At 41.0% G+C, this 144,179-nt stretch overlaps 1 protein-coding gene across 3 annotated transcripts; it reads left to right on the top strand.

Moving 5' to 3' along the window:
• The first annotated feature begins 41,234 nt into the window (after positions 1-41,234).
• LOC144953815 (uncharacterized) lies at positions 41,235-96,974 on the top strand. Of its 3 annotated transcripts, none has more exons than XM_078884471.1 (9): positions 41,235-41,421; positions 41,869-42,088; positions 53,915-56,304; positions 56,765-56,832; positions 58,717-58,865; positions 59,947-59,973; positions 65,399-65,505; positions 67,147-67,284; positions 87,400-96,974. In XM_078884471.1, the coding sequence occupies exons 2-9, from the start codon at positions 42,013-42,015 to the stop codon at positions 87,460-87,462; spliced, it is 3,018 nt and encodes a 1,005-aa protein (XP_078740597.1). In that variant the 5' UTR covers positions 41,235-41,421; positions 41,869-42,012; the 3' UTR covers positions 87,463-96,974. The 3 variants fall into 3 exon arrangements, with proteins under 3 accessions (XP_078740597.1, XP_078740587.1, XP_078740603.1); XM_078884461.1 differs by having other exon boundaries at positions 41,872-42,088; XM_078884477.1 differs by lacking the exon at positions 41,235-41,421 and having other exon boundaries at positions 41,428-42,088; positions 67,147-67,204.
• Positions 96,975-144,179: the final 47,205 nt, after the last annotated feature.

A 144,179-nucleotide genomic window follows, 5' to 3' on the forward strand; every position in this document is an offset into this window, starting at 1 on the left:
ACATCGAAGGGATCTGATGATTGAGGGGTGGCCAGCTGGGCTCCAGCCAATGCCCTCTGCCTCACCCCTGGGCTTGGATTTGACCTTGCTGAGAAGTGCATGAGGGAGCAGCTATACTTGTACGTAAACTCTGCCAAAGCCCCTTGCAGCTGGGCTCCATCTAGCCCTCTCTCTTTATCGGCTTTGCCATTTCCTCCGTCAGCTATTGGGGAAAAGTTTCCAAGGCTGGTGCATTTCTTGAATTGAAATAGCTGTTATCAATCACGTTGAATTGTGCATGTCATGATATTTGGAGTAGTCCAAGTGGATGTTTGTATCGATAAAAATGTCTATGAATGCTCCAATTTTTTATTATTATTTATCGAGGATGTTAATCATGTATAAAGCACGTCTCAAAGCCGGATTACACTTGTGAAAAAGAAAAACACGTATTAGCATGTTTTATATATTGCTCCCTAAATTATTTTTTTTATATTTACATATGATGTGAAGTATACTTGCTAAATCAAGTCGAGGATCGCGATTAACAGTGTCGGTGAGTGATGTGTTGCAAGTAAAGTATTATGAGTAACACGTATTGTCTTGTAATCATATTACCAAAGGCGGAAATTTTATCTCATGTTACGTTGTGTTAAATGTATGATTGTATTCTTTACCATGAACTTATTCATTACAATCAGTGTATTATTACTTTTTTTTACGAAATTCAAAAGGAATGTAACGTGTATTGTGCCGTCTGCATGGGGTTATGTGAGGACAAGCTATAACCATTGCATACAGATAATGAAAAACAAAGCCTACAAACACATTCCCGACGTTAACAAAGCCTAATGTATGTTATTTTAAGATAGACATAATAAAAGTAATCAAGTTATAATTTTGTGCTACTTTGAAACAACCAATTGTAGGGTTCCCATCTCAAACGCCATGTAATCAGCAATAGGAGGCTGATTACTTTTCAAAAATCGCCCTTCCGGCACTGGTGATGGACATCGATTATGATGACTTCTGCCAGGACATTCCCCGAATATCAACTAAATCAACACGGAGGACGATGGTTTCAGCTCTCAAAAACCCAACTATTTGAATAATCAATGTTATTTATTTAACCAAGGTAGTCTAACTGCGTCGAGAAGATGTTTTTTTTTCTCCAGAGGATAGTGTATTTTGATTCGTTATTTACGTTGCTGCCCTTGAATGACTTGCACGTGCCAATGCTGACCGAAAGGTCTTCCACCAGGTCTGGAGAGACACGAAAAGGAGCTCTAGATGGACCGTCTCTCCACAGTGGTTCTCAACCAGTTGTTTTGGCTATCGTGCCTCTCGTTGACTCTTGTTTCAACCCAGTATACCCCTTTGCACGATCCAACACGGTTCTGAGAAATACATGTATGAATAATGAACATTAATATTTTAACCAATTGTCCATTTTGTGAGGTATCCCAACTAGCTAGTAACTGCAAGGGAATAAAAAAAAATGCCAACAGACGCGCTGCATGCGCGCTCGCTGGTTACGCTTGGCTCGGAAACCACATTGTTTACGATCAATGAGTTTAGATAGTAAACTTAGAAATACCGAGGTAGGGTGTTGACTGTTATGTTAGCCGACTGTTGACTGTTATGTTAGCCGACTATCTGTGTTGTATTACATATATTTCTAAGTTTCCTAGGTTTTATTTTATCTTTCATTTATACCTGATTATGATTGCTTGTGTTGCAATCGAAACGTCGTATGCTATTATTTAATTTATTACTTTCTCTTTCTACGTGACTTTACCGAAAGAACCAAACAGTAATTCCTGCAGTCACGAAAGCGCCAAATCAAGTTTGAGTTTAGATAGGTCTTTTCTATCGTTCTAGGTTATCATATGGATTAAAAATGTAGGTTAGTTATTTTATATTGGCAGATTCATCCATGATTATTCATCAATGACTCTCACGTACGATATAATTTCACACATTTACAAATCACCCTCACGTACCCCCGTGGGACATTGCTTCGTACCCCCAGGGGTCCGAGTACCCCCAGTTGAGAACCACTGCTCGAGAGGGTACTTTGGCCTACTCTTCCATTTTGGCTCGATGATAAGGAAGCGGTGGGCGTACCCATACTTGACGCCCCTACACACAGCCTGCTAATGAACCATCTGTGGTGTGACCATTTATATTTCTCGGTGGACAGAAGGGGAGTACCGAACCTCGTGACCTCTAGATTGCAAGTTCAGCGTGCTATCCATTATAACACGGCAGCGGCGTCACAGTCATGATCTCAAAGACAATATATTGTGAATTAAATAAGCATGCTTTTAACAAAACTTATTTCGTAATAATTTCAAGCCAGTGAGGCATCTGATAATGAAATCGTCAGATGGCACGTAAGAAATTATATGTAAATGCAAACATTCTCTAATTATTAAATAGTCAAATGCAAAAGATAAATGTGACATCCTGTAACTTGTATTGAACAAATTAATATTAGCGGTTGATTAATATGTTGATGGAAAGCCATTTTCTGATAAATGAAGATGTGTTTGGAAAATATGATATTTCGGCATTTTTTTCACCCAAATGTTAGCAGAAAATGCCTATCCAGCAATATATGATTTAGGTTTCATTTACTGGTGTACCTATAGTCAATTAAATACATTTCTTAAAGATGGATCAGGATCAAAATGATTAAATAAAGAGGTAAGCAGGATCAGGATGGAGTGCTTTTGGAATACTGAAATTCATAATGAACAGAAACATACCAATGCATCAGTGTATATTTCCCACTATGACGTATCAATCAGAACCATGGACGCTGACATAGAACGATTGGACAAAAGATGAACAGCGTGACAGAAAGCATGGAGAGGTACACGCGTGGAATTACACTGAGAGACAGAACGATGAACCCATACATCAGGGAACAAACATAAATTAAATACATCACGTTGACTATTAAGAGTGGGCTCGGGCAGGAGACATCACGAGTGGAGGTAACGGCCAATGGACGAAGCTAGCCATAGAATGCCACAGAGGACGACCACTGCTAAGGTGGAGTGGATGAGCTGAGATCATGCAGAGTCATCTAGGTGGAGTGTTGCATTGCGAGTTCGCGAGGGATGGTGGCGGCGTGGGGAGGCTTTCATCCAGCAGTTGATAGACAATGGCTGCCGATGATGATGCTCTTCTTGATTTGAAGCTTTCGTGACTGCAGGAACCCATACTCTTTGGTTCTTTCGGTAAAGTCACGTAGGTAGAAAATAAAATCAAATAGATCACGACGTTTCGGGCGCAACACAAGCGTCCGTCACCAGGTGGGAAAGCATGATGAAGGATGCTTGTGTTGCGCCCCAAACGTCGTGATCTATTTTATTTTATACCTACGTGACTTTACCGAAGGAACCGAAGAGTATGATGATGCTCTTGCTCTCGATGTTAGGAAGCCACTGGAACTATAGCACTTTTAAATTTAGATTGAGAACTCATTTGTTGAGAACTGCTCTTTGTGTTTAGTCTGTTGCCCTTCCACCGCACCTCCGATTAGCGCGGTTGGCTGCGTACGGAGCGATAGAAGTTCAACATGCATACATCATGCTTGACTTATTGCAAAGTAATACGGGTCATTTGAGGTCTTTCTCTTTTTTTTCATTCTTTCTTAAACCTCATTACACATATATTACAAACCCGGACCACTGGTGTTAAATTATGTAAAGCGTCTAACACTAGTGCCTTCCTCATCGATATCTCGGCAGCTGCCATGAAAAGAAAAACCAACCGGCTTTAGGAAGAAGTGGTAGACTTTGATACATCGATTACACAAAGTGGAATGAGTTAAGTGTCCTTAAGGACTGAAAAAAATGTAATTCTATTCATTTAATACATTTACAATTAGTACCGTACATATTCATTGCATTTTTAAAGCAGTGTTATTTAACCAGATAGCGGCCTATTGAGATACCACATATTTATTTTGAAATGTATTCATTCTAAAATTGTAACGTACACAGTTTGTTCCGCAGATTCAGAGGCGCAGGAAACCACGGACGACTGGGAAGGCAGCCAGAATTGGTACAACAATTGCCCAAACGCTTGTGGCCTTACATTTGAATGTGTGGCCAACTCTATGTGGCAACAATCCGGAGTGCCCAGAGAAAACCCACGCGTGCAAGAAGGGGAGCAACACTCGATCCCCGTACAGATGGAAACAGATGGAGATTAGTCCACACTTTGATGTAATGTTATCTTATGGCAAGCTAGGCTATATAACAATCTCAAATGCCCAAAGGATGGGAGTTGCACGACATCTGTGCGATCCTCCAATCCTTGCCTCCACAGTGCTGAATTACAGGTGTGCGCTACCAACCACCCGGCAAGGCGTGTTATGAAAGTCCATACAAGGAACGAGCTCGTGTCTCTTGCAGGTCAATATTGAATGACTACAGCGTCAATTTATACAATGTACATAACGTCCTATATTATGATGTTTCACAGCCAGAATGCCTTTTTTCTGTAAATGTCCACGTCAAATGCAAGTTATGCGCTTGTTTTCCATCTTCGCCAAAGTTTTAAAATTGAAGACTTCAGTACACCGCTTTTTTATTTTAATTTTAAGTGATCTATTCATGTCATCGGTAATAAATAAGCGATGACATTGTTCGCCCGTGAATGATTCATGAGCGCCTGCCTGCCATTCACTTCGAAGTACAAGTCGGGACAGGGTGGAGGTGGATATGCTGCTGAACAGCACTGTCACTCACGAGCTGGGTGTTAAATGGTAGGGCTCCATCTACGAGCGTATTAATATGCATTACAAGATGCATGCGTGAGGCAATGAATATTGATGATTTCACCGGGTAGAGTTTATTTTAGTTATTGATTTTTCGGATGAATTGAGTTTGCAGAAAGCATCTTTAAGACCCAATGAGCCAAAATAAGGTAGATTTAGTGTGCGCAACATTCTATGCCAAATACACAGTTGTCTGATTTAAATTATTTCCCTTATATTTAGTGAAACTATTGTTAACAAAGCATTATCTACGATAAAAGGGTGTGCATATACAATCATATAATGCAGCAAGAGTTTATACTGCAAATACTAAATCGGATGATGTTTATTTTCTGTGCTTACTGCTGTTAGTAGCCAAATCTATTCCAAGATCAAACTTGGCAAGTAGATAAATATGAGAATTAGAATGGTGGTAATGTTGATTCATGGCATGCCTTTTAAAACAGAAACACACAATTATTGCAGCGTATGAATGATCTGCCCACTCAGCGGCATAAATGGGCACAGCACTGTGGATCGGCAGGTCACACGCGTGGTAGGCACACACGTGACCTGGCCAAAACAACCATCTACGTGACTTTACCAAAAGAGTATGGATTCCTGCAGTCACGAAAGCTTCAAATCAAGATTGACAATAATAACCTTCTGTTTCAGACGAAAATTAATATTTACTCATGATGTTTAATAAAAAAAAAATGAAGTTAGGTAAACGACCCTGATCACAACCACCCCAACCTTAAGATCTAAATTTTACCCCTAAAAAAACGTATAGCTACGTAAAAAAACAAGTTGTATGTTCTAGTAATATGAATCATTTTGTATTTGTGGTGTGTAGAGAGAAGTGAATGCGTTTTTTCACCAGGGGTCTGAGTGGTCCGCGGGCCAACAAAAGTTTGAGAAACACCGTTCGAGTGGCTCTCGAGAACTCTTCTCGTGAAAGGCCTTTCTGCCGGCAGTGGTGTGATCAAGAAATCGCACGGCTGCACCTTTATCTTAGTCTTCGTAAGCTCCGATGCAGAGAAATAACACAACGCCTCTAAACGCTCTTCGACAATCCGTTGGCAAGTGCTTTTTTTTTCTCAGCAAACTGTTTTACGATGTGCGATATAATACAATTGGGATTTATGAAGCGTATACGCAGTGCCACCACGTCTCGTGACGCTGTATACAATAACAAGACATTGCCACATTGTTAGATTCTGGGGGAAGCCCAGGGGAAGATTTGTCCTTCGAGAGGAAGCCAATTTGTTGGCATCACATTTCGCCAACCAGGTAAAATAAAGGATTAACTACACATTTACATTTCTCTCAAGTATCAACTGTGCTGTTGTCATTTTTAATTATCGAATCTTATCTACTTTTGAATATGCCACTAACTAAATGAATAGAGAATACGTCATTGTGTGTATTTCACCTCCAGAAGCAGCGCATTATATTTGTTTAAATACTGCAATTTTGATACAAGTCTCCTTCAGTTCTCTGCTGCGTGGCAGGTTCTTGGCTCAAGTTCCCTCAATCCCATCCGATGTTGCGCTTTCCTCTTCATTTCGTTACAAGATCCCCCTTTCAAATAATCGAGCAGCACCTTTCCACCTCTTCACTTTTTTCCCCCCAGCATCCTCCCTTTTAGAGCCCCTTTCAGCAAACCTTTCTCTCTGACAAGTATGCCCAGACGAGATATTTTGCCTTCTCTGAAATGTTTCACGTGACTTCTCTCCTCTGTGGACACACTCGAGCTATTACTCGTTGCCCATTTATTGCCAACTTCAACTGATTATAGCAATTCGTCGCCACACCCACATCTCAAAATTGTCCATTGTTCTAACACGTTCCTTTATAAGCATCTATACTGCTGTCACATATAACACTACATTCCATAATATGTGTACACCTATTTAGGCTTGGTAATACACATATACAATTTAAATATGTACCCATGTATATACTTTTCAAACATGTGCCTTATGGTTTGGCAACCTATTTGTACGCTTTTCCCGAGGGTAGGTAGAATGCTAATTGAAAACACTATGCTCTTATGATTAACACAACAATATTATAGCAATAAAAGGTGATTGAATGAGTGCTTGTAAATGGTTAGTTATTTGATCTGTGCAGAATTTTTTTACAAATATGCATATTGTTTGATCTTTTTAACGTATACACATACACTTGCTATTTCATTGTGATACATCCATTGAGAGACAGCTTTACTCAAGTGATAAAGTATTTATATTCTCATCATTTTTTCAAATACCACAAATTTTAAGGCCACCATTTCTCGTGGAATTATGTTCAACCCTGCACCGACCAATGTGGTGAAGTATAGTCCAGCAAACCCCATGGCCGGCATGGCATGGGGAGGATAGCTTTTTATCCCGTCAGTGAATTGAGAAAGAGCTGCAAATTGCAATTACTACATATATTAAGATCTAAATACGTAAAAATCATATCTCATACAGTAGTTTGAAATTGTTGTATTGACTAATGCAAATCGTTAATATAATAGTGACAAAATGTGAAAGGTAATTTTATCTACAAATTTTACTTAAATCATCATTAAAATTTCAGCTGAGCATGTGGTTATTCAATTGGCGTTATTAGTTTGGGCAATTAGGCAGTTCAAATAAATATAAAACATCAGCTTAATAATGGAGCTCGCAAGGTTAAAGTAATAAGTGACAATAAAATTCATTGTATAGGAAAAAACCATGGTAATTAAAACGTCGGCTTTTTAGATTTTTGTTACATCGTGATATTTTTGCTCGTTATATTTTTGTTTTGTATTTCCTGACAACATATTTAGAAAATATGATACATAATGATGAAAGTTTAAAACAAAGAGCTTTCATCCATTGAATGATCACGATCCAAATTTGTTTTCAAGTTATTCATGGTAAGGAAATTATAGGACGTCATCACTTTCGTAAATCAACTATATAATTGTGTTGGTTCAATTGACAGCATGTGCTTTATAAATGTTACAGGCTTTATAGCTGCAATTTTATAAAGACTTAAATAAGACATGACATGCTTGCTTGCCTTTGAGTGAACTGCAATTTAAGATATATTCCACTTTATTCATACACCAAAGCACAGAAACAATACAGTAACAATGTGAAACAACATTGCAAGGATATGGAAAACTGATATCGTGATAATCATCATATCCTGAAATTTGATATTGAATTGTGTCGTGAAATTTGACATTGCAGCGACTCAAGGAGCTCGCCAACGGGTGAACTCAGCCCCGTAAAGGTTACGAACTGCCCCCTGCTGATCAACCTCCCACTCTATTGCGAGGTTCTCGCATGAGGAATCAAACCCACTGCTCTGCATAGGGTTACAGTGTCTGCCGAAGCAGCCAATCACCACCTCTCTGGGATCAATAAAATATGTACCATGTATTCAGGTGTCAGTAGTCCTTGTATTGAAAGACGGCCGCACGCCACTGTATCAGTATGGAATTTCCACGACCAGCTCTGAGAAATTAGTGGATATAAGCACTGCTCCAGTGATCGTTGGAACATGTTGACATATTGCCCCAATTTGGCTTCTTCAATGCAAGCCAAGTTGCTCGTAGACTTGGCTTGTCAATTAGACAATCAATAGGCATAGGCCTGTTTGCTATGATCGTGGATGAGACTGTCTATCTCCCATTTCAAACGGTGTTCACTTTGAGAAAAAATATATATATCCTGTTCATTATTGTGATCTTTACAATCACTCCGTTTTCATCATATTTCTACTAAAATGAAAACCACATATATTGTGCTTTTATTTGCAAATGATTTATAAATAGTTTTTCCTGGACAAGAAAACTGGTTTTAATATGATAAATTATTTGTTGTAGGAAACTGATATTTATCTTTACATAAGCTTTGCATCCCTCTTCATCATGCCTTTCAATCATTTCTTACATTTAATTTCCATTGGCATAATGACTATGTTGTCAGCAAATCTGACATGGTAAATCCTTTCCCCGTCTATATTTATTATATCTTAATTATACTTATGAGTGATTCCTTTTTTGCATTTATTAACTTTCGTTGTGTAATCTCAGCCCAACTGTTCCAACTCTATAAATGGTTTTGATCATTTAAATTTTTTTTTTTTTTATAGTTTGGCCTTGATTTCACTGAATAAAATATTTGCTCATCATCTATAAACGCCGGGAACAATGGTATTTGCACTTAAGTTGTCGTTCCTATGATCAGGTTTAATATTGAACTAAATGTCGAAATGCATCTTGTAAATGCAGCTTGCCCATGTGATTTTTTTGATCTCTAAATTGTCAATAATTTTGTTTCCTCTGATCTGTTTGAGATTTTAAGTAAAAAGACACGTTATTTAATCATCTTATTAATAGTATATTTGTTGTTTGTCTCTTAACTGTGATTCTCATAGATGTTATTGTTAGTTTTAAATTTAGGTTAGAAACACTTAGTCTGTGCTCAACGGTTGCTTGGGTGAAATGTTTTTCCCAATCTTGTTCCAGCTGACTTAAAAACATAATAGACTAAACTAAAACCGAAAGACCCAAAGATTATAAACTAAACATGTGATAGGATGTAAAAGGATCTGTAATTTTTTAAATCACTTGTCTCCCTTTTCAGTAGAATGATGGTTGTTTGCATCATTCCATGGTTATATAATATCTGGGTACATATTTTTGAAATAGGTTAATTCATTTGATGTCCACGATTATTCCATATTTTCCAGGAATATTCCTTTTTTACATACGTTCCATATGCTAAGCCAAAGCCTGTATTACCTCCAAACAATTATGACTACTATACAAAGCACAAAATCTGCTACAAAATTGGAATACTATTATCATATCTACCTTACTGCACTCAAAATAATTCAAACTAAAGCAGTCAGGATAATTGACGATCTAACCAACACTCACTGATTAACTTTGGTCACTTACTCACCAGCGGTTAGTAACCTCCTTGTTACTTTTCTATCCCTGCCACCATCACCATTCCTGTGAACTTCACTCGTTGCTTCCACCAGCATGTTGAAGACTCAGTCATCCATATTGTATTCAACGACCACATTGCAGATCTAAACAACACTGCCAGAATATGAAATTGTCTCTTTTCCAATGTTCTTAAACCTTGCCCAATTCAAGAAGCATGCTAACTCTGGTCTATTACAACCGTAATATATGTTGCTGGTTGTTTATTGCTGCTTGAGGTGTTGGGCCTTTTATCCTGTGCTCAGTTACCGTGTGTGTGTGTATATAATGGAATTATTGCATTGCATTTATCATCTCTGCCATCTGCAACAAGTTTAATCTCACGGATTGAATAGCTGATCGGCAATAATACATGTTTATCGGTTGATACTGCAGGGAATCACAGCATATGTTATTTTTATCGCATTATACGACTTCTTGCATAGGTATTATATATATAATTACACAAATTCACGTATTTTTTCATCTTATATGTCCTCTTAGAAATATACATTATTCGTGCAATGAACAATGCATACTGATTTTGGAACGTGCCCTCTTATCTATGTAACAGCATTTTATTTAATAAGTGAGATGTTACGACTACAGATAAAATATTGTAGTCATCATCAGTCTGAAATTTCACCACCATCGTTATGAACTTAAGTCAGCGCCAAGTTGGCGAGATGTTAACTACCTCGCCTGGTATGCAAGAAGTTGTGAGTTCAATCCCCATTGACGCCTGTATATTTGGAGTTTGTATGTTCTCCCCATGGTTGCATGGATTTTTCTCCGAGTCCTCCGGATTTCCCCTCCACATTTAGAAACATGCGTTTAGAGAACAGTATTTGGCTGCTATACATTTCGACATGATAAGCCACTTCGTTCAGATATCATTTGTAGCCAGGTCACTTCTGCAAAAGAACTATGCAGTGGGCTTTACGTGCTAAAATAAAAAAAAAGTTAAGTTTAGACACCATTGGGAGGTGTGAGTGGGATAGCCAGTTACATGTACAGTTCAATGTACAATCTGAGACTCTATCTAAAGATGCTTGCGAATTTTACTTTTTTTCAAACTCCAGTGGATGAAGTGAGATGGAGGCATAATTATGGAAGGATCGAGGTGGGGATGTGGATTGAGGGACAAGGATGTTATATGTACAAACTCGTTGCATGTGTCGGTATATGTGGGTCTATGGACGCGCGCACGGTCATCTACGTTATAAACCAGGCAGACTTGGGTTTTCTAGGCCGGGACCCACAAAGCTGTGGCCAAGGCTGAGGCCGAAAGCCACAAGGCCAAGGCTGGGAACCACAAGGTCACAGCGAGGTCAAGGCCGTGTCATGGCCAATTCAAGGCCGCATCCTCTAGACCAGGGGTTGGCAACCTTAAATAGCCGCATGTGGCTCTTTAAGGACTGCTTCGTGACGTTATTTATTCAGGACTGTCTTGTATTTGCATGCATTGCGGATCTTGAAAGATTGCGGGTTTTCTTACCGAATTCGGAAAAAAAAGATCTTGTTCTTTTGGTTGCCAACCCCTGCTTTAGACTGAGGCCAGCATCATGGCCGGTGACTGTAAGCCAGGTCCTGGGACGGAGACCAGACCCTGAGATAAGGTCAAGGACAAGAACTGAGAGAGCGACCTTTATCTGGCCTCGGGGTCAAGGACCGATCTCAAGGAACCAAGACTGGAAGGACCCAAGATATCAGTGGCAAGTGATATCTGAACTAATTCCTTTGCCCGCTCCTCATATGGTGAAGTGCAGTCATACAACTCCCATTACTGACACAGCATGGATAAACCTTCCCCTAGGAGTATATTTATTGACGATGGACTTGCTGTTGAAACAGTGAACTTGTTATATGAAAGGTTCATGTAACCCAACGTGTTGCCATGGATATACATATTCCCAGCCTCCCTGTGTGAACAACAAAAAACTGACTGATATACTGTATCTTCAAGTAACTAAATAAATAAATGCTCTAAACAAAATAAAAGACGATTATATCAACCAACGTGCATTCTGTGAAAGTAAAATTTGCTTCAAAACGAAACCTTGGTTTCGGGATCTCCGAATAATCAGCAGTGTGCAGCCCATTAAACAAACACTAATGGGCTGCATGACTGATGGCAATCGTCATCTAATTATGTCACGTGGCGTTTGCTATATTCATTCAGGAGAACGCTATATTCAGCAGAATATAGCAAAATATTGATGCACTACCTTAGCATCCAGATAGCATGTGCTTCCACAGACACACACGACATACATTAGTGTTAGAGGGTGGGGTTTACACTCTGATAGTGTGATTCATGGTGCTTTTGCAGAACATCTCATGCCCCAATCCAATGCAGTGTTAGGATTGGCTGCTGCGTGCTTATAGGTGCATTCGATTACTTTTTTTACATTGTTTTTCTATCTCATGCATGAAACCAAGTGTCTAAGAGTTGATCTTTTACCATTCATGTATGTATGAGTTGTCTAATTTCAGTGTCACGATTCAATTAAATCATTTCTAATTATTCATTCTGGTGAATATAGCGGCCTCTAGTGGTTGCAGGGGTCACGCATAACCATTACATACAACCTTTACAGACAACATCGAGCACGTGAATGTAAAAACATGAATTCATATTCCTGTTTTACTTGTATAGCGGCCTCTAGTGGCTGCTCTAATTATTAATGAAATTTGAGGCAGTCTTTCATGTAAATGAAAAATAATTGAACAATTTTTTTTTGTAATGAGATGCTTACGTACTTCATTCTGTCAGAAACTCAAACTAAACATCTGCATCTGCCCTAGGCTAGGTGTTGACATGGTGGTGCCTCTAAAAATGAAATGGTCCTTCGTTAGATATTAAAGTATGAATTACTCTTCCATGTTCTTTTTCTTTGTATTCTGTCCAATTTAACGAAGCCATTTTATGAGGGATGCTGTCAAATAATGTTTAAAAATTATATCACAGAAGTATACAGAAATGTATGATATAGATGGAGCATGATTTTAAGAAATCCAGTATTCAACAACATAAACATGTTAATGGGATTAATAGTGATTAGTGTTTCAGGCATGACGTTGTGAATACATCCAGTACAATATTGTTATTGTGATTGTATCATTTTGGTCGCTTATGTGTAATATCGTGCACCTACAAATATGTATTAGCAGCCTACACTACACAGTTTATAAATAAACTGCACGTGACAAAATGTTATCTCAACCAAAAGTCATCCTAGTTTTCAAGCTTTGACCAAATGCTGCTTGTGTCCTGGAAATAAAATCGAGTGTTTGTTCACATGTGGAGCTCGTTATTAACATTATACACAATTTGCCCAAGTAATCTGTCTCTCTTGTGCAGACAGCCCAATTGTTTCTCTGTCATCGATACCTTTAATGGTGTTTTGCTGTGGCTTATTAAATTAGGCAACGTGCTGAGGCAAGATAGAGGGAACGGGCATTGCCTCTTGTTTGATGAATTCTTCTCGAGAGGATATGTGCATACTGCGCGATGCAGCGGCATGCAGGTGTATTCCACTAACCTTGCACGGTGTTACGTCACTATCATACATATTTACTTCACTATTCTAGATAATCAACGTAAACCACAATAACATCATTGCTATTGTGTAATTAAATCAATGTAAGTAAATTCCCTAAAGTCGGGAAATGGTTCAAATGAGATGGGTGTTTACACATTGGGAAAGATTTATATTCGAGTTATTTTTCACACATCAAAAATACAGTGCAGTGCAAGATATATTCATCACTCGACCTGGATTAACATCACTCTAATTGACTTTCAATTGTTTTCTACTATTAGACACCTTGAGGAGACTGAAATACTCATGAAACACAATCAAGTACAGGGATGTTACCGTATTTCTCCTTGTTTAGGGTCAAATCAATACTTGGTGAAGCATTATCTGCATATTAAACTCGTTTTAAATACACATACTCATTCTCAGGTAAATTTTGCACACAAAAAAGAGTTCTAATTTTCAAAACAAAAGTGCACATACCACAACGATATATATATGTAGTGTGTCCACGAAGAGATTAACACAATTCAAGAGCATTTTACTTTACTTCACATTACTGACTTAGGGTCTCCCTCACACAAACCATTTCAGAGGCAATGCAAAGTAACACATTAATATTGCATATCCCCCCCATGCAATATTCATCATGCTGGTTACAGCCTGGGTTGACTGGCAGTGCTCGGTCAGAACTGTGCAGAAGGTCGCAATGATGGATGGGATGTGGATGGCCCAGAGCTTGCTGATATGAATCGCAGGCTGGAGAATGTTGCTTGGGAAGTGTAACAAATAGTCTCGGTGGGGCTCTTGCCAATAACAAGGAGCTCTGGGAAGTGCACTCTGTGTGGCTGCAGCTAATGGGTGGGACGGACAACCGTCAATGTGCATAAGCAGCCACAGGTCACTTGCTGCGCAGTCCCCCGTGTGGGTTCCAGTAGTGCTTGGGAAAAAAAAATTAGGAAAGATTTTCGTCCAAAAAATGTTGAACAAAACATCTATGAATTTAGTCGTACATTATTGTCATTTGTCAATTCCATTCAAAATGTCTTCCGCAAGGCGAGACGTGTTTGTACTTCTCTACACACACGAGTATAACATCACAATGGAGAAGATTACACCACAAAGCTAAAGTATTCTCTATACAGGCCTCATTTGCTTTACACGCACTGCCTGCCGTGGGTTCCGTCGGCCTACCTCCAGCTCCGGGCCACGCTGGCCTTGTCGGCATGACCCATACCAAGGTCCTCATTGGCCCCAGGTCTCTGTCTTTACCTCCTGCTCACAATGCCTTTCGCCGAATTTCTGCACCTTCTTTGACCTCCTTCCCAAGAGCTCTCCTTCAGAATCTAGAGCTGTGGTTGCATTTGCATGCTCAATAAAGATTGTGTTTGACAGAGAACAAATAGTATGGCAATGGGATTGCATGAAAGTTATATTTTTCCCCTTTTAACTACTGTATCTCACGTGCAAAGATTTATCTAGCGATGGATATTTGAATAGGGTGCAACATACAGATAAAGAGATTAATAAAGAAAAGGGTTATGGCTAAAATAGATTATATCTTCAATACTTTAAATATCTGTCTTGCACAACGTATACTTATGAGAGTGGTTGACGATGAAACTACTAGATCAATTTTAATTTGTTTTATAACTGAGCTAGTATGATGGGCCTATCTGTAGTGCGTTTTCCAATTGTTGCAGGGGCTCACGGTTCCGATCTAACGGCCGCCCTGATTATTACTGCGAGTATAATAACTGTAAAGATACGCTCCGTCTGCTTCACAGCGGACGTTAAAGATCCCCTGATGTGATTAGCAAGAGCAGGCCACTGTGTGTCCCTCTATGATCAAATTACTCAAATGAGACTACACACAGCGATCATCGCTGCTGACTGCAGGCTAACGACCCAGGTCACTTCTCTAAAGCAGACTGCTGGTTTCTTGAATTCCCACCTGGTTAAACAAAATAAACTTGAACTTAATTCAGGTGAAAACATATATACAATCGTCTGGTTGTGTTTTAATTGACTGAACACTTCATTGTTTATCCGCACTTGAATACTGCCCAGTATCCAAACCTAGGTTCTAAGAGGCGCTCGTTCGTGGGCATAGCATGAGCCGCTCCAGCCAACCTTTAGCTTGACAAATACATATTTCAGTTAGTGCATACTGCCAACGTTGATATGTGGATCATCAACACCGCCATTGACAAAGAAAACAGACACATCTGAAAAGTGCAGAAAAGCGTGCAGAGATGTATGCCTGGAATATCGCCAAGGAACACGTGACATATATCAGAGACAATACTCTATGTTGACTTGTAACAAATGTTACTGGACTAGGACACATAACTGAAACGATAATGGCTGATGGACAAGGCTATAGTGACAGCCTGCCAGCCAATGGACCTGCAAGAGGGACCACTTTACATATGAGTACCTCCGATTAGCACGGTTGGCTACATACAATGCAAAATAAGTTAAACATACATTGACTCCTCTACTTACGAACATTCGACGACCTCTGAAATATACGAATAAACCTGTCCGTAAGTCCAGTTACCTGTTCGGACCGAGAGTCGTAAGTTCAACTGCTGCACAATAGATGGCAGTGGTGGCATCTACATCTGTAGAACAGGAAGAACCAGTGGCATCTCCATCTACTGGAAATTATACATCTTTTCAAGCCACTTTTCCGTGGTTAGTGTGCATGCCGTACAACATGCTTGGAATCGACAGGAGTAAATTTGGACTTACGAAAAAATCGACTTACGAACAGGCCTCTGGAACCTAACTCGGTCGTAAGTACAGTAGTCCCTGTACATACATACAATAGAGAAATGACATCAGTTCATGTGCAAGAGTGAAACGTGTTGTAACTTCACAGGGCTATGAAAGATTACATCTGTAAATGTGGTCTTTGTCCAGCAGTGGATAGACAAGTGGTCGTTGTTGAAAATGTTGGCAAAATTTAGAAGTGTGTAGATATTATTTTACCAAATGCATGATCCTGTGGTTTCACGACGAGATAATGTTCTTGTCTGTATCTCTTTCCAGTATCTCAATGTCGCTCTGTTGCCTCCCGTAGCCTCTTCTACTCGTGTTTCTACGATGAAAGCTCTTTTGAAATCTCGTAGATTATGCCACGTGTCTGTTGATCGACTCTTGCTGTGCCTCTCTGTCTCACCATCCATATTCCGTTTCTCAGGTGATCAGCTTTTCCTCAATCCTCCGTCATACCCGACACTGCTAAACTCGGGAACTTAATATCCTTCCGTCTTTCCCTCTGATTACAGCTGGCAGTCTTAATCCTCCTGTCAATCACCGACTACTTTAGGATCTGTGTTACTGATGGAGATTAGGTTCGCAATAGGTCCCCACCTGTTGCCACGATATTTCACTTTAAAAAGTAACCGCAGCTTTTTAAAGAATACTGTTTTGCTCTATGTATATGCAGTAGAATTCGTTTTTTTATGAAACAGAATGCTGCACACTAGTCATGCAATTAATTACTTGGTACATTATAGTAAAGAAGAATAAATCATATAGTATTCATATTGTGTAGATTAGGTTCCCCATATCATAATTAACTGCAAAGTTCTAAAGTGTGTAACAAAATAAATATTCCCTATTGCCACTATGGTGTAGTGGTGTTACAGTATTGCCAGTGTTTTATGTGCTGTTAGGGGCTATGTGAAGTGTTGACGTCATGCTGTCACGAAATCATGGGGACATTTGGGGTTAACTGAGTTGATTGACACACAGATCACCTGTGGTCCCGACTGTGACACATTGTTCTGGGTTATGGGTCATGCTTAGGGTCTCTTATTGCTGGAGGGTGGCTGTCACGAGCTGCCAAGTAGCATTATTCACAAGCCTCTGTTAAGGAATCCTGGTGCCATCTGCTGACGAGTCAACTCAACTGCGGGTCTGCTTGTGTGCATAATATGTGCATTCATTGTGTAAGAATGCATTACATAGATTGCTATGGGTATATTATCTCTGTCTCAATGAATTTTTTAACGAGCTCCAAAATGAATAAAACTATATATCCTTGATTTGAATTGTGATTCCAAGTAAGAATGTTTTGCTAAATTGATGGGAGTGAATTTATAGATTCTTAATATGCAAGGTGATTCAAAAATATATATGGATCAGGGTGATCCATTTCTAAATACCCGACAAATAAACGGGAAACATAGAGAATACACCTTTTTTATATTAAAGATTCTACACATCTTCCATCGAACTGAATGTTTCCTTAATTGTTTAACGCTCTCCGCTGTAAGATATAGTAATCGATTTCACCATAATTAATTACTGGTTGAGATAAAAGTAACATAGTCATTAGAAATCATTTTAAAAAATATATGGATCACTTTTATATTGTACTGTACTATGAGCAAGTAAAGTGGCACTGTGGAAGGCTGTTCATCTCAAAATAGAGAATGTCTGGAGTTAAAATCCTGATTAGTCATCGACTCATCATCATCATCTCTCTTGGATGAAATAACATGGCCGCTACTTTTTATTTAAACAGCCAAGTATGTCTGTCCTTTGGAGAGAGAATGGTGTCCACCATGGGAATGTGGATTTTCACATTCAACTCTTTTACTTTAAGCATTCGTAAATGGACACTTGGTAAAAAAAAAATGCTGCCATTTTAATAACAAATGGCAATGCACGACCATGTGTATTGCTCCAATGTATTTTTTCCAGTTCCAGGTTCAAAGGATCAAACTAATCTATAATATATCGTGCCATGTATGTATGACCAAAATCACCCCGTACGGTATTTCTCTAATCTAATAAGATCTCGGAAGCTGAGCCACAGTTGAACCTGATTAGTACTCGCATACGAGACTGCCTCGACTTGGGCTGTGAGGTTAATGGGTGTTGGTACATCAATTGATTCTTGAATCCATCTAAGTGTTACCCCTCGTATCTGTGAGGGGGGGGGGGTTCTGTGATCTGTGAACCTCCCCACTCATACTAATTGGGGTTGTATTGTTCGTTATGTCCTTTCCTTAGGTCCCACTGTCACTGTCGCGTCTTGTCCTGATAACATCCGTGTTATAAGTACAGCCTTCCCTCGCGTTATGCGGATTTGCTTTGTGCGATTTTGCGTAAAAGCAGCGAAACTATTTCAACCCAAAATTCCCCATCCATGTTGTCGTTTGAAGTCAGTCACATGTGGCTGTGCGGTCGTACATGTAACGACATTGTTCGGGTACTGCATGCGCTACTCGGCAGGCAGCTGTTTCGCGCGGGTTCGCCTTGTGCGCCCTTTTATTGGAACGCATCGACTTCCGTGTAAAGCGAGGGAAACCATTCATATGATGGAGCTACCCAATGCCTAATTCTTAGCCTGCCACACACCTGCAGTGCCTGCTCCACTGGGCCACAGCAGAGCAACGTCGCGCCACTGAGGCCCCCCAGCGAGCCAAATATCTCCAGCACAGAGAGGCCACTGCTGCTCCTGCTCAGCTGAAATGTGTGGGGGCCACATCCAGCTCGCACTGGCCCTCCCTTGCCACAGCGCGATGTAGGGGACCCTCATGGCAAGCTGGAAACAATCAGAACACACATGGGTGGATTAGTAGCGAAGTGGTGGTAATCATTGTCCCTACTTCCTGAATCAGTCATTGCAGCTGGACGTCACTTGAGTTGTATTTAACTTGTATTCGATCATCGGTGGTATGCTGTTGTGGTGTAATAGTTTGCACAGTGGAGTTGTAATACAGAGGCCGCTGGTTTGTTCTCCTGGCATGGCAGTTGAAACAACGGGCAACGTTTATTTAATTGTCCTGCTCCTGTCCACCCAGTGGTATAAATAGGTACACTGATGTTAGTCGATCGGCAGGTTGCGTGTGGCGGGGTAAAATGTGAGCACTCCCAACTCTTCCAAAACGTCTGACCAGCATGGAAGAGTTGGTCAAATACCCTTGAGAGGGGCTCTCTAGAGCTTCCTATAATGAGGCCCTTCTACCAGCAGTGGCATGAGCAAGCAATTACAGAGCTGAACCTTTAATTTTTTCTACCTTACGATTACCACTGTCTGAGTCGAATCCTTAAAACTGAAATGCACTTGAAAACCTGCTTGTACGTTGTGTTTGTGTTGGAGACTCAGTGGTGCAAGCCCAGTTAAAATATCTCCGCATGCGCCCCGCGTTAATCATCTGAGCCACCCAGCGACCTCTGACCTTGCAAATGTTAGTGGCAGGCAGCAGTCACTGAATACACTTGACGTTGTCAGACTCCCTGGGCAAGGCACGCACAGTTATTGTGGGTGCAATTGTGGCCCTGCATTTACAGGTTGCTTGCACGTTGTAAACAGTTGTGCAGAGATGTATGCCTAACTTCGTTTTTTATGCTTCAAGTTATTAATTAAACAGCCTTAACTCTAGCACCTCAGACAGCCGGGGTCAACAGAAACCTGAATCAATCATGCAGTGCAATAACATACAGTAATGGAGGTAATGTAACAACAACCTCATTCAGCATCTGCCAATGGTGATGGCAATTACTATATAAGTAAAAGGTAAAAGTCCAGCCCAGTAATTGCGCCACAGCAGCTAAGAGGTCTTCCACTAGAGGGGGCTCTAGAGTGTCCTTCTAGAGGGTATTTGGCCTACTTTTCAATGCCGGCCAGACATCTTCTAAGAAGTGGGAGTCACCACACACACCACGTGTGATCTGCCCATCGACCGTAGCGTACTAATGTATCTTGCTGGGTGGACAGAGGCGGGACTGATTTGATAAACTTGCACATTATTTCAACTGCTGCGCTAGGAGATGGAACTGGCAACCTCTGGATCGCAAGTCCAGTGCACTGCTACATCAAAGCAGCATCTATAATTATATTTATTAATTTCTATGTTTATTTACAAAGACATCGCAATATTAGGAAGCGACTGGAACTATGAACTTTGAAATTTAGATTGATTTAACGCATTCCTTTAAAACTGATTTTAGTTTTTCGTTTGTCCTTCCCCCACACCTCCAATTAGCACGGTTGGCTACATACGGTGCGAAATAAGTTCAACATACATACAAATATACAATCGTATACATCGTCAACATCCATCGCCTATCCACTGTTGAATAAAGGGTTCCTCACCAGTGACGTAGGGTGCTCAACAAATGGCCGTGGTGCAAATAAAAAAAAAATTAAACGGCGTCCCCTGTCCACCCTCCATGCCATTCTTAGCCTGGTGCCTAGGCCGCTCCTGCTAATGGCACTCAGTGCAGTTGCACCGCCTGCACACTGAACAGCTTTACCACTGTGCCTCATGCCTTTGCCATCCCTTATCCTCTTGCAATTCCAGAATGCGCCCCTGTGGTTATCCCGCCGTGCACGTTCCCTCCTTGGGCAGCCATTCTGTCACCAGTCTCATCTCGATCCTTTATTTGTCATAATCACGAAAGTATATTTCGTTCATATGTTCTCTAATATGTGTTCTTATTCGCCTTGGTGTAATTTCCTGCATGCATGCATCTATCCATATTATATAGTCATTTCCAGTTCTCCGTGTTCTTTGTCAGTGCCCCGTGTTGTGGTTCGGGGCCGTCCATAAATGACGTCACGCGATTTTGGACGATTTTTGACCCCCCCCCTCGTCACACGGCGTCAAGAAAAGTCAGAGCCCCCCCCCTCAAATATGACGTCACAAAGCTATGCCCCCCCCCCCAAATAACACATGCTTCAAATCGCTTTAAACTATTGTCATTGTAGTGCGTATTTAATGTGGCGCTGCACTCTGATGTTGTAGGAGAAAACATTTATTAAAAAGTATATTTAATTAAGTAGAACGTGTTGTCTATATTTATTTAAACTTGCGTATTTTGATGTGACGTCACATTTCTCAAACCCCCCCTCGTCACTCATCGTCACAAATGTCTGACCCCCCCTCCCCCCCAGGTGCGTGATGTCATTTATGGACGGCCCCTTATCGCAATAATTCTGCAAAATAGTGAAATCGAATTCTACATGAATAAGGGGAAATGTGTTTTCTATATATTGGAGGTCAAATGTGGGTTTGTGTAAATGTTAATACAACAATAATAGTACAGGGTGATGTGATTTGGTTTGAAGTGGACATTGTGAATGTTCTGGAAGTGGAAGGATCATACATGTATTCGACAAGTTAGCAACGAGCTCATTGTGAATCTGGATTTGAAGTTTTCGTGACTGCAGGGATCCATACTTTTTGGTTCTTTCGGTAAAGTCACGTAGGTGACTTGTATATGAGGCTGCAGTGAACCGAGACAGCTGTGCTGTGAGCTGTGCTGTCTGAGTTCAATTTGGAAAGCCGGTGGCACGACTACCGATTAATGTCAAAGCGTTTGCTGATGGCCATGCTGACCCCATATTTTGAGACCTGCCCAGCGCCCATCGCTATTGTTAAAGCACGGCGGTTCCGTGTGCACATTCACACATTAGCCACAGGAGGGTGATCTTGTCATCGTTATGATGTAGTTGGAGTTTCGATGACTCCTCCGCACGTAGTGCTGTTGATTTTTTTTCTCTCCGGGTCATCCGGTTTTCACCTCCACGTTTAGAAACATACGTTTAGATTATTGGGGCACTATAAATTCCCGCTTCGATGAGCGATCATGCTTGGGCAGGTCGTCTCTGAAAAGGAGCAGATATCTCAGTGGGTTTACCCGGTGATTACAGTAATACCTCGATATACAAAGGAGATGGGTTCCTGGAGCTTTGTTCGTATATGAAAGTTTCGTATATTGAATTACTGATAACATTAGTACTATGAGGATGCGTTCCCAGCCTTCGTAACTTACCATTTCATCTCATAATAACTTCATAACTTACCATTCATATTGTAAACAAAGACAATTTTGTAAAGAAAATAGATATGCTTAGGTGACTCGGTTGCATGTATGTTAGCTGGATGTGTTCACTATTCACTAGTGTAGTTTTACGTGCAGTCATGAGGTTGCATTGCCCACCAAACACCATAGAGTGCATACTTGACTTCGGTGGGATGAGGGATCTGGGTTTAGTTGTGGGGAGTGCGCTAATTGGCCGAGACGAATGTAAACAAACATTCTATGACCATCGCGATGTGCAACACTCAAGAATCCATATCCTATTTTAATCGCATTGTTTTATTTAGATAGAAACGTGCATTATTTACTTCAGTGTTTTTTTATTTCTGTGTAAAATTATGGGAATAAATCCAAAGTTCGTTTAACCGCAACTTCGTTTTGTCGGATATACACATCGAGGTATTACTGTGCAATAGTTTAGTTGTAGCTTATGTCCATTATCCACATTTTTTCAGTAATAAGTGCCACCCATAGGTGGTTGTAGTGGGTGCTAAATTATACAATTTGTGTATTTTATGTTTCATAAGAAGATAATGACGAAGATGTCAACGATTATGAATATCATCATCGTGCTGACTCGGGCAAATGCTGCTACTCTTGATGGCATTGCACCACTACACTACACCTCTTCCACATTTCCCTTTTTGTCCATGTTCTCGGCAGATCCAAGAGGAGTAACCCCTACGTAGTTTCCGCTGGTGCTAACTTCGTCCTATTCACGTTTTTCATGGATAAGGAAGTAATGTGGAAAATAATGTTGACTATCTAACATCGCCGCCTTGCTATTTATTACGTATTATTTCTATCTTCTTATGAAAGTTTCGTATATTGAATTACTGATAACATTTGTACTATGAGGATGCGTTCCCAGCCTTCGTAACTTACCATTTCATTTCATAATAACTTCATAACTTACCATTCATATTGTAAACAAAGACAATTTTGTAAAGAAAATAGATATGCTTAGGTGACTCGGTTGCATGTATGTTAGCTGGATGTGTTCACTATTCACTAGTGTAGTTTTACGTGCAGTCATGAGGTTGCATTGCCCACCAAACACCATAGAGTGCATACTTGACTTCGGTGGGATGAGGGATCTGGGTTTAGTTGTGGGGAGTGCGCTAATTGGCCGAGACGAATGTAAACAAACATTCTATGACCATCGCGATGTGCAACACTCAAGAATCCATATCCTATTTTAATCGCATTGTTTTATTTAGATAGAAACGTGCATTATTTACTTCAGTGTTTTTTTATTTCTGTGTAAAATTATGGGAATAAATCCAAAGTTCGTTTAACCGCAACTTCGTTTTGTCGGATATACACATCGAGGTATTACTGTGCAATAGTTTAGTTGTAGCTTATGTCCATTATCCACATTTTTTCAGTAATAAGTGCCACCCATAGGTGGTTTTAGTGGGTGCTAAATTATACAATTTGTGTATTTTATGTTTCATGAGAGGATAATGACGAAGATGTCAACGATTATGAATATCATCATCGTGCTGACTCGGGCAAATGCTGCTACTCTTGATGGCATTGCACACTACACCTCTTCCACATTTCCCTTTTTGTCCATGTTCTCGGCAGATCCAAGAGGAGTAACCCCTATGTAGTTTCCGCTGGTGCTAACTTCGTCCTATTCACGTTTTTCATGGATAAGGAAGTAATGTGGAAAATAATGTTGACTATCTAACATCGCCGCCTTGCTATTTATTACGTATTATTTCTAGATTTGAAGCTTTCGTGACTGCAAGGATTCATATTCTTAGGTTTTTTCGGTAATGTCACAACAAAGACTCATTTTCTGGCATTTCCTGGCCGCATCACCTCTACATAACAAAAAGGCTCAGTGCCTTTAACACGCACCTTTACATCAGCCGCACCTAGTTTACACAACAAAGGCTCATTCCTAACAGCGTGCTTCAGCCGCACCGAACCTCACAATAATAATATTCAGGGCCTACCTTGGCTCCTCCCACCCTCAAACAGTATATCTACAAGGACTGTTTTTCTTGAAATCTCTCTCACTTGATACAGCAATCGTGCTGTGACGGTTCCACCTGAAGACGGAAGCTTGTGTTGCCTCCGAAATATCGTGATTTTTATTTTATTTTTATTTTACTTTTATTGATTTAAAATTTTTACTTACGTATTATTGTTAGCAGTCTTGTGGTAGAGAGGGTTGGTGGATCACACAAACTTCCTTCCTGTGGGTATCAAAGTCCCATACCCTGACTCGTCAAAATAAATCAGTACAGCAAAGTGTAGACTAATCTACATCAATTCAATCTGTATGGGATAGAGTGTTGCCCCGTCGCACACGCGGATTTTCTCCGAGCGCTCCGGTTTCCTTCGACGTGTACAAAAACGTAATAATTGGCTAAAACGAATTCATATGCACACATCTCCATGTGTTGTGGATTGTGCAGTGTTGTGAGATGCAATTTGCGTGAATGATGATCCTGTATAAAAACACTGATTATTACCCATGTTTATGCACAAGTAATTTCGCGTACCAAACAGGTCAACTATTATTTCATTTACCAGAAAATAAGCTGAGAGCTCTTTTCCGTGTTGAGGGAGGGATGTTAAAGATCATTTGCAACAGCAGGCCATTGTGTGCCGGCATTATTGTCCAAACATGGCCAATTTGAAACATTACCCACAGATTATTCCACTGGAATATATACTGTGGCCCCCACTAAAAACACTTGGCAGGACCCTCATGGAAAATATTCACGAGACTCGGTGAGGCTTTCCTGCACAAACAAACATGAACATAATAATACAAAGGGAGGGCGTTTGTGCAATTTGCAATCTTATGCTTTATGAGTACATTTTACAGAGTGATAATAGATTCCATTACAGAGCACATATCGAACAGGTGAATTATTATTTAATTTCCACAAACGGCTTTACTGGATACGTAATTTACGTTTAGTTGAAACAGCAGCATTATAAAATCGCATTCAATTTAGTTGAGAAGCAATGGCACCCCAATCGACAAATAATTATTGAAATAAGTTCCGTAATTCAAGTCGCCAAGCACGAGGAGACTAAACTATGAAATATCTCCAAAGTTTAAATTTCGGTTGCAGTGCCATTCCTCCTTGACTTAAAACTGAACTATATTTAATGTAATGTTGCACTGCTGCTAATGTTTCAACTAAACTTAGACTATGCAACATTAAAAAATAAAATTTGAAAATGAAATAATAGTTGACCTGTACGGTATGTGCTCTGGTATTAATTATAGTATCACTCTATAAAAATGTACTCGTAAAACACGAGATTACAATTTGCACAAACACCCTCCCTTTGTAAGTGTTTTTTTTTAATGTTTGTGCAGGAAAGATTCACTGAGTGCCGTTACTCTTTTGCATGAGGGTCCTGCCTTGGTTTTTTTTTCAGTCGAGGTCATGATGTATATTCCAATAGAATAATCTGTGGGTAATGTTTCAAATTTGCCATATTTGGAAAATAATGCCAGCACACAATGGCCTGCTCTTGCAAATTATATCACGGGATCTTTAACATGACTCTCTCCCTCATTTTATTATTATTATTATTATCAAAATAAACAAATATGCTCAGTCGTTCGGTTCTTTGCTTCGTTCGGCACTTTCTTCTAAAGACACATCGACCAGATTACAGGACATTGAGATATATGATGTTGGCACACGTTTAATATAACATTCACATGCAGGTTCACAGTATAATACATGACTGCCTTCATAGTTCCATGGGTTTAGCCAAGTTGTAAAGGCATAGTATCTGATTTGTGTGTTCAACTACATTAAAGTGCTTCCATGGTCACATACGCATTTGGCCATTATTATTTCTACTATATAATTGTCCACAGTTAGGAAGCTCACAGCGCATGTAGAAAATCACGAGTAATCATGCTCAGCAATGAGAAGTACAATCCAAAAATGCATCAGAGAGCTGTAATGACTTCTGTTTACAGCCCAGAGTGAGCAATGGAAATTATACATTCTTATTTTGGAGAGGCCAGTCTGTAGAAAAAAACACGTGAATCCTAATTAGGTCTTTAAAATGGGCCCCACTTGGTGACTAGCAGTGTGAGTGCAATGATTACTTGAACATAGCAACAATTAGTTTCAAGTTCTTATTTCTCTTCGACTAAATATTTCACAGCTTTACCACGAATCTTTGCCCGGCTCTCTTCAACAGTTATCTTCTAAATTGCAATGTTGAATATAATTATATCATTGGAACCTCATTTGCCAGTAAAAAATATGATAATTGTTTTTTTACCCTTCTATCTGGCAACAAAACTGACACCTTTTTTACAAGGAGTCATATTTGCATAGACCACAATACCTGCAGCCATAATGCAAAAAAAAACATAACTCTGATAATATATGCACTGTCCTTGAAGTTGATTGGTCCACACCCGAGACAGCTTTCCTTAGTCTCACATGGGTTGGACCAGATGACGCCAAAAGGCGCATAACTCAAATATAAAAATATTTAGGTTTCTTCATAGTTCGGAAGTTTTACTTATTTTTATGTGTTGATTTCATGACAAGATTACTGCATCATAGGGCAACAGACTCATATAAGTAGCTATTTTTTCTGTAACATTATTGGGTTTTTTACTGCTTTACTTGGTGGTTTCATGGAAAATGTTTCTCAGTATAGTACTGTAAATATTTGCCATACACGCACAGCGCCCGACCAGACGTTATGGCTCTGACACAAGTTGTGATAAATGAAGGAACTGGTTTTATGGTGGTGCACAGGTACTACTCAAATAGCACTCACCACATTGATGATTAAGAATGCCTTGTCAAGAAAAAGAAATGTTATGCTGACGTTGTGGATAATGACTCTTTTTCAAAGGAGAGAGATTGACTTTTACTTGGCGATCCCACATGGCCTAGCGGGGCCCTTAGACTACCAGAGCATATACCACTTTTTGTGGTACAATGAACCCCACCACTTTGAGAAAACATATTCCACATATTTTATGACATACAGATGTTTTATGACATACACATTGGTTTATCAGCCGCACTAAATATGTAAATGTTTCACATTTGTTCGTGAGTAATGAGACTGTGGAATTGAAGGGGCATTGTGTGTTTAGTTATCGATAGGTATGCTTAGGTGACTCGGTTGCATGTATGTTAGCTGGATGTGTTTTAATTCACAAGAGGAACTAACTTGTAATGCAATAGAGGTTTCATTCCCTGTAAGGGGCTATGTGTTAACGAGAGGAATAATGTTTGTTATAACACTGATAATGCGCTTTCAGATGCGCTTCTGTGGCCGACCGATATTAGGAAGCCAATTGAGTGATGCACTTTTAAATCTAGACTGAAAATTAATTTCTTTCAAACTGCTTTTTGTGTTTAGTTTATTGTCCTTCTCCGCACCTCCAATTAGCACAGTTGGCTACATACGGTGCGAAAGAAGTTCAACATTATGTACATACATACATGCAGCAAAACGAAAGCAAGCTGTTACAAGTATTGTCGATGACAAGGGCTGCAACTCAGAAGTTCACAACAAAACATAGCGAACAAGCATTGTTGATGTCACCATGAAGAGGAGGTGATATTTTTTGGGGTAAAGTGCAAAGGATGTAGATTGGCAGGTAACGAGAGATACTTTGTAGTGGGCACCGATTGGTAAGGCAACCAAGGAGAGAACATCAAGCTATGGGTGGGTTACTATAAAAATCCACCTTGGACGGAAAGTGTCAACTCTGCAATTTTCATGGGGTCTTTCAGTCGTGAGGAGCAATGGTGATGTGTGGTGTGGCATCGGTGGCATTGGCACACGTTTGACTATCACATATAAAATCAAGGTGCACAACCGTTGTGGCTCATCAAAGCTCGAATATTTACAGAAGGAGTTTGGCAAGATGCACTCATTCCGAAAGGAATAGACCTCGCACCCACTTTTCCAAATGGTGCCACACTGTTGCAGCATGAATCCACTCTTTGTGGAACCATTTTGCAACACATACGAATACCTACATGGATATAGCTGTAACAGAAGAATTAAAGTCCGATTAGTCATCTTTATCTTGTGTCATGATGCTGTTTTGTAAAGGGAGCCGTGGTGGCGAGATTTTAACTACCCTAACGTCTGTATATTTGGAGTTTGCATATTCTCCATGTGGTCGCGTGGATTTTCTCCAAATTCCCAGGTCTTTCCCTTCTCCACATTTAGAAACAATTGTTGTGGGTATTTGGCTGATGTAAGTTTCCGCACGATAAACCACTTTGTTGAGTTATAATTTGTGGCCAGGTCTCTTATGAAAAAGAGCTGCATAGTGCAGTGGGCCTCATCTGTTAAAACAACATATATCTTTCAACTCAGAGCAGCACGGTTGGCATTTTCGGAATGGATTTGTGCATGGTCAATGTCATGTGGAGGAAGTTAAACACCTTGTGATTTACGGAAAATTGGTTTCACAACACGTTTTACATGACCGAGCTTTCAGCAATGTCATATCCCCCCTAAATCATGAACTGGGCTTCGGTTTTCATTCCTATTTGAAATAGTTTAATCTCTGAATATTCCAAACCACACGTGTGATATAATCCCGATATTTAGCTTTGTGTGTGTGTGTTGATGTGTATGTGTGGAGTTGGAGCCATTCCCTGTTCACCTTGGGGTGCGACAGGGATGTTCTCGGCTCCCACATTATTTAACATATTTTTTGACCACGTAGTTCGAGAAGCCTTCAGTGACTGTACTGGAGGAATCTCCATCTGGTACAGATACAATGGGAGGCTGATGGATGCCCGGGTCCAGTCGAGCGAGGGATGGCTCCCTATTGGTCAACCATGTTAAGTAGTGATTGCTCCTCACTCAGAGGAGGAGTTGGAGACGCAACTGCTGAACCTGGAACGTGCCACTAAGAGGTGGTGGGGCCTTACCATCAGCCTCACCAAAACTTAGCACCTGCCTCGGTATTGTGCCATAAAACACTCCACCCCCTCAACAACTGCTCATTGGTGATGGAGCAGTTGTGGAGAAAGTAGAGAGTTTTCCATACATGTGCTTATAACTAGCTACAGAATCATTTTAGCGGCATTATCTTTTGATCAGCTACATAACGCTGTGTGAAATCTGCCTGGTCTGTCACTCCACACGAAGCTTCAGGTCTTCTCGGCCATGGTCATGCCCTCCCGTCTCTATGATTGCGAAACGTGGACCCCCCCAAATATAACATCTTCGCCGGTGAGAAACATTCAGGCTAGCCTGCCTACGATCCATCCTGGGTTTAACCAGGCTGGATTGTGTGAGGAACTCACAAATCCTTGAAAGATCTAGACAAAGGCTCATCGATGACTTCCTCCGGCAGTCAAGGCTGCATTGGCTAGGTCATGTAGACCGGATTCCCTGCCACTGCATGCCGAAATAGCTTTTGTTTGGCCGGATAGAGAGGGCTAAACTGGCGTGGCACGGGATAGTGATGAGATGAAGTTACGTGGTATAAGAGGACGTGGAGCTGAGTGGACTTGCCGATGACTGGTACCAGCGGTGTGAAGATCGGCCTCAGTGGAGGAGGCTCGTGAAGGACGCTGCTACTGGGCAGCTGGGAGGCAGACGCCCTCCAGCAACAACGGAGGGCAGAGGAGCGACGCTCACAACAACGAGTGGAGCGTCAGACGGATTAAACACAGCAAGTTGGCACAGTAGGTGGCACAGGTGGTGCATCGGGCCTGTCATCTCAGTCAGTCAACCTCTGGCACCTGGATCTGTCCCATGATCTCCTGCCAGCGGGCGTTCGACACTTCACGTGGCCTTCAAGTTCACATGGCGCCGTGGTGATGTCACTGCCACTTCGTGACGAAAGGCGGTTGTTGTTGTGGGGAGCAGTAGTGTGGTGGTCAGTGCACCCTTAGCAGTAGCAAATAGTTTAACCTGTCCTAGGGCTCCCCTCTGTAAACGCAGCTTTAAACGAGTACCTGATGTGTAAACATTAGCACTAGAGAGACAAAAGTGGTCGGGTATGGTGCTGGCCACCCACCCTTTAGTGTCCGGTGCCCGCCTTCATAGGTGCCCACGAATAGCACTTGGCCAAATAGTGTTTTAAGGCTATAAGGGGATCATTGTCTTCGTGTTTATGTGTATGCTTGTGCGTTTCCACAATAATCATGTTTTGACAACAGAAAGCACGCTGCTTAATGAATATTGTGTAATGCGATAGTGTTCCACACAGCTAACTTTTATGTCATTTCACATCATATACGGCCTTTGAGTTATTCGTTTCATGTTTTTTTTATATATAAAATGTGTTCATCATAGCCTCAACAATGTTGTTAAATGAGGTAATATTTCCACCTAAAATATCTGACACAAATCCAGGTTCCAAAATACATGGGCTGTTGGTGACCATAAAAAGCTACTGGGGGGAGTGAGGGGCTTTCTCGGTATTGTGCATGTAATCCGTGTTATCTGGGTTTTAATTAGACTGTCACTACTCCGCTGAACAAAGGAACTATTATAAATGCCGTGTTGTAAACATTGACAAATGCTCCGTAATAAACACGTGGTGCAACCTCCTTTGTGCGTGGGACTTTACATCCTCCGTCATTTGTGAGTCATGGCATTCTTACGACCAAATTACCGGGAATACACCCAACGTCGTAAAATCGCAGAAGCTAAGCAGGTTCGAGCCTGAATAATGCCTGCAAAGCGTTACCAACATGCGCAGTAAGTTGGTCATCGGCTGTGGGGGCTATGTGTTGGGCAGCAGAGGAGAGTGCAGCGAAATTCACATTTGTACGGTTATTGTGGTCCCACATTATCTGTTTCCCACCTTTACCAGCTGGCACTGACCAGCATGACCAACTATCATAATACAAAATCCCACAACCCGAATGGCATGAGGAGTATTTTTGTTTTTACAGGGTTTTTTTTGGTAGCGCCTTCCAATGAATGATAAACGTATTAAAACACTTTGCCAGTTATTGACATTGTTTTCCAAGTTGTCATCAGGGGCCGTCCATAAATGACGTCACGCCATTTTGCACGATTTTTGATCCCCCCCCCCCTCGTCATACAGCATTACAAAAAGTCAGACCCCCCTCAAATATGACGTTACAAAGCTCTGCCCCCCCCCCCAAATCATATTTCCATTTTGAAAATAAAACATGCTTCAAATCACTTTAAACTATTGTCATTGTAGTGAGTATTTAATGTGGCGCTGCACTCTGATGTTGTAGGAGAAGACACGTATTAAAAAGGAGGCGTTGAAAAGCTGATATTTCGCATAAAATTCACTTGAAAATATTCAACGTCTAACTAAAACTGCAGATGTTCAGAATATTATTTTGTAACTCTCTTATAATTATAAAATATTAAAAGTAATTATAACGAAAAAAAATACTTGAAACTTCGAAGTAGAACGAAGCAATATGGAGAGTACAATTATAGCAATCACATATTCATTCCACAGAATGAAAAGCCCTGGTAGAATAATTAAAATCAAAATGTTTAATAACAATCATTCAAAAAAAATAACAAAATTCATGATTCTCCATTCTCCCATGGAGAAGCAAAATGCTCCTTCATGGAAAAAATTAAAAGTGACCTTAGTCAATTTAAATAATCAAATAGTTAATAATGAAAATGTATCAGAATTAGTGTTGTTATAACAATTATATTGTTTATACAGAATTTATTTAAAGTTGCGCATTTTTATGTGACGTCACATTTCTCAAACACCCCCTCTCCCCCTCGTCACACATCGTCACACATCGTCACAAATGACTGACTCCCCTCCCCCGAGGTGTGTGACGTCTTTTATGGACGCCCACCTAAACCAAAAATAACCCATCTGTGGAAAGTTATATAACTGTCAATTACATGCGCATAAGTCCCCAACTTAGACTTTATTTCACAATCCGTCAACAACAAAAACAAAAAATCAGTCGCCCATTTGTTTATATATACATAGTGTTAATGACAACGGTAGACTCAGGACACCTGTGTGCAGATGTCATATTAAGCACATTCAACAATCGCTTGTCAACCATACTGCAATGATGCCTTCAGCCAATCACCTATGATAAATATGAGGCACGTAAAGATGCATCGATTGATCAATTTAAATTAATTCTCACTGAGATTGTTAAAGGTCGGCTTGTAAGTATTTTTCATGGGGTTATCCAATCATTAGATATGATGTTATTATTGTTGGCATATGCCAAGCTTATGGACCGAATAGTGTGGATATTGGGAATTGTGTGTATGTATGTTGAACTGCTTTCACATCGTACATAGCTAGTTCTTGGAGGCAGATTCTACAGCAGTGGGCATTCGTGACTATAACGTGCTAATGAATCCCAATGATGATGAAACTGGTCCACACTTGTCTATCATTGCATCACTGCTGCTGTTGGTCATTTACTCAAATGCATTTGCATGATAACCTCAGAAAAGAGGATAATTCAGGAAATGCTGAGAGTTTTTGCATAATGTACAAAGGCTGTGTGCTTTTTAACACGTCTCTGTGTGTTAAATTGTGACGTGAATTAAGGAAGTACATTTATAAATGCACAACTCTTATAACCTGGATAATCACGAGTGGCCGAAAAAACACACATAGTAATAGAGGAATAGACATTTAAAGAAAACGTTTTCTCACTGAGAAAGGAAGGCAACTGCCATGCTGTAATGGTTAACACGCTCGACTTGAAATCCCAGAGGTCGTTGGTTCGAATCCATCTCCCAGTGCAACAAATGAAACGATCGGGCAAGTTTATTAAATCTGCCGCCCGCATCTCTGCACTCAGCAGTATAAATGAATACACTGCAGTGAATCCATTGCGAGGTCACGTGTTGGTGGGGTAAATTGTGGGTATGCCCACCTCTCCCAAGACATTTGGGCAATGTCAAGTGGGAGAGAAGGACATAGACACTCGAGAGGTACCTCTAGTGGACGTCCTTCCACCAGCAGTGGCACGAGCAAAGGACTTGCAGGGCTGCACCCTTACCTTTACGATGGGAAGCGAGGAGTAAATGTACAACGCGGTGACTTGAGTCACCGCACCGTTTGTATGTCCGGCGCGCCAATCGGTGCATCCATTACTGAAATGACTTTTAGAACCGGTAATTAATTCTAAAAATAGTTACTCATTTACCAGTTGTTGTTTAACAACCTTAATTATTAATCATTATATACATGTACTGCATAAGATTGTGCACTGCGAATATGTTTACGATTTATGCAAATTATGTTGTACATGATATGAGTTCATAATACAAGTTTTTGGGTTAGATTGCGTAAGTATCAATGTGACATAAAAACTAAAAATCAGAGTAAGATTTGTCACGGTACACAAAATAAAAAAAACTAGTATCTTGTACAAAAGATGAATTTCCCAAGTTATCAACAGAAGGTGTGTATCGGATTCATTGCTTATGTGTCAGATGCTATCTTGGACAGACGGGATGTAACATTAGCGTAAGACTTCAAGAACACCAAAGAAATATGAAATACTCTCAAACACAGCTGTCGGCTGTTGCAGAACATGCTTGCCAACAAGGACACTCAATTATGATAACGTTGAAGTGTTGTGTAAAACTAATTATTATTGGCCGACACTAATTCGAGAATCCATAAAAAATTAGAGAAATACAAATAATTTTAACCGCTCTGACAGCTACATGCTTAGTGTGGCCTGGAAGCGTATTATTAAGTAATACACCTTAGAACTGTATTCCTTTTAGAGCAGGGGTGGGGGACCTTTTTTGTGCCAAGGGCCATTTTGATATTTATAACATCATTCGCGGGCCATACAAAATTATCAACTTAAAAATTAGCCTGTTAGATTTGGTCAAACATTTAATTAACTTACCCATAATGTGATGGCTGGAACTGCTTCTCTTTGGTGAGGCGTGTGATGTAAACTGGTATTGATGATGTTGCTACTCGCAACTGCTTTTCCAGGTTTGTTCCTAAATTGATCGAATTTCGAGTCCCACCTGCGGTTGCCTTGGCAGGTACAGACCAAATGATTTCGCGGGCCGGACGTTCCCCACCCCTGTTATAGAGGAAACGCATGCTAATTAACTGATTAGTAATCTATTATATAATTACAATAACCCCCCTCTGCCTCTGATCTCTGCACCTGATGGGTTCATATCGATGACGTCATCTTGTTCTATTTAAGACCTCAAGCAGGTAGATTGCTTCACTATTCTGGCATATTTCCCGATGGTTTATGTAATTACCAGCGAAACGTCGTACTCAAATGGTAAATGTTGTGGATTTACAATCCAACACATTAGTGGGCTGAAATAGTAACTAATTGCCGCGTTGTTTACCTGACAAACCTTACAGGCTGTGTCGGGTGGTGGAGGGTTACGACACATTTATACTTACGCGATCTAACCCAAAAACCTTTATTATGAATAACATTGGTCGCGAATGCCTACGTGTTAAACTGATGATACGTGTTATCTTCCATTAAAAAAATTGAGTGAACACAAACTATACAATTTAAACGTGTCAAATGTGAAACAAACAAAAAATATTGTTAAATCGAATCACGACCCCCACAACGTGACGCGTAATTGTATTGCTGGGAGGGGGGGGTGTTTGCATGCTTAGGAAACATAACAAATATTCACGTCATTTTCAAAAGTGAGTGTTTTATACTAAGACAAAGTTACAGTTCTTTGTCAATCCACTGCTGAACAAAAGTATCCTCATGCCGTGTCGGTGACGGTGGTTGTCAAGTTTAACACGTAGGCTTTTGCGACCAATATCCATAATAGGTGTTTTTTTTTTGTTAGATCGCGTAAATATAAATGTGTCGGTAAATGCGATGAAACAGGAGGATTTCTCCACAAATCTGGCTGTCGCCTGATGAGGCTGGTTGTAATTACCGGCCAACGTTATACTCAAATTGCAAATGTTGTGGGTTTATTCTCCAACATACCAGTGTGTTGAACTAGTAAATAATTGGCATCTTTTGTTTACTGACAAACCTTATAAATTGGCCCCGCCTGCGGCAATATGAGCAGAGGTGGAGGAGGACTCAGGGTCGGTGTCTGGAGTCTTGGGTCCGGACTGCGTCGCTGCTCGCCGTCATCCTCTCTCCGTCGTTCGGCCACGTGGCGAATCTCCTGCGGAGTTTCACCGCCCTCCCCGTCACGCCGTCAGCCAGCGGCAGAACCCACCGTGTGATCAACCATGTGTGTAGTCTGTAGAATGTTAATATATAAAGTGTTTACTTGGAAGAGGAAGAAGATAACGTTGGCCTGTGCTGTGCCCGTACGTGGAATAAAGAAGAGTACCCTCAATACGACTTGTCGCGGAAGTCGCTCATTACATATGTAATTACAGGGATGGGGAATATTACATCAAGTGACACAAAATGTCAGTGAATTAGCACTTTTTTGCAGGAATAATGATGGCATGTTTTGACATCCACTGAAATGTACAAGCCAGTCAACCTGTACATATTTTTAAAAGTATAAACTCTAGAGGGTGACCTTGAAAACAGTTTTAGCTAAACAGAAACACTGCCCAAAGGACACCTGCTATTACCAAAGCTGGTTGTAAAAAATGTAGACAGCTGAAGGTAAAAATATAAATATGAAGAATTGTGTTTATTGATGCAAATTACGTTTAAGCATATATATTTGTGAAGCTCAAGAGATCCTTAAATATTCTTAGGTTAAAAATGTCAATAGTTGTTTGTCCATTTTTCACAAATATTGTCTCATTTTTTCGCATCATATCCTGAGATAAAAATGTCCATTCAAACCCCTCGCAGAGCAGTAGATCACCCTGTATTATAGAACAACAGGTGATATCCTAGAACCACGGGGACTTTTTATATCCCTTTGAAGTTAGGGGCCGTCCATAAATAACGTCACGCGATTTCGGTCGATTTTTTACCCCCCCCCCCATCGTCACACGGCGTCACAAAAAGTCAGACCCCCCCTCAAATATGACGTCACAAAGTTCTGCCCCCCCCTCCCCCCCAAAAATAAAACATGCTTCAAATCGCTTTCAACTATTGTCATTGTAGTGCGTATTTAATGTAGCGCTGCACTCTGATGTTGTAGGAGAAAACATTTATTGAAAAGTCTAGTTAATTAAGTAAACGTGTTGTCTATATTTATTTAAAGTTGCGTATTTTGATGTGACGTCACATTTCTCAAACCCCCCCTCCCCTCGTCACACATCGTCACAAATGTCTGACCCCCCCGTCCCCCTAGGTGCGTGACGTCATTTATGGACGGCCCCTTGCCTCTATGTTAGAGTTGCTGAACTTCTCATGCAATCTGCTATATCGATGTTTATCTCAGGGCAGTGAAATCATATAGTTAGAATTTAATGTAATCACAGAGTTAGAAATAAAAAAAGTGAATTGTAAATAAAATAAAATAATTGAATTCGATTTTCTTGCACACCCATTAGTGACCAGGCTGACAGTGTCAACTCACGCTACAGGACTTCAATGCCCAGTCTAACTAAAGATGGCTGCTTAGATTTGAACCCCGGCCTCTCAGCTAGGCCAGCTCAGCGCTGTGACCCCTGAGTCACCCTAGCGTTGTTTATTTCATGCGCATGACTCAGAGGAAGTATCAAGAGTAACTGCCTAGTTACATTCTTTATATGACGCATTGGAATCAGGCTGACTATACTGATTTTAATTAACCGAAATTAACATTGGCATGGAAACATGTTTGGGGGGGGGGACACGTTGCCCCTCAAAACTCTTAGACAGGAGAGAAAGCCAAATGCTGTGCTTAAAGTCCTCCAAAATCCACAACCACCATGACAACAACCACCACAACGACAGAACAACCACCATTACTACCATCATCACCACCATCAACAAATAAACATAACATGAAATCAACTACCACCACAACCACCATCACCACAAATACAACAAAAACTACCAAAATTGCAACATAATCACAACCACCACCAAATTAGCAATACTGTCATCACCACCTCCAAGAGCACCATTAACACAAGTGAAACCACAACTGCTACTGCCATCAATGATCGGTATTAGGAAGGTAAATAATATGAGCGCCAGGTTTAATTCAATGAGGCCCTCTCAACAGCCTTCAGAAATGGACAGTCTTGCCACCCTCCCCCCCCCCACACAGATACTGCCCCCTAGTCTTAAAAACAATTCTCACAACCCTGCTTGCTCCCGCACAAAAGAAAACTCGTCTATTTGCTCCATCTTTGCAGTTGTCATGCTACCAGAATGTCTTTGTCGCTCGTCCTGACCATTGGCCATAATTTCAACAAAACTATAAACTATTCTTATTTTACCAGATCAGGCCCACTAAACGAGATAGCTCTCTTTGTCAGAAGCGACCTGGCCGCAAGTGATAGCTCAACAAGGTGGCTAATCACGTGGAAATGTAGAGCAGCCAAATACTCGAAACGCATGCTTTTAAATGTGGAGGGGAAAACCGGAGGACCCAGAGAATAATACACGCGACCACGGGGAGAACATGCAAACGCCAAATATACAGGAGTCAGGGACATTCTGTATACCAGGTGAGGTAGTTAACATCTCGCCAGCGTGACGCCCCCTGTTCGAGTGATTACTGCTGCCCACACCCACTCCACAGTATGATGGCTGTCTTCCAAGTGCTCTTCGTTCTGTTGTTCTGGCTCTAATCTCGCGTTAGAATTATTTAAACGTATCCATATTGATTGTCTATACATCAAACCTGGCAGTATGCCATGATTAGAAACTTTCTACAGACACATTATTGTGGGTTCTTGTTCAATGTAAAATTATCTCATACACATCACAAAATAGAAATAATCGTTCTAGAATTGTCGTGCAGAATATAAGTCAACACAATAGATAAGCAGACAACATGCTTCCTCCGCATATTAAAGAGAGGCTCCTTGCCTGTAACGTTTGGAAATTCACCAGCATTGATTCAAGCAAGCCTAACTCTGCTGATTAAACACTGCATGTCGAAACCAGTACAGAGTATGCGTGTACTTAATCAATGCCGAAGAAGGCTATGGTGCCAATGGGTTGATGTGTAAAAAATACTTTACATTCTATGTGGAGAGACAAAATATATGAAGCAGAAATACTGTCTGGCTCATGTACATTATTAGCCATGGATGTATATGGAACTGCTTGAAGTGAAATGTGTCCATTACATGTTAATTATTAATGTTCATAAAGCGTTTTATTTTATAGAGCCAAGTCACCTGGAAGTCACCTGAATGATCACAGACTGTACATTTTATTGCATTGTACGACATTACAGTAAACAATATTACAATAAGTTGAACACTAACCAGTGCCTTAAATAGATTTGCAATCGCTCTGTTTCACAGCCCATAGAGAGGCCAGATAGGTAGTTGCCTATCGAATACTTTTTATTATTATAATTATTAACGCAGTGCAGCCGCGGTGGCCCACTTTACTCCAGTGATCCGGGTGCTGCTGCGGGGTCCACTTTTTGTGATCAAATTTATACTTTTATGATTTATATTACTATATTTATTAATCTAATGTTTCTGTTAATTTTACATTGTTTTTTCTTTTCTTGAAATACCTTCTAAAAACATGATTTTCCTGTTTAAATATTTCGTAAAGGATTAAGGTGCGGTCCTGAAATTGCTTGCCCACGTCACTGCTGGCAGAAGGGCCTCCACTAAAAGGGAGCTCTCAAGAGCTTACGTCTTGGAAGTGGTGGGATTACCCACCCCATGCCTCACCAAATGTGACCTGCCAATCAACTGTTGTGTAACCATTTATACTTCTGGCTTCTGGGTGGACAGAAGGCCATCGTTTAAAATTCTACGCAAGGAGATCGGAACGGCAACCTCTGAGTTGCAAGTCCAGTGTGCGAAACATTACACCACCGTAGTGTATCACAAGTTAAATTACATGTTGCTGGACTGTCACAGTTCTGAAGAATCATATTGTAATGCTTGGAACTTTAGACCCAGATCTGTGCAGTATGAACATTATTAACCCAAAGCTATTTTTTTCTCAGCGTTAACTAAGTTGCATAGAAATATGCAGCTATTGTTGTGTTATAAACACCAGTGGTAAAAGTTACAAGCTAAAACTAGGGCAGTGTAAAATCAAAGCGAGGCCAGGTGGCACTAAAGTTAGTGCTCCATTCACATTTGGTAGAAGGTTGCAAGTTCAAAATCCTTGTTTGCGATAATGTGGATCATCATCCGACCACTGTCCATAAAATTATTACAAGTTTGTGAGAAGTCAACAGCAGATCATCTGCAGCCTTTGGATAATCGGAGTTGCGGATGAGAGGAGTTCACTTTCAGAGGGGTTTACCTTGCAGTTGTCATTCATCCCAAGCTCTTGTCTCTTCCAAAATATCTCAACGCTCCGGGGCTTCATGCGTTCTTCTGCTCAACATCTCCAACATCTGCCATTTCTCATCCCAGTAGAGAGCCATTGTCCATGCCTACATCAAATTCTGACTGAATGAACGCAACTCTCTGCCCACATCCCTCACTTCCAACTCCAGATGTCTCAAAATTAGTCAGACATCTGACCCACGCCTCTAATTCAAACCACATAACCCCTATCATTCAATCCCTCCACTGGCTCCCAATACAATCTTGGATCAATTTCAAAATCGCCCGGACTCACCATCTTCAACGTCCTTCATGGACTCTTGCCTGCAGACCTATCCCCCTCACCTGGCTCTGCTAACATCAGCACGCTCGCCCTACCAACAGACCGAGCTAACCTACCAGGCTCTGTCATCTCACACCATGCGTGGGATTGTTGCCGTATAAGCCAAGTGCAGAATTGTAGCGCTAATCCAAATATTGCTGAGCACAACTTAACAATGATGACAATGCATATGATGTTAACGGTGAGGCAGTGACATGGTCTGCTGTGTACTGTGCTTTAGGGATGGTTGGATCAATAATAATACTTTGCCCTAACAGTCTATAAAAGGCGATGTGGGGGATCATTATTCTCGCGTATTTTGTCTATGCATGTCGAGTACATTATGTGCAAGAGTTTTATATACTTGTAATATGCACGTACGTCTATTTATGCGTGAAATTGTATATATTTGTGTTTTAGTCACGTGTTATATACTCCATCTACATGTATTAATTGTTCATGTATATTATCAACAGTGGTTCTCTGGCCCTCATCGTAAGAACGTGGAATTTCCCCATTACCAACGGAGATGATGAGCAGCCTGGTGCAAAGGAGGTGGTGGGCTCGCTCCCGATCCCAACTCCGACGCCTGTATATTTGGAGTGTGTACCCCTCTCTCCCCGTGGATGCGGGGATTTTTTCCGGGTCCTCTGTTTTTTTTCCCTCCACATTTAAAATCAACATGCATTCAAGAGTATTTGGCTGCTATACATTTCCACATGATAAGCCACTCATTTGTGGCCAGATCGATTCTGAAAAAAATTGCTGTATAGTTCAGTGGGTCTTACCTGGTAAAACATTTTTTGTTATACTTGTCTTTATAAATCTACACGTTGAAGGCCTAATGCGGTAAATGTGCAGCCCTGAAGTTGCTCGTTCACGACGCTGCTGGTGGAAGGGTGTCCACTGGAGTTCCAGAGAGCCTCCTCTACAGAGTGATGCGACCTACCGACCGACTTCACCACTGCGGAGTGGCAGCCGAGGTGAAAGCCAACAAACTAGTCCCTCCGTGCAATCGTTTCAACTGGAGATAGAATGAACCCAAAAAAACAGGCGACCTCTGGATTCCAAGATCAATAATAATGATCACACCGCGGCACAATGCAATAGGTCTCTCGAATTTGTCTCGGTAAATCGGCGCGCGTTAACAATCCCCGGTGCCATTGTCACCGGGGCATTGTCATCTTCACAGCACGAATGGGCAGTGTGGGACTGTGGGTCTCGTGCGGGCAATGGGGACTGCGTAAACCGAGCCGCAGTGTGCGCGCGGTAGTGGGCGGGGCTATTCCTTTTGTTTGCGATGCGGGGTGGTGCGAGGGGCGGGGCTATTCCTTTTGTTTGCGATGCGGGGGGGCAGGGGGGCGATGGGCGGAGTCGCCCCCCCCCTCTCTCTCTGACCCGCTCCACCCACCCCCCGTTTCTCCCCCAGTGATGCTGGCCCCGTCGTATATTTGCTCGTCGTCTCCCTCCACACATTGCGCAGTCTGGGCTGCTGTATGTTGCGCACACACAGACACAGACGACGAAGACGACTCTTGTCATATTGGTGATATTTAGATCCTTGCACAAGATCTGCCCGGCGGGGGGCGGGGGGGGGGGGGGCTGGGATACTGAAGAATTGCATTGGGCGTAGAGGTGCGTTGGGTTTTTTTGTTTGCTGTATTTGATCGTTTCTCTCTGTGGAAGCGATGTAATTGATCGGCTCTTCTGCACGCTGCTGTTGGTTGCTCCATGCGAGCGAACGGCATTGGTCGGTGTCACCTGTTGCTGCTGACTGAAGTGCATTGTCAGCATTAAAGGGGGAAGCGGAGGCTCATATCAGCCGTTCTATTCTATTGGTTGATAGGTATGAATCCGTGGACGTTACAAGCCATTCAAATAGGATTTCCCCGACAGAGTCGTGCGTATCCGTGTCTGCGCACGAGTGTTGCGTGCTGGCTGTAACGTGACCCACAGGGCCGTGACAGGTGGCAGCCCTCCTCCTCCGTCAGATTCTCTTTGGACTCCCCCCCCCCGATACCTGCCCCATAGAAGCCGAGGCTGTGGCTTTTCTCATCTGAAAGGACGTGTGTCTCTCTCCAGCAGAACCCCACTCACCGGCACCTGCCAAGAGGGCGTTGGCATTCGCCAAATTTGACTTTTTTTTTTTTCGGGGGGTTTTGCTCGGCGGCGGCATCTTGAGCCGTGGCCACCGTTCATCCGGGCAGCTTCGGGGGTTCTTCTGCCATGGGGGGCCTTCATGTGCGCTCCCGCATCCCGAATGGAGCAGCCTGGCTTCTGATGTTCGTCGTCGTCATGCTCGGTGAGTGAGGGGCCGGAGCCAAATAATGGCGAGAATGTTTTGTATTTTGTGGGGGGGCTTTTTTACATCACATGCAAAATGGTAAATACATTTTCAGCAGTAGTCTGTGGTGGGGAAGTAACGACGACGTATTCTGAGAGATTCAAAGATTCAATGGTGTGGGTTACCCTGTTGTTTTTTTAATCATATTTGTGAAAAGGCAAAATACTCGTATTTAAAAATCCTTTTTAACCTTTTCTACGATAACGTAATCAATATGATATTATCTCTGAACTCGGCTAGTTCCGTTATTTAGTTTACACCACCTCGCCGGTTATTGTAGGTGATCGCAGATGCCCATTTCGTACCAAACAACAATGATCATGCGGGTGGAGAGGTGGCGTAGTGGTACCTGGGTCATGACTGACATCAGCGGCGAGTGATTCTACCGCCCCCCAACCCCTCTCTACTTCACCAACCCTCACTGTGACCAGCACGGTGAAGCAAAGGAAAACAACCCTCCGTGACCATCACGACAGTGGGATGGCTGGGGATTTATCCAGCAAAAAGATTGACAGAGCTGTAAAAAAAAAGAATGATAATAGGCTTACATATGGATAAATTGGATGCATTTTTAATCGGACAAGCCTCGCAGACAATAGGAGTTGTAGGATCAAGGGCCAGAGATAGGAGCTTTTCACGCCACCGTATTGCCGAGTAAAATGCACCTTCATGATCCTCTTCATGCTTTGAGGCAGCCCTCAGACGCTGAGAAACATTGATTATCGGTTTTTCACATTCATCGATATGTCTTCATTAAAAAACGAAGACTGCAACGTAGGGCTCAGGATAATTAAGAGCAAAACAAAGGACACGCATGACAAATTTGGAAAATATTTGGAGATGTCTACCAGTGGGATGCAACTGGAGGATATGTGCCTGGGGCATTTATTGAAGTGAACCGGGGTCAAAATAATGATACAAAGAGGTGGACAGAGAGCTGGTTGGAGTGCTATTGGAAACCTGAACCTGGTCATGAAAAGCAATGTACCTAAAGAATAACGTAATGAGTAAACGGATACTACCTGCTATGATGCGGATCAGAAACGTGGACATTAACGAAGAACATTGAATAACATGAAGCATGGAGAGATACACACTTGGGGTTAAAACTTAAGAGATAGCAAGAGGAGCATATGGTTTAGATAACATTACTAGTTGCCTGTGTTTCGGGTGGTGGCGGGTTTTAATGACACATTAATATATTTACGCGATCTAACCCAAAAAACCTCTATTATGGATAACATACGGAGGTTAGATGCATCATCCATAATATGGATATTGGTCGCGGAAGCCTATGTGTTAAACTAGACGCATCATATTAAGCGAAGTAAAGTGGTAACGCGCATTGCGAATGAAGAAACCCACTCGAGTATACGACCACGGCAGAGATCGAGCGATGAAATAATCTCATTTAGAGGTTCTTGGTGAATTACTGTGCCAGTCATAGGACCGTACGAGATGGCAACATCTACGGGAGGCTTTCATCCGTCAGTGATTATGATAATTGAAAAGGTCTAAGTAAAACTAAATGTCCAGTGTGAAGGAATATTTATTCGGATGTACCATGTGAATAATGAGCACTAATGCCTGATGGTGGTTTGGGCTGACCAATCGCATAAGAACGGGCCATACAGTATGAAGGGTTGACACGTACACAATCAGTGACTTTGTTACTAAAATGTAACAGGGTTATATTATTAAGTCCATAATTTTGGAATTGATTACCAAGTCCGAATGATTGATATTCGCTAAAGAACACCATTTGCATTTATTGGACGTGCACATTTTTGGGCGGGCCTCCGTCCTTCATTTGGCCGTCGGTTTGTACCGCCCGGCTTTTTAGTCCGTCCCTGATGCCAAGGTGAGATTTTTAAATGGAAAATGAAAACTGAATTTGTTTTATTACATTAACCTAATATTACAATAAGTCCGTAATTTAACGGAGAGCTTCTTTGTACTATTATTGACATAAATCCTGTAATTACAACGATGAGGATGCATTAAATTCCCTCGTGCAATTAGTTTTATAATACTGATGTTGACATTTAAATTGTATTGCTAGATAGTTTGCTAGGTATCAATACAATTTCGCACCTCTGACGAGCACGGTTGGCTACGTATGGTGAGAAAGAAGTTCAACATACATACATACATTGAAAGCCTGCAGTGCATCGTGATCTGTTCACACATACACAGCAAGCTGTAGATGTGGCGCATGCCTATCAGTCAGCACTGTACAGGCTAGGGTTGGCGGATCGCTTAAATGGTGTAAATCTCTCTTCTCGTGAGTGTCGAGGTTCCATACCCTACCTGGCCAAGAGAAGGCATCGCCATCTGTTTCCATCTGTATGGAGTGTTGCCTCATCGCATGCGTGGGTTTTCTCTGGGCGCTGCGGTTTCTTCCCACTTATACAAACACTCATTAAATAGGTGAAAACATTTTAAAATTAAAACCCCAACGCAAGACCCTACTGAAAAAAAGTCAGACTCAGTGTGGCTTCCTGGATAAGTAAGTAATTAAACAGTCAGGAGATTGTATTGTTGCTTAGAATGCCGTTGTTGCCTCATATGTTCTCTTGCACACGTGGTGTCTTTATAATATAGCCGTAATGTTGATGACAAATGAATCAATAACTTTGTCGCCTAACATTTAACTACAGAGTTATAATATTTGCTAAACATTTTTAAGTTTTACCTGCTTGCAACAGTTAAGACTACTGTAGTGTCAGCATATGTTACTTAATCGGTCGTAGCATGCAATCAGGCCAGCCAGCAGTGTTGTCTATGTCAACGGCTCAAAACAAAGTGGTATCAAATAGCACAAAACGGTGCTACACTGCTGAGATCTGGCGGATCTGGATCTGTAGACCCCGATCCACTGTAATCCAGTGGTAATATGTGGCCCTGAGAAGGTATGTGAACGTAAGAGGAAAATGATGGAGGGGGAGGTCAGAGGGCAAGGGCATGACGAGAGGAACATATGTGTCTGGTCTATAGGGGGAGTGACACGGGAGGGGCAGTCGCTGCTGGGCCAAGGTGGTATTCACGTGTAAATACACGCATGTGTATATTTTATATTGTGCTGGGACCTCAGGGACAATGGTGTGGAATTCTACAGTGTTGACCCTTCTTCCCTGATGTGCAGGGAATATATGGGGAGACGTATGTATTGTACTTAGCCTCCAAACCTGAAATATCTGTCCCACATCTGACACACACTCATTCCCTGCACACACAAACAGCAACACACAAATACACACACAAATACACACATTAACAAAGCACACAAAAGCAAGTGCAGTTGGCCTGATACTCGCTCATTCTAACTACACACCCTGCCAAGGGAGCTTACTAAAATTCAGGTAGGGCTTCTAGGCGAGAGCCTGAGTGCAGCGAGTATAGGCCAGGGCATAAGCTATACATACGAACAAATGGATGAGCAAATGTGTGTCCAAGCTTCAAGCCTTGTGAGGAAATGTTTTTTTCATATAATCTGCCTATTTCAGCCAGGCTGAAGTTTGCGTGAGAGCGAACAAACTAATCAGTAAATCAACTGAATGTTATTCCCCAGTTCCAATTGTCCAATTTTCTGTCATCGTGGGACACACTATCGCTGTAAACTGCCTGATTGTCGTCTCAACGCGTCAGATTTCAGATCCAAAACAGCAATTAAATACACCAAGGCTAAAATAATTCCATCAGCAGAATCAACACAACAAATGAATAGACAATTGTTCCGCCAGCGAAACCAATAATGGGAAAAAAACGACCACAAAATTACAGCAGAAAAACAACAATGAAATCAAATAGTTGCAAGAATATTAGATAACTAATTGAACAGCTAAAGAAGCAAAGCATTGTAATAGAGTATACACAAACGTAACTAATCAAAGACGTAGTAACAGCAGACAATATAACACGTTAAATCAAGACTCGTGAAATATAGTGGACAGCATTGAAAGACAATGTAATTAAACAAAAGGGCACGGCTTTTTGTATTCAATAGAGGTCAAGGTTATAACGATTGTGCTGCCAGATGATGAATGCTATACAGTGAAGGTGTATTTAGCAAACTTCCCGCCTATGACGCCAGCCCCAACACTGAACATGGCAAATATGTGGTTTGATTTAAAAGAACGTTTTGAATTACGATTAAAATAAAATAAAAAATTCAACAAAACGTGTTTGTGTGTTACCTGCAACATTAGCTGTTGTTGTTACTCACCATTACCTGCTGTTTTGTCAATTTTAACACAAGTGTGGCAGTGTTGTGATTGGCAAAACGCAGCGTTGCATTTGTAGATTACATTGTTTTAGGCTGTTTCTTTCATTAAGTAACGTAAAGGTAAGATTGTTGCGAATAAACAAAACCCCAGCAGAGTGTTGGGTGGAGGTTTATATTATGGATTTTATAATGTTTATGAGCTTAGGCCAAAATTATATTTGTACACTTTACGTGTAAATGGCTTAGCCTTTTACTGACTAAAATTTGATCTTTTGACCACAGCATCGATTTGAAATCCCCCAACTGTTGTGACTGGCACAAACCCCATCCATTGAAGGGAGAGCGGGGAACATGATGAGCAATCATCAACGCTTATCACTAAACAAGCATTAGCATCGTTGTGGAGACGATCAGTAGCAAAATAAAAAAGCAGCCAATATGCCTCCTGCGCATCTTTGTCCCTGCACATTACACGTTGTATCAGCCACATGGCCTTCTGGTAGGGCATCATTTCAGCAGCGTTGGTTCAACACAAATCAACTCTGGCCCGGTCTCGACGTGTCTCAACAGTCAGGCTTTCTTGGACCAATACTGCTGAGCTGCCAAATGTTTATTTGCAACGGACCCATTCTGATCAATAACTCACCGCACTCCAGACACATGTCCGGAGATAATCAATGTGAGGCAGCATTCGCAAAGCTAAGGTGGGGAAAGGGTGGCAAAGAGTTGATGTCTTCGCAAGCGCGCGCGTGTGTGTGTGTGGTCCCTTGATCAACCCTCATCAGCCAGCATCAGCGGCACCCACTTCGTAGCAGATATTTCCACAGATTCACGCACATATGCGTACACATCAAGACAAAATGTGTACTTTGAAATACATACAACAACTCTAAATCTCAAATCACGCGACCACATCCCGTGAGGCACAACGCTTTACACTATATCACACACATTACCCGGCAACGCTACCTCGTGGAGAAAGTTATCCTGGATAAGCCACTTTCCTGTATCACATGCTACATCCATTCCATTGTCTGTGATTAACAAGGTGACATTCACAGATAAAAGAAGTATATTTTTTTGTGAACAATACGATGAAAACTGACGTGCGAAAATGTGTGTGCATTATTTTTAGTCATTAATATTTTGTTGTTTATTTGCATTTATTAAATAATTATAGTAGTAATACTTTAGGACACATAGAGTTCATTGTCAGATGAAGGCCTACCCACTCTATGTTGGTCATGGAGGTTTTTTGACTATACTTCACCGTACTGGTGAGTTCAGGTTGGTGAAAGGGGCTCAGAATCAGTGTTTATATCTTTTGCCACTGATATTAGCCATGACCACGAATTGAACTCAGATTATTGAATTCAAAGCACAGTCCACGAACCACTGAACCACCAATCCACCCCATGCATGTATTACTTGGTTATTTGTTATATTTAATACTGTATCCTGCGAATGTGTGCGAGGGATAACCTGCTGTGAGAATTCACAACCTTTTGATGTTGTTATACAATCCAGATTTGGATAAGGCTGACCGCAGGTAAGATCTAGATTTGACCTGGATTTAGCTCTGATGGAAACGTCACATTATAGTTCGATGATATGTAATATGTAATTGAAATGTTTGTATGTGTGACATAGGAAAATGACCATTACTCTATATGGTAATTAAAACATTATTATTGTTACATTATTTGTAAAACAAAAAGTCATTGTCACCATAGGTCAAGCAGCATTTTGCAGTGATGTCTCCATGAGTGACACAGAACCAGTGGGGAAGTCCACATTCCTACTATGGGACCAGTCTCTCCATATGATAACGACTGTTAACAACAATTGTACTCATCTTCTTGGTTCTTTCGGCAAAGTCACGTAGAAGGGAAGTAATAAAATAATAAAAATAAAACATAACAAATTAATTCTCACGACGTTTCGGCCACAACGCAAGCAGCCGTCTTCAGGTAGAAAACAGGTCTGTCGAGAAGGCAGACTCTGCCTTCTCGACAGACCTGAAACAATTGTACTGTATCCCTTGTATTGATCCCAGAGGCATAACAGACTCAGTGGAATTTTTACTCAAACACTTGCATATTCTCATTCTTGAAATTCTGTATATTTAGAGAGGAAGTCTAAGATTTATTTTACGTATGTTTTATACTTCCTGATTAGAAAAAAAGTCATTTTGACAAGCAGACACGTTTCATTGAAACATTGGTAGAACACCGTTTCCAGCCTGTCACTCTTTGTGCATCATCATGGTCATCACGATCCATGGGCAGATAGCCCATTAGGTGTCCACTGCACATTTAGTCATTTGTTTACACTTTGCTTTGTCTTGTGCCAATATGTCCAAGTAGTGCATATCTTTCTGGCACCAATCTATTGTCGTCACGTCAATCTCTTTGTGCTTAAAAAAAATGTATATTCTATGCCCACTGCATAAACATTAGTAATGAGCCCATGATATATGATATTTCCAATCCTATGTTAAACTGAGCCCACACCCTGTATCTTGGTAATTAATTTCTATACTTCAAGCATGTCTTTTTCCTTAAACATATCAGCAGCAAAACCCCACACTCTTAAAGGATTGCCACATTTTTGCCATTTTACTTCTGTTTAAATGTATTCTATGTTCTCCAGCTCGTCAGTAATTTCTGCCATTTTTAAACACATTCCTGCAGAAGAAGCTGGTAGGAACGTTGGGTTGCTCGGTCAATGGCCAGGGTCAACGGCGGCGTGGTGTATTCCGCAAAAATGCCTGGCTGTGAGGGCGGGCACAAGCCGGCGTGAGCAGGTTAAACGTTGAGTTTTATAAGGGCACCACGGGGTGACCAGCCCTTCCCCACCCAGCCCCACCCCACCCCTCCCACCCCCCACCCAGCCCCACCCTCCCCACCCAGCCCCTCCCCACCCAGCCCCTTCCCACCCTCCCCTCCCCACCCAGCCCCTCCCTCCTCACCCAGCCCCTCCCTGCACGACGGACGGACGGACACAATAATCCCCTGTGGGCTGGTGTAACCCGGAGGTTCCAACCAGTATAACGTGTGTTCTCTCAACAATTATCAGCGATTATAATGGATATTGTAGCTCCTTGTTCAGTTTCTTGCTAAATCAGTTGCACCGCATCCACGAAACGTTGTTCTTCTCCGAAAATCCTGTAGCACTGCTATCCCGTATAGGTATTGAACTTGTACGTTGTGAACGATCACCACTAAGCAGAGGCGTAGCTAGGGGGGGGGGGCAGGGGGGTACATATGTCCCCGGGCGCCAAGGTAAAGGGGTGCCAAAATGAGGCTTACAACGTGACATAACTTATTGCGGCGGGCGCGGCAGCCTGAAACTAGTGCACAAATCTACACCTCAACCTAAAAGTTTATATATCCCGCCACACACAGCCTACATGTCATGTAATTACATTTTGGTACGCGGAAAATTTGAATGCGGATGAGGATAAAAATGTTGGAAACTTTCTCGCGCTGATCAAACTCGTTGCTCAGTATGACCCATTGTTAGCAAAAGACGTACAGCACGCAGGAGAAAATCCGGGATCAGTTTCTTATTTGTCACCGGAAATCCAGAATGAATTTATCCACATACTTGCGTCGACTGTAAAGAACCAATTGTTGAGTGATATCAGGAAAAACAAGTACTACGGTATCTTACTTGACTCAACTCCTAATCAAGGACATCGGGAACAGCTTTCTCAGGTCATAAAATTTGTGGATGTGGATTTTCAAACTAAAAAAGTAACTATCAAAGAATCATTTTTAGGTTATATCGAGATACATGCAAAAGATGCAGCAAGCCTAGAAAGAGTCATCGTCGAGAGACTGAAATCTGACAACATACCTCTAGCCGACTGTCGGGCACAATGTTATGACAATGCTGCTGTGATGACTGGGCATATATCCGGCCTTCAACAACGAATATGTGACAAAAATCACAGAGCATTGTTTGTCAACTGTGACAACCACAGCTTAAACTTAGCAGGAGTACACTCAGCTAAACAGGATCCACTTGTCGTCACATTTTTTGGAACAGTTGAAAGTATATATTTGTTTCTCTCTCGTTCAACAATTCGTTGGGAAGAGTTAAAAAAATGCTGTGCCCATCACAGTAAAGCAGGAGGCTGAAACACGCTGGAGTGCACGATCAGAAGCTGTTAAAGCTATCTATGAAGGACTGGATGAACTAGTAGGGCTGCTAGACAAATTATCGGAGGACGTAACTATGACGCCTGAAACCAGAAGTGATGCAGAACAGTTACAGGTGTAACTCACTACACAGCTATGCGTATTACATTTTAACTTCATAGTTTTATTACATTTCTGGAATGTCATTCTTGGAAAAATTGATCGTGTTCAAAAGCGCTTACAGGATCCTACTATGAATTTCAAGGAAGCAGCAACTGATCTTGAATCTTTGGAGCATGAATTTGTCAAGCTTCGTGATGATTTGAGCCAAGTTGCTGTAGAAAACGCCAAAACAAGATGCACAGCCTGGGGGATCGATGTGGACAGAAGAATTAGGCGACGTCAGAAGATGCCAGGAGAACTGGCAAGAGATGCAGGACTTTCAGCAGAAGATGAAATTGTGCGCGTTATGATGAGCGTATTTTATCGAGTTCAACAGGAGATGTCAACACGGTTTTTACGACTAAAAGACCTGAACACAAAATTTGGATTTCTGCTGGACGTCAAAACTCTTCTATCCGACACAGATGTCGATGCAATTCGTCGAAATTGCACAGATTTTGGAAATTTCTATGACACCGACATCAATGGCCACGAACTTTTCACAGAAATTGGAGATTCCAAAATGCTGCTCAGTAACCGGAATGAAGTTCTACAAGAAACTCCTTTGGATCTTCTTGGTTTTATTGTGTTTTATGGAGACGACGTATTTCCGAATTTGCGAATTTCACTGCAAATTGTATTAACAATAGCAGTTTCAATTGCAAGTTGTGAGCGGTCGTTCAGCAAATTGAAACTTATTTTGTCGTATTTGCGTGCTTCAATGGGACAAGATCGTCTCAGCGATCTTGCTCTTCTTAGCGTTGAAAGAGAAACATTAGAAAACACAGATTTTGATTACGTGATTGACTAGTTTGCGACAGTGAAATCAATAAAAATGTATCTTTTGTAGACTATGTCAACCAGTCTACGACAGTGACTGAGTGAGCCATGTAATATAATTTCTATAAATTTGCTTCTTTAAATACAATGTTTCATTACAATTTAAATTGTTATTCCTTATTCGATGTAATAGGAAAATGTGAATAAACGGTGGGGGGGGGGCGCCAATTTTATAGTTCGTCCCCGGGCGCAAAATATCCTAGCTATGCCTCTGCCACTAAGTCTGTTAACAATATAAAATTACATTTTGCCGTCCCCATTTTTGTTTTAAAGTTCATCCACTTGCTACTGTGAATAAAGTCATCAGTTCTGTCAAACCAAATCGTGTTTAATTTTCCTAATCTTATTTATGGCTCGTCCAGTTTGAACGCAATGATTTTTCTTCCCTAATTTTCTGCACTTCTGCCACCTGCCACTCCACCAACCACAGGTATTTTAATCATCCCCACAGTGTCCCTGGTTCTGATGATCACTTTATATATGGTCAGCAGAAGCTGTAAACCTTTCCCCAATGTATACCTGAAATGCAGTTGCACTTGTGGAATCTTAAACATGTAAAAAATGTCCTTATTTACATCCCAGTATCACTTTTAATAGGGGTTGAGCTATCGCTCATAGAAAGAGGCTACAAGAGTGAGATTCCTGGCCATGGCATAACAACTCCCACAACTAACACAGAGTTGGGAGACTTTCATCCAGCAGTGGATTGACAAAGGGTTATAATATTAATCCCAATTAATTCACACTCTCTGGATCGAAGTACATGGGATTGTCAATACCCTTGCACTGGTGCATACGCCGACAGATTTCGCGATCAGACTGTGACCAATAGTGCATAAGTGAGAATACTTGGGATCTATAGATGCGCGATATGAATAGACAAAACTTTTCCCCGAGTAAGTCTGCGATTACGTTTTGCTATTTTTAAGTTGCTTTATAATGATAATTAATTACATTTATGAAGCGCCTTCCTACAAACTACTCAAGGTGCTGTACATCACGCAAATAAATACATGAAAAATTAAGAAGTATAGGCGTTGCATTATACCCAACACTATGTAAATACACAGTACACAGGATGGTGACATGACCTAGTGGTAATGCGTTCGTTGTAGAGGTTCGTGGTTCGAATCCAGTGGTCGTCCTGATTAATACTGCAGGTGTGTTAACCATACAAACATTGGCCGTCTGCTTCACAGTGGACATTAAAGATCCTGTAATGTCATTCGCAAAGAGTATGCCATTGTGTGTGCTGGAGACAAGGTACAAATTTGCCAAATGTGAAAAAAATGCAGTTTACTAAATTGGAATATACATATAAATTATCGGCCCTACTGTGAAAACTTGGCAGGATCCTCCTGAAAAAGAGTCATGAGACTCAGTGAGGTTGGCTTTCCTGGGTTAACAAAAGTTAATTAATATAATTACAGTATGCACATTACCGTGTCCTCTACGATCTCCACATTTATATTTGTTGCTGACACCTGGGATAAAGATACAGAAACCTCTCACCTAACCACTCCCATTAATGACACTGCCAAAATGCTAGCTGAAAACCAGCATCACCTGCATACCAAAACTCATTTTAATCTTGTATCCTTAGACCTTCTGTTTCTACGAACTATTCATGCGACCTGCTATGCGACCCATTGGTCTGCTGCCACCTTCTCACTCCGTTCCTCATCAGCGAAAGGCCTCTTTCCTTATCCTGTCAGCCCAACCACTCTCTGTGCCCTGTCAGTGTACCGCCTACACAATAAGCCTCATTGTATTCATGAAAGGGGCCATATTCTTACGATTGGCAAAAGTACTCCCTTGCATTCGTGTGAATAGCTGAAGTGTGCCTATATTTTATCATGAGGCCTCCTTTGCCAGTACCAAAATATACTAATAGGGTTTTCTCCCTTTTTTATGGCAACAAAACTGACACCTTTTGCAAGGAATCATGTTTACATTAACCACAATACTTGCAATCAAATGCAAACAAAAAACAATACTCTGATAATGTATGCATTGTCCTTGAAACTGATTGGTCCACACCAGAGACAGCTTTTCTTAAAGCCTAGTCTCATATGGTGTTCGACCAGATGACGCCAAAAGGTGCACGTGGCTATATTGTTGCCGCAGTTTAAACTTGCGCTTCAGGCCAAGTTTAAACTGGCACTTGAGGCCAAGTTCACAGTTTAAAGCTTTCTGATTACAGTGCCTATGAAGGTGCAGACGTGCCCGTATATGTGCCTGTAACTGAATATATCATCATCCCCATGTGAAAATACTTGAAAGATGTCTATATATAGCCATTATATTTTCCATCGGATGTGATATCAGCGGTCACTAAGAGATTTAAATGGTGGTTGATTAGAGATACATGGATGTCACATTAACTATAGTACTTTGTTCATCTGTTTTCAGCCAAGACGCCACGTTTAGCTGCACAGACTACAACAAGCATAAGCCACGCGACTGAGTCAAATACTGTGGAGTCTACAGCAGCGTCAAATGTGTCAACATCCATGACAGATACAAATAGTACTGCTCCTAGCGCAACTACATTTGCAACCACACCCATCCAGCAAACATCTCCTTCCAACACTGGGACAGAAACCCACCAAGTTGTAGCTACATCATCATCAAGTCTAGATCAAACAACCACATCCGTGAACGTAACATCTCATGCCACGGTTTCATCGCAGATGCTCACATCTGCTACAGGCCTCCCAGGATCAGTGAGTACAGTATCAATTGTGACTGACACCACAGCCATTTCATCTGCCACTCCACATCAGACTTCTCCAGAACCATCAGCAGTTTCACCAATTGTTACCACAGAATCGAATGGTACATCAACGATTGAAACCACCATAGCAGCCAGCCCCAATGCTACTACCGATAGAGCAACTGTGTCTACCACAACATCGCATAGCGCTGTAACTTCCACTTCGGTTAATGAAACTACCTTGACACGGAGCACTCAAGGGCCATCAGTGACCGGGCCTATTTCAGCTGTAACCCCAGAAACAAGCACGCAATATACAGCAAATGTGACTGGGTCGACCACCAGCATGCCCCTCAATACCTCTATGACACCAGAGCCACCGTTTTTATCAACAACTCCGAGTGACAACTCAACAGTCACGATGTCAATAACAACCGGCATTGTAAATCATACCTCATCGTTCGTGTCAACTGGTGGGTCTCATCTCACTACTGCATCTCAAAATAATGAGACTGAGACCAGTACCCATTCTTTAACATCATTTCAAACACCAGAGGATAACTCTACTTCCAGTCCCACAACAGAGACATCAGTAATGTCTGAAACCACAGTACTATTGAACAACACCACATCTGCTTTGAACATAAGTGCAACGACATTGCCATCACATGAGACTACCAATACTGTAACAGAGGGCACACTAAAAACAACTGTAAATGCGAGTACAGCATCATCGAACACTCCCACGCAATCAACAAATGCAAGCACATCAACAGACTCAAACAATGCTACAAGCACTTCCTCACACACCGCCATTAATACAACTGCAATACCGGATACATCATCGCAACCGAGCAGTGTTACCAGCACTCCATTCGAGACCACTATGAATACAACTATGATGCCTGAGACTACGGAGCTCTTCAACAACAGCACGACTCATGTGACATCTGGAACAGTAGAATCGTCGAATAGCACCACACAGTCAACAAGCGTGAGCGCGCTAACACAGCCGATCAATGCTACGAGCGCTGCAACACCTGATACGTCATCGCAAGCAAGCAGTGTTACCAGCTCGCCCGCAGTCACATCGATGAATACAACTATGATGGCTGAGACCACGGATTCAAGGAACAACACCACATCTCACACGACCTCTGGGACAACAGACTCGTGGAACAACACCACTCCTGCCACGACGATGAGTCCATCTTCACCATCAAACTCCACTGCCAGTCAAGTAACAGGAACGACATCAAATACTACCACAATCATGTCTCAGACCACAGAATCGTGGGCCACCACCACACCTACAGTAAATATAAGTACAGCCACATCCCAATCAAATCTCACGGCAAGCACGTTGATGTCTGAGACGACAATTTCCTGGAATAATGCCACGTCTAGTATCAATGTCACCCAAGCAACAACACAACTGTCCACAAGCCACGCAGGATCTGCCTCCACCAGCCATCCAGATAATACGACGGCGTTTTCTTCAACAGAAGGGTCTTCAGTTACTTCTCCTCACAATGTGTCAACTCCAAATGTTCCGACATCTTCCACTAATGACACGTCCACTGCGGTTGCAACTCCATCTCAGGGTACGAGCACAACACATGTTTCGACAACCAGCTCTGGCATCAATGAGACTACCACTACTGCCTCACTCAGTAGCAGTACTGTGGTTCCAGTCAATTCCACCACAATGGCTGTGACCACATCTCCAGGGTCAGAAAATTCTACAGTGACAACTGCTTCAGCGACCACAGCCACAGAAACATTTCATACGGCAAGTGGCAGTGCTCCTACCTCATCTACAACAATGTCCACGAACGCCACCAGCCCTTCTACGAACGTGACCAGTTCGTCTTCCGCTACGATGTCACCTACTCTGTCAGCAGCAACTCCGAATGGAACTGCAAGCTCAGCATCAACAAATGTGCCCAGCATGTCAACACTTGCACCACCAACATTGCCGACGTTTAACCTTACATTTAAGATTACGAACGATCAATTTAACGAATCCTTAAACGACAAGACATCCAATGATTTTCAGATGTTGTCAAAAGAAATCATCAATGAGGTAATGTATTTTCTCAGTAAATTTATAACAGTAATTATGACATTTGTACATTGTGTGTATTTTGCTCTTTGAGGTGTTTTCGGGTTGCTTCAGGTGTTGTTCAGCATGATGTCTGACGTTTCGATGCACTTACTTGGAGCTTCTTCAGGAACTATTTGATTCAATTCCATACCGAACAACATGCTGCACAACCCAAAAACACATCAGAGAATTGCATAGCATTGCCACAAAAGCCTATGTAATAGCATTGTGTAGATTTTGTGCGTTCAAATAAGGATCATTCATGAATCAAGGGTCCCAAATGAAATATGTTTGTTGCAGTGTAATGTTGCATTCTTAAAAAAAAACATTTAAGACGAATCTTTTGAAATGCATTGTGCAAAGTGGACCCTACTATGAAATACACTGTATTTTCAAAAGGCCCTTTTCTGACAAAATAATGAAACGTTATGCTTTGCAGATAGGAAATATCTACAAAAGCAGCTCTTTAAAGGATTCCTACAGGAGCACGACAGTGGAGCGATTTTCGTAAGTGCATACACACATCTAACACTACACTATGTATGATTATAACAACAAAGTAAACATGTCAATAGTTTGTAATTCAGAGAATATGTTGCATATTAACATAGTTCGTACCTCCCATTAGCATAGTCGGCTATGTACGGTGCGAAATAAGTTCAACACACATGCATGCATAGTAATGTATTGATACATATTAATGCAATCCTAAAATTCCAAGCTCGTGAGCATTTAACTGAAAGATAAAAAGAGGAACGCACGAACGAGGGAACACATTTCAAGTAAGAAACAGCAAAGTGACTGTGAAGAAAAGTAATTGGGTTTTTGGGGTAGGACACACCACTAATAACAAGACTAGTGATGGAATGGCAGCTGAAGGAGGGAATGTGTCCGAGAGGACAATCCTTGTGGAGATGGAGCAATGAGAGCAGGAGTAAGATTAATCATACAGGATGGTGGCAGCATGGAGGGGCTTCATGCAGCAGGAGATGGACAGTGGCTGATGACAGTGATGATTGCTAAATTTGGAATTACAACGGAACATGTACAGCATGTCACTGTATTCAACCGGTGCTGGTTTTGGTGATACATTCACTGCCTCCAATCTCAGGTAAAAAATGTATCCCCTATAACTCTGCAAGGCTTCTTGTCAATTATTTTTCCAAATGCACAATTTGTACGAAGTTATTAACACTAAGAGGCATTTACCGTATTGTATTTGTCGTCTCCCATGATTATTTGATGGTCAAGTGTCTTATTTATCCGAGGTTCAAACGTGCGTGATGCAAGTCAGTACATACTATGAACTAGGCTCCGTGTTTCCCACATCTTTGCACAACCTCTGAAAGATATATATGTTGGTAATCGACCCTAAGCATTGTATATGGTTTATTCACACCTGTGATTGCCATTAAACACTGTAGAATTTACGGAAATATGTAATTTCTAGAATGTGTGATATTTGTAAAGTGGCTGTGAAATATGATGATTTACAGATAAGAGTAATTTTATCCTGTAATTTGCGTCAACTCCTCTTTTATACAAAACTACAATTTAACAACGATCTTTATCTATTGTATTGGATGATGGCTAACAGTAACATGTATTTTTTTAATGTCCATTTAGTTATAACATGAGAAAAACACTTTCCCATCTTTTTCTGAACAGAACATTAGCATTGACCTTAACCCATTCTATGGGTTTTTCGGTAAAGCCACGTAGATAGAAAAATAATAAAAAATATCACGACGTTTCAATCACAACACAAGCAATCAGATTCCTGCAGTCACGAAAGCTTTAAGTCAAGACCTTAACCTAGTTATCCACACTTCATATGGCTAATGTTTAAGGCAGAGTCGACCTAGGGGAGGCCCAGAACTGTTTTAGATATTCACAACTGATGCTAGCCATGGGGTGGGGGGGGAATTGAACTCAGGTTCCCGCTTTCGTAGTACAGTGCACTAACCACTGCGCCACCACTCCCCCAGCACACATATCTGTGCACGCACACCCTATCAGAAATGCTCAATTTGTACCGTACTTAGCCAACCGTGCTAATATCAGAGGCGTAATGTGGTATCTCAAACTCGAAGTCAGACAGTCCTATTTGGCTGTCTCTCTGTGCTGCTATGAATTTGGCCATTTCCAAACCTACTATAAATGTTTTCTGTTAAAAAGCATTGTTAATGCTTAATGTGGTATATTTTATTTGTGAAATGTACCTGCACACTATACCACTACCAGTGCAGTCCCTTATATATTTTCTCTACATCTGCACAGATCTTTATTGCAAAAGAAGGACCTCAATGCTCTCCTGGCTGGTTTTAGAGGGCATGAATGTGTGTATATATATACTGTATGTGTATTAATGCTTGAATGTCTTTTTTTTAGGAAAGGATCAATTGATGCAGAAACCAGGGTGGTGTTTTCCAACAACCCAGTTGTCAATAGTATGGGAGTTCTAGACACATTTAAGCACGGACTAGAAGGCGATCAGCTTGGTCGTTTCATAGTCAACCCCGATAGCATCAAAGTGATTGGTGAGAATGTTTTATTTATGTGTACACTATAGGCCTAAATGCAGCTTTTTACATGTGCAATGTTAACCACTATAGTGTATCCTGTTTTTGCAAATGCACAATTTGTCTTATATAAATATACGTTTGATATACTTTCCAATAAAACTTTTTTTTTATATATATACAATTTTTCCTTCACAAAACAAATGTGTCCCATAGTATGAACTGAACAAAAACAAACTTGTCCTTAATAGGTGGCCATTTTAAGCCACTTTACAGTTACAGTAAACATCGCAGTGTGATCCGTAGGCATGTACTGTAGTTCCAGAAGGCAACAAATATCATAACAGCATTTGACGCAGGTCTAGAGCTCTACCTGATAGAAGGATATCAGTACATGTAAGCATTGATCTGGATATATACTCATGAAGGTCTGGCAAGAATGCAGACTAAGTTAACAGAACACAGGCATCAGGTTAGAGAGAGACAAATTTAGACATTGTGTCACTTTGGTTATGAATTCTATGGAATACTTTTTGCAAGAGGTTATTGTGACTGGAAATTTCCACCCCCATTACCTTTCACCCAATTCATGAATCACATATCTGCACTGTAACAAAGTAACGAGAAGAACATCTTCTGGCCCTTGAATAGAGTTCTATGCAGAAAATGCTAATAATTTTAAAGAAAATGCACCAAGGGCAGACCTCAGTGACAGTTGCAGGATCTGGCATGAGAAAGGAAGTGATGGTGAGGTGTGGCAGCATCAGGGCTTTTGGCCATGATGATCTTTTGATTTGTATCATTACTTTGACAAACATCACAAATAAGAGTGTGAACACTGCACTTTTTTTTTTATATAAACTAACTGTGTATTTCCTATTTTACATGAACCTTATTAATTTGGTTCATCCACTGAATATTGTGTAATGTTAAATACATGTTCATGCTAAACAAACGTTTCAGTAATAGCATATTAATTTGGTTCAGGAATATTTTTCATAGCCTTGTTATCCATCGGTATTATTATTATCATTGCTATTTTTGTTATATTATGAGCCTAAAATATGCGTGTGTATGTCTGTGCTTCAAATGTCTATAGATGTAAATTCTGGGACGCAAACGACAAGTAAGTCACAAAGCACCCCCATCCATGCTTTCAATGGGTTATCACAGGCTTAACACAGAGGCTTTCCCTGATTGACATTGGTTGCCTGGGTTTCGATTCCACTTGAACCTGCCTGGGTGTCATTTCAGATGCATACACTTAGTATGCAGGAGAGACTGTGTCTTCCCAATGGCTATTCCACGTGCAATCAACACAAACAATACAAATGTTCGTGACCTCTGTAATTTTGAAAAACAAAATTGCCAATTATGCTTTTCTAAAGAAACCCTTTAATGCTACCAACTATTTTTGTCATTTAATCTTTAGACAGGCAATGCAACTTACTTACATTTTTATATCCACAAATTTTGATCAGCATTTCGTTTTTTTTACCTTTGACCATGTATTATACGAACAATTGACAATTAATGTGTATATGTAACGTTAAATATGCCCCTGTGACTTCACGCAATTTTATTACACTTGCCAGGTAACGAGTTTGTTGATTCCGTACAGCAGGATACCACTATGAAATATCCAAAATGTAGTAACATCAAAAAACATGTTCTCAATTTAAGCATCTGGTTACATTTGAAGTTTTATCTTTATTTATGGTTGTGTTTTGGTTGTTATTACAATAATCTCTTCTTTGGTTGTTCAAAAATGTGTTTCTGGCTATTTCGTTCTTCATTGGTTGATTGGCATTGGTTGTTGAGTTGTTTCCTTGATTGCTGTTTCGTGCAGTAAGTCGTTATTGTCACCTGATTGCGTGTGTGGGTTATTGAATTGCTGTTGGGTAGGATGCTGTTGAGTACGTGTATATTTTCTTCAATTGCAGTTTCATTGTTGTTATTGATTATTTTTTCAGGCGATTGTTGTGCCAGTTGTTCGATGGTAATGTTGTTTCATTATGTAGTTGTTGATTAGTTATTGTTGCTTGTTGAATTGTTGATTTGTTTTTGAATTGCTTGGCAGCGTAAAGCCCATGGTACTGTATGGTAGAGGGAGCAACACTGCGTGAATGTTTCATATCCTCTGCCTCTTTCGATTGACGTGGCTTTTTTTAACCAAAAGCCGTATCCATCACTCTTGAATCCTAATGAACGTACACATAGTACACATTGACCCATATAGTTAATATGGTTTTAGTATAGTATAATAGTAATGCCCTTTGTTAATTCAGATAAGCCTCACCGAGTCTCAAGGCTATTACTCAGGAGGATCATGTCTAGGGATGTGTGTCAAATTTCCAAATTGAAAGCAATATCTTAATAGAGGAAATGGTAAACTTGATTATATTCACCTTGGTGGTACACTATAATCGCTAAAATACTTGAGACTGTAAAGTAATGCCTTATTGGGTTTTGTCAGTGTATGTGCACACATCTGTGCAATTCATGACACATTAAACATGTCACACACTCAATGAGGTGGCAACACCCTTCGCTCATCCCCGCTGCGCATTAAAAAAGGCATCAAATCATAAAGTTCACTCTTTATTGCAACCTGTTTGATAAGAAATTGCGCCATCCGTCTAAATAACATTCCCATTCCAAAAAAATGTATCTGCTATAGGAATTGAAGGCCATTTTCGGAATATTTTTCTTAATTTGAGCTGTTATAAACTCATGAAACTTTCCCATATTGTGCTTTATATAATAACCAGTCCAGGTTGTTTCTATTTCCAAAGGTTGTTATTTCCATCTAACTGCACACATGCTGGAATTCCATTCTACAAGTTCTAAGGCAGTCAGATTACTTTACTGATAATTCCATAACTTTGCAATATTCTGCAAACAAAATGATATGCTATTTTAAGGTCTTGGAAATGCATCCTTAGATATTCCCAGCTCTTCTTAATTCGCTGCCAACAGTAAACATAGTATATCTCCATGCTAAACTGGTCTTCCATGAAGCGAGCTTACATTTGCTTATATTCAAAACACCGGTGAACACCTTACCTGGATTAATCAACAATCTTTTCCCTCTAGAGTTACTCCCATGTTTTCTGTATCCTCTCTTTGTAATGATATGATAACATTTGTTCAGGTCTGTGTTATCTGCCTCCTACTTCTCAGTGGCGAGATGTGAACTACCTCGCATGATGTAGAGGAGGTCGTGGGTTCAATCCTGAGCCTGACGCCTGTATATTTGGAGTTTGCATGTTCTCCCCGTGGTCGTGTGGATTTTTTCTCCGGGTCCTCCACCATTTCAAAACATGCATTCAGAGTATTTGGCTTCTACACATTTCCACATGATGAGACACTTCGTTGAGCTATCATTTGTGGTTAGGTGGCTTCTCAGTGGGCCTTACCTGGTCAAATAAAAAACATTTTTGTTTAGTTTATGCAGTTCCACCATGTTTCATCATCAGTTTCTTCTAGATCTCACACCTGCTGTCGCAGTAGAGTTGCTCACTTTTTTCAACTTCCTGTGCCCCACATGCCCTTAAATGGGGGGGGTGAAATTCCAAGTCATAGTTTTCTGATTGTATATCGAAACGTCTAAAGTCTCCCTTGGATTTTTCCAAAATACAAAATCTGAAACTATACATTTATTTCAGTGAAAAACAAAAATAAACTGATGACATAACTTTTTATATACAAAATATACATTTGTCAATGTATGTTTGTTTTAAGTAAACCTACTTAATATATACCATATTACATTCCCACACAATAAATGTACGTAACCCATTAATACGCCCACAAATTATTGTACAAAGACATAAATGGCAGAAATGCATGCCTACATACACAAAGACAAATACCCCCGTATAGCCTTAACAGAATGGTGGGGCAAATACTGTTAGCGAGTACCTATGAAAGCCGGCATGGCACATGAGGGGGTGGGTGGCCAACACCACACTTGTGGCGATGTTTACACATCGCATAAGGTACTCATATGAGGCCGAGTCGACCTAGGGGATGCCCAGAACCGGTTTAGATAATCGTCACTGGTGTTGACCGTGAGCGGGAATCGAACTCGAGTGGCCGGCTTCGTAGTGCTACGCTACCGCTCCCCATACACACACACATACACACCTACACGTACACACCTACACGTACACACAAAAACAACATCCGCCTTTCACCACAAAGAGGAGGAGGTGATGTCACCACAGCACTCGTGTCAGACTCGGTGTATTTTGAGGCCATATGACGGGGCGAAGTCTATCTGGCAGGAGGTCATGGGACAGGCCCAGATGTTACAAGTTAACTGACTGGGTTGACTCGCTGAGAGCACCACCCACACTCCCAATATTTAGTTTGCCATCAATAGATTTGACATCGTGAAGGCTAATTCTTGTCACTATTATAGGGTAGGGTTATTGTCGAAGTGCCTACCATTATCACTCTTATCATTGCAATAACCAAGTTATTGTTTCTACACCCTAATTAACCCTAGGATTTAAAATAGAAGGGCTGTGCTCTTCATCGGTCACAGTGCAATCTGAGTATCAATTGCAGCATGTGATTATATCTGTCATTTTCAGTTATTATTTTATGTTGGAACTGAGTATTGCATGTCAAGGATCACATCCTTCACAGATGGGATCAGATCACGAATTTTATGTACTGTGTTAAATAGTACCTGGATCGTGGGTTTGCTCATGTTTTTGGATTTTTTTTAGTGACCCCTGCTATGTATGGCAAGATTATGGTTTTGATTGGGTCCTCAGATGGTTCTTTCCCCAACGGTTGGGGTGTTCCAGTTCACTGGCTAGGTGATGACGGTCGGAAATACATCGAGCTCTATGGTGTAGAGTTTTGATGAGGGAATTCTTCTGTGATGGATGGTGGTGGGAGTCAGATTTTAGGTAGGCATCCGTATGGGTGGCTTTCCTGTAGACAGTGTCCCATTGGGCCATCTGGTCTCTTTTCAATTAAAACATCCAAGAATGGTAACTTGCCATCCTTTTCTACCTCCATGGTAAATTTGATGGTTGGGTGTATGGAATTTATGTGGTTGAGGAATTGGTTCTTCCAACCTATCTACGTGACTTTACCGAAAGGCCCAAGAATATGTCTTCTTGTTCTTTGCCATGCTGGATAAGCACATGCCCCTGTTTGTCATACTTAGGGCCCACTTGTGTATTGACAACATTATGCTTTGGAGTTGTATCCAACAAAAATTGTATTCGGTCAAACAAGTTCTGTATGGATTCATCTTCTACAGCCTCATTTGGTGCATAGGCTTCGGCTACAGTCATATCACAATGTCTAACATCATAGTTACATTAAAATAAAATAAAAACCTGGCAACATACTTTCACAATGTTCTTGATAATGATGGTTTATATACCGACTGGCTGCTGTCAGTTGTTTTGCCCATTTCACTAAAATGTTCACAAAGTAGTCAAGTATTCAAGCTCCCTGAATCAATGCAACATGTTTCAATGACCATTACAGCTTATGATGGAATACAATTTCGGTTCACTTGCCCACTATTCTTGCCTCATCTGCTTGGTAGAAAGTAGGGAAATGCCCCTTGCGCTTTACTCACTTGGACCTTAAAGTTAATCCAGGAAAAAAAAAACGTATTTTAATTTAAATAGCCTATTTTCACCCTGCCCCAATTGCTCAGCTGTAGAGACCAGATCGGCTAACCCTCTTTTTACAGCCACCACAGTGCACACCATGTAAATGCAGGCATCTGACCTAACAAGGGATATTTTGTCGTGTCTCATGTTTTACTCGTGTTTTACTCACGTTCCTCATGTGGATGTCATTGGTCTATTGAAGGCTCAACTGGTTGACTAGGGTTTCACGACCTTGTGGGTTCCTAGCCTATTGAGCTCATAATACAGGAGGTCGTGGGTTCGATCCCGACCCTGACGCCTGTATATTTGGAGTTTGCATGTCTCTCTTCACGTGGTCGCGTGGATTTTTCTCCGGGTCCCCCAGTTTTTAGCTTCCACGTAATAGAAACATGCATTGAGAGTATTTGGCTGCTCTCCATTTCCAGGTGATAAGCCACTATCATTTGTGGCCAGGTTGCTTCTGAAAACGAGCCACATAGCTTAGTGGGCCTTATTTGGTATAATAATAAAAAAATATATACCAGGTTCCAGCAACTCATGAAGATTACTTTCTCCCAAAGTGGTGAAACCTTTTCATTTGAAAATATATGTGGGTGATAAAAACGCTACCATGATATGACACTAATTCAAGAACTGTATATGGATACAGTACTCTTATATATTTAAATAAATAGTGTTCCATGTAACATACTTGGGTTGACTATAGGGTTGTTTTCTTTAAATCGGTCACTGTTTTATCCCATAAATTACCAATGCATGAAATTAAACATAAATGTACAGGTATAGTGGTACAATAATGCCTGATAATTAATAGAATGTCTCAATTTGTGCATTTACAATATTTTATTTTTGACCGCAAGCCCACACTAAAACTAAAAATGTATGTTTTATTTTTTTGTCAAGGCACACCAACGACAAGCGCTCCGAACTTGTTCCCAGACTGGGGCATCGCTCTCATCGTCATGACGAGTCTGATCCTCTTCATCAACATATTCCTTTTCATCGGCTGTGTAAGCCTGGGCGCACTCATTGCTCTCATTTTACTCTTTATTGTGATCACTATTCAGTACTCTCGCCATTGTAATTATATAATGAAGAGTGAGCAAGTTAACTGTTGTTTAGCCATGTACAGGTTAATATTTGTGAAATGTCTTAAAGCTGCTGAAATCCTGGTTTCAAATTGATGTCAGGTAAAAGTATGTGCTCATGTGTGGTTAATTGATTGTCTCCGCCTATTTACTGAGGCATACACAATGACGATGTAAATGTTGGCTTTAAATTAATTCAGCTTCACCCAGCTCGGAAAGCAAATTGTATTTTACGGAGAGACGCAGGGCAAACTACTCACTTGCATTTGCAGCTGAATGGAGCAGAGTACAGTGATTGTCCAAGGTGGACCCTTAAAAAGCACGAGATAAAGACTTGTGATGTCACTTCTTGGGAGTTCTCAAATAAGCCACATGACACCATTCACAGGATATTATGGGATATAAATTTTGCACATTTGGTGCACATGCCACGAGCACATCTAATAATATATAGCCCGGAATGAGTGAACTTACATCAAATTTGTATCATATTCTGCAAGGGTTAGTCTTCAAAAAATGTATTAACCTTTTTTTAAATATAGACTAAGGCCTACGACAGTTTGTACTGGTGGGTTTTCCAGGCTGCTTAGCAGATGTTAAATCCTAAAAATAAAACTGTTGATTGGAAGACAAATTTTCAGATTTTTTCTTTCTTTAACCTAGGTCTATGAAATGTTGTATCTGGATACAAAATATTTTTAATAACTACATTTTCCAATTACTTTTTCATAAAGTGTGTTGCTGACACCAGCAGATAGCAGGCCAATTCCGCTCTACCATATTGTCATATTGGTGGGGAAACACGCAACACATTGTTTATTTATTTCAGATTCTTACCAAGTTATATACTTGTATTTCATAAAAAAAATATTATTATTGATTGCAAATTGAAACCCATTTTCTTGTTTTAAGTAGCCAGGAGAACACGATTGCTCATTACCTTTCTCTAAATGTATTTGTATTACCTGGCGAAAGCCTGAATAAAATACTATTAAAATATGTAGGGTCTAAAACGTGCATGTGACAATTGGATGCCAACTGTTGGTCCAAACAAAACACGAATTAACTTTCATTGAGGTTCTTAAAATGACAAGGGAATTGGTTGTCTTTTTAATTCATTACAGATCAATCTGTTCACTGTTACAAAACAGAGACAACAATACAAGTTTAACCTCAATGTAATGAGGTTTTTTTTTTCCAAAACATATCATTAACAAGTTGACTGTGCCATAGTTTAGACATTTTCAATACGGGATTATCAGAATCAGAATCTTTATTTAGACTGGAGGAATCCAATGAGCTATGAGGCTCTTTTTCACAGATGTCCAGTAGGAGCGGGTCAGCAAGTAACACCACCAACAACAACAACAAAATGTAGATTGTCTCCAAACATCCCAGGGTTTAGTGATATCTGCTACGAACCAGTCTATCTTAGTAAGTTCAAAATAACAAAGGCCATATATTAACTAGACATTTTAACAACACATTATGTGTTGATAATACTGTATATGTTTTGTATGTTTTGAATGATAACTCACACATTTTTATTTTGCTTTCCTACAGATGATCTACTTTTGCCGGCGCTGTAAATGTTTTGGCCGGAACAGCAGCTACTGTCCAAGTGAGCAACAAAACTCATTCCCCATGTATCATTCCCATTCCACCTTCGCCCACTCCAGAAAGCAGCACAGCTTGCCCGAGGTATGTCACCTACGGGCTTCCATCGTACCCATTGCATGGCATGACATTGAGCATGTTCCTGAGAATACATCATAAGTCCCTGGCTACATTGATACGTCAATGTGCAGTATACAGTACACATACAGCTACTGTGTAAATGGTAAAGAAAGTTAAAGGTGCATCCTTGCAATTGCTTGCTCATGTCACTGCCGGACAAAGGGCTTCCATAAGGTGGAGCTCTATAAAGCCCCTCCAGTGGATATTTTTCCTTACTCTTCCATGCTGAATAGGTATATTAAAAGAGGTGGGACTATCCACGCTTTACTTTGTGACCTGCCAATTGATTAGTTGTGGTGTGTACCATTTATACTGCTGAGTGGACATATGGGAGTGGATTTAAGAAACTTGCCCACTGTTTCAACTGTCACACCATGTATGATTATGTTTTGTTTACCCAGGAATGTTTCACTGAATCTCAAGACTCTTATTCATGTGTGTCCTGATAAGCTTTAGCTGTACCAGCAACGATTAATATGCAATTAAGTATCTTGAAAGCCTTTTTTTACAATTTGGATGATGATGCTGGCACACATGGCCAACCATTTATTTTAATATCACAGGCTCTTTAATGCCCACTTTGAATTTATGTACTGTATGTTGCACTTCATTCGTGATAATCAGAAGTGGCACGCATTGTTTACGATTAATACGCCTATAGAATTAGCCAGAGAAGCCATGGGCTCGAACTGCAGAATGGCAAATGTGTTTCTGCTGGCCCATCTATTTACCAGGCCTGTAACGTTCTATTGATTCATAGATTAAAATAGATGTGTACGCTCACAATACACGCATTAAATCACAATTGTAAGATGCTATTATATTACGTAAAATGGACACAACGTGGAAATGTATCTTGAGGATATACGAGAACAGAGGAAGCCGACAATACAAACAAGACACCGTTTCAGTGAGACAGACAATTTGCCCTGGAAACAGCCAAGAGCATTGGGATAGGCAGCGCAGTAGAGATTGTATTGTAGTCACTGTAAAATATGCGTCATCCACTTCACAGTGGATGTTCGAGATCCTGTGACATCATATGAAAAAGGGTAGGCCATTGTGTCCTGGGGTCGTGTTCCAAATTTTCCAAATTCCAAAATCACCTGCAAATTACTGTACTCAAGCGGGATTGCACGTAGCAACATGGCCACCTACTCTAAAACTGTTGCGAACTGTGTCTGTGAACCAAGCACATTTGTTAGAGCCTTGCCCTGTAAGAATGGCATTAAAAAAAACGAATGCGATAAATAATTCTCAATTATTAGTGCAAAGGCTGCAATGGATAAATAACATTATTAAAAAAAGTGTTGCTGAGTCGAATTGCAACTCAAAATTGTGACAATTCATTGAATTGCTGGTATGTGCATCGTTACTTACATATCTAATACATACTATTTAACATGTGTCTTTTATGAGCGTATGTATTCTACTATACTGTATATACCACAATCTAGCATATCTATGGGTGCTATTTTAAGCCATAGTTCCCACCTCGTAAAGTCAGTCAGTCAGAATCAGAATAGACTTGAGGAATCCAATGAGCTGTGAAGCGCCTTTCCACAGATTACCAATAATCACGCCTCAGGTGATCGATAATTGATTTATGAATTTGTTTATATTACCCTTCACTTTTGAAGTAAATATATATACAAAAGACTCAGAAGCACATTTTATATTTGATGTCCATACTCGTATTGGAACGTAATACAGACCTTTGATAAAACTCAAACATGTTTAGCGTAGTAGCTTTCGTCAGACTCTTAGATTCTTTCGGTAAAGTCACGTAGACAAATAAGTCAATAATAGATCACGACGTTTCGATCGCAACAACAAGCGATCACCTGAGGACGATCGCTTGTTGTTGCGATGGAAACGTAGTGATCTAGTATTTCTTTATTTTCCTATCTACGTGACTTTACCGAAAGAACCTGAGAGTATGAAATCCTGCAGTCACAAAAGCTTCTAGTCAGCTTTAGTAAGGCCTCTTCATATAATAATTCTAAAGCATGGGATGTCTGGAAAACTAAAATATCAAGCTCTAATCTCAGTGATGTAAATTAAGCATGTTGACGATACGATAAATTATGAATCCATAATTTGTATCTGAGTGCCAGCTGCTTACTGTGTTTAGAGCAAACGTGCAGATTCTAGCTGGGAGTGAACAGCTCTGATAAATATTCATATTCTTGGTTCTTTCGGTAAAATCACGTAGAAGAGAAATACGAACCAAGAATATGAATCCCTGCAGTCACGAAAGTTTCAAATCGAAAGCTCTAATGAATGTTTCAATTCCATCAGAACGGTTTTCTGAACGATCAAGTTGAATTCTCCAATTTCAAGATTGAATACATGTTTAATCCTTGTGTGTGTGTGTGTATATATGCACTGCACCGTTACACAACAAACGCTGTTTTTTTGCCACCGGATCCTAATGAATACTGAGTTCTCATTATTGTGGCTAAATTTAGATGTTTGCTAACGAGCGCCCGAGTGCGTGGATACCTGAAGTGTCCACGTGCCAGTCGCCTGACCGCACCGGTCTCCAAGAGGCCCCGGGAATGGCAGTAACATTATCCGAACAAAGTAAATGATTAATTCAGGGAACAAGGAGCAGGTGCGTTACATGATTAATTTTCAGGCAGCGCCACAGGTACAGACACTGCAAATGCACGTACTGTACTGCATATGTGCTCGTTTAGCTTTATTTAAAAGCTAAAACATTACCACGTTGTCGTCCTCGTGCACTGTCAATGCAAACATCCATTCGAAATACCTTACCACCCCGTTGTCATTACATACAATGGATTCTGCTGTGGCCCTTTGAAATCCTCCTACAGTCGTCTTTGTGTAGGATTTGTGTTTGCAAATTAGATTGTGTGCTTACTCCATGCTCATCTTTACGTTTCGATCGTGCCTTAGAGGGGGGGGGCCATATCGTTTGGAAACTTGCACAGGCTTTTATTGTGCGCTTGTGGCAACCGGTTAGCACCGGCGTCTGGCATTGCGGAGATGGTTGTGGTACAGGATTACACGCAGGATGGGGTACTGTTAAGGGAGTTACGTTGCCTGGGGGGGGGAGCTGATGGTGGGGAGATATGGAGGATTCCACGCACAAAATGCATATGAGGCAAAGAGAAGCGAAATAATGCTCCACTGTCCGCGCCTGCAACAGTGATGTCCAAATCCCCAGTGTTTCTTTTCAAAATCAACAATTGGGGAATGTAAGGGAATCCTATTGACCATTCACAAGCGTATTTTATTTTGCTCGGTTTAGTATTTCAAGTATGTAAATGTATGTGCATAAATCATTTCTAAATGTAATCACCATCAGCCATTGGCTACCCGCTGCTGGGTAAAACATTTCCAATGCCTTTGCTATCCACAGTGATATTACGTTCTGCGATTTCACCGTCCATCTTGCCTTCTACACACGAACCGACTCATCGGTTCATCTTCACAATCGTCGGCCCTCTTGGTTGCGTTCTGTCCTTTGGCTGCCACCTTCATCACCAATCTTGCCCATCAATCATCATCCCTTCTCACGATGTGTCCTGCCCAAGCCCACTTAATTTCACAAGTAAAATGAAATACAGTCCTCTAATTAGAGTATTCTATGTTCAAAAATCCATACTTTTCACGAATCAAAAATGCTAAAAGGCCCAAGTTAGATTTTATTTTTACACTCCACTGTATACTACACACATTCTTTATTCATATATATACACTTATGCCTTCTTTATTAAAGTACATTCCAACACTTCTTTAAGTGAAAAGTTTATCTCTGCTACCTATATGCCAGACTCGTAGCAATGAATAGATACAAATTGTATTCTTAAATTGAGGTGAAGGCAGGCGTCAGGGTCTCGGCAGCATGTGGGGCAAGGAAGTGGAGGATATGGGAGATGTTCCACAGGTAAAGGTAGGATGTCCCGCACAGATAAATTATATTGGAAGCGAATAAGAGCTTAGGATAAATAACGTCTCCAAGATTGCACACACTGATGTTGGAGAGTAGGTGGGGAATGCTCGAATTTAAAATTTGGTCCCAGAACAAATTGCTGGATGTACAACAAAGAGCAACCAATTTATAGCCTAACATGAACAGCCAAGAATAGTAACATGGGAATCAGAGAGGTATCATCTAAACAGAGGCTAAAACTAATACTTGAAAGTTCACAAGGATCTCAAGATATACCAGGAGATTGAACCATGAGGTCCATAGTGCCAAATGCAGCTGCAAGATGGAGCTTGAGCAAAGATGGCTCACTGCTACCTATATGTCGAATTCAAAAGATATCAATCAGACAATATGTCTATAGACAACATGTCTTTTGAGAGGTCCATTGCACTGATTCGATGATGATGAAATGACACACTCCCAGAAGGCAGTGCGGCCCTTGGGCGATGTAAGAAAATCTTGTTATTTTTACTTGGAGAGACATACATATATGAAGATGTTCATCTATTTTGTTACACTCCTTATGAATATAATTTGTGAGTGAATGAACTAATGTGTATATTGTTAATTCTTATTAACAAGTTAGAGATATTCATTTGTTTTGGTTGCCCACATTACTACTCAATTGTAAGTTAGTCAGGTAACACAGGCCATAGATAATTTAGTTTTTAGATGCTCTAGATGCAACTCATATTTGCATTCTGTTTTCCATGAGCACATTTATTCCAAATGAGCTTGACGGTAAATAAGCACAATAACTACTAAGGACATTTTGTTTATCATAGCTTAATATCATGTACGTGTTTCCCCTTAATAGTATTATTCATAATTGTCTTCACTGTCATTTGAATGGTCGCAGCATCATTGGTTTGAGAGTAAGAGACTATGCACCATTTCAGGCTGTAGATTAGTTTGATTTGAAAATGTGGAAAGTTAAGATGAAGATATAATTTAGTTAATTTAAAAGTATTGTTCATTTTAGGACAGGCTTACAGTGATGACATCACCTTTACCCCTCTATATAAGACTGAAACAGGAAGAATTCCCCACAATTCAGGCTATCGCCTGATGACGCTCGTTGTAATTACCAGCGGGACATCGTACTTGAATTGTATATGCTGTGGGTTTACTCTTCAACACACTGGTGTGCTGAACTCGTAACTAATTGGCACGTTTTGTTTACGTGACAAACCTTAATAATTGGCTGTCAGGTGGAGCCGAGTTTCACGAAACACTTATATTTACGCAATCTAACCCAAACAACGTTTATTATGGATGAAAGAGACATGTTGTCTGCATATTTATAATGTAGACAGTGGTTAGTTGCACATGGGCTGGATGGTGGCAAGACGTGCTGGCAGTCCAAAGTCAGTGTCCAATTAGAAAATCAAAACCAAGGTAATGAGATGCTGTAAGAACCGTCATTGGAGCTTGGGTGGCTGCCGCGCAGCATGTGTTTGCAAAAGGAAGGAAATATCGTGAGGTAGGGTGACATGGGTGGCACGATAACTTACATAGAAGGTCATACGTGTATATTGCATTCAACAGCAGAGTGGTGGCACGGTCGTTTGTGCACTGGCCTACAATCCCAGAGACCCGAGTTTGATTCCCACCAAGGCTAATGTTTGTTGAACTTCATATGTATGTTGAACTTCTTTCGCACCGTACGTAGCCAACCGTGCTAATGGAAGGTGTGGGGGAATGACAACAAACTAAACACAAAAAGCAGTTCTACAGAAATTAGTTTTCAATTTAGATTTTAAAATGCATAGCTCCAGGGGCTTCTTAATATCGGAAGGAAGTGCGTTACAGATGGCTGCAGAAGCGCACCTAAAAGTGCACGAAGCGGTGACCATCTTTGTTCGATGGTTCGCCAAAATCTGCTGCTATGAGGATGACTGGAGTCCGTGTGACGATTTTTGCTTCTTGACAAGATCAGGAAGGTATTGTGGTTCATTTGTGGCAAGCAGTGATAGGCGATATCTGAAATAGTCCCCATTACCCCCTGGCCCAACTTCACTACACCGTACTGACCAGTGTGATGAAGTATGATCAAACAACCTCCATGATTGGTGGTTTGAACATGCCTTCATTCAGCAGTGGATTAGCAAATGGTTGAAATGTTGTTAGGAGTATTATTGTATTGAACAGATAGGTATGCAACGAATGCATACATATAATTGCCTACGGTGGCATATGTTTGTCCTGTCGATGATGAGTTTCGGGTTAAAACATTTTGGGTTTCAGATATTATAAAACATTTTTTGATCTTCGAATTTACATTCTGTTATATATGTATATGTTGTACTGTCACACAAGCGATGTCACGAGACGCCACGTGACAACGTTTTTGGCAGGAAAGCAGCAGAAGTAACTCCACATGAGTGATCTCACGTCCCTTTATCGCAATACTGTGCTTTGTTCTAAACCAATGTATTTTGGGTCGTTGAAAGTTTTGCATGTACGTCTGATTTTCATGTGTTTTTTTCTGTTTGATCTGGAAATTGGGAGCACAAGCCTAGTCTGCACGTAATTGTGAATGCACTTACACACATCAGTATGCATTTACTATTGAAGTGCAATTGGTGTGACTGTGCCACGGGAACGTGAGAGTGTGAGCACAGCTGTGTGCAAATGTTACAGCCTGCAGAACAGGTTCTGCATATTGTACAATCAATACACTGCAATTTGGATTCATATAGCGTCTAAATTCAGCCGCAAACCAGGACTTTTAATGTGCCGAGAAGACTTGCAGATTTCCCAGGACAACTAGCTCAAAAAGATGATGATCCTAGGAAAACCAGGACAGCTGGAAACCTGTGTCAAAGATTGAGTTGCGCGTAGCATTTTTACAAGACATTGTTACAAGTTGGCACGTACAGGTCGTTTTGGAAAATGTCAAAGCCATATCACTGTTGACTTATAAGTTTAAAGCATTCCTTTGGCATGTGCTCCCTTTCACACACGTCACAGGTTTCGCATATTGATTTATATACTTAACGTGCAATTGTCCCAGGCTAAGGCCATATATGCGCATTTAATCTCCCATAGTCACGGGAGGAATATTTGTTCTGTTCGTTTTTTCTGCCCAACTTTGGGCGTTACAGTAACCCACGTGGCTGTGCCTGGTCGAGATACTTTTTGGTATTTTATCGGTTTCAATCATTAAAAGTTGTGTCTTAATTTAAATAATTATAATAACGTACAGCCCTTTGTCATTCCACTGCTGGATGAAGGCGTTGGCATGCTCTGTCGGTCATGGAGGTTGTTTTGACCATACTTCTCCACGCTGGTCAGTGCAGATTGCCAAAGGCACAGCCTGGGACTGGTTCACATATCACAAGCTATAAATGTTAGCTATTACCTACTATAATCACCCATAAATGTCTGTCCGTCCCGCGCATGACGTCACTCCACATGAGCCCCCCCCTTATTAATATTCATGAGTGGGTGGATTTTTACACTAACGCAGAGGAAGGTCGATTACGCAAAGTCGCTTCAAATATGACGTTTCTTTACAAAAAGTGATGGTAGAAAATAAATCTACGCAGCACAGTGCTACATCCGTGCGTGACGTCACTTCAAAAGAGCCCCTCCCCCCTTCATTAATATTCATGCCCGCGTGGAAATTTACACGAACGCACAAGAAGGTCGCGCACTCCACATGCCGCACCCCTCCCCTCATTAATAATCATGAGCGGGTGACGTCACTCTAAATGTCGCACCCCTCCCCAATAACCATTAGCGGGTGACGTCACTCCACATGGGGCAACCCCCCCCCTCATTAATAATCATGAGCTGAACAATTTTTCTATTGAATTTTTCAGATTTATTGCAATATACACCCGTCCTTGGACGGGCAAAAAAGCTAGTAGCTGAGCATTGAATTCAGGTCACTGAGTTTAGAACACAGTGTGCTAACCACGCGACTCTATCGTCATGATTACAATTAAATGAATGCAAACTATTCGGTGCTTTCTTCCACATTGTTTAGTTCCAGATGATTGAGTGTAATTATTCTCTTGCGTATGGCAATATGTTTAGGATCTTAATAGCAATGTCGAGGTCTGCTAGCCATGAGAGGGTTTCAGGAGAAAGCTTGCGTATTTTTACACGCTTTTTATTAACTCACTCTGTTGTTGTCGTTGTATCCTCAAATCTTGTAACTCAATTTTAACCCACTTCCCAATGTGGTATCGACAACAAACTTTGTATACTTATGTCATACTGATGGCAATGCTATATTATATCATTAAAAATAAAATTACATTTTTTTAAACCTTATTTTTCAAATGTTATGTTTCGGCTTGGGTCTAATTGTCCACGCTCAACTCACGTTGGCTGTAATTGGCCACGGTCCCGTACGTTATGGCAAGCTTCGGGGGCACTTCCTGGAGTCGTGGAGTTCTGCCATTACTCATACATTTCATAAAAGCGTGTTTAAAAAAAAAAGTTTTTGTTTAATATTACTTATTGCTGTTCTTCCTCCATTGGAGGAGCCCATACTACGAATGTCAGGTCCACCGTTTGGGTTGCATTGCCACAATCGCACTACTGGGGCTTGTGTCTTTAACTTCCCATTCATAAAGATGTGTGCATCGGCCTGTTGATGTTCTGATACAGTTGATAGTATGTACACCAGGGTCTTCAAGAAATGTCAAAGCCAAGAGGTGCGATGTTTGGGTCTTGAAAGGGGTGCTTATTCTGGGCATTCATGTTGCACCACTGTAATTACTAAAGCTGTGCTTTATGACATTATCCTTTGCATTTAGACATATATAAGAAACTCAATTATGTAGAACTTTGGATATCATGCTCAACAGATGCAAAATTTACAGTGTGGATGAGCCTGTTTTAGAGGTGACATTTTATAAGGACGAGTACGCTTTAAAAAGGTCAGTTTTCTGTATTAAACGATCCAGATGCTGGGGTAAATAAATAAACCACTACCCTTTGAAGATGTCCGTTTGAAGATGCTCAAATAGCAAAATTATATTTTAAAACAGCATTATTCATAAAACATTGAACACAGGTGGACATGTTTTATATATATATACACATCACCATTAAATATATTAGAATCTCTAAAATGATAACTTAAAATTCTATCAATTTCTAATGAATTGACAGAACTACAAAATAGATACATATGCAAGTAGCTAGCATACTTCACAGTATATACTCATCAATTTGATTCCCATTCACTTGACAAACTTTAATAAATTCTATGTTGTGACATTAAAGACCATCATGTGCAAGTTATAGATTAGTATGTCTTAGACTAGATCCCTCCTTGAACATTTTCCTGAACTAAACTGGTGTAAATGTACGCCACGAACGACAGTTATTCATGTCTGTTTAACACGTAGGCTTTCGCGACCAATATTATTCATAATAACGTTTTTGGGTCAGATCGCGTTATTTATAAATGTGTCGTAACCCTCCACCACCCGACACTGCCAATCAGCAAAAAAGTGTCATGTTAAATGATGACGTCATCCTGCTGCTGCTCTATTTAAGACCGGGAGCAAGAGCAGAGCCTCACCATTCTGGCGAATTGCCCGACGATGCTGGATGCAATTACCAGCAAAACGTCGTACTACTCAAAAATTTTAAATGTTGTGGTTTCACTTTTCAACACACCGGTGGGATAAAGTAGTGAACTATTTGTCTTTTGTCAACGTGACACTTTTTTGCTGATTGGCCATGTCGGGTGGTGGAGGGTTACGACACATAAATAACGCGATCTAACCCAAAAACGTTTATTATGAATATTCATGTCTGCTTTGCAGAAATTATTAATGAAAAGCGTATTACTGGCCTTGAGGGTTTATAGAAGGAAATGGATATGAACACATCTTGTCACAACAACTGACAATTAGGAGTGCAAAAGCAACCACCAGTTGTATACATATGATCTCGTATTCAGTTTCTACAATAACTTATATATCGGACGAGGAAGTCTAATGAGTGATATATCTTCGTTGTGTGCCTTGTGAAGGGGTAGTTTCACAATGCATGAGTGCAAAACTATTGAATCTTTAGGTTCTGTGAGATCTGTTTTGACACCTGGTTATGGCAAGGCGACATCCAGTGGTATCTGAAGCAGTTATGTTCATATTATATGTATACAGTGCTGTGGTGAAGCTCCTGTCATTTATGGTAGACCTGGGAGACCCCTGTGGATGAGTAAACCTTACTCTAGACGTATTATTTGCAGTATCATGGATAATCAGATTAATTTGTTTGGTAATATTTCTTATCCATAATAAAGTAAAAATAGGACAACATATACAAGCAGGCTGTGAAAAGAGCATTGCATTTAATTATGGCACGGTACACTACCTCCCAGAAGTGTGAAAATGTGTTAATGAACAAATCAAGAATAGCACATTGCATTCAATGCTCAAGCTCTCTTCTCCATTAAAAGTTGAATCAGAGTCTTCCCATTAACCATCATATTCATTCTGTCTGTCACCATCTTCCAATTATTTGAAATATAAGTGGGTGATAAAAAGAGCCGATCTACAGATGGGGTGATCCTCACCTTCCGGTGAAACAGAAATTACTTAAAATGGCCATTGTCTTCAAAGGTTGATCAGCCGACCCGATGTTACTCAGCAAATACGGACAATGGACACAAGAGCTAAGCAATTGATTATATGGGAAACGAAATGCCAATGAGTAATCTAATCTTCCCAGTTGAAATGCCCATTGATTAGCATCAATCAGTTGAATCGCGCTTTCAAGCCTATTGTTTTAAAAACAATACTACAATTAAACTATTTGCATTGCCTTGGGGGTGTTATTTAAGAAGCAGCGAGCTGCCAATACCACTGGTGCTATCCCTATAGATCACTGAGGCATAAATAGCTGAAGTAATATTTACTGTTCAAACTTTGTCAAGCAAGGGCGTTTTTCTATTTGTCTTTCCTCCAGTTTCAACCTTGTACTTGGGCATTTGCTTCAGCTCGTCTTTATAACAAAAAAGCAGCACATTTTTATAAAATCTCCTCCTTAGCATTTCATATGGATGGCAGGTTCATCATTTCGATAAATCTAGCAAAACTGCTCTTATCCATGAGGTGATGTCTGGAGCTCTATTCGTGGTTCCTATTCGAATTTATCTATAAAAATTGCCCCTGTTCATCTTATTGGTTCTTTCGGTAAAGTCACGTAGAAGGGAAATATTACGACAGTGCTGTCTTTCCGACAGCTCTGTTTCTTCACCTGAGGACGGCTGCTTGTGTTGTGGCCGAAATGTCGTGAGAATTTTATTTTATTATGTTTTGTTTTGATTATTTTATTATTTCCCTTCTACGTGACTTTACCGAAAGAACCAAGAAGATACAGTATTGCAATTAATACATACAGTATATAGTTTCTACAGTACGGTACTGTAAATTGCTCTGTTTTGTTAAATTATCACCATTCTTTAAGACTCCTGGGTAGGCTAGGCCATCTTCGACTTACGATATTTTTGACTTAAGATGGAGTCGTCGTTACGCATCTCCATCGTAAGTAGATGACTACCTGTATAGACAACGTTACATTTAAGATATAGATGAAGGCAGAAATAATGTCTCTTTTATTGTGCTCGTCAGAAAGCTGGACTTTAACAACAAATAAAAGGCATCTGAAGTCCCTCAGTTGCCAGTGCACACATCAGAATGGCAAAGTCACTGAACTGTATTAGTGGTGGACTGTTGAAGGTGGGAGGCGATGATATAATTTGAGGATTGCATGAAGTGCCACCTGCTGTCATCTGGAGTCTCGACAGTTAGGTTTCACATCTACAACGTCAAAAACAGATGAAATATTGGTAATTGTATCCTTGATGAGCTTAATTGCAAGTTATATCAGAAGCTGCTTGTCGTCTATGTTGATCAGTGGAGGGCATTTGATTTTGTACTTAGAGGGACACCACTTTGATAGGTCCTGTGACTGCATAATCTCTTCCAAATGTTTTGGTTTGATGATTAGCATGTGCTTTCAGACTAAAACTACATGGTTAAGTGTAGTGATTGTAAATTTCTGCTTTCTCAAAAAATGCTGGACCAGGGAAGAAGTACATGTTTGCCCTGAACCCGGATATGCGTGCGATGACTGAGTGTTTGGTTAGGTCGTAGATTAAAGTGTTCGCTGTCTATATGTTGCGGTGGGTCACTGACCTTGACCATGTTGATGAAGTGAGTATTTACAGTTCACAATGATGATGAATCTCCTGGTTTCAAGCTAACGTTCACGGTTTTCTGTGCCGTTGCATGATGTTATCCAGGCTGTCTGCCTATGTAACGTAAATATAGAAGTCTTGAATATATTCATATACCATGGAATCTCACAACCAGAGTGTTGGGTGCTGCTGTCATCTCAACTGAAATACAAATATATGTGTTTTAAAGTAATTGTGCTTATTAACTTACAGTGTGAATTAGAGGCTTGGATGCTGATATCTTCACTGAGAACACAACCAAATGAATGTGTCACCAAGTCCCTTTAGAGAACCTTGGAATATAAATGGCATGCTATTTTGTTTAACCAGAGACTGGTCTGGCAGAGTAAGATGCAACCCTGCCACCAAAAGTGGTATTTTTGCGTCTGTGTTACTTTGACCATCCTTACCAGGTTCCATCTGCTCCAGTAGCTGATAGAAAATGGGGGAAGTGGTGGCACAGTCGACTCAGTCTCAAATGAGTACCTGGTGCGGTGTGTAAACATTGCCACTCAGGAGACAAAGGCAGCCAGGTGTGGTGCTGACCACCCACCACTTTCGTGTGCTGAGCCGGCCTTCATAGGTGCTTGCTAACAGTACTTTCCCCAAAATTCTGTTATGGCTATATGGGGGATCTTTGTTTTTGATGGGAAAAAGAGGCCAAGGCAGTGAATACAGGTGTCTTGGTTGTAGCAGATTGGTTACTTTTGTTGAGAGCTAAGAATAGGAATGGAGGTTGCTTCGGGGATGGCCAAATGGGACCTCTTGAGTTGACATCCATCATTGAATGCTTTGACACCCATATTCTGTTCAAGGCAGATGATTGACTTGGTTATTTGTGTAAACGGTTGTTTGATGGTGAAAATCTATCTGTTTAAATTAGCTTACTAATTATCATGTTACCCACAGAATATGGAAACACAATGTTAGATAACAGCAAAAAAAATATATTGTACAAACAAATACAAAAATATGTGGCTGCAGTGACAATGAAGGAAAACGCAAATACATGAAAAAAAACTCATCATATCTGCCCTAAATGCTTCCTTTACACACATTTCAAATTTGAGACCTTAAAAGTAGAGAGAATGCGGAGGGATTATAGTTGTAAATTTCATTTTACAGATTTAATGTTTTAAAGAAACTTGACATTAACTGTTTTTAATTAACACATGAACAAGTTTCCATCGGTAGATATTGGCACGTGTGAGAATTCAAAAATATTAAGCGTAATCATTCCATGTATGATTCTCACGCAGACAGTATTGAATGTGTTTTTTTTTCTCTCACAAAGACATCGATTAACTCCCTGTTTAAACTTGTATGTTACAAAATACGACCATCAGTGTTGTCTCTGAAATGGGACCCTTGTAATCGCCTCAGCTGTCACGCCAGTCTTTACACGTTTCATTTGTAGAATAGCGATGTGTACAGAGTAGACGCAAATATGTTCAACTCATCATCAGCATAGAGTTGTTTTGTTTTATAAATTTGCCAGCAAAACAGGGTACGCATATCTGAAATACAATTGGGGTCATCGCATAAAATTCAGTGGAAACAAAATATTCAAGTAAACTATAGTAATGTTGTATTGTTATTCAGTGTCGTGTGATGTTGTCCCACTGTACCGGTAAGCATGTGAACGCACAGCAATGGATAGTAGAACTCCTCTAATCCACCTTCCTCTTGACCCTGAATCGTAAAATTCCCTGTGCACCCACGGTCCGCGATAACTCCGATATGAATGTTATCGCGGATCAGAGAAGTCGCAAGTAGGTGAGGGAAGGGTACATAAACACATGCATACATATAATATATACACATACCTATATATAAAGATTGTATACACAGGTGTATACATATTTACACCTACGTATGGATACATACAATATAAATATGAACATGTACAAATGGATACATACATACATTAAAACATATATTATATGTATATTATGGCCAACATAGGTGGGGCCAACGCCAAATAGGCCGACACTAAAATCCACATTTTTTTTTGATTTGAGGGGTCACGTGGTTAAAACTCATCTATTCTACGATATTCTGTGAATTCATTTCACGGCGGAAAGAAGTTTTACTCGCAGCGTATGGCGGATGACGCTCCACGAATATTGTCGCACACATCAATGCAGATTAGGAGAGTTTTACTCATAAATTTTAGAATGTATATTTTTGCCGTGTTTTTGTGTATTTGGCATGGGTGACCATTTTGCTCGGGGAACAAGTGTGGATATTGTCTTAAGCCTCACCTTACCATATTAATAAAAAAAAAGTGTGCCGTTCCTGGCCCTTCCCCCCCTCAACCATTATATATACGGGGTAGTAGTTCTTGTGATCTCTCATTTACTTGATACAGCTGTCGTGGCTGTGACGGTTCCACCTGAAGACGGAGGCTTGTGTTGCTTCCGAAACGTCGTGAATTTTTTAATTTGTTTTATTTTACTTTGATTAATTCAAATTTTTTACCTACGTGACTTTACCGAAAAAACCTAAGAGTATGAATCCTTGCAGTCACGAAAGCTTCAAATCTAGAATGGATATTGTTTGTCAAGACGTTTAGCGGAGGGAAGACGTTCAGTGCTATCCTTCCTCGTTTATTCGACGATGAGAATTCCATGGTTATCATATTACCGTGTTAAGAATAAGAATTGCTTAAAAAAAATTATTTTACACAGCTTGACATAATTGTTAAATAAAAAATCTACACGGTATATTGCCTGTAGCTGTCAACTTAAAGGAAATTATTGAATATCTTTGTGTATTGTCCACATGCAGTAGATGCCACATTGTTTCACATATATTGTCTGGATACCTCAGTAAATAGATCATAAAATGTAATTAGCTGAACAATGTAGACATCCTGGTCTATTGACATGTCTAAATCATGTCTCCCTGTCACCTGTAACTAACTTTCATTGTTCATAATGTGACATTATAGTCAGTCCTCTACTTACAAACACTCGACCTTACGAACCAGCTTCCATGAAATATTTTTTTTTACATTGACGTAAAACGCGAACTCTTACTTGCGAATTGAACCGCGGCACTATTTTGTTCAGCTGAGCGAGCCTCGTGCTGGGAGTGAGTGATTGTGTGTGTGGGGGGGGGCATTTAAATACAGTAGATTACTATATTCCGACTTACGAACCGCTCGACTTACGAACGGGTCTCAGGAACGAATTGCTTTCGTGAGTCGAGGACCGTCCGTCTAATCCGAGTGCTTTATTGCCTAGCCCTTGAAGAGCTCCAGCACCTTAAAATTGGCATTTTACATTTGAATGCATTGACATTTTTTTTTAACATCACATTGCTACCATCGGTTGTCACTACAAAAGTTGCTGTGCGATCAATTGGAATTCATCGTCTTATTAAAGGAGGCGTTCTGTTTCCATGTCATTGGTCAGAGTGGGCCGTAATTACTGAGGTCGCTCGACCCACCCAGAATGTGGAACACTCCTGTGTGTTGTGAAAACCTCTGGGGCATTCATCCAAAGAGGCATGTGTTGGAGTTAACCCACAATCCAACTCTGTACGTGTGGGAGGCGCGTGTGTCTAATTAAGTGCAAATATCTCTCTGCGTGGTAGCGCTGAATGGGGAGGAAATAAATAATACTTAAGAGCTAATCCAATTTGCACTGACCTGTTTAAGAATATATACAACACCAAACAACGCAAATAACACGAATGAAAAAGATGGAGTGTCTACTCACATTACACAGGAAACTTTATTTGATTCACGTATCTTTAAAACACATTATTGTCAATTCTAAACATTACATCCAAGAGGGCCAGTTATTGGTAAGATTACATTTTCATTCCAAAGTTTAAGAAGTTCCAATTCGATGTAGATGTAGTATTGTGATAGCTGTTAAAGCGTTGACTCTCTCTTGCGTGTATCGATTCAGCTACATCTCACAAGAGTCAACTTGCACTACTTGTTGTATATTGTGTTGAGATAAGTTGAAAATAGTAAACTCGAAATACTTGATTCAGACCACTCTTTCTCCACACCAGACTATATTCATATAGTGTACACCCTACACATTACACATAAACAATGATCATATTTTTGTTTATTGAAATCAAACTATTCATGATTACAAATACAGTACAGCACATTACAAATAGTGGAAATGTGCAAACATGATAAAATATGTTAATATCTCATAATTTGTGTATGTAAATGCAGTGTAAAGGTGTACATACACAACCATGAATGCTTATAATCATAATCACTATTCTCATGTTGGATGAGACATTCACACAAACACTCCACCCCATAATCATCTCCATTACAAACAACTTATGTTTTGTTAGGGTGGGATACCAAATGCCAGATGAAGGCCTCCCCACGTCAATACTTTACCTCTGGTTGGTGAACGTGGGGGAGTATAGACGTGGGAGCATATATAAGTATCGTACAACAATGGCTTTTTCTGCAATCCTGCTCTCCTGCACACTATGCAGCCCAGCAGCCGATACTAACAATCTGTAGCAAATTTGGATTGCCAACCCAAGCACTTCTCAGGCTCAAATCTGCTTAGCTTTTGAGACCCGATGTGATCAGGTGCATTCTGGGTGATTTAGTCATGGCCAGTGGGGTGGGACCCATTGACACTTCACGAGGCCAACTTTAGAGCCATCGATGTGCTGCATGTTTTGTACTGGCATGTGTAGCAAGCAAACATGTTTTTTCCCTTACCATTGTTTTGACATTGACATATATCAAATGGGAAACAACTCACCAAGTTAAAGCTTATGTAAGTTTAATTTACTCCAAAGACATCGTTGGAGTAGTGTGTAATATCACTGGCAGGGTGTGTTTAAACAGGCACACAGTCCATTGAGAAATCTAGCTTCTTTTTTATTTTATTTTGTATCTATGTAGTCACCAGTGTGGGTGCAATTTTCTGTACACGGAGATTGTGGCACTCTTGGGAAATCAATGTTGTAAACTTAAAATTGCACACGTTTACTTGGTGACATTTATACAGTTACAAGTACTCTGGTCAAAATTGTAACATCTTGAGTGGTCGAATTTAAACTTGAAAAAATGTGTCTATGGTGTAACTAATATATCTACAATACTCCCGCTCATTCAGGCTGCAATGTGCGACGAGTCATTGTTGGTTATGCATAACGACAAATGTTTAGAAATTAATATAAGATTCGCTAATGTTGTGATTTCAAATGTATTCATTGTGTTGGATATTTTTTAGGAGTAAAAATGTTACCGTGTTTTGTGAATATATGTTTAATTTAATAGTTTTTGCTGTTAATTTAAAGAAACCACGCCGTTCCTTCTGTCTGCTCTCAATGGGCTGTGAACTGGTTATGAAGGTCTACTACTAATAGCTAAATGGCCACAACTTGGCTTTTGATAAGAAATGATTTAGGAATTTAATTAGTGATCATTAAATTAAACCCTCAAGCCCTTCTTGTTTAGAGAGATCACATCGAGATAAGCCGAGTGACACTTGGTATGCTACTGCCACCATTCTGCCAAAATACTTTTTTTGGAATATGAGTAATGAACAGATTAATGAATCAGTGAATGAATAACCATTGGTGGCTAGGCGACTGTCAGGTTTTAATCCATGTTTCGGGTCAATGCCCATCTGACCTGCACCACTTGGAACATTACATACCTCAGCTGCGTAGAACCTCGACAATTCTGTACAACCCCGTGGGCTTCAAGTCATATTACTGAAGCAATCTTTTTTTAGTAGGGCGTTATTGAACAACAACAAAAATCTACAACTGAAGTTACACATTGTAATTTATTGCACATGCCTGTGACGAAGGTTGCACAACAGTCTCGGTTAAATAATTAACTATAATTTTGCTGCGCATGTATTGCCACATCATTGCATCTTATTGAGCTATTGCAGTCAATTACAGTATCGCCCATATCTTTAATGATACAGGAGAGGTCCAGAACCCTATTTTCCTCTCTTACCTGTTTAGGTGGTCACCCAATTGAGACAGGGCATCTAACATGATATGCGTGGCCTACTCAGGCTATGAAAAATTAGATTAAAGCAGCGTAGAAAAAGTAAAATAAAATTTGAAAAATATCCCAAGAAGAATGTGTTATTTACCTTTACAACTTTAATCAATTCGTATGTATTTTTTTATTTGACATCCGCAAGCCTGTACGCATACAAATTTGACACATTTGTTTTGTCGTGGAGAATTGCCATGATGACCCTTGTCAAACCCCACGTGGCATCATCCAACCAATCACAGTGCTGGTTCATGGGCACATTTTTTTTAAAACAAAATCTATATTAAATTTGAACATGTCAAGATCTAAGCACAAGAGACGGTGCATTGTTGCTGGACTACATGAACCACTGTTGAGGAGTGGAGAGCTCAACATTGCCATGAGGATATTGCTTGTCGAAGGTTGGCAGGGAGTAACAACTGTGTTACTAATACAAATCAGTCTGATTCACAAGCCATTTGAAACAGAAGATTGTTTATTGCCTGCTGATACAGGTGCGTGTGAGGAATGCTAGGAATTTCATTGTAGGATAGGGTCAGCACTCGAAGGATTGACATAAAAAAAAATCTGTTCTAATTAAAGTAGGTAACAAATAATATGGGTGTGATCTTAAGAAAAAAATGTGGTGATACCTTGATTTGAAGCTTTCGTGACTGCAGGAATCCATACTCTTTGGTTCTTTCGGTAAAGTTACGTAGGTAGAAATTAAAATAAAACAAATCACGACGTTTCGATCGCAACACAAGCAATCCTCATCGGGTGGAACAACCACAGCAAGAAAAAATGCTGAAGTCGATATTGCGCACAGCTGTAGTGGGTAGTTTTATGTTAGTGTGTGTAATTCGACATGGTAATCTTTTCCTAACATCTGTTATATCTAAATTTAATAGATTCTACTACTGCTAAACACGTCACGCTTGCATGAAACGGACCTGAATAGTACTAATATGGCAATGTTGGTCCAGTGTGTAAATTAACTAAAATGTAAATAATTTAAGTTCGAGTACAAAAATCATAAACAGGTTGTTATTGCAGCACCTCGTGTATTATTACACCATAACCATAAAATCGTGATTAGCATCGCCTGATTCACTTCACCTGATCACTCTGTGTCATCTCACATCGTTATTTGGATAGAGTTGTGCACATAGGACGGACAGGTTTAGTGGTTGGTGCACTCCACTTTGAACCCATCTCGGTTCAACCACCCCCCAGCCCCCCTTTAGCAATCTGCACCGACCAGCACGGTGAAGTATTTTGACCAAACGACTCTCGTGACCCGACATGGTACATGAGGTGTGGGCAGATCTTCATCCAGCAGTGGACTCACAAATAGCTGTAAATTATTACTGTTATCTTAAGTATGACAAAATCAGCTTTCGTAATTACATTGCAGGGTTAGTAACACGACTACCTCGATTAATGTTGACACATAATTCGCTGAAAGGGTAAATATTGACAAACCATCTTTTTGCAATTATGTAGCTTAATGAATGGAGGGGGGGTGTGGGGGCGCATTTTTCGTTCATATATTAAAGGTAAACAACCATTGTTGTTCAGTTCGTGTCCTACAAACACCGTGACTATTTTGTGGGCTGAATTACCACCCATCCTCAGCGCTCAGTTGTCAAATTCGATGTTTGTATTTGGCTGTCCCTTCATTTATCTTCCATCTTCAAGAGCCCGATCTCCTACAGACACGAATCTGTCTGGTCTTTTTTATGTGTGTTAGGCGTGCCTTCATTTACAACAGTGTGGCTATCGCTATGGTTACTCCCTACATGACACACTGGTTTCCCAGCAACGCCCTTGGGTCGTATGTGCAACAGCGGTGACTGTGGAATCATATGTTGACTCTCTCCTCTGTTGTCTTCTCCCCCACAGCTTTGTGAAAATGGGACGACTGGCCTCTACTATTCCAACTTGAACGGAGATTCCACACTTTGAAATGTTATCTCCGCAAACGACGTTGGGCGAGCCGGAATATATAACGAGCCCCTGATGCTTTGTCAGATGTGGGGGAGGGCGCAGAATTAAATGGATGGATTTCACAATGTTGTGACAATCCATGAATGTTTATTTTTTATGATTATGGAAATACAACGTGTAACTAGTGTAGTATAGCAATGTATATGTGCACATTTTTAAATACAGTATCACAGCTGGTAAATTAGATCAATGACAGTTAAATCATAATCGTTTATAGGTATTGTGATTAAATTGTATTAACATTTTTATTTCAATCATCTCTTGTATTTCTGCTTGTACTTCTCACAGTATGTCGACTGCAGAAGTTGATTAAGTAAAGTATATTGACTGCACTCCAATAACAAACATGGTATATTCCAACATTCACTTGTCAACGTATAACGTTTTCCAGTGGACGGCAAAGATGTGACCACTATATAGTTATGGGCCCAGATTAAGAAATTATTTAAAATATATATCATGACATTAATTTGCAAGCAAAGCTCTTTCCGAAACATATTTTCTAAGAGAAATGCCTTCCAAAAAGACAAGAAAAGTGTACACATTTTATATAAATACAGGGTATATTGTTAATAATTTAACAATAAGAATGTTGAACGAATGTGTATTTAGCATTGTAATAAATTGTTAGTAACTAATCATAATCTGATCAGGGAATATACAACTTAACATAACTGTACAAAACTATCTAAAATTACGTATTATAAATGGTTATACTATTTATACATTGTTTCAAATTAAGTTCTATTGTGAACCACATCTTTCCCCCATTTAGTCGATATGGTCTGTTGCCGTGACAGATTCATTCAGTGCTGGGCACCATAACAAATACATGGCAAGTGTATCCTGGAAATTTTGTATTTTATTTTAATCTTTAGATTTCAGTTCTTTTTTTTAAATTATATTTTCATACCTTGCTCAAGCTTGTACTGCTTCTAAAATATTTTTTTTTTAAAGAATAAATGGCAGTGGGATTCAAGTAGAGTCGAGACACACGAATGCTACGTCAGGGTTCTGAGCCCAGCCTCGCTGAGATCCACCATTCAAATTCTGAGACTGCACCCACTGTGTAGGGAGATTAAGTCTCATCCCAGACACCAATGACTGCACACAAATACCCAACTGTAAAATATGCTTTGTTTGTACAGTGATTGCGGTATAGCTTAGAGCTGAGGGCTCAATAAGTAGCTGAATTATGGAGCACGCAATATTTTGGTTGGATTAGATAGATCCATGAAGGGCAGTGGCCAAAGACATGTGATGTCACTTCCTGATCATTGCATAATGTTCATTCGTTTATTACGTTTTTGAGCACAATGGTCAGGATTGGACAACGTAGCTTATTGCTCTACTTCTGCAGTAAATTCAAATAATATTCGCTATAGGTGTGCATGCCATTGCCTTCATCGTGCATATATGAATACATTTAAAAATAATCAACCATTACTTCTTATTTAAGATGTGAAAATCTAACCAATTTGGGAGAAATCCATCTGATTCTGTAGTATTTATGTTAATTTGGCTCATTACAAAACATTTACAAAATAACTGAAATTTAAAACAGGTTTTCATATTCTTCACATATTCTTCACATATGTATTGCAATTTTGTGACAAGAATATAAACTTTTCCAGCTGATTGTACAGAATTCGCAATTGCTTCAGACACAACCTCTGTAAATAATGGGAAGAAATTTTACGGAACATAAAAAAAAACCATTGCAACATAATCATACACCAGGACGAAATTATTCTCAGATTTTCCATTTAAATGTTTCCCTGTATTTATAGAAATAAATAGCGTTTGCCTGAAAAGAGTAACTAGTGGTAGTAGGATATTTATAAGGGATTAGGTGGCTTAAGCAACGCAGCACCTTCCCTCTTTACCCTTTACTCATAAGAAAAGGGCAATGATTCCATTGCACCCCTCAGATAGATATGTGTTTATATCGCTTTCATATACACAATAGTGATCATACTATGGAGAGGGCTGGCTCCTGCCATAGAAATGTGGAATTGAGACCCTTTCTTCAGTGTCGCAATGGAGACACTTTCATTTTAACATGCTAGTAAAATGTGAGAAAAGAGGTCTTGTTTCTAAAGTGATTTTCTATTAAATTCACCCAACATGCAATGTGATGTATAATTCCCTTTAAACACACATTTTGCACTAAAATGTAACATAAATGTGTTGTGAACACATTCGCTTGAAATCTGATACATTAAATGTTTAGAATCCCATTTAAAAAATATCTTTATGCAGCTTCACACCCCAATGCCATGTTGCATAAATGGACATTTAACAAAAATTGCTTCCATACGAATGCATACATTTAATCGCTCAATATCAAATGTGTCCTCATTACACATGGTTTGCAGATGGGTTTATTGCACTCTTCCTCTGGTGGTCACCACAGAAACACAAACAATGTATCTAATTTACAACACAAACAAGGCTCACAATGCTATATAAATTAATATAACGGCGAAAATGACCTAAAACTAATGAATTTCAAGCTTGATAATACTAAATTAATTTAGCAGCGAAAATTTTACAACATCATTTATAACAATGCTGACAATGCAATATGAATTAATTCAACATTGGAAATGCTACCTTAATTTAATAACAATGTTGGCAATATTTGTTTTATGAATATAGCAGTGAAGATATGACCTAAAACTGATTCATAATAAGGCTGGTAATACTCTAGTAATCAAGATAGCAGTGAAGATATCACCTAATATCAAAAAAGTTATTCCAGTCCTAAAATGTATAACCACTAATATTACAAATAAGAGTTTTAAATTAATAAACCTATAATTTACTACATTGCGGTGGTTTTAGAATGCACAACTTATACAATATACCAATTATAATCATAACTTTTAAAGTGATAATCATACTATTTTTGTAATTAGTACCATATTATACGAGGGGTACACTGTTTGGTCTGATGGGACCTAATCACATGAGGTCCAGTCCCGCACCTCCGATTAGCACGGCTGTCTACGTATGGTGCGAAAGAAGTTCAACATACAGACAGTCAGATTCATGTTTTCATTGGATATCTTCTGTTACCGGCAAAATCCAGCTGAGCGCGATCATATTTTATCGATTGTTTAACAATGTATGACAAAATATTGTATTGCATTACTATACAAGCAACAACACGTATGCTTAGCTTCATTTATGTTGTTTTTCAAGCAAAAAGGTTAGTTACTGAGAAGAATATATTAGGTCATTTTATACTCAAAGCAGCATCGCCAGGACAAGACATGGAGTGAGATAATACGGGTTCTTACTCAAGACGCAAAAAACATGGGTTCGATTCCCAGCTTGGGTATGAATTTAGGGGGTTAGCTTTTATTTTGTAAATACTCACCACACACACACCACTATTTACAAGTGGCAATTGACCCTTCAAAAAAATATGCAATTGTTCCCCCATGCCTAGAGATGTCCCCCGGGTTCTGTCACCTCGGCTACAGCATATTCCAGAGGAAAACGAATCTTTATATTAGTCGTGCGTACTATAAAATAAATAATTAGTAAAGCTTATGTTTTGACACCAATGCTCTTTGCTCTTGACATTAATAAAAAAAAAATTGCTCCTGCTGATTAGCTGAATCAACATAGTCCTATCAACAGAAAATGTGTTAATTTATTATAATTGGGTCACATTGTTGCACATTTGTTTGGATCGTACAATTCAAATTCAAATTTTTACCCAAAGTTGAAAGATATCCAGTTCTGAACTCATCACGCAAAAATGTCATACATTTGTTTACATTATTTTCGCAACTTGACACATATTTGCATGCCAGAATTCTTATTTTCTAAATTACTATTCCACGTTATTATCCTGCATATTCTCCCTTTATATGCTCCTTGTCTTGGTTCGGTTCAAAGCCAAATTTATGTCAATTTAACACTTTTTTTTACTTAAATAATGTCAAATACATCCTTTCCACTGTACAACCGAGCTGGGCTGATGCCCTGCCGAACCAGCCCTGTGCGGCTCAAGAGGCACCGTTTTGTTTTTCCACTGCAGAATCCGAGCCGTGATGCCATCGTCGCATGCATTAAACACGTTTAGGCGCATGTAAACAACGTGGCCGCCTTTGAGTTTAAAATGGGCGATTCATCTTCCTGACAGTTTTCTGAGCGGTGTCACACTCCTTTGGCCCCGAATGTCCCTGAGCCAGATTCAGATGCGTTGTTTGGTTCCGGATTGACTCTGCAAATAGCCAGTGGGAAAACCACCCAACTGGCTCAACTCAAATCTGCCAGCGGAAAAGGGGTAAAAATGGGTCCTGAAAATAAATTGTATTTCACCTGCAAGGGGCCAAGTAAACACACTCAAATGGAAACGATACGTTAAACTTCTCAGCTTTCCATTTTAGCTTTCTCTTTAGTTTTCTGCAACACCTTTACACTTGAATAATCATGAGGTTAAAGAACAGGGAAATACCCTTAAGGTGTTTATGCAACTAATCACAATCTTTAAATCTAATATGTATCTACATATAATCTGGGTGAGTTGTGTTTCAATGGCTATGTCGGAATATTGAGTGAGCATTGTTAAAATCCTAAGTTCTAATCTTTGGCTTTCACTCCTTTTAACAAATTCTGATTGTATTACCTCGATAACAACCGGTGGAATTGGAAAAATGTCAAATGTTTTCGCACGAAGCTGCCAGATAAGATAGAGACTAAATAACTCAGTTTTCTACACAGATGAAGTTGAGTGCTGTTTGGTCGTCGTGTAAAACAGACCGTGGAATAATGTCATACGCTTGTTATGTCACTTGTGGGTTGCAACTCCCAGATGGGACATGAGACTGCTGTTCTAATGTATTTCAAAACAAAATGTGATATTTTTCCAGTCGCATAAACGCCAGCAGAATACTGAAGATGAACGGGATGAAAAGTCCATATACAGTAGACTCGATTATCTGTGCTAATGACTGGGAGGACGGCGGTGGATAATGAAAAATCGCGGATATTCCCAAAATATATATTTCCGTCAATCTCAAGGACCAAAAACAACTATTATAGGTATAAATTATGTATAAGTTAAGAAAATGTAGTTTGTTAAAGAGAAAAAGTCAAATTTGTAGTGAAGAATCGACCGATTGATGCGTGTGCCCACTAAGTGGACAGCAGAGCCACGCCAATCAACATCATTCAATCTCCACCCACTGTTGTAAAGATATGCAACTACTGTACTGTAGATGCGATCACGTAGATTTCGGATCAACCGGAGCACATATTTGTTCGGTTTAAGTGCATAACTTGTAATAAACATTTCAAAAAAAAATGTTTAACTGTTTTTAGCTTATTAATTTGGGCTCAAGGGACAATCCATGAGTTATTATTTTATGTCAAAATCTCAGTTGCGTGGTTAATCTGAAAATCGCATACACCACACGCAGATAATCGACATTCTACTGTATACATTCTGACTCTAAATTGAATATCTAGTGGATGAATGTTCCCTGAGTATAAAATGTGCATAAACATGTACAAGGCATAGACCGAATTGATGACAATCTTTTTTGAACACGTTAACAGTAGGACATGTACCTGCATGAATATTATTAGGTTATGTTTTAGTCATGTCTCCAAATAATTCCAAATAAATTGAGAATTATATTCTCGTGTCAGACTGCTGCCCCTATTGCCTGTCCTTTCACGTCAGTACGTACCCTTAATTATGTTACGTTAAACAACATTGCTACAATTATCTCCATATTAAACACATTTCCCTCATCGCTTACGGCTTGCCCACCCTACATCTAATATGGTACAATGTCAAATTTTATATAGTACTTCCCCTTAGCTCTTAATACCGTTTCTGTCACTTGCATCCTGGATTGTTTTTTTTTAAACGCAACACTGTGCCCCAACATCCATGCAAGTTTGTGTCCTATATCCAACCTCCATTTTGTCAAAAAAAGTATTAAAAAGAAGATATTTTTCCCATTTCTCCAAATATCTCTTCCATCATGGTGTCTCTGATCCAAATGATTACTTGCCAGATAGGTATAGAGTCTATGCTATAGACTACCCACTTCGTTGTTTGTCTTCCACCAAGGCCATTCTGCTCAAATTATTGTCTTATGAGTGCTAAATGCCCTTCTCTCATCACACATTGCATCACTATCATCCTGAACCCTCCTCGTAATATATTGACTTTTGACACCATAGACCACTCCAAAATCCTTAACTATTTCAATACTACGTAAGAATTTCTGGAACACTTATCTGCTGGATCTGCTCTCATCTCACAAACTCCTCCTAATGTTTCCATATGAGGTGTGTCTTCCGATAAGAAACCACCGTGTTATGGTATCCCACAAGGCTCCATTTTCAACCCCCTGTTCTCAATATATCACACCTTCACTTTGCAAATTCATCCATAGATTTAATATGTACCATCATTGCAATGCTAAATGTTGCCAACCGAATTTACTTCTCACGAAAAGTGTGAAACTCCCTTTCCCCTGCCATCAATGATGTTGACTCCCTGCCCCTGTTCAAGTACAGGCTCAAGACCTTCCTTTTCTCCTCTGCCTATGACTGCCTCTTTATAAAATCAATAACCCATTGTTTTTCCATTGAGACGCAGTCATAATTAAATGCGACACGAATCTAAATTGTATTGTATTTATGCATGTTTTTTGGCATAATGGAAATTGATAGATATTTTTTGTACATACCATGTGCATTGTTTTAAACATGGGACGTGTTATTTTTATTTTGTATTATTTGATCTGTCTACGTGGCTTTACCAAAAGACCCAAAGAATATGGGACATTAACCAACTCATTCCATTGTATAGTCTACATAAGGTTGTAAACTCCAATGAAAAACGTGTTTGAATGTTATAGATGTGGGCTATCTGATTCATTCAGAAATCTTTAACTGGTGATGGGATAAATCACCCAACTAATCGGATGAACACATTTTAATCTCGGTTTCCCATGCTTTGCCACTGAGGTTATGGGCAGGGCTTGGTGACATTGGTACCATCAGCCGCGTTGGTAATGCTGGGCATGGCCTACATGGCATCTCCCACCATCAGAAGAAGGATGAGGGGGTGACCCAACTAACCCACCGAAAAAACGAGTAATTTACAATGATAAATCTTTGTCCATTAATCCACTTTCCAAACCACTGGAGGTCAAAATGTATCCTGAGTTCCAGTACTCATTTCCATGAAGGTCCTGCTTGTATTATGTTTGGTCAATTTCTTTTTTGAGATTTGTTGTTGCATGTGGAAGGAAACTCACGCTCAAACATACTTGCTTTCCTGCACTCCACAAGAACTCAATTTCCTCAATTCATCAAAGGTGGGTGTCTCATTTCCATGCAGACATCCACAAATGTAATGGATTAAAGGCTGCGCCATCACACCAGGATAATATGGAGTTGACTGCTTGTTTGACTTTTCCTTAACCCTTCTGCATTGCCCAATGTAGTTTTGCTACGAGAGCGATGGCATCTAAAAGCTGAAACTTAACTGTGGGGAAGTTTTTGCAAATAATGAATTTTTTAAATATTATGATTATATATTTTGGGGGAAATTCAGTAATGTCATAATTATTAACGTAAAGGATCAGTGTTATAAAAAAATAAGAAAATTGAGCTTTTTCACAGATTACAATCGGCCACATGTGATCATTTGTCCACCATAGATGTGGCATACCATCAGAACTTAGTTTTTTATACCAAGATAAGACTTTCACTCAAAAGTTGGGAAATTACCTATGAAGCTACAGTGCTAGCTAGAGGATGCTATCACATTTGTTTTCAGAATTGTCAGCATCAAAAATTTATATTTGGAAAAAAACATCTTTAATTGCAAATATTGATGAACTTAGACATTTTTGTTAAAATCAAGAATAATTAACTTCGTTGGTAACACTGATTAAACATCCTCACCACCAGTGATATTAACACTACGTAAAAAAATAAGTAAATATATTTCATATCAATGTTTGAGACAATGACCATGCTTCACAGCACACACAAAGGACACTCAGAACACTTTGACTGACGTAGGAAGAGAGTGCATTATACATTGCGTTATTTCAATATTGTTGCTTTCAAAAACGCTACACAAATAATAAGACATTTCCTTTCACTGGACCTAAACATTAATTTCCTTTCACTGGACCTAAACATTAATACCGCCTGCCAATGGAAGGACAAGAGACAGGGCTTCAATTGTATTAGCATAAGACTCATCAAATCTCGCTGCAACCATCTCCAAAGAACCACCTCTACATCTTGCATAACTGTTGATGCACACCTTTATATGAGACACCAGTAATGCCAGCTGACATTTTTGTGATGAATGTATTTATTGTGTCCAATTAGCCTACCTTAAAGACAGTCTAAATCAGTCACTGCCAGCGATGGTCATGGTCCGAACTACATGTCTAGGTGAAGTCAATATATTGTTTGGTGGAAATACGCTATTAAGGAGAGCTGGGAGCTTGTTTCCAAGCAAGATGCTGACTACCTTGCAATGTTGAACAAACAAAAATTACGTTTACGTAAAACAATCAGCCACAGTGTTTAGTAATGCCCATTTATATCCTCAATTATAAAAATATGGGTAGAAAATGTTGCATTCTTCGCATGAATGTGCAGGGTTACACTGACATTTTTTTAGTTTAATTCCAATCACCACATTCACAATACAAGCCACCCATCTAGCTTATACAATCCTCAAATATCAATGACTGTATTTCAATTGCCCATTTTTTGCCAGACACTATATTCCAAAAAATATTTTTCAAACGTCAGTAAAAATGTTCTGGTTATTATCACTCATATAATAATAGTCCATTGCATAAGATATCAAAGGGGTTTTTCTGATAAAGGCAATGTTACCTTTTTCGGTGGTGAGGTTTTTCTCTCTCTGTTGAAGTCCATTGTTTTAATTACACCACATTGTAAAATGTAAAAAGTGTGTTATGTTCACAGTGAAGAAAGGAAGTCATAATATAAATTGCCATTTTGACCCTCATTTATGTTGTATACCTTTGCTTCATAGCACATGTACAGAATATGAATATTTGTAAATTTCATTTTGGCTGTCCTGTTGATGAACAAATGAAGCATTTCTCTTGATGCTGAACGTGTGTACTAGATCACGTGTTCGAAGGGGATTAGTCATCGACCTTTGGCTGATTTGTGGTTGGTGGAACGAGGTGAATGGGGGCCAAAGTTAAGAAAAGTCTTCTCTTATTTCAGAAAGGTGAAGTGAAATATAATCAATATACACAATATTGTCCAGAATTTGTGTATGTGTAAAGGTTTGAGCTTGATATTTCATAATTGCTTATACATTTGTTACCAATAAAGTACTGTTGCTCTCGCTTCTTGCAAGTCAGGCTGATTTTTTTGTATAGAAATGTGAATGTGAAGTCTTGAAATGTGTACTGGTTTATGCATTTAGCCAAATACTGCCATGAAACATTTTCTTAATTGTAGATGAGATGGACACACAACAGCAAAATAGCTTACTGGTTATGTTTACAATCAATATAGTCAGTCATTAACCTCATCATCTTTGCTATCATCGCCATCAATATGATTATCATTATCTTCAACATTACAGTACTCATTATTGCCCTTATCATCAACATGACTAACTTTATCATCAACACAATTATCATACATTTCGATTTAATACTTTTCTAACTGCAGGGATTCATATTCTTGGTTCTTTTGGTAAAGTCACGTAGAAGGGAAATAATAAAATAATAAACACAAAACATGTTATTTATTTTATTATTTCCCTTCTACGTGACTTTACCGAAAGAACCAAGAAGAAAAAAAAAATTCTCACGACATTTTGGGCGCAACACAAGCACCAGTTAGGTTGCACTCATTCGTCGAGGAGGCCGCTCTCCTAGCGTACAGTTATATTCTATTTTCTCATATTAACATCATGCTAATCCCTCACATTAACATAGCCACTTCCATGCCCTCGTCGAGGAGGCCGCTCTCCTCCTATCTTACATTGACATGCTAATTTCTCACATTAATATCACTAGCCCCGCCCACTTCTTTATGACCCTTGGGCTACACCCATTTCAAGCCTTTTAAAACAGTCTGCCTCAGCAGCAGACCATGCTTTCCCACCTGATGACGGACGCTTGTGTTGCGCCCGAAACGTCGTGAGAATTTTATTGTTTCATTTGTATTATTTTATTATTTCCCTTCTACGTGACTTTACTGATAGAACTAAGAATACAATTATCATACTCCATTTTAATATTCACAGGGACCCAGTGAATTATCCATTGTGCTATGAACGTAGTATTCTGAGTTTCATTCTCAGTCATGGTTAACATCGGTGGCGAGCGACATCTGAACTGGTCTGGCTAACACCCTTCACGAACCTCTCTCTGACTATTGTGGTGAATTATGGTTAAATAACTCCAAATATTAGTGTAAAGAAGCCTGTCATACATCACATAAACTTCACTTTCAATTTTCAAAGCATTGTTACAACCGAACCAATACAATGAAATGTGTTGCACCCTCGAGATTTGTTCCTACAGCCTTTTCTAAGCATAGCGGTACGATGGGTAAAATCATGTTAACATACTAAACATTTTGTTAGGGAGGGGGTAGATGTTTTGGTGCCATGCTTAAATGCCTGGTGGTTTGATTCCCAGAAATGAAAATTCTATTATGGCAGTGAGGGTAGTCACATTGGTTCGTTCTCTGGGAATATCTTGTACTGGTAGGAACCTCCTGGTTACACCAGCCCACAGGGGATTATTGTGTCTGTCCGTCCGCCCGTAGTGCATCCAAAAATGAGAGGGGTGGGGCTGGGTGCAGAAGAGAGGGTGGGGAGGGGCTGGGTGTGGAGGGGCCGGGTGGGGAGGGGCTGGGTGGGAAGGGTGAGGCTGGGTGGGGCTGGGTGGGGAGGGGCTGGTCACCCCGTGGTGCCCTTATAAAACTCAACGTTTAACCTACTCACGCCAGCTTGTGCCCGCCCTCACAGTCGGCCATATTTGCGGAATACACCACGCCACCGTTGACCCTGGCCATTGACCGAGCAACCCAACGTTCCTACCAGCTCTCTCCGCAGGTTCCGGCATTACAAAAAATCATTAACATCACCTTCACAGGAGGCTTGGACAAGTGGTTGGCAGGATCGTGTGTGGGGCTCAAGGCTGCATTGTTCTGAGCTGATGTGACACTTGATGACAATCACATCATCTGTGAAGGGTAGGCGGGGGAGGGGACATCAGCACCTAAATCGTCAGCGCCTAAATAAAGAAACTTGTTCCCACCTTTAGTTACAACCAAATATCACGTGCAGTTCTCATCAGACACTGTTACTGTTATGCAATCACGTGCAAGTGGTGTTTGTGAAGTCTGTAATGCAATGGAAGAGATGGCAATGGTGTATACTACACAACATAAAACATTTAATGATAGAAAAACTATATATTGCTACAGAAGGATACTGCGTCTGAACTAGATGCTAAGAGTGACCAACACAGAAGTAATACAATGAGTGCACATCGAAGAAGACTTGATGAAGGCAGTGGTGAGAAGGAAACTGACACTATTTGGACACATGTAGAATGGTCAACAACAAGATATTTTTAAGTGTGTTGTTTGGAAAAATGGTAAGATCCAGAAAAAGAGGGAGACCTAACAGAGAATGGCTTGGCGACATTAGAGATTGTGCAATGGAGATGTGGCACTACTTGAGCATAATGGCACGAGACAGAGGAAAGTGGAAACAACTGACAAAATTTGTAGTGGACACCGTTGGTTTATCTACCCATGGATTCTGGTGGTGATGATGATGTGTAGGGGCGGTGGGGACAGTGGCACTGTGTGTTATGCATTCCAATCCGGAGCATGGCTAAAATTCTGATGTGTGATATTAATGAGTGTTTTATGAACCACTGTACCTATGAAAGAAACTGTTTAATCAGTGTGCATTACTTGCTATGACATACGGATCAGATACATGGACATCGATAAGGAAATGGAAATACATCTACAAAATGTGCATATGAATCATGTTTGGAATTGTACTAATAGAGACAGTTGAATGGACATATGGATTAGAGACCATATGCAAGTTGAAGACATCATATTGACTTTGTAAAAGTAAGTGGGCTTGGGCACGACACATTACTCGAATAAATTGTGGCCGATGTTCGTTAAAAAAAAAGAGAGCACAAGCCCGAGAACACGTCCTACGTAGGTTTGTGACCAATGAAATCAGCTCGTGTGCAGGTGCTAGAAGATTTGTATGCATCGTGAGATGGCGACGGCTTGGGAAGCCGTCATCCAGCAGTGGACTGATGACAGCTGATGATGATGATGACTCCTTAAACTAAATTTGTTACAAATTTTCCATCCAGAAAGCCAATCATAATTTAGGAAAGGGACGATGGCATTCTGCTGCAGGAAAGTATAAGCACACAACGCTTCTTCAAATAGAAAAGACAAGTAGATTTCATTTGACCCTGATGCAAACTGATTGTCAATCATAATACAATACTGACAATACTTTATGATTATGTATATATTTCATTTGTACTTTTTTTTGGTCAATTGCAATCTACGATTTCTGCCGATGTTTTCACGTATTTATATCCCAAGATCTCCTTCACAAAATTTACTTTGGTCTCATCCATCTCACTGGTACAAGGTCACTGACTTATGGAGTTATTTACATTACACTATTCATGCAGCTTGTAGTTGCGTTTAGCAAACTGATGAGACGTAGGAGGGAGAAACACATTTGTATCATCAATGCTCGGGCCTTTCTTGAAGGTGCTTTGGCGAAACGACAGATAAAAGTTAAAACCTGTACATTTTTTACGTGTATGTTGAATAAACGTCACTGCAAATGCAATTAGCATGATGTTTTACTGTTGTGTTTTGCTGTAACTTTTAGGGGCCCCATGACACGGTCTGGTAAATTATGCAGTCTGGCTTGACAAGGCATGCTCATAAACTTTTATGATAGTGAAATGAACCAATATCTCCAATGCTGCAGGCTGCTGAATTCCATTTTGGAGACTGTTGTTTTTTTAATGTTTAATTTTAAAAAAAAACTTTCATGTTAGTAATTCAAACTAGAACAGAATACCATTTCTTGCTATCATGTGTGTATACATAATGAATATATAGAATGGTGTGTTAATATATTTTGTATTTATCTGGTAAATATTTGCATACAATATGTTTGTATGTAAACAGTATTTATATATACAGTATATATATCAATCTTTGTAAAACAAAAAAGTAAAGTAGCCACTGTGTTCTGAATTGGAGATGAGGAATTCTGATCAAAGTATCCACTCAAACAGAAAATAATGTTTGAAGATTAAATTTCCAAAATTATTTGCATTAATCTAAGCTCACTAAATTGTACAACAAAGCGTTTTAATGTGGAAATGTTCATCTACGTTCTATATAACACGTCCATGTTGCAAGACAACTTTAAACATAAGAGCATTAATGCGGAAAACAATAACTTTTAAATGCCAACTGTTTATTGCAGTAGGAAATACGTTTTTGTTATGATTATTGGCTTAATGTGTTTTATGGGGTTTAAATGTGGCAAAGAATGTTGTCTATGAAATAAACATGTCCCTCGAAGTATTGACCATTATCTAGAACAAAGTTTTATTAAAATAGGCAATAGTCCACTTACTCTTTGGTTCTTTCGTTAAAGTGACTTTACCGAAAGAGCCAAAGAGTAATTCCTGCAGTCACGAAAGCTCCAAATTAAATAGTCCACTTCTATTAGACGAAGCAATGCAAGTAAATGGTTAAACAAATTTCGCGATGTTAAAATGATGTTACGTATAAAAGTGCATTAACCTCTATCCGCATACCTTTCAACATGCCCAAATGAATTTAATAATCATTGCTCATTCAACTTCCAACCATTCTCACACTCATCTCCTTATCTTTGCACCTCAGTTACTTTTTGTGCCTGACCACAATGGCTAGTTCATGGATTCATGAAAGCATAGCCACTGCAATCCATTACACTGAAGCTTTATGATGAAGAGTTGCCTATTAAATGAACCTTCACGAATGCCTTTACGTGAGATGTGTGCGAAAGTTAAAAGCTTTATGACGAATAAAAAGGGAATATTGATTTTAAATATATCAAAACAATTATTGTTGGGTTTATTATTACTTTTTTAAACACTACTTTATTATAAAACTACGTTATAAAATAGATTTAGTTTCCTTGAGACTTTCAAGGTTATCCAGGCTCTCGTGTCATAGCTTTGAGAGGAGACGCTATGCCCATTAAAATGCTGATGCTTACACTCGCATTCACAATATTGCAGTACATTCCAGTTAAAACCAACATTGTCAACTGTAATAAATGTGTTAAAAGTGCCATTTCTGTTTCACAGTTAAAATAAATATTTTAATTCTCATAAAAAAAAAGTGTGAATTGTTTTATTTTCGTGAAAACACATTGGTTTTAGCTTTCGTCCAGCGGTAGACTGGCAAAAGGCTGAATAATATTATTCAATTTGTGTTTGACAAGGCACAATTGCATACAGAAAATAATGTTTTTTTAAAGAATGTCAACATTATTCTCAATACCTTACATTTGGCCTGGTTTTAACTGACATGAATTAGTTTTGTTTTTCATTTTGCATTATAATAATACGTTGCAGAACAGTATGTTGAAAGCCCATTGGTCCGTTGTATTTAACTGCTTTGAAGAAACTTTATTATATGATGTCGATATTTCAATCACGTATTTGCAACTTAAGTCTGGGACTTGCACATCATGTCTACACTTACGAATGAAATTATTCCACTTCCAAAAGGTAGAATGTTGTCAACTTTGCATGAATCCCATGCCAATTCTTAAGCAAGACATCTATTACAGTGGAGAATATGGCATCACTGCTGTGTATGCAAACTCAAGCACAAATCAATAATAAGAAGTCATGGTTTTAGAATTTAAAGGTGCAAGTCTGCAATCGCTTCCTCGTGCCACTGCTTGCTGAAGGGCCTCCTCCACTAGAGGGAACTTAGGGAACTCCCCCACCCCTGGCAGGGTATTTTGGCCTACTTTTCCCCAATGGAATGGCTTATTAGAAGAGGTTCTGAGTACCCACACCGAACCCCACCACTGTGGAGTAACCGTATACACGGGTATATTGAATCAAACTGGCACCCTCTCGATTGCAAGTCAAGTACGCTATCACGCCATGGCATTCGGTAATCGGTGGTGTGAATTTGAAAGGGCTCGTGTTGATACGTCTTGTACACAACATGCTCTGTGTACTTAAGTTCTCAGTCAGGCTTGGCTAGCAATGGCAGGCTCTGCTTGCAATGGTACGGTTTGTGAAAAGTGCATTGTGTGTCGTAATCTCTGTAAATGTTTCTTGATGACACAACACAAATACTCCTGTTATTCTTTGGTTATTGAGCCTGTTGGTCTGTGCTTGATACTTTCCAAGCTTTGGTTTTCTGGAATCGTTCTACTTACAGTATTTCAGTGGCAAGTCTGTAAATAAGTTGTCACATTTCTCACCCCCCCCCCTCGTCACAAATGTCTGACCCCCCCCCTAGGTGCGTGACGTCATTTATGGACGGCCCCTATGAAGGCCAGCATGGTACACGATGGGGGTAGGGTGGCCAACACCACGCCCGACGCGCCTTTATTTTCCCAGAGGGGATGATGTTTACACCCCCGCAACAGGCACTTATTTGAGGCTGAGTCGACCTAGGAGGGAAGGCTCAGGACCAGTTCCAAGATCTTCGTAACCGATTGTTGGCCGCTAGCGGGGATCGAACTGAGGTGACCGAGTTAGTGGCGCAGCGCGCTAACCACGGCACCACCGCTCCCCACTAGCCACAGACGCACTTAGGGGCCGTCCATAAAGTACGTCACGCGATTTTTGACGATTTTTGACCCCCCCCCACCCTTTCGTCACAAAAAGTCAGACCCCCCTCAAATATGACGTCACAAAGCTCTGCCCACCCCCCCCCCCAAAAAAAATAAAACATGCTTCAAATCTCTTTAAACTATTGTCATTGTAGTGCGTATTTAATGTGGCGCTGCACTGATATTGTAGGAGAAAACATTTATTAAAAAGTATATTTATTTAAGTAGAACGTGTTGTCTATATTTATTTAAAGTTGCGCATTTTGATGTGACGTCACATTTCTCAACCCCCCCCCTCGTCACACATCGTCACAAATGTCTGACCCCCCCCCCCCCAGGTGCGTGACGTAATTTATGGACGGCCCCTATTATATCAACTCTATTCATGACCTTTAAAAGAGGTATTTTCAGAAAGGTATCCAGTTTGCTTTATCAACAAACATTTGTGCGTCTCCGTGTCCACATGCTATCTCTCACGTTACAATGTATTTTGTAATCTTATCACGCTCGTGATGCACTGTAAAACATCTAAGTATGAATAACCGCAAAACAAACACATATCGCAAGCATGTCACGAAGCTTAAAGTAACTAGATTCAACAAATGATCGTCACACAGTTAAAATAAAACAATATATATTTCTGAAATGTTCAACAGGTCATATTGAAAAACAAAAACCAGGGGCCCTGCAAATTCGTTTTTTTTGTATTGGAGCCAGGAATTGTCCTCAACGTGACCTTCAACCTTGGAAAAAAAAACATTCCTGCGTGGAACTGAATTCCCACATTAGCATATCGCAAAAACGTTATATATATTTTTCAAAGTAATCCAAGGTGAAGCCAAATGTATTCACCCACATCAATGCGTTGTTTGTACCGTTTGTGACAATGACACTCATGCCCTGCAGGCAACTTTTATACCAAACTGCTGTTAATCATTATTCGCAGCGCACGGATACACCTAGATCTGCAAAGAAGTTTATACTTCATACCGATGTAATGCTATAATATAAGCTTAAAGGTGGCGCAAAATCCTGCTCAATAACATCCTATCTTGATTTGAACATTTTGTGAACCACGAATAACATATACAACAAGGAATGTGTGCGTGTGTGTATAGTCATTATCGTCAATGGGCTGGTGAATTGCGTGCTGTTCCTTTTTATCTTTCAAGGTGAAATGCCTCGACACGAGGCATTATGTTACAGCACTATGCAGAGTGGCAGTAAAAGTAACTACTGAACGGTATCGCTTATCACTCAGGGGGCGCAATTATTGGGGGTATGCAGCGTCCTGCGACGCATCGGGGACCCAGTCGGACACAAGGGGGCCCAGAATCAACAGATAAACAAGTACAACATGTCAAGAAAAAAATATTCAAAATATGTATTAATTTAACAAAAATTTCCTGCGGTCTACCATGGGCCAAGCCCGATGAACGCATCTGGCTATCATGTGCATAGAGCAGCATTAAGTTACGCGATCTCCGACTCACTTTGAGGAAATCCTAGACCGATGGGGCCAGCATGAAAGCAAGACGCATGATAACTTGTGAGTAGTGTACCTTTAATACTTTGTTATTAATACTGCCACTGTGAGACTGTCTTCCTCTAAACCCAATACACGGTGTAATTAAAATAATGTATATAGGCATAGCCTACATATTAGTGTATAAGTGTGAAAAACATCCGTAGCTATTTCAGTAAAAGTGAGTTGGGAGAAAGGAGGGGGGCACAGTCGTATCCTGCATACCCCCCGTTGAAATATTACTGTGCCGTGTTGCAGTGTTAAACATTATTCTGGCGACCTATTTCATTTCCAGTTAACGAGACCAAGTTTTCATTAATAAATAATCATACATTTATTGCTTTTATATTTTTTAATCCATTAAACTGCTAAAAAAAATTGCAGATTTTATTGAGAGGTTGTATATTATTATCATTATTATTTAAAATCCACAGTTTAAAAGAATTAGAAGTACATTAAACCGTAAATTATTCAACAACAAGGTAATGAACACAAGTGTTCAAATATGTCATGAATCCGCATCGCGCAGCTGAGAACATCAACAGTCATTACGGTAACATCGGGCCCTCTGTCGCTTCTTCCTTTTGCCCTCAACGTGTTCTGTGCCTACACAACCGTGGGGAAGTTTTCAGGCTGATAAAGTTTACGATCTCCTCGCCTATAGTTGAAATATCTTGTTTTTTAAAAAAGGTTGATTCGCCTGGTTTTATTATGAGTCAACAAATGTCGATATGTCTTATATGGAATGCAGGTTTTTTTGCTTGGATTAACACATTCTTGCGGACGGAGCTGGTAGTAACGTTGGGTTGCTCGGTCAATGGCCAGGGTCAACGGCGGCGTGGTGTGTTCCGCAAATATACCCGACTGTGAGGGCGGGCACAAGCCGGCGTGAGTAGGTTAAACGTTGAGTTTTATAAGGGCACCACGGGGTGACCAGTCCCTCCCCTCCCAGCCCCACCCCTCCCACCCAGCCGCACCCTCCCCACCCAGCCCCTCCCCACCCTCCCCACTCAGCCCCTCCCCACCCTCCTCTCTCCACCCAGCCCCACCCCTCCCATTTTTGGATGCACGACGGACGGAGGGACAGAATAATCCCCTGTGGGCTGGTGTAACCAGGAGGTTACTACCAGTATAAGAGATTAATAAACTATGTGTTGCTAGTTGCTGGAAAGACTGACTCTTGCAGATAAGCAATGACATGCATCCTGCAAATCGGCAATAAATGAGAAAGTGGAATCAGGAGAACATTTTGTGTGATGAAGTAACGTCCATGAAATGGCTTCTAGTCTCTAAACGAGTGGACTTTAAGATCACGTTGCTTAATTTAAGACCTTACAACGGCGAGCTCCACTAGATATTCAGGAGCTAATTCAATGTTATACCCCTTCAAGGTATATAATATCTGCCGATGGTACCCTTTTATGCATACTTCCTACTCGACTGTGTTCTTGGAGTCATCGAGCATTTACTCTGGTAGCCCCCCTTGCTAGATTGTAGAATTCCCTAATGGTGCCCCTCCTGATTGTGGAACTCCCTTCCATTGGAAATCAGGCTATCCAACGGTTGATATTATTAAGTCCCGACTCAAAACAACTTTGTGAAAGGCGACTACTAAGTACAAATGATTACAATTAATAATAATATGGTCATTATGAGGAGCTCTAGATATACGGAAGGCGTTATCACAGTGGGTTTTATGGACTAAACATAAACTGCTTAAAAAGTTTTTTTTTATACAACGGTTTTATTAACAACTTCGTTTAACTCAAGGTGAAGAAGTACGTCAATGGCGCCTGAGACACGCGGCGCCTGCTTTTTGTGTGAGCCGATTCCACAGTTTAGGGACCGCGGCGTTTTTTACCTACACAAATATATAATTAATAAGCCGTCCACACAAAAATTGTAATTGCTTGAAACGAGGCAATTAAGTGATTAATTGATGTCGATTTTGATACAGGCATGCACTGTCATCGGATCTGAGTACGTGTGCAGAATTTGGAATTGATTGGACAATCGGAAGTAGACGAAGTTTTGATTACAAGATTTGACCACGACACAGGAATCAAGTTACGGAAAACCGTTGAATAAAACCGTTGAAAAAAACATTGTGGAAGAGCAGAGACATCAACTTTAGCATTAAAATGATGGCTATGTGAGGCAGAATTACATTTGTGTTCCAGTGAGAAATCTGGATTCAAACAAAAGACTTAGAAAAAAATAAGATTCAGGACTTTGAATGTAGATGCATGCACAAAGAGCTACATATTGCAAGGCAGGACAGGGTAAGCAACTTGGAACTTAAGAATAGAACATGCAAATAAAGGAGTACAGGTTACAGAGATAGGCACCGAACTTAGGTCTTAAGGGACCGAACTTAGGGTAAGACCTAGAACCATGCGGCGAGAAACCTTTATGCTAAACTATAAAGGTCGAATGCACCAATTATGACAGCTGTGAAATGTACTATGAGATTGGAATGGCGAAGTGTTTTTGTATCAATATGATTGGATACAATGACCTTTTCACCTTGGCAGCGATCAAATGATTTACCAAAACCACAAAGGATTTAGAGAAAATGCGACCATGCACCACGGGGGAAGTGTGTGTTGCAAAGCTGAGGTGTTACTTTCACCTCCCAAATTCAGACAGCATTTCTGTGAATGAAGTACACATTTAAAAAAGAAAGTAATGAATAACATAGATATGTGTAAAGACATTCTGCCACGGTTTGTGTCATAGTTATTACGCTGGATGATGAAAAAAACAAGAATAGGCTTTACCCTTTCTGATACAAGTCTGCATTAACCACACACGCATGTGGCAAAACATGCATATAAACATACTCTGATAATATATGCATTATCTTTTAAACTGATTGGCCTACACCATGCCCTTGTCTCACCAGTGCTAGACCAGAGAACGCCAAAAGGTGAACAGCACACATGCAATGCAAATATCAAAGTATGAATAGCTGGGGTTATTTGAACATCTTAACACCTATATATATTTTTTTTCATTTTGATACTGGCAAAAATGTCCCATAAATATTACACCGGACTTGTAGGGGTCCCGTCGGCCACAAAAGGGGGGCCCCGAATCAACAGATAAATAAGTAAAAAAATGTCAAAAAATTTTTTTCCTGAAAAATATTACAACAATTAACCACGACTACCAAAAACCTTGTTAGAAGTTAAAACATAATATTTCAAAAAAATACATAGCGTAAAATATAGTAGCACTCTTGGTGTTTGTGACTGAACTCCAGGCTTTTTGGGCTACTGACATGCACATTAATGCAAGACGCGTGGAAGAGTAGGCCAACTCATATCTCGAATGGACTCTATTGAAGGCCTTTCTGCCAGCAGCAGTGTGAGTAAGGAATTGCAGGGCTGCATCTTTACCTTTAACCACACAAATGTTCCATCAAATGGACTCGTTTTGTATTGGAAGGACTGCACTTGACCTTTCAATCATGGGCGGAGTTTGGGGGGGGGCACGGGGGTGCAACGTCCCCCAAAACTGGACACCTTAATTAATTTATTTCAGTAGTTTACAATTAAGATTTTTTTAAATGCCCTGGTATCTATATATATAAAATCGCAAATCTGTCTGTCTGTGTGTGTGTCTGTGTGTCGCCGGACCATACGCAGTTTCATTGGACGGCGGTTGCCCCTGGCAACGGGTAGCGACGCATTCGCTGCCGGGTGGACGCCATTTTTAATTCCCGTTAAAAATATGCGCACGCATTTGTGGTATAAACTCGATATACCCAGCGTTGCCCGGGGGGAAAACACATTTAAAATCTTATGAAAACTTTCAAACATTACATACCAATGAAAAAACAACTGTGTAATTACTTTTAAACCCGACGCGCCAAGAATCGATTCTCTGAATCGCGCAAAGGAATCGAAGGTTGTAGATTCCTTTAGAATCGGACGATTCCCGTTTACTATAAGTTGCTTAAAGTCGATATAAACTGCTACAAACGGGAAATATCCGGCGTTGACCGGGGCAAAAATTTAATTAAAAACTCCTGAAAAAAATAAAAAATAAAATGACAATGAAAATGAAACTCTATCATTCAAAATGTAAACCCCCAACATGCCAGGAATCGATTCTTTGAATCGCACAAAGGACTAATCGAAGGTTGTAAATTACTTTAGGATCGCGCTTCCTGTTTAATATAAGTTGCTTATAGAGTTGATATAAACTGCTACGAATGGGAAATATCCAGCGTTGACTGGGGCAAAAATATAATGGTGAGGGCGGTTGTGAGTGGCGATTGTGAGTGGTGATTAGTGAGTGGTGAGGGTGAGTGCTGAGGGTGAGTGTTGAGGGTTAGTGGTGAGTGGTGATTGGTGAGGGTGTGATTGGTGAGGATGAGTGGTGAGGGAGAGTGGTGAGGGAGAGTGGTGAGGGTGAATGGTGAGGGTGAGTGGTGAGTGGTGATTGGTGAGGGTGTGATTCGTGAGGATGAGTGGTGAGGGTGAGTGGTGAGGGAGAGTGGTGAGGGATAGTGGTGAGGGAGAGTGGTGAAGGTCAATGGTGAGGGTGAGTGGTGAGGGTGAGTGGTGAGGGAGAGTGGTAAGTGGTGATTGGTGAGGGTGTGATTGGTGAGGATGAGTGGTGAGGGAGAGTGGTGAGGGACAGTGGTGAGGGTGAATGGTGAGGGGTGAGGGTGAGTGTTGAGGGTGAGTGGTGAGTGGTGATTGGTGAGGGTGTGATTCGTGAGGATGAGTGGTGAGGGAGAGTGGTGAGGGAGAGTGGTGAGGGTGAATGGTGAGGGTGAGTGGTGAGTGGTGAGGGTGAGTGTTGAGGGTGAGTGGTGATTGGTGAGGGTGTGATTCGTGAGGATGAGTGGTGAGGGTGAGTGGTGAGGGAGAGTGGTGAGGGTGAATGGTGAGGGTGAGTGGTGAGGGTGAGTGTTGAGGGTGAGTGGTGAGTAGTGATTGGTGAGGGTGTGATTGGTGAGGATGAGTGGTGAGGGAGAGTGGTGAGGGAGAGTGGTGAGGGTGAATGGTGAGGGTGAGTGGTGAGTGGTGAGGGTGAGTGTTGAGGGTGAGTGGTGATTGGTGAGGGTGTGATTGCTGAGGATGAGTGGTGAGGGAGAGTGGTGAGGGAGAGTGGTGAGGGTGTGATTGGTGAGGATGACTGGTGAGGGAGAGTGGTGAGGGTGAGTGTTGAGGGTGAGTGGTGAGTGGTGATTGGTGAGGGTGTGATTGCTGAGGATGAGTGGTGAGGGAGAGTGGTGAGGGAGAGTGGTGAGGGTGTGATTGGTGAGGATGACTCGTGAGGGAGAGTGGTGAGGGTCAATGGTGAGGGTGAGTGGTGAGGGTGAGTGTTGAGGGTGAGTGGTGAGTGGTGATTGGTGAGGGTGTGATTGGTGAAGATGAGTGGTGAGGGAGAGTGGTGAGGGAGAGTGGTGAGGGTGAATGGTGAGGGTGAGTGGTGAGGGAGAGTGGTGAGGGTGAATGGTGAGGGTGAGTGGTGAGGGTGTGTATATATGTAAGGTTATTAAGAAATATATTTTTCACCCGGGCAACGCCGGGTACTTATGCTAGTATCTATATACACGGGTGCATGTGGAAAAGTGTGCCCCCTAGTGTGACATTGAAGTGGTTCTATCGTCCCTCCAAGGATTGTTCTCTAACACATAGGATGATACAATACTCGTCGTGAGCTTCAAATATATCCTTCCTGGTATGACGCCAAAAGTATACAATTGGAATAAATTCATTAAAAAGACGGAAATCTCAGAAATACTCCTGAGATGTCGCACTATAGAGAATGTTCATCGCATGGCAGTCAACCCAGAGATTTATTTTTTATAAGATTCGAAATAAATAAAAACAATCATTTAATGTGATGTTGTGCAGTCCTTGCTGTCCAGGCTGAGACCATCAACTCAGTGACGTGGGCTTAGTTCTCTGACCTCTGATTCATCCGGAAACCCTGATTTGATATTGTACTATGACCACATATGTCGAATATCACATGCCATCTAGACTGACATATAGACTGCCCTGGATGCTTACCGCCTCATCCATGGCTGCCAAGAAAGCGATACGGCCCGGAAGAAGTGGAGCACGGTGACCCTTAGGTAGAGTAAATGTCATCAGTCAAAAATTCGACAGAATGAAAGCAGAAGTGTTGTTTAATGAACCGGACTCGCGTGAACTTGAGCAGTATCAACTGGTATGGGGCAGAGCACATTGGCGTTCTGACATATCAAGCGGCAGGATATCACTGGCTCAGGGCGGAACCATACCAAGCGGTGAGTAAATGTTGGTTGCACTCCCATAGCAATGACCCCTGCACTTTGAGCAATAAATAATCGCGGCACGCCGTGGCTTAAGAGGGCAATGTGCGGTGACGTCACGCACAGAGGAGCGTGACATTTCTGTGACACCCGTGACTCGCTGTCGTGGTTACACCGTTGGCAGGATTGTTAATCGCAAAATAGCATTTTCTGCTCATCATTCATGGCATCTTACTCCCAGCGGCACGCATGGAAGGGTGGGGGAGTTGGGAGAGATGAGGCCTGAGTAGTGTATGGTTTTTTGATTAAAATTGTAACTTTTTTTTTTACTAAGTCCAATTGCTCATTAGGCACGTAACAATCCACTCCTCAGCAATTCCTATCACGCCTCAGTGATTCCACATTTAATTTCTCAGCGGTTCCATGAATTGTCAGCTTTCGGCATCACGATTAAATTGCACAATTGGTTTTCACTTTTTATAGTTTTTTTCTGTCACTTTTCCTCCCTCGTTCAGTCCATTGGCCTAAATGTAACATTAACATATAGTTTGCATATGTTGTAAATGAAATACACGCTCAATTTGATGTGTCGACTTCAAATTGCTTGTCTGATGTACTTATATTTGTAGTAAGGCTGTTTACCCCAGTGACTGCACCCATTTAGGGCAGCCTGTAACAGTATGCGCCAAAAAAGTTAACACAAACCAAAATATCACGTATATTATTGCATTCGTTTGAATAACTCCTATTGCTCTACGGGACAAAATTGCTATGAATTCATTTGCGTATTCAGGAAAGGACAGAGCCTCGGATTAATGTACATGGTGCGCAGAATGGGGAGATTATTGAGCAGTGTTGAAATGCTGTAGTTTCATGGTAGTTGTATTTCAATTTAAGCTCATGTTTCGATTGTTTAGATTATGTTGCAGCTTATGTATATCCACACGATAAGCCACTTCGTTGAGCTATAATTTGTGCTTAGGTCGCTTCTGAAAAATAAGTTAATAGCCAGAGGTGGGACAAAGTCATTGTTATGCAAGTCCAAGTCGAGTCGCAAGTCATCAAATTCATGACTCGAGTCTGACTCGAGTCCAAGTCACATGACTCGAGTCCACATCTCATAGGTGGGACAAAGTCATTGTTATGCAAGTCCAAGTCGAGTCGCAAGTCATCAAATTCATGACTCGAGTCTGACTCGAGTCCAAGTCACATGACTCGAGTCCACACCTCTGTTAATAGCTCAGCAGGCTTTACCTGGTAAGATAAAAAAAAGTTTCGTTTATTTTTATATTTATAAGTGATTTGTTTACCTTTCATATACTTTGCACTACTATAATGTTTTTATACTGTTTGTTGTTCTAACGTTCTGACCTGGCCCGATTGGGCATCTCTAAGAAATAGCTTTATAACTCCTCGGATTCTTCGAGTGTAAATACATATTCTCATTCTGATTCTTATCAACCTACATTCTTAATTGATTGTTTGGGTTCTGACGAAACGTCAAATATAGGCCTTAGAGATGGTGATTGTTAGGGCTCACCTGTGACATTTGACTCAAGAATTAACATTTAATCGCATTGCCTCTTCTCCTAGCCTGTGTTTGTTTAATCCATAAATGGCCATTTTGGAGTTAGACATTATCGTGTAAAAGTGTAAAAAATAAGAGGTACGAATGCAAATCTGGGGAATTTCAAGACATTTTATTTTTTTACGAGTTGTCGAGTATGCTGTGTATGATCAATACTTCAGCGACACGCGAAGGTTATGTATATAGGAGTTGGCAAGTGATGAATGGGTGTTCATTTATGAGTGTCTGCTATGCATTGTAAACCTGGATGTCACTGGGTGCTGTGCAGTAATTGCGAGGGTTCATTGCGTTTGAGGGATTTCATTTTTTATTGGGTACGTAACGAAGCGGCAGAGGATATTCCTACATTGACAATACGTGTACTAAGCAAGTTGTGTGCGTGACAACATCCATGTACACCGTATGCATTTTATACAATGATGATGATTATACGCTGCTTTTCCTTTGACGCGGATGGAGTGACTCGGTGTGCAAAGGAAACAGATAAAATAGTAGCAACGCAAATGAAACAATGCAAAGTAGACAGACAAAAGTTTTGCTTCGGTACCACAAACCGTGATAACGCATCAACCTTCTGAGCAGTGCATCAATGCGTGCTTGGAACTCGCTGACCCACCCCAACTGGACATCTGTGAGAAAGAGCTTCACAGCTCAATGGAAATCTCCGTCCGAATAAACATTCTGATTCTGAGACACGCTCTCTCTAGCGTATGGCAAGTCTGTGGAAATCGCACGTCCGAGTTGAAGTTTGGTGAGCAACGCGATAGCTTCAGGAGGAACGCGACTAACAACACGGCTCAGTCCCGCCGGAGAGCGGGCGTAGGATGCAGTTGATCGCAACGTGGTCCATTGTCTGGTTCGTGTGGTCGCAGTCGCACCTTTGGCTTGTCTTTAATGCTCCACTTGTGGAGGAGTTGTGCGCAGCGACCTGTTGCTGTTCTGAAACGGTTGATGGAGCACCGTCGTTTTCTTGGCAGTTCAACACCGCCCATAGCAATGGTGGGGTCGTCGGTGAGGCTTTTATTTAGAATTTCCACAGAACTCCACAGTGTCTTAGACACTTTGCAGGTCTCTAGAGTGCTCAGCTGTTGTACGGGTACTCTTTGTTTGCGAAACAGCTTGTTTTTTTCCCCCTGGTATGGGTGACGTTGCTTTTCGCTGGAACGAAATTACAGGTCAGCCATGATCATTCCACTGCTCGATGAAGGACACCCCAAACTGCTGCCATCTCTCATGACCCTGCGATGTAACAATCCACCGAGCACTTGCGCAACGAGCTCCTTTTACCGCTCCATATCTCTGGCAGACGTCCCTTGTGGACGCGTTCCATTCCTTGGCGACCACTCCATCATTACACATGAGCATCGGCCATCATCCCTTTTCGCGACGTGTCCTGCTGAAGCCCACTTGCTGTTGCCAAGAGTTTGAATGATGTCATCAACTTTAATATTTTATCTAAACTCAGTCTTTTTCGTAATTTTAAATCGTTTATGAACTATCACAATATAGTCCATGTTTGGTGGCATTTTAACTCGATGCTGAGAACGGACGACACTTTATCACCTCCGTTTGTATGTAGTCAATTGTAATGCAGTACAAGAGTTCCCACTTACTCACTGATGAACATTGCTGTTCAACAGTGGTCGGAAGTAATAGACAATTGTGACATTCACTCAAATGAGTCATGCAAATTATATTCAAATGAGTCAGGGCAGGATATAAGTTATCTGTTTAGGGACATTTTAATTGCCAGGGTTGTTTGTAGAGTGGCAGGAGAGCGTTTTTCTTTAGGCATCAGCTGGAGGAATTTATGTTTGGTTTATCATGCCCCATTTGAGGATGGAGCCCGTGGTATTTTAGCTGATCTCATTACAATGACGAATGGCTTCTGCCGAAAGGGCTCTTCCTCCCTGTGTTGTCTTTTATTTTTTGAGTGCTTAGTCTAGATGCAGTCATAATGAGACGCTCCAACAGGCTGAAATTGGAGATCCTGTGATCTAAATGTCCCGTAAACCATATCGGTTTGTTATTCTTCATGACAATTATCATGTTTCCTACCTGGATACCTTATCCCTCCTCTGCCCCCACCCCAGTTTCCAATGCCACAGAGGCCACTACACCTCAGCATAATTTTCCTTAATCTGCTAAAGTCCATAGTTGTTGTGAAGTTGACATCCAACCTCGCCATGTCCCCTCTCACAGTATCCCACCCTCTGGCTTTTGGTCTTCCCCTTGACTGCCGATCTTTGGATACCACCCCAATGCCTGTGTCTGTAACATGCCCTTCTCCATCTTCGATGTACCCTATACATTACTGTAGATGTTCTTCCTTACTGCATCTGCAAAACCTCAATTTTTTTTATTCCGGATGTCCAAGTTGCCTATCTACCCTGTCCTTCAATTAAAAGTTTTACTATTCTGCGAAAACACACGTGTATTCTAAGAAACAGAGGAATAGTTATGATTTATTGTATTAAAGTCAAAACATTCCAATGCATATCGTAACAGTAATATAATCGTAATAGAATCTCTGTCTAAACCCTAAAGATTACTTCTATACCCTTCAAAACAGTCAATATTCCACATCACAATCCTGGCTTGGCAATTCAATATGTCTCTGGACTTAAAAAACAACTATATTATTTACATTATGGAATGGACCGGCCCACCGGGCATTTGCCTAGACTGCCCTATGGCCCATCCAGTCCTGGACGTCAGGGTCAGGGTCGAACCCATGCCCTCCTGCAAACCGGGCAAGGGAGTTAACATCTCGCCACGGCGTCACCCCCATCACTTCAGATGCCAATGTTTGTCTACATCCATATTTATCTATTCTAATTACTAAAGATTCCACCACTGCCACCAATGTCGTGAACCAGGGTTCACTCTGACATCTTTTGTCCCTGGAAGATGATGTCACGTAACTACTTCTAATGTAATTTAAAAATGCTTCTTAATCCACAATATTTAACCTCCAAAATGCATACAGTTGCATTTAACCGGAATTCATCGAGTAAACGAAAATATGTCACTAAAATTAAGCTTTTACATGATAAAATCGTTATTTTCTACGAATCACGTAAACAACATCTGTATAAAACACAGACGAGCAGAACTCTAGATGATAATTATACCACCAGCACACTGGTAACATGTTACAATTGGCTGCCGCCGGACCTGTTCATACACCATCCACCATCCGTCAGCCAGCACAACTTTGCTCGTGCTCACGGCCTGCCTCCACTCTTGCTACATTGTGCATCAAAACATTTTATTCATATTTGGAAGCAAATTTTAGTTATTTGTTGTATGTGCCATCGTTGGTTACCCAGGCTGAGACCATCAACTCACGACACTTGAGTTCAATTAATCCTGCGTGACAGATTTGAATCCAGGATCTCAGCAGTGTTGGCCCAGTCCTCTGACACTTACAGATGTCTATGATAAAGGTGCAAAAGCCTCATCCCTACCCACATCTATCACACGCGTGTCTGGAAAGACCGCAGTGTTCAGCCTCAATATCTAACATTTACGATAGCTGAAATGTCTCGGCCAAGGTCACAGCTAACATCATATCTTTATACTCTGCGTATCTCAAAAGCAAATGGCCCGATAGCCTACTGTGCGCCCTGGGTGTTTTCAGTTTCATTTATTAGGTATAGCCCTGTGAGCCATTCGGCTCTTGAATCGGGTTCAACCGCAACAAAAAAAACATGAACAAGAAAACATCTTAAAGTGACTATGTGACTATGTGCAAACAGAAAATCCAAGAAAAGACAGCAAACTATTGCAAAAAAGAACCGTACACCAACGCTGTGTGCAAAAATCTCAGTGGGATGCAAGTCAAACAACAACAACAACAACCACAAGACAACTTAGATTAAGGCCATCAGTCTAACTCCGTACTCCAACAAACAAACATGGCCAGACAAAAAAACGTTTTTGAAAATCACGATCCGCAGCTTTCGTGAAAGGCACAGTGGAGTAAGAATGGATGAAAATACTTTTCCTCACCCGTGTTGAGTCTCTCAGTATTTTCTGTATTTGGGTCTCAGTGTCTGACCATCCGCATCTTTTCCACTCCATATTACCCTCCAGAGTTATCCCGCTAATCCCCACTGCCTGAATCAAGTTGCATCGTTTAATTTTTTTACAAATAAGGCCAAAATTGCAAACGCAACATATCCACCCTGCATTTTGAATGCAAAACACGGATGATACTGACCTACAGGATTTGTGCCTGAGTAGTGAAGCGATACATTGCTACATATACCATCGCATACAAGATGTATTTGCCTCATGCCATGCATACTGCCTCAGCATTTGTCAGAGGACGTTAGTGTTCCAGCCACATATTTGTCACCTGAATCTACGCTACCGTCAACTTAATCTCGTTTAAACATTGATATTGCTATCACTTAGCGAGTAAACGCACCTGTTAATCAGTCCCTCCAGAAAAACGCGATTATGCGATCGCAAGATTTCACGCAAAATCAGCCAAAGTCCGCATATTTATGCGGGGGGCGCGTTTTTTCAAATACGCCGCACTTTCGCCGCATTAAATTGCAGATTTCCGCGCGCAAAATATGCGGGCTTGCATGATTTCATAATCCCCGCATTTTCGTTGCAAAAAGTCACATATATCTTAGCAGAAAGTTGAAAAATGTTGCGTTTACTTCACACAAGCGCAGCCATTTCCCCTGTTGCCATGGGAACGTTATGAAGTGACGTCACTCATTACGCGACATCATTGAAAAGCTGCAAACCCCGCGATGCCAATGAAACCATGATGAAGCCCGCAAATCTTTCTCATTTGCCAACAAACATAAGCGCAAAAGACCGCGCAAAGCAGTTCCCCAGTGTGTTACATGACAGTGGGGGCAAATTATTTAGCATAGCTACCTCTGTAAAACAGGAAGCACACATTTTATTTTTTAATATTTTATTTATTCATTTTTACAGAAGTTGTAGCATATTCATTTTGTAAAGCTACAGAACTTGTTCGACTCAATGTTTTGTAAGTTTGAGCCATCTGTTTGTTAAGGTCTGAAATAAAACAAGATGAGAACTTAAATATTCCCAGCACTTTCTGTGATGTAGTATGCTTGCTTATCATAGGAAGTAATAAGAAATGACTCTTTACATTAAAGTAGTAGCCTAGTGAATAGGGTGTTGGGGGAATCACTTTTTTTCTCTTTTTCATCAAACCGCAGTTTTTGCAAGTTCCCGCAATTTTTGCAAGTTCCCGCAATTTTTGCAAGTTCCCGCAATTTAATCGCATAAAATTGCATAAATATCCCGCATATTACATCGCATTTTTTAAGAAAACGTGCCGCATAATCAACGATTTTTGCCCGCAACAATCACCAAAAAACTCCGCGTTTTTCTGGAGGGACTGGTTAATATTACAATGACAAAGTTACTTGGAATGCCCATCACGTTGTGAAGCACTGCCCCCTGCTGTAAGTCCTGAAATGTATCTCAACGAATGAATGACAATAACTTTATACATTTCAGGCATTATATTGTACTGTCACAATATCGCTTTGCATTGCTTAAAGCTGTCTCTGTTGTGGACCAATCAGTTTCAAAGACAATGCATATCGTATCAGAGTATTTTTTTTTGCATTCTGACCACAAGTATTGTGGTTAATGCAGACATGATTCCTTGTAAAATGTTTCAGTTTGGTGTTTTAATATCTTAACACCTGTTTTGTTGCCAGAAAAAAGGGGGAAACCTATTGTCGTTATTTTGGGACTTGCAAAGGAGGTCCCAAATGTGTTCCTCTTTTGCTCCTCGGTGACATTATCGGCATGGCTCATCTCCATGCTCTGTGCATTTTCAAGTATTTTTTAAAATGTTCTATCAGTGTCTATACTTCTTTAGCTGCATCAAGTGAGGCAATGATTCAAGAAGTGATTACTTCTTGAATCATTGATTCAAGAAGTGATTACTTCTTGAATCATTGCCTCACGTGATGCAGCTAATTGCCTCACGTGATGCAGCTAATTCGGCTGTGACGGTCCCACCTGATGACAGAGACGTGTGTTGCCTCCGAAACGTCGTGATTTTTGTTTTATTTTATTTTCATTAATTTTGATGTTTTACCTACGTGACTTTACCGAAAAAACCTAAGAATATGAACTGTTTTTATTTAACCAGGTATGGGCCCGTTGAGCTATGTAGTTAGAAGCGACCTGGCCACAAATGATAGCTCAATGAACTGGCTTATGATGTGGAAATTTATAGCAGCCAAATACCCTAACCTGTTGTTTCTAAATGTGGAGGGAAAAACCGGAGGACCGGGAGAAAAATCCATGCGACCATGGGGAGAAAGACATGCAAACTCCAAATATACAGGCGTCAGGGTCAGAATCGAACCCGTGACCTCCTGTATACCGAGCGAGGTAGTTCGAAAATCGCCTCTGCTGCACCCATCACGTCACTGGAGGGAGCTGTCGGCACTTGCTTGCAAGTTTGTATCCCACGGTGTGCACATTTCTCTATCCCTTCCCCAGCCATTAGGCGGACCCATGCATCATACACATTTATTTAGCAATTTGTTATTCCAACAGCATGTTTCGGATGAAGTGTATGTTAAGTATACACAAGCATGTACACAGCCATACGATACACATACACGTGCTACTCGCACCTATTGTATATGCAGTACTATGTGTATGTGTGTTGAGTGTATTACGCTATATACGAGGAGCGGTGACGCAGTGGTTAGCGTGCTGCGCTACGAACCCGGCGACCGGAGTGCAAATGTGATAAACATCGCCACTGGGGAGACAAAGGCGGTCGGGGGCGCGCTGCTGACCACCCACCCCTTCGTGTGCCGTGCCAGCATTCATAGCTGCTTGCTCACAGCAATTGCTCCGATATGCTGTTAAAGCTCTATGGGGGATATTTGTCTTGCTTGTGTTATACTCCATCCAATGCCTTTGTATCAAACATGATGGTTGTGGTCTGACAAGGAGTGGTGCTGTAACAAATGTTGAATACAGTTCACTGAATATACACTTAAACGTGCATTACTTTGTGGTACATCAGATTATTGTACTTTGAATTATTAAAAAAAATCCTGTTAATAGATGAACTCAACTTTACAGTTGTTTGCTAACTGAAATAAATGAGTAATCCCAATTGACAACAGTCAAAATGCGTTCAAAAACATGAATCCTCAAGGAATACACTTTGTCGTGACAAAACACAATAGTAGGAAACTCTTGATTGTTGCACGTGATACACAGAGTTGAAGCATGGAAGAGCCTCCTGTGAACACGATGTGGACATGAATAGCCTCAATGACCTGGAACATCCACAATTGTGCAAAACCTCAAGAGTTAATTTTCCTCTCGTTGACTCTGACAATATAATACCAAACAAAATGTATGAGGCTGTCCGTCCTCCATATCATTCCACATACGTAATATTTGCTAATAATATGGGGATTCCAGTGATACGTTGGGGATTGCGAAGTTGTTTTTTTATAACCATTCCACCTCGATTTGAAAGGATGGCGGGTTTTTTTACTTAAAATTTCCCCATTTCTGAATTTTTCAATTCATTGGTGCCAATCCCATCACGGGAGGACCCCACTCCACCACACATTATGCCGCGCTTGCATAATTGATAATCACAAGAATAGTAATAACAAATAATTGCAACACATACACATTTTGTGAAATGAACAAATTGTTGTATTGTCGCGAACTTGGAGGAACGGAAAACAGGCATACGATTCCTCGTGCGTCAGCCCAAACCATTGCAAAGCACCTTCAGCTGACCCCTGAAGGTATAGGGCAGGGGTTGGCAACCAAAATAACAAGAAGAGCCATTTCTTTCCAATTCGGTACAAAATTCAGTATTTCAAGAGCCGCAATGCATCTGAGTACATACTGTACATACGTACATATCGTCAAGAAGCAGCCCGTAAAGAGCCGCATGCGGCTCCGGAGCCGTAGGTTGCCGACCCCTGGTATAGGGAGTTCGAATGCTTCGTATGTGCAGCGGGAGAGAGTTCTAGATGACAGGAGCAGTTACGGAAGAACAACGCTCTGCCAGGGTCAGTCTCAGTTCTGGGGACGATCAGCAGCAGATCTTGGAGCAAAGCGATACGGTGACTGACCTTGAAAGAAGGCACGATGTGAGAGAATGGCAATTTTGCACTTTAATTCTGAATTTGACAGGAAACCAGTGCTAGGTTTTTAGCACCACCACAGCCACTGTGGAGGCGAGGATTGGTGGATCGGACACATGATAAAATGTTGCGAGACTCCTTCCCGTGGGAATTGAGGTGCAATACCCTGGCTTACCAGCAGAATGCAGTACAGCAAGTGTGAAATTACATCATCTGTCCCTTCTGTATGGACGTGATATAGTGTCACACCCTCGCATGCATGGGCTTCCTCCGGGTGCTCTTATTTCCTCCCATACGTATAAATATGAATTGCCTGAAAATGTCTCAATATATGGGGAAACGCAGATCAATTGTTGGCACCAGCTCACTCCCTGACAGCCTTCCAGCTTGTCTGTGGTTCCTCAGCGATTGCAGTTTGTATGAATAACACTAAATAAATTAATCATTTAAAATGTTATGGAATCCATGTGACTGTGCCTGATCTACATGAGCGAGGTTATGAAAGAGCAACAACAGAGCCAAGAAAGAATAGGAACTTTCCATCGATGGTGGAATCGTGCCAATGAATGCTGAGGATGTGGTTGTGCCACGGTGGCAAGATGTTAACTCCCTCGTTGGTTCGATCCCGACCCTGACGCCTGTATATTTGGAGTTTGCATGTTCTCCCCATGGTCGCATGGATTTTTCTCTGAGTCCTCCGGTTTTTTCCTCCACATTTAGAAACAAGTGTTTAGAGTATTTGGCTGTTATACATTTCCACACGATAAGCCACTTTGTTGAGCTATCATTTGTGGCCAGGTCGATTCTGAAAAAGAGCTATATAGCTGAGTGGGCCTTACCTGCTAAAAAAAAACATAGTTTAGTTTCATAGTTTAGTCCCGAAGGAGTGCTGAGTGTGAGCATTGTGATCCATACCTCAATGCTCACCTAATATTTTAAAATAAAAATTCTGAAAGAACTCTTTAAATGTGCAGTCGTTAAACATATCAACAGGCTTCAGGAAATGAACAAAATGTTGCATAAATGCATTTGATTTTTAAAATGTTGATCTTCAACTGGCAGTAATGAAATTCAATATATAATTTACCCTGGGCTTGCTTACATGGTAAACTCAAAGCTCAATTCAATAATTATCATGAATATCAGCATTATATGAAGTTACAAATGGAATATTCGACCTCAAAAAGGAAATTATACAATATACAAATAGCAAACATTGTAACCAATGGCCTGTAAGTACATTTTCTATGTTGACCAATTAAAGAAATATGATAAATATTACGAACGTTTATTTTCTTCCACTTTGCCAGGCATAGCCCATGGCTTGGGCCAAGCAAACTCTAAGCCATAGAGCCAGTCAGAAGCAGTAGTCCAACGTGTGTATCTGACAAGCCAAACACAGTATTGTAATGGAAGACAGTTTTGAAAATAATGACGCATGCTCTCTTACACAACCATCATGTTTCATGGTTAAGTTACTGCTGTTTAAACCCAGACTTGACCTTCCTCTTCTGCTTATCACCATCCCTCACGGCCTCGTGTTTCAACAAATACAACCAGCTCCTGGATGTTAGCTGATTTCATCGCTCCATCTCCATAGTGACCATCAGCTTACTCTTGGGTAACCCTCCTTTTGCTGCCACTGCAATGTCAGTCTTGACCATCGGTCATCATCTCTTACCGCAATTTCCCCCCACCAATATGGAATAATTAGTATCTGTATGGTGTGCAGTACACGTACAGTGAATGCGCACACATTCGTACATCAGTGTAACCTCGCTTTGGACCATGGGTACAATGATCATCTTCCACGCATTTGTCCCACTCATGTCAGGGTCTGCTGTCCTTGCCAACCTTCTCTACACTGCCCTGTCCTGCGCCATCTCTTTCTGCTCCTCGGGCCACCGTGTCCGATCGCATCACATCGCCCCACCTCTTCTTCTGCCTTCCCCTCGATCTCTTTTCTTCAACTTGCATCAGTGTTTTTTTTTAAACATTCTCATTTTGAAGTGTATTATTATCTTGCAATATAGGCCCTAGTGAACCCACAAATGGGTGTCTTTAAATTAATGATACATGTGTAGTGGTGATACGCGCTGGGTGTATACGTCGTGTGCCAGCGCGTATGTACGGGTGTGTGTGTGGTGACGCGCGCTGACGGGGAGGAGCAGGCGTCAGTGCGCGGGTGGGGGTAGTGCTGCTGATTGGCTGTGTGCCGGTGACGCGCTGAGAGGGAGTGATCGGGTGGCAGCGCGGTGTGATTGGTCGGGGAGTGGAAACACGCGCTGGGCGGAAACGGATCGTAGAGATAGCGCGTGGTGATTGGGTAACTGAGGAGCGGTGCCGACGTTGAGGTCCACATCCGCTCCGTCTCCCGGGAAGAAGAGATATATAAGGTGATGCACAGAGGAGTAGGGGGGCAGAAGTGGAACCATCTAAGAATGAAGACGAAGGTGCAGAGATAGAGCCCGGAGAGGAGAGTAATGGAGAGTAATGGAGAGTAGAGGAGAGTAAGGTATAAGTGTGTAGCCAGAGAGAGAGAACGGTCTACACGAGCTGAGTAATGTATAGTGTGTAGCCAGAGAGAGAGAACGGTCTACACGAGCTGAGTAATGTATAGTGTGTAGCCAGAGAGAGAGAACGGTCTACACGAGCTGAGTGATGTATAGTGTGTAGCCAGAGAGAGAGAAAGGTCTACACGAGCCGAGTATGCATACGGTGTAGCCAGAGAGAGAGGAAGGTCTACACGAGCCGAGTATGCATACGGTGTAGCCAGAGAGAGAGATGCAAAGTCTACACGAGGCGAGTGGAGAGTGTAGCAGAGGCGCAGAGTCTACACGAGGCGAGAGAAGAGTGTAGCCGAGGCGCGGAGTCTACACGAGGCACAGAGAGCCAGCAGCACAGAATCCAGAGAGTCAGGAGAAGCGTAGGGTGAAGAAGAAGAGGTCACGAGTTGTACCGTTGTATGGTGACCGCATTGTGAAGAAGAGAGGCCACGCGTTGTATTGTTACAAGTCAAGATTTAATAAAAGAAGTGTGTTCCCGTCAAGGAGTTTCCTGCCGTCATTTTCCAATACTTCACATGTGCTTAATCCAATAGTTCACATTCAATATATACCATAGATGCATTTGGTATTGTCAATCAAAAGTAATATATTATAAAAAATATATACAGTATTGTAAATATCATGGTTTATCAACATTGTCAGCTTTCTATTATCAAACAGGGTTCTCTCACTACTATCATCATGTATGTTGAACTTATTTCACACCGTAAGTAGCCAACTGTGCTAATCGGAGGTGCTATTAGTAAAACTAGCTCTATACGAGCTATAGCATCTATAGATCTATATCATCTATAGATTTATTGCTACGAATAGTGAATAACTCCAGACAGCCTTTGCTCACTGGTCAGCCTCCTCCCAAATAGGCGGACTAGAGATTATAATTGTTTGGGTCAGATTTATGAGAAAAACAAAAGTATGAAGGTCAGGCCTGCCAAATGTTTCTTCCAACAGGACATTGTGTCTCAGTAGCAGAGAGGTTTGTAATAACAATATCATTTATTTATTGTATCCAGGAAAGCCTCACCCAAGCTACAAACTCGTTTTCACGAAGATTTTGCAATGGTAAATTCCTTTTGAGGATTTTGAATTATAGTGAAAGCCGGAGTGCCTTGAGAAAACCCCCGCCTAGAGGCTTAACACTCGAGGGTTCGTACCTATGGGTAGATTAACACATTGTAGTGCTTCCTACTGGTCATCTCACAATCCAGCAGGGTTTGAGAGTGTCATCAAACAACATGAACAATCCTGCGTGTCACAGCTTCGGAAGAGAGATATTATTCCATCGAATTCGACGCTGCTGCTCTGTGATGACAACCAGCCTACCACAAAACAAAACATGTCACTCAACTCAATTAAAGGCATGGTACAAAACACCATTGTTTCAAAATTGTAATTCCTATCAGGCCCCATGGTTTCGCACTGCCAGCAAGTGATCGAAGCAGTGAGTGGCGTTACTGTGTGGTCTATGGTTTGAGACTGGTGACCACAGTCGCACTGTGGGCTATTCTTCACTTTCCATTGGTGTAAGAGATGGCAACCTTCAGCTGCCTGTTAACTATTATTATTTTTTCATGCCTGTTAACTGTCAACCAAGCCCTCTGGGTCCATTTATTTGCATGCTGACTGTTCATCTATGGGTTAAACTTATTCAGTACAACCGGTTGCCACGTTGGCTAGTCCAGCCCAAAGTTGGCATTATTTGTTTTCAAAATGGACAGGGTAAAAAAAATGCATGGTGCATTAAACTTGAGCGTAGATCATTCTTACCTGCTCTCCAATTGTGCGTACTTGCAGAGTGATGTGTTTCAGCAAAGCAATGACAAGTAGTCCCTGTCAATATGACTTTGGCACCTCATGGGTTCTCAAAGGGAACATCAAAATTCGATCGTTCAACATCAAATAATACGGAGCAACAGTTCAACTTGAAATATAGTGGTAAATAGGATAAGTCACCATCCAAAATACTTGCAATGTTACAACAGCCTACGAAGAGAATGCGATGGCCAAATATTTGCTTTGAAACTCGTTTCGGAGACATTGAGGGCCTAAATGTGTCGACGGTGCAAGTGTGACGAGCTATCTGCGAGACTTTCCTGCTGAAGACTTCCAGAACTGCCTCCAGACGTGTGTGATTACTGGCAGCAATGTATTGGTGCAGGAGACTGTGCTCTAAAGGGGATCCGCGGTATAGACCCTATCCAAAACTCTAGAGGACAAAATTAACTAATTCCGCAAACGTTAAACTGAACCTCACATTAACACATTCTTGCGGAGGGAGCTGGTAGGAACGTTGGGTTGCTCGGTCAATGGCCAGGGTCAACGGCGGCGTGGTGTATTCCGCAAATATGCCCGACTGTGAGGGCGGGCACAAGCCGGCGTGAGTAGGTTAAACGTTGAGTTTTATAAGGGCACCACGGGGTGACCAGCCCTTCCCCACCCAGCCCCACCCCTCCCACCCCCCACCCAGCCCCTCCCCACCCTCCCCACCCAGCCCCTCCCCACCCTCTCCTCTCCACCCAGCCCCACCCCTCCCATTTTTGGATTCACGACGGACGGACGGACACAATAATCCCCTGTGGGCTGGTGTAACCAGGAGGTTCCTACCAGTATTATTCAGGGAGTGTGGGTTATCTTGGTGTGGTCTTGGACTGTTTTGTTGATGTGTTTGCCGTCTTTCCCAGTCTGGATAAATTGGACTTATCTAATGTCATTATTTATCTATTACTTTCTTACAATTTTCTCAATTTGCACTTCTCTCGTTTTTGTTGTATTCTTTGCTGTTGTAACTTTCTGAGCTGCCCATACTGAACATCTGTGAAAATGAGTTTCATAGCTCATCGGATTTCTCCAGTTTAAATAAAGATTCTGATTCTGAGTAACACAGACTGCTCTATTGAATATATATATTTGTCATTATTCAAAAGACTTGCACAAATATTTTCTCTACAGGTTTACACGAACACAACTGTATATATCCTACTCATATTCTCTTGTCAAAAAGCATATTACTTTTGTAAAACACAAGAAACAATGTGTCTACCAAAACAACGTAACTAAATATATTGCATTTGCTGAACTAAGTCGAACTAAAAATGTGTTGTAAAATCAAATGCAGTTTCTATTATGATGTTATGATATTTCCTACATTACACTGTGCGTGTGTGAGGGGAGGAAATGATGCCCGTCATTTGCAAATTTCACGGACAATGATATTAGCCTACAAATGTTGCACGCGCAGCGTCTGCAGATGCTTCTAAAGTTTCGACAAGTTACCTCTCTCATCTCTTTATCTCATCTCTTTATCTCATCACTTTATCTCTTAAATTCTTCGCATCAAATTCTCTCTCATCTCTTTATCTCATCACTTTCTCTCTCGTAACTTTATCCTATCGCTTTATATTATCACTTTCTCGCATAACATTCTCTACCGTCGCTTTATTTCATCACTTTCTTTGTCTCTCTCTCTTGATGCAGCCGTGCAGAGTTCCACATGTGATTCGTGGATAGCGAAAATGGCTGATAGCAAGTTAGTGAATAACGAGGGAATACTTGTGTATACCCCGCTTTTCACACTGCTGCTGTAAATTCCTCCAACACGGTTTATTGCTGGTGAACTATTCCGTTTTTTTTAACGAGGGGGGTGGGCAAAGCCCCCCACCCATCCGCCCCCACGACTGAATTTCAACACCTTTATACATTCTCATAATCAAGTAAAAAAGATATATTGGTACAATATTTAATATTAGTGGCAGTCTTTCTTCAAAGTTAACCAGTTGGGCTAGCACCCATAACATTATTAAAGTAAGTGCCCATGTGTGAGCCTGCTTCAGTTCACTACGTCTGTTCAGAGTTGAACAAGTTCACACCACAGGGTTAGGGGGTGCATAATGGTCGTATGACGACACATGATACAGACAGGGGCTCACACAACGAATACCCCTTAATATATGTAGTACAGTATAATGCAATGCATTTGTTTCGGTGGGGCTCCTGTGTATGCATGTTTATAGGTCACAGATGGCAAGTTTTTTTGTTTGTTTGTGAAGGGTTCTTAAGTGGTCGAGCGACATGGCATCGCAACACAAGCATTATCGTCGTGTTGACATGCGTGCGGTTATTTTCTCAGTTTTGTTGATGCTGCCAACTCAACGAACGTGGGATCTATGTTACATGGAGAGCATCTTCCCAGCAGCCCGGTGGATGCGTCTGCTGCAACAATGTTTGATACGTTTGCTCAAGCAGCCACTTTTTGCTGCTGCTGCCGTAACTTGCAGGGTTGCTGAACTGCGGCACCCAGGGGCCACGTGGTTGTTCGGGGCCGCAAAAGGACACAGAGAGTCATACAACTGCGGAGGTGTTTACGGTTGGGCTCTGTGGCATTCCGGTGTGCTTTCGAGTGGTCCTGCTTGTTGTACAGCATGATGTCCGATGTTTCACTCCGAGTGCTGGAAGCTCTTTCGCCAGTGCAGCAGCTTTTCTGCCAGAGGCACCAACAGGGAAGGCAGCTTTCTCACCAGTCTTGCGAGACACGTGGTCCTAATGGATTAATTCCTAATTCGAATGAGATGGAAAGTGACTTCGTTAGTGCTTTCTCCACGAAACAGGCAAATGCAGTCTGTGCAGGAGAAGTGTGAGACTTGGTTCATTATATGCGTCGGGGCTGCTGCCATCTGGAGTGGAACTTGTTGTGCTGCAGTCGTCGTGGTCTTCGTATCTTCAAGCTGTGGGTCTGGAAGCATGTTGGCTGGCCTGCCCCGGTATGCAGTTATCCCCTATGGCTGTGAAGGCCGGAATAAACAATAGAGGGAGTGCCTCCTACTCGTGTCTCTGAATTAGTACACTACACATGCATTATACAGCTGTTGGCATAACCACAGGGTCCGTCCTCGGCCCCTTCCTATTTTCAACATGTGTCTTTCCGATCGCCGATGTCATCTCATCGCATGAAATATAGTTCCATCAACATGCCGATGATGCACAATTGTACACCACAGTGAAGTTAAAGCTAGATATGGAGTGCCTCGGTAACCTCAAAAAATGCACGCGGGTGGTGTATGTGAGGGGTGCACGTGTGGCTTGCACGAAGCTAAATACTGGTTAATCCAGAAGAATCGGAGGTTCTGCTGGGTGGCACTCGGGCTCAGGTGAAAACATTTGTCGGAGGATCAGGTGTGGTGGTTGCAGACTCCAGGATTCATCATTTTTCTACTCCTCTAAAGAGTCGGCACCATATTCGACCAGAATATGTCGTTTGATTGCTATGTGCAACATATAGTAAGTTCCTGCACTTTTCATATCAGGGCTCTGTGACACGTTAGACCATGATTGAGTTGGGATATAGCCAACATGGTGGCGTGTAGCATAGTATTGACAATGCTCAATTATTACAACTCCCTACTCTATGGGACGTCTGGCAAAACCATTACCAATATAAATGTAACTCCAAACTAAACAAGTATAATGTGCATGGAAATATTAATAAGTATGTATTTTACAAATATAGGATCAGAATTGTAATTTCAGTGAAAATGTAACAATAACATTGATTGTTTTTCACTTTTTTGTTCATTTCCGGATAAAGGCCTTCCCTTTCCATGTCAGTCATGGGCCTTTGCTCGACCATACTTCGCTATGCTGGTCAGTGCAGGCTGGTGAAGGGGGGCCGAGGACCAGCTCAGAATATATCGCTCGCCACTTCAGTTAACTTGCGGCCGGGAATCAAACTCAGGTTCCAGTGTGCTAACCGTCGCGCCACCGCTCCCTGCAGTCACGGTATAGCAATTTTATAATCCGTATTTGACACATTGCAAAGTGAAACACAAGCACGTTGTGTTAGGCTGAGTGCACTGAGAGACAGATGGAATGCAAAACAGGACAAAGATGCAGTAACTCCATCCAAACTCAACAAAGCCAGCGTTATAAAAATGTCAGGCTTGATTGGTTTAAACCTGGTAGTTTTTTTTAGTTGGTGTGGTAATAAATAGACAAGGTGATAAAAAAATAACAAAGGCTTTGAATATAGTTGGAGAAAGAGAAGCATTAAAACTCAAATCTAAAACTCAAATGACGGTAATGACCTAAACGTTGAATTAAATAAACCATTGATAGAGCAACACTCCTGACTACAGCGTGATTCGCGATGATGAAAATGTAATCACATAAAACCTGAGTTGCCAATGCAATTGGGACGTGATTGACTTGACAGAACCACTACAGCTGCAGTGTCCGAGTGTTCAATAAATCAGAGCAGATAGTTCAGAATCAATGAAAGGCCATGGCAGTTTTTGTCTTTCATCCCAGCGCTACTTCTGCTCTATATATTGAGTTGTTTCCTGAAGGACCCTGTACTAATTATCTACAATGTTGATGTTTTGTATCTTTTTTGGTTGCAGTGCTCACGCACAACGGATCTCCCTTGTTAAATAGCCGGGGAACTGGCTAAACTGGATAAACCATATAAAAAAAATCTAATAAACTCAAAACTCACAAACGCAAAGGCAGTGATTTATTGCTGGAACCTATGGTTTTGTCTGCTAATGGTATATTAGGAACATTGGCATAAGTAAGAGCATGGATAATTGCCTGCCAACTCTAAGAAACAAAAGCATATGCACAAGTAACTACTGTTGCTGCTGCTACTAGCTATTTAAAATGCCAATCAATTCACTTGTATTCATCGTTGGGTTATTTAACCGGGAATGCTGCTTATTTACGCTACTTATTTGCTACTTTAGCTAATTTATATTAGACTATTTAGTTGCTATATATTTCCAGATGATAAGCCACTTTGTTTGGGCTATTATTTGTGGCCAGGTTGCTCAGTGAGCCTTACTTGGTAAAATAAAAATAGTTTAGTTCGTAGTTTAGTTTTTAGTTCATGGAATGAAACATAGGAAAGCATTGTAGATGCAGTCAGAAAAAACAAAGCAGCGATAGGTGGAACTTGTGTGTGTGTAGTGGTGGTGCGGACGCGCGCCCGCAGTGAGAGATCACGGGGCGGCGCGGGGTGCGTGGTTGGGCACGCGATGTAGGCGTGGTGTTGACGCGCGCGCCGGGAGTGAGAGATTACGGGGCGGCGCGGGGTGCGTGGTTGTGCGCGCTGACACAAGGTGGGAAAGAGGATCGTGGGCAGCGCGCAGTGATTGGTCAACTGGGGTGGGTGCTCTCAGCGACGTCCGCATGAAGGACTATAAAGGGGGACGCGCGGGAGCACTCGGGGAGTTGTTAACCAGTCGAAGACTGAAGACGGAGTTCAGAGGTAGGCCCTGAGACCCCTAGTCCCGCTGTCCTTGTGAGGGCCGGGGCCCTGTGTAGCTCGGAGGCGAGACTGTGGGACCCGTGGTCTGACGTCCCTGTGGACCGAGACTGTGGGACCCAGAGTCGAGACAGACACCCCGGCTGGGTGTGTTCCGAGAGGCTACGGGGCGTAAGAGCCCGTGTGGGTGTAGCCGGGGGAACCCCGTGGGTTAAGGCTGGAGTTAGCCACCCGTGTAATATAAGTTGGTGTTAATAAAAGAGTGTGCTACCCGTAAGGTCGTCTCCCGCCAAGTTCCTACATTACATGTGTAAGCTGCAGGAGGGCAGCTTAACGAATCGAGCAAGGGAGTGGCATCCAGAGGTCGGCGTCCAGTTGGAAGATCTAAAGCCAGGTGGCATACTCAATGAGCAGCCCTTGGCAGGTTGCAGTGCCATCATTCGTTATGTTATTAATGGGGGCGATGCTGCTAATAATTAAGGTGATGACGGTGGTTGATTGAGAGTGCATCAGCTTGGAATCAATTTCAGAGTTTGATTGGACCTGACATGATCGAGTCTCATCTGAACAAAACCAAGAATTCAAAGTTTGGTTATCGATGCTATTTATTTGGGTCTTCTCCTGACCTTGACAGTCCAGCTACTACCCATCACCAGGAACTTTTCAATTATTGTTGACATTTACAGTATGTTTGTTTAATCCAATGTAAGGATTGGACCGTAAAATGTAAACATTTTATTTTCTAGGACAGTTTAAAGTATGCAGATATTTTTTGTTGTTAGCTATTTTTCACATTAATGAGTGTAATCTTCTGCTTGATTACACACACCACCTCGGTTATCGTGGTAAGATAAAGGTGCAGCCTTGAAATTGCTTGTCCACACCACTGTTGGCCTCCAATAGAGGGAGCGCTAGAGAGCCCATCTTTCAGGTGTTTTTGGCCAACTCTTTCCCATGTTGGCCAAACGTCTTGGAAGATGAGGGAATGCCAACGCTTTACCCCACCACACACAACCGCCCGATTGGTTAACTGTGGTGTAACCATTTTCACGACATAAACTTGCCCATAAATTTTACTGTCATGCCAGGAATACGATCCAGCGAATCTTGGTTCGCAGGCCAATGTGCGGAGCCATTATACCATGCAGAATACCCACGATTGTGGCAAAACCCTTTCATTTTTTACAAACCTTCCCAAGCATGACACTTTTATGCACATAACCACATTTACACTTTGGCAATACGTTTTCACCATCTTGTATTTAGCAATGTTCAGCCAATATTTATTTGACTTGGGCACGGCACATGTTTTTTCAGCTGTCCTTCCCTTCTGCCTGGTAACCCAGCTGTCATTGATAAACAGTTGTCTACCCACACCTATAAAATGCAACTTCATTAAATGTGCCAACAATGTGACTGTTTGCGGCTTCATTTAATCGATAATACACAGCTGCTGTGACAGGGGTCACATGTAAGGATTTAGCACAAAGGATTTTCTTGTCAATGTAATTGCCATATGCAAAAGGTATACGACCCACAAGAGATAATGGGATTCCAAATCCAGTAATGCATGTGTCACTGTTGTCGAAGAAGGTGTATGAACTTTTAGACGATCTGATGGTCTCATTAGTTTATTGAATTAAATTATTTTGTTAAATATTTGTAGCAGAGAAACAATATTTTGGACAATGAAATGAGTACTGTGTAAAAGAGCATATGTTATGCAATTTATACATCAAGGCAGGTAATTGTTACGTCTGTTTATTGCAATGTTTGTTTAAATAAAATATGAAATAATGTATAATTCTTGTATCAATCTCAATAGGGCTCCTTTTACGCACAGTGAAGGAAAATGGGCTTGGCTTGCAGATAAAATAATTTGCAGGCAACAGAAACTGCATTATATAAGCCACTTTCTAATTTTGTAACAGTGACCCACTTTCAACGGTATTATACGGGGACTTGCCAATAGTGTTGTCATAGATCTTTCAGGAACATACAGTATTAACTTATAACATACAGTAATACATTTATGACTTTCGCAATGGTCGACACTGATGGCTTCTGGAGAAATACTTTGCGAGAAGTGTAGCATTTGCGTACAGTCCTGTAATGTATCCCTCCTATTTGAGTGAATTTGCGGTACTGTAATGTAGTTCTCCTTTGTAGAGTGGTGGCACAATGGTTTGCACACTGTGCAATAAACCTAGCAAACTGAAATTGATTCACAGCCACGGCTAACGGCAAGGGCAAGGGTTATCTTCACTGGTTCTGGACAACTTCGCCAACCAGTGCTGGCCTTCATGCCACATCCACTCCTGGACGGAGGCCTCCTCATGCTGGATCAGTTACGAGGGCTTACTGTCATGTATGCCGTGTTGGTTTTGGAGGATTTGTTTGACCAAACTGCACCGACGGGCATGGCGAATTGGTCGTTTGACCATGCCGTTTGGTCAAAGAAACCCCCCACAACCAACATGACATGGAGAGGCCCTCATACAAGCAGCAGATTGATAAATGGCAGCAAATTATGAATTGGAGTGCCACGGTGGCGAGATGTTAACTACCTCGCCTGGCATACAGGAGTTTGCATGTTCTCTTTCCGTGGTCACGTGGATTTTTCTCCCGGGTCCTCCGGTTTTCCCTCAACATTTAGAAACAACAGTTTAGAGCAGTGTTTTTTATTGCCTTTAGAGTGGCCCCTGGCGTGCAGCCCCCGACAATACACAAATTTGAAAACACCCCATCATGCTGTCAAACCCAATGGTTTCAAATGTGTGGTGGCCCTCTCACTGATGTCTTATCGGCGAAAGTGCCCCCCCCTATGAAAATAAGTAAAGAACACTTGGATAGAGTAATTGCCTACTATAAATGCCCACATGATAAGCACCTCCTTTGAGTTATCATGTGGCCAGATCGCTTCTGAAAAAGATATAGCTCAGTGGGCCTTATCTAGTAAAATATAAAATAAATGTTCATAGGTTTTAGTTTTCATAGTATTAGTAGTGCGAATTCAGCACAATTGAAACATTGCGAAGTAAAGCACTGCCAGGTTGTCTTAACAGCAGAATTGTTATGTACCGCCGCCGCCACAGACTGACCCACCAGAGGCCGATGTCATTTAGCAGATCCAAACGCTTCAGGGACATGTGCTGTGACCTCAATGATGTGTGCTGTGGAGGTGTTGCGTGCCTGTGTGGGGTGTTTGTGCTGCTTTGGGGAATCGTTGATGTTTGTCTGACTGGCAGTCGGGGTGGCCGTGCTGCCTTTGTCGTGATTGGCTCTGTTGGTGTGGGTGTGTGGGATTGAGATGGCAGAAAGAGGGGGGGGGCAGGGATAGTTTTAAAGTGTCTTGCTGCTGCTATTGACTTATTAGTTCGTTGTGTGCCCAGAGGAGAAAGAGGCAGACACGTATTCATGCCCTATCTGTTGTAACAACAGATCGAGGTGTATTCACTGCCCAGAAGACATTTCCGCCACTTTGGAAAGTGGTGACGTTTGTGCAGTAAGTTCAGCAGTGAGTTTGTTTGTGTGTGGTTTCCTTTGTAGTTTATTGAGACAAGCGGTAAGCTTATTTTTGAGGTTTATGAATGTGTTACCATTGAGAGGCAATTGTGTTCTATGGCTCCCTGATGCTAATTTTTAATTGAATACTGTAACACGGACAATTAAAATAGTGTGTTGTATGGTCTGCAAATGTGGTCAGTGCAAGACTGATTTTAGGAATCAAAGGCTGATTCAGCATTGACATGTGTTCTTCTTTTCGTGAAAATGTGTTAAGTGGATCATAGCCACACCGTTACAGGCACTTATGTAATGCCATTTTCAGTTTAATGTGCTTCTTAAAATACAGCACAATACAAATAATGTGTACTGTAACACAAAGCGGATGTGTAGTCACTATTTACCATTGTCATATTTGCAGCAATATAAAACATGTTTTAGCAAAACAATAGCGGAGTTATATTACAATATTAACAACATAGAAAAGTAGTCTCTTACTAGTTACGTATCCCATTGTTACATATTTTCAGTCGATTTATCTATGCGCAATAACAGTACAACTTTTTGTGGTATTATACAGCAGTCTGTGTTTCATGTTGTATTGTAAACTGGAAGGTGGCCAGATGAAAATTTCATGAGTGAGCATTCTTCTTAGAGGCAAACTACGTGTGTATTCTGAGCTGTCGAGTGTTGTAAATGTAACTTGTGTGTCGAACTTTTCATACAATCGTGGACATAAGTTCGAGATGGGGCCGTGGCGTAATGGTTTACATAGTGGGCTCGCAAATCAGAGGTCACAAGCTCGATCTCATGAAGTGGTTGTTGGAAATCGCCCAGAAGTATAATCCATAGGTTCACCACCACAGGTTGTGTGTGGTGGGGTAAGGTGTGGTTCGCCCCCATTTGTTTAAATATAAAAAGAAGACCTCAGTTACCTACCGGTTGCATGGATGTGACAAAATGAGGATGATTCTGCGAAATGTTATTTTTTCGACGGGGCATCCTTTATTTGGTTTCGGACATGGCTCATCAACTATACTGCATCTCATCGGTGATCCCTCTGTGTGGAGAATATGATTGCAAAAAAAACTCAGTACCATTCTTTCATCATGGGTTAAAGGAGATTGTTTTTAAATGTATCTAGGTATGGTAGTCTAGGGTGGATAATGGAATTGGGTATGATACTTTATATTGCTTTTAAGGAACATGAAACACTTTATTTGCATTTTTAAAGAATCCGGCTAAGTGGATCAGAAGGTTGCACATTCAAATCCTGGTTGGGGGTCAACTCAGTCCATCATCCTTCTGGTGTCGATAAAACAAGTACTACACTGCTACTCTGTGGGGAAGTAAACTATGAATAGTGCCAAATAGTTACTACTTCTGTACACCGGTGTGTTGGACAGTAAATCCACAACATTTACAACTCGAGTTGAGACATTTCCCTGGTAACTGTGTCAAGGTGGTGGTGGGTTTAATGACACATTTATATTAATGCGATCTAACCCAAAAAAAAAACCTTAATTATAGATAATATTGGTTGCAAAAGCTGAGTAGTTAAGCAAACTATGAATAGCCTCACCACCGCCATGGAATCCACCACTGGCAGAGCTGTAAACACTCGATCGTGACTACTTATATGGGCAGGAAATCACTTTGACTCTTTAAAGTGGATTACATAATTTTCTGTAATGCTTTGAATTGCTTGAAGGTTCGTGAAAGTTTTCTTTGCATTTTCTTATCCTTAAAAAAAATGGTGTGATGCAATGTACTAAACTTGTTAATGTGCAAGATTTGCTCACCAAAATATGCCCACAAGTGCACATCTATTGATGCTGTACTCTTTGTCAACGTAACTATGTCACGAAGTCACTTAAATTGCCCCAATGTAGAATTTAACTTTGGTACTCATGGATATCCATGTATTTTTTGGAAAAATTTAGTTTTTTTCGGGAAAATACATCTAGGGAGGTAAATTATTTGTGTTTTGAGCACCGTACCTGTACAATTTGTGTTGCTTAAAGTCAAATCATGGCATATTTGAGACTGGATTATACAACTAATGAATAGACGGGTCTTTATTGTACCCATGTAACGTCACATGTAATCTATGATCTGCCATTAAGAGGAAATTCAATGAAGAATATAATTTTACATTTGTAAATCAACATCCTAAGGAATGCACACACACTGAATGGGCATCGAATATTGTTTTAATTTTCACAAAGTGAATTTTCTGACGACGTATCTATTGTGCTGTCAGGTTGCGGGTTTGACATTATGCTGAGATTTACCAGGAGGCACTGGCAACGGCAGTGTCATCAGGGTCAGCGGTGTCATGAGAGTCACCAGTCGTGATAGCGCGTCACCGTCTCATTAGGCTGTTGCAACGTCACAGCAGGAAGCAAATCACTCGTTTTTTTTTTGCAAACACAGGCGATGAAGCCAAACATTTTGTTCCCAGTCAACGTGTACAAATGTATGATGTCACTACCATTTCAAAGGGCAGTAATTAGCAGGAGGGGCGTACTATCGTTATTGGAATTTACCCAATTAACGACGTGACATGCCGACTGGGGTTTGTATAATTGGATGGCAATGAACGTCACTGCATGTGATGAAAATTAATATTTGATAATGCTGAATTTGCTAGGTCATATTAAATGCAGTCCTCTATGCAATTAAGTAAGTGGAAAGGACAACCATTAAATTGTAATAATAATTTTACAGGCTGTTAAATACAACAAATTATAAACACTTTACGCCGATAAAACATCAAAAAAATGTAAAAATACCAAATTCACTTCTGATAAGTAAATCGTGAACAGTGCGCTCTACCTTGCTGAGTCAGTAGTGATGCAGTTTTTTTTCTAGAAATGTATATTTATTTACTGTACATGCATCTGTACAATTGACAAGCAAAGTGCATCAATCTATTTTATGAACTTGATTCATATGCTTAAGAATCATGTTTAAAAATCAAGATGACTTCTCACAACTCATGTCACCATCGAAGGCTGTGATTCAACTATATCGTCTCATTGTATCGTTTTTTTATTATCATATTCTGTCCCGTTTGTAAAGGCTTGTTCCCTCCATTAGTCTAAGTGTAACATCATATAATTTACATATAGTTTTCAAACACATAGAAAATATAGATTATTTGAAATGTGATCAATTGAATGTATCATGAGCCTTAGCAATTGATAGTCGTCGATGGAATGGTGCATCGTTTAACCCTGCTTTAATCCGGTGGCATGGTTTGTGTAACAGTGCTTTGGAAACAGGTCTTGGTGGATTACACAGTGATTTTTGAAGCTCCCAAACTTATTGGGATGTGTCGTGGCCAGAAGACAGCACAGCAAGTGGGATGTTTTATTATTCTATCTTTCTTGTGGATGCCTGAGTGCTGTTTCCCATGTGTAGGTTTTCTCCAGCTATTCCAGTTTTCTACCACGTGTAACAAACATGGCATGAACATTGTTCATGCATTACTTTATTCATGCACTGCATTTTAACAAAATAATGTACATACAATCCCAATCACTCAGGATCAGACCACAATACTGATTTGGCTAATCCATGGAAATGTAGATTGGATCGGATGAAAATCAACCATATTTTATATACACCAAACCTACATTATCGTATGAAAATTACCCAGATTACTCCCCTCACAGATATGGGGTAAGAACAGTGGTTTTAGGCACTACACTCAAAGTACTTAAATTTAATTTAGATTTTATGAAGAGCCTGCGTTAAATGCTATGCCTATGCATGTAAACGTGTTAACTCATTGATCAGAAAAGCATTCCCAATCCATTTTTCCTCATGATCCAGCCAGGGCAGGTTCCAGATTCAACTCTGATGAATCCATCCATTTCTACTTCCTCTGCATGCATCATCTTTGCACTGTATTTGCACTGTATGTGCACTGTATTTGCACTGTATTTACAAGGGCACAATAGACAGAGGAAGGAAGCCCTGTTGTTTGGGTTTGATGAACAACATGTAACGTATTTATTAAAACAATACATTAAAGGTGCAGCCATGCAACTACTTGCTCAAGTAACTACTGGCGGAAGAGCGTCCACTAGAGGGTATATTTTCGGCCTACTCTTCTAGGCTGGTCAGATGTCCTGAGAGGGGGTAGCAATACCCACACTTCAACCCATAACGTACGACCTGTCGCTCAACTGCGGTGCATCGTTTGAATAATTAGTTGTTCATTTTGTAAAAAAAAATAACTTGCTTGAAAACACAAAATTGGCATTATTTCCTAACTCCATCTCTTTCAATGTACTTAACGTATGTATTTTGAATTTATTTTGCACCGTACGTAGCCAACTGTGCTAATTGGAGGTGCGGGGGGAAGGACAACAAACGAAACATAAAAAGCAGCTCTAAGGAAATTCGTTTTAAATCTAGATTTCAAAGTGCATATCTCCAGTGGCTTCCTAATATCGGAAGGAAAATGAGGAGCACCAAAGCTTGCTTTGATTTTTGACGTCAATGTCCATTGGACAATCGAGGCCATTAGCGCCTTCCAATGTGACCCCCCCCCCCCCCCCGAGTGTTTTAGCGATATCCAAGCACACGTTACAATGTACACTTGCGAGCCCTTGCAGGCTCTGGTGAACTTGTGAACGTTAGGGTCAACTAATCAATCATCAGATAAACAAAACGTGTCTTGATGCCGCTTGGAATTTCCATTGTGATTTCTAAGGCACACTTTGTCCGAAATAAAAGAGTTGCGATTTTTTTCAAGTCCATGAGAAAATGTGCTCATTCCTGACGATGTGTTTATTTCTGTTGCCCATTCTCAAATGCTCAGCGCACAGGGTCAGAGCTGATGTGAAAAGAAAAAATGTCACGGCCATCATTCATTGGAGAGAAAGGATTCACTCACTGCTGGATTTTTAAAGAGGGAAGAGAAAAGAAGCAATGGTGTGAAAGGCATGCTTCCTAACCCTAGGCATCACAAAGATCCCAGTGTATTGGAAGCAACTAGTGTATGACATTTAAACTCAGCACCGTCCACACAGATAATACGTTGTGAGGTGCTGAGCAGCATGGACAGAAGCGATAAAGCCATGTCTGTAGATGTGTCACTCAGCGCCTTCCATCACATGCCTCGGCAATCCGAATTGAAGATCCCGGACGCAGATTCCATGTCATTCTGCATCGAAGAAAATAATCAGCATGCTTGTGAGAGCAAACAATCTGGTGATTTTGTTATAGAAGAAACAGCGGAGGAAACTCATTTCGAGATAAATAATGTCCTGGTTCATGGTGTTTCTGAGAGGAGAGAGATGGATTGTAAAGAAATAAATACGGTGGAGAGCGACACATTTATTGACAGTAATGAGTTTGAAGTTTCCATAAAGACAACCTCCATTGCCTCGTGCAGTCAACTGCAAGAGGATGTTATGGGTCTTGAACCAGTCTGTCAGGATTTACAAAAACAATGTGTTGCTCATTCACAAGATGATTCAAGCGAATTGGTTGTTAACAACGCTAAGGCGTCACTGGGCTCCGTACTAGGCCTTGGCGACGGTGTAGATTCAGACACCTATAGCGTAGATGGTCACAGGCAAGAGACGAGTTTGCTCCTCTTAGCTTGTGTGATGACAGCCCAGGACTGCCCTGCATTCAGAGACATTCCGGAAACATACAGTGCCACTGTTCCAATTGAGGTTGAGCCAGTGGTGGAGATTTCTGAGACGGTTGCTGAAACTGCAGACCAAGTCCAGATGAAAACCTCTGTCAATTTTGGCTGCAAAGCCTATGCCCACAACTTGAGTCCAGATGTGATCAATGCTGAGCGTGAGCATGCTGGCTCCAGTAAACGTGCTCAGACGAAATTGGACACGCGTTGCGGCATCCGTGTCAAGGCTGCCGCCACCCAAGATGCGACAGACAGGCAGCTAGTGGTGTCAAATGCAAAACTAAAGCCGCGCTCGCCCATTTATCGGCGAGCACAAGCGAGACGTAATTCTGCACTGAAGGCCTCTGCAAAGGATGGATCTTGGAAGCGTTTTGGTCCACGTATAAGGCAAACGAGTGACACGCAGTCAGAGTGTGCATCCGCGTTAACAAGAAAGGACGGGCCGCGTAAGGTGACTGTGCACAGAGATGTCGCTAAGAGAGCAAAGGCACTGGATGATCTGGAAACGTCATTGACATCTACAGACAGTAAAGTTATCCAAAATACAAAGTACCCATCATCGGTCACTTCACCTACTGGTTCAACCAAGTGTGTAACAAGAGTGCACAAACTGCCAAGGCGAAATAAACACTCAAATAGTACGGTGTTGCAGAATGATGTGAGTGATTATTCTGCGTTTCCAGTGGCTATAAACAGAGACGTGAACACTTCTATTGACATGAACAGTGTGTCGCCTGAAAAGAGAAAATGCTGCACGCAAACAGAAGAAAAAGCAACTTCGGTTGAGAATCACGTCGTCACTCGCTCACTGAAAGAAGCTGTTATTTCATCGATGAACAGGAAACCAAAATCAAATCGCCTCTTTTTACGAACCAATCCATCTGTGAACGCACGCAAAAGCTCTTCATTTACTGGAAGGGGAAGAGGCAACTCACACAAAAGAAACCAAACACTTGCAAAAAACACAATGCCCTCTCCTGCGTGTGCCATCCGCAATGCTAATGCCACTCCTCACCACTCCAGCTCATGTCACACAGGTTACAGAGTCTCCCGGCCAGTGTCAAAATGTGAAAGAAAGGGACGTTTTGAGGAATGCGGTTTGGATGCTGAAACGGCTGCACCACTTCAGAATACAGGCTTCGTAGATTTGGGAAAAGAGAAAGAACTATATTTGAGGGAGCTTTTGGATAGAAAATTAATTGGAAACAGCAACAAAATGAAATCCATGAAAAGAAAACATACGTTGGGCCAGATTTTGAGCAATACCACTGACGTTTATCCTGGAGAAATGCAAACACAGTTACTTGGTTCAACATCATCAACAATTATTGACTCAAAAATGTATTTTCAGTTAAATGTAAGCAAAAAAGGCACACTTTACATTGGCAGGAAGAGAGGACGTAAACCAAAAGATTTTACGTCTGCACGTGCTGACAATTCCCACAAAACTAAAGCAAAAAAAGACTTAGGAAGGGCACTTTCCGACAGCCGCGTGTGTTTGTCGGCGGAATACATGGGTGGCAGACAGATTCGAAGTGATTCGGTGACATCAAAGGATATGTCATCAGCTACCAGTGGTGCGTGGGACTTGGCCAAACCTGCGATGGAAAAACGAGGTGAAAGGTTTCCAAGACACATTGAGACGTCACCCCACAGGCGGTGCATGCCGAGCTCTGGTGTTGCCATGGTGAGCGAGGCGGCCGTCATCTCGCCGTGCGGTGGAAGCGTGGCCTCAAGCGACAGCGGGATTAGCACCGACAACAATGGTTTATCGGGCCGCATCAAACGCAGGAGAGGTGTGAAAAAGAGGAGCCCGGAGCAGCAGACGTACTCTGCTCCTGTCGTCTGCCCCGAAGTGAAGCAGGTTCTCGCACACAAACTGGAACATCCTCGCACGATTCTCACGACGGGCTCGCAGCCAAAGATGAAGAGGCAAAAGAGGAATGAAGATCACCTTCGTCACCTTTCCCAAAGGATCCCAGTTTTCCGTACTGACCTCAGAGACCTGTTGGTGAAGTTCGCCAAGTTTGAGATATCTCACAAAGTGCGCTCGTGTATTTCTGCAGATGTTCTGCCAAGCATGTTTAGGCTGAATTTCATGACCATTTGTCTTTCACCTGCGCCTGTGGATTGTGCAGCAAGGTCAGTGGACCAGGAAAACAGCGTTGGCTTTCAGCAGCTCAGGAATTCTCAGAGCAGTGTTTCAAGTTCATCAACCATCAGTTCCTATGACGCTGGTTATTACAGCAATGTTGATGATTTTCATCTGCAGTCATCGCGGTACATGCCCAGCACACGAGGCCCTGGATGTGACGGACAGCTATTTACACCCAAATATTCACCAATATTTTTTTCAAATCCCTTCCCTGACCTTATTGGGAAGGACCTTCATCATCAGGCAACCACTGTGAAATCTACATTGCAAAATGTACAAATCCAGCAGTGCCATCAAGCAACTGTGAGCAGCCATTGTCGGAGTTATAAGAGTTGCAGCAGTGTCAGCACAAACAGCAAGCTGTCCAAACCGCCTTCAACACACAAGCATAAGCAAGGGCAAAACCTGGCAGAGTTCAGCAAAGCCAGAGATGCACAATGTCTCATGGGCCAGTGCTTTCCAGTGGGCAGGCCTCCTGAAGGTGCATTCCCTCGTGAGCAACAATTAAACCACAGTGTTTCGTGGCAGCATAAAGGGAACAGTGTTGGGGAAAAGTTTCACAAAAGCCCCAAGACTTTGCCCAGAATCGTCTCTAATGCACAGCACATGCATGCTCAATCTTCCAAAACATCTGAGTGCTCTGGAGATAAACCCCATGTTAGAGCCACAAACACTTTGAGGTGGAGTAAGAATGGCCCTTCCAATGACTCGGTTCTTGAAGCCATCGATGCTTGCATTTACAAATATTCTTTGAGTGCAAATGCAGCCAAAACTCTACGAAAAGATGAATCTGATTGCTGCAGAAAAACACCCAAGAAGACAAATTTTGTGGACAATGTTTCCAAGCAGTGGAGTTCCAGAGATTGCTCAAATTCCACGGCTCAATTTAAAGATGGAAGAAAGCACAACAAAGGGTGGGAAAGGAAGCAAAGATGCAATGAATTTCCATCAGGTATGTACCGTATATTCCATATTTAGAAGTGTATGTGTGTGCCCAGCATTTGATGTAATTTATAAGCCTGTAAAATAAATAACTCAAAGTATACTGTAAGGATGTTTTCATTATTGACAGAATTTAAGATTATCTTATTTAGGATTCATGTTTTGGCACTGCAGTAAATCTGAAACTATCCAAGAAAATAAATAGTTACTTTTTAATGTGGTGGTCAGCAGAGGGGTTGTGCAGGAAAATCAATATTTGTACGATACGTCTATGCTCATGAATATTATTATCCCACCTTCACTAACTTTCACTGACCAGTGTGATACAATAGTGGCCAAATGAACCCCCCGTGACTCACTCCATGGGGAGCCCTTTATTCAGCAGAGGATGGACAAAGGGCTGTACATGTGTAATCACTTTGCTGATATTGTAGCCGAAAGCGAGAAGACTTCACTGTGGCACTGGAGTTATAATTATGAAGAAAATAAAAGTATTTGCACAAATAGACATTCCGAGCCGAAATCCCTACACCGTTACACTGTTAAGTAATTCAGAAGAAACACCAACGATGTGAACACCTGAACTCGGACCGTCACTTAAATCAAATCTTACTTTGACCCATGGGAGGTTGTATTAAAGGTATAGTCCCTTACTCTATACTCTCTACTGCGCATCTACAGTGCCGTGTAGCCTCACTCACAGCCATAGTAACCCTAGGAATGGAACGTGCCAAGAGGATGTTCACAGAGGAGACGGAGCAATGAAATCAGCCCATGTGCAAGTGTTTTTTGTAGACGGTTATATTGCAGGATCGTGAGAAATGGAAATTGCTTGGAGAAGCCTTCATCCAGCAGTGGGTTGATCATGGCTGATGATGGTGACGATTATTGTTTATATTGTCTCCCTAGGAACTTCAGAGATGTACACATGCCACAGCTTTGTCGGCAGAAAAACGTTGCCAACTTTAACAAATCTAATTTTATTCCATGGAGTAAGTTGTAGCTTCTTGGATATCACTGATCTAATGCTGCAGTGGGGACGTGACACTATTTCCTAAGCCAGTAAATACAAAAGCATCAGAAATTGTATATAAATTCATGTTCTCTTCACAGACGCATCTAGAGACGATA

Source organism: Lampetra fluviatilis, chromosome 3, assembly GCF_964198595.1.
Source record: "Lampetra fluviatilis chromosome 3, kcLamFluv1.1, whole genome shotgun sequence".
NCBI lineage: Eukaryota > Metazoa > Chordata > Hyperoartia > Petromyzontiformes > Petromyzontidae > Lampetra > Lampetra fluviatilis.

Excerpts from the sequence above, each read along its gene's own strand:
- LOC144953815 (XM_078884471.1), top strand. The coding sequence starts at position 42,013 with ATGGGGGGCCTTCATGTGCGCTCCCGCATCCCGAATGGAGCAGCCTGG. Across the intron at positions 56,833-58,716 it reads ACGACAGTGGAGCGATTTTC|GAAAGGATCAATTGATGCAG; the intron begins GTAAGTGCATAC and ends TCTTTTTTTTAG. Across the intron at positions 59,974-65,398 it reads TTCTGGGACGCAAACGACAA|GCACACCAACGACAAGCGCT; the intron begins GTAAGTCACAAA and ends TTTTTTGTCAAG.